Source organism: Oncorhynchus gorbuscha, linkage group LG01, assembly GCF_021184085.1.
Source record: "Oncorhynchus gorbuscha isolate QuinsamMale2020 ecotype Even-year linkage group LG01, OgorEven_v1.0, whole genome shotgun sequence".
NCBI classification, from domain to species: domain Eukaryota; kingdom Metazoa; phylum Chordata; class Actinopteri; order Salmoniformes; family Salmonidae; genus Oncorhynchus; species Oncorhynchus gorbuscha.
In genome coordinates, this window is record NC_060173.1 from 93,323,197 (window position 1) to 93,467,375 (window position 144,179).

The following is a 144,179-nucleotide window of genomic DNA, read 5'->3' on the forward strand; positions in this document are numbered from 1 at the left end:
TTTATTTATTTTTTATTTATTTCACCTTTATTTAACCAGGTAGGCAAGTTGAGAACAAGTTCTCATTTACAATTGCGACCTGGCCAAGATAAAGCAAAGCAGTTCGACAGATACAACGACAGAGTTACACATGGAGTAAAACAAACATACAGTCAATAATACAGTATAAACAAGTCTATATACAATGTGAGCAAATTAGGTGAGAAGGGAGGTAAAGGCAAAAAAGGCCATGGTTGCAAAGTAAATACAATATAGCAAGTAAAACACTGGAATGGTAGTTTTGCAATGGAAGAATGTGCAAAGTAGAAATAAAAATAATGTGGTGCAAAGGAGCAAAATAAATAAATAAATTAAATACAGTTGGGAAAGAGGTAATTGTTTGGGCTAAATTATAGGTGGGCTATGTACAGGTGCAGTAATCTGTAAAATGCTCTGACAGTTGGTGCTTAAAGCTAGTGAGGGTGATAAGTGTTTCCAGTTTCAGAGATTTTTGCAGTTCGTTCAAGTCACTGGCAGCAGAGAACTGGAAGGAGAGGCGGCCAAAGAAAGAATTGGTTTTGGGGGTGACCAGAGAGATATACCTACTGGAGCGTGTGCTACAGGTGGGAGATGCTATGGTGACCAGCGAGCTGAGATAAGGGGGGACTTTACCTAGCAGGGTCTTGTAGATGACATGGAGCCAATGGGTTTGGCGACGAGTATGAAGCGAGGGCCAGCCAACGAGAGCGTACAGGTCGCAATGGTGGGTAGTATATGGGGCTTTGGTGACGAAACGAATTGCACTGTGATAGACTGCATCCAATTTGTTGAGTAGGGTATTGGAGGCTATTTTGTAAATGACATCGCCAAAGTCGAGGATTGGTAGGATGGTCAGTTTTACAAGGGTATGTTTGGCAGCATGAGTGAAGGATGCTTTGTTGCGAAATAGGTAGCCAATTCTAGATTTAACTTTGGATTGGAGATGTTTGATATGGGTCTGGAAGGAGAGTTTACAGTCTAACCAGACACCTAAGTATTTGTAGTTGTCCACGTATTCTAAGTCAGAGCCGTCCAGAGTAGTGATGTTGGACAGGCGGGTAGGTGCAGGTAGCGATCGGTTGAAGAGCATGGATTTAGTTTTACTTGTATTTAAGAGCAATTGGAGGCCACGGAAGGAGAGTTATGGCATTGAAGCTTGCCTGGAGGGTTGTTAACACAGTGTCCAAAGAAGGGCCGGAAGTATACAGAATGGTGTCGTCTGCGTAGAGGTGGTTCATGGACTCACCAGCAGCAAGAGCGACCTCATTGATGTATACAGAGAAGAGAGTCGGTCCAAGAATTGAACCCTGTGGCAACCCCATAGAGACTGCCAGAGGTCCGGACAGCAGACCCTCCGATTTGACACACTGAACTCTATCAGAGAAGTAGTTGGTGAACCAGGCGAGGCAATCATTTGAGAAACCAAGGCTGTCGAGTCTGCCGATGAGGATGTGGTGGTTGACAGAATCGAAAGCCTTGGCCAGATCAATGAATATGGCTGCACAGTAATGTTTCTTATCGATGGCGGTTAAGATATCGTTTAGGACCTTGAGCGTGGCTGAGGTGCACCCATGACCAGCTCTTTGGGAATCTCAGACGACACGAAAGAGAGGTTGAACAGGCTAGTAATAGGGGTGGCAACAATTTCGGCAGATAATTTTAGAAAGAAAGGGTCCAGATTGTCTAGCCCGGCTGATTTGTAGGGGTCCAGATTTTTCAGCTCTTTCAGAACATCAGCTGAATGGATTTGGGAGAAGGAGAAATGGGGAAGGCTTGGGCGAGTTGCTGTTGGGGGTGCAGTGCTGTTGACCGGGGTAGGAGTAGCCAGGTGGAAAGCATGGCCAGCCGTAGAAAAATGCTTATTGAAATTCTCAATTTTTATTTACTTGAAGAACAGTGCAAAGTTTGGTAACAAAAAGAGGGTTTGTGAGGGACTGGTCGTTCTTTAAAAGTAATTTCCTCACCATCTTAAATGAGCATGCACCTATCAAGAAATGTAGAACTAAGAACAGATATAGCCCCTGGTTCACTCCAGACCCGTCTGCCCTCGACCAGCACAAAAACATCCTGTGGCGAACTGCAATAGCATCGAATAGTCCCCGCGATATGCAACTGTTCAGGGAAGTCAGGAACAAATACATGCACTCAGTCAGGAAAGCAAAGGCTAGCTTTTTAGAACAGAAATTTGCATCCTGTAGCTCTAACTCCAAAAAGTTTTGGGACACTGTAAAGTCCATGGAGAACAAGAGTACCTCCCCACTCCTGCCCACTGCACTGAGGCTAGGTAACACTGTCACCAACGATCAATCCACGATAATCGAGAATTTCAAAATGCATCTCTCTACGGCTGGCCATGCTTTCCTCCTGGCTACCCCAACCAACAGCTACGCACCCCCCGCAGTTACTTACCCAAGCCTACCCAGCTTCTTCTTCACCCAAATAGCACATGTTCTGAAAGAACTGCAAAACATGGACACGTACAAATCAGCTGGGCTAGACAATAACTTCAAAAAATTATCCTCCACCATTGTTGCAACCCCTATTACCAGTCTGTTCAACCTCTCTTTTGTATCGTCCGAGATCCCTAAAGATTGGAAAGCTGCCGCAGTCACCCCCCTCTTCAAAGGGGGTGACACTCTAGAACCAAACTGTTATAGACCTATATCCATCCTGCCCTGCCTTTCTAAAGTCTTCAAAAGCCAAGTTAATAAACAGCTCACTGACCATTTCGAATCCCACCGTACCTTCTCCGCTGTGCAATTCGGTTTCCGAGCTAGTCACGGGTGAACCTCAGCCACGCTCAAGATACTAAACGATATCATAACCGCCACCAAGAAAAGATTGAAGACGGCTGCACAGTACATAGACCTGGCCAAGGCTTTCGACTCGGTCAATCACGTATTCTTATCGGCAGACTCAACAGCCTTGGTTTCTCAAATGACTGCCTCACCTGGTTCACCAACTACTTCTCAGACAGAGTTCAGTGTGTCAAATCAGAGGACCTGTTGTCCGGACCTCTGGCAGTCTGGGTGTACCACAGGGTTCAATTCTCTGGCCGACTCTTTTCTCTGTATATACCAACGATGTTGCTCCTGCTGCGGGTGATTCCCTGATCCACCTCTACGCAGATGACACCATGCTGTATACATCTGGCCCTTCTTTGGACACTTAACAACCCTCCAAACGAGCTTCAATGCCATACAACACTCCTTCTGTGGCCTCCAACTGCTCTTAAACGCTGGTAAAACGAAATGCATGCTTATTAACTGTTCGCTGCTCGCACCCGCCCGACTAGCATCACTACTCTGGACGGTTCCGACTTAGAATATGTGGACAACTACAAATACCTAGGTGTTTGGTTAGACTGTAAACTCTCTTTCCAGACTCATATTAAACATCTCCAGTCCAAAATTACATCTAGAATCTGCTTTTTATTCCACAACAAAGCCTCCTTTACTCACGCCGCCAAACATACCCTAGTAAAACTGACTATCCTACCGATCCTCGACAATGTCATTTACAAAACAGCCTCCAACATTCTACTCAGCAAATTGGATGCAGTTTATCACAGTGCCATCCGTTTTATTACCAAAGCCCCATAGACCACCCATCACTGCGACCTGTATGCTCTAGTCGGCTGGCCCTCGCTACATATTCGTCGCCAGACCCACTGGCTCCAGGTCATCTATAGGTATTTGCTAGGTAAAGCTCCACCTTATCTCAGCTCACTGGTCACGATACCACCACCCACCTGTAGCACCCGCTCCAGCAAGTTTCTCGCACTGGTCATCCTCAAAAGTCAACACCTCCTTTGGCCACCTTTCCTTCCAGTTCTCTGCTGCCAATGACTGGAACAAATCGCAAAAAAATAAAATAAATAAAAATTGCTGAAGCTGGAGACTTGTAGTTCCCTCACTAACATTAAACATCAGCTATCCGAGCAGCTAACTGATCACTGCAGCTATACATAGCCCATCCAATCTACCTACCTCATCCCCATATTGTTTTTAATGTACTTTTCTGCTCTTTTGCACACCAGTACTTTTACGTCTATCATTCGTGTTAATTTCTCTAAATTGTAATTACTTGCTAATATGGCCTATTTATTGCCTTACCTCAAAACACAATTTGAACACACTGTATATAGACTTTATTTATATATTCTGTTATTGCCTGTACGCTTGTTTATTCCATGTGTTTGTGTCACACTGCTTTGCTTCATCTTGGCCAGGTCGCAGTTGTAAATGAGAACTTGTTCTCAACTGGCCTACCTGGTTAAATAAAGGTGAGAAAAAAACAACATAAATGTGAACACCATCTCCCATAGAGAACTGCAGAACTTTGTAAGCCATGTAAGAGAAATGTAAAGCAATGTAAGAGGACAAACATTAAGAAATGAAATGATTTATTTTGTCATGTCAGCCCACACGGCATCAACCTCTCGTGAAGTTACACACACTTTCAGTACACACAGATAGGCACATTCACATTAGGCTTCAGAGCCAGCCGGTCATTCACAGACCCAACCGTGACTTTTACTTTCCTTGACAGGCTCTATCCAGACACCCTCCAGCTTCGAAGCATGGTCTCCAGACATTACATGGAAGTCAATAGGCAAGGCAGGTGTCATTCAAAGAAAACACAAACAAAATTCTATTCAGAAGTCAACGTAAAAACGAGGTATTCGCTTGTGTAATTTATTGATAGAAAATAAAATAAAACTTAAAAGGGGGGGGGGGGACAAATTCAGAGCTTTCTATTGTAACTTGGATGCCTGGAGATGGAGTGAATTTGGGAAACGTAACCAGGCAGGTCTATAATGTGCTACTCCTGAAAGAGAGCTGACCACCCTAGATGCAACACAAACAGTTTCAGTTGTTGCCGTTTTAACAGATTATCACTCATTAGTTGGGAGTAATACATCACCCATTATCAAGTGTTATGTTTTCAACTAAATAATAAACATCAAATAGCTTAAATGAGACAACAAAACACAATGGAATTCAAACTGACAAAATATAGTCTTTCGGCAGGATACCATCTCCTTCATACTTGAACTTGCAACTACTCTGAAGCCCCAGACAGTACCCCTACAGCCCCCCTCAGGACAAAGATAAGGGAAAGACAGGGACACGGGAGAGCTCCAGGCTGCAGCAGATTTAATTGATCAACTAATTCATGCTCTTAATGGAGGAGAGGAAAATGGCACATCCCATCCCGGCGTAAAAATAAGAAATGTACAATAGAAGCAATCAATCAACCGCAATAAATAAATGTCTCGTCTTTAAAAAGGCTTCTGGGGGTCAAAGCAGAGGATTCGGTGGGCATTTCTTGTGGATGTCTCTGTCTCTTCCCATCTACTACTTTTGACTTTCAGAAATAGTTACACAGCATAGCAGCCCAATCTGGGCTTAGCAAGTAATGCTACATCACGTGAACAGAGTTCCCCTATGGAAGGAAGGGCAACGGTTCTTGGGGAATTGCTTTTCACACGACACACTCCAATATCACCCTAGCTACTCGCAGTCAGTCCCCTTCCTTGGCCCTTCAGGGAAACACCGTCCTCCGATCAGCTCTGGGCATGTGTAGTCCCTTCCAACCGGACATCCACTGTACGCTCACAGCTGGCCTGAGATCGGTGTGAAATGGTGGAATTACTAACAGAGAACGCAGCAACCCAGTTGTAATGTTGTTGCGGATGGAACATGGAGCATAAGCGGACTCTTCTCTGTGATGACGGAAGAGTGGACTATTCTCCGCCTACCTCCTCCTCTTCTTCTTCTTCTAGATGGCGCTCTCTGTAGATGTCTTTTACCAGAAGGAGAGGGGTGAGGATGCTCTCCAGGACACTGCGGTCCATAGGAGTAGAGGAGTACCACAGGGAGCTGTCACTGTCACTGCTGCTGCCCGATGACTCTGGCTGCATATAGAACACATCCATACGCTGACTCAACGACCCTGGGCTGGAGAGGAATGACCACAAATTATAGTTATGTAGCTACATTTGGTCCAATATATTTGTTGTGCAGTGGTCCCTGACAAAATAACTAATAAATGAGTGCAATGTATTAAGGGAAGTTGCAATCAACCACTTGAGGAAGACAAGGTTATAGAAGAGCAGAGTAACTCACCATTTGGAACGGTAGAGTTCGTAGAATCTGCCCTCGTGCTTTTTGACTGGACAGTGTGTGGAGCTTCCCGAGCCGTCGTCTGGCTCGTAGGCTGCACCACTGTCCTCTTTACGTTTCCTCTTCCTGGACCCTGTTGGTACTGCTCACCGAGACAAAAAAGAATATTAACAGCATGACAGGCACCCTGGCACAAAAAGGAAATGCTGATAAAAAGATGGACTCGACCACAAGAGTGTGTGTTTTAGTGGTCAGACTCACAGTGGTGGTCCTGTGGGGAGAAGGAGGGGATGCAGATGCAGACAGTGGTTTCCTGTGTGGTTGGGTCTGTGTGGTCGGGGCCATAGACATTTCTGAAGGAGAGGCGCAGGTGCTGCTCCACGGTGCGCAGGCCAAAGTACTTGGTGTTGAGATAGACCAGGGAACGCAGCAATGCTGCAGGACTCTGCTCCCCCAGCAGCTTACAGCTCCACAGGCACTGCTCCTCCACACGGCCCCACCGAGTGCCTGGGGGCAGACAGACAAGACAGACACAGCTGTTAACACAGATCACAATACACTACCTCTGGACCTAACACAAACATAGGTACAAGGTATGAACCCTGCTACAGTCGAATGTGGTTTTAAAATGTATCATGTCCATAGTGTCCTCATATCATAAATATTGTGCAATCACTGTTTTAGAATGTGAAAAGCAAAAATGTTTCTAATTATTGGACACTGCAGGAAGGTCTTCTATTGGAGGAGTTGGAGTTCAAAACATACACTTCCAGGTCTAAACCTATTACCATAATCTGTGTGTGCTGAAGATCATTCAGTTGATAGACAAGTAAATTGAGCCGTGGTAAAGTGTGCGCTATTTGTTTACCATCAGGCATCACGCTGGGCTGCCAGTCTTTGAGGACCTTGTTGAGCTCCTCTCCAAACGGCTCATAGCACAGGTCACTGAACAGGTCATCTTTCCTGCCTTTGGCCTGCAGATGCTACAGACAAACAAGTAGTAAGTCACCAGTGGAGAATAACTGGACTAAAGGTAAATCTTGTGGGAATCCAAACCTAGGCCTGGTTATGAGATTGTGAAGAATATAGATGGTGTCCTCATATTTTAAATAGTCAACACCTTGTTTGGACAAGACTTCAAAAAAGAATGATGGGAGGGGCAATAGAGGAGGAAAGATGAAAGGAGAGCGGTGAGAAATAGAGGTCTGTTCCTGCTCCTGAGAGAGTCCATTTCACAATACCATCTTCTACGGCTGGACAATATTGACAAATTCATATCACAATACTTGATGGTATTTTAATGTTTTTGAATGACAAAAGTTCTAAATATGCTTTATGAGTAGTTAATGACCCTAAGGTGACAACACATAAATTAGTCATTTAAAAAAAATGGGGCATTCTCCATTTATACTTACTGTTCAATCCAACAAAAAAAATCCCCAGCACATTTATAATTTCCACACTTGTGCCACGCAGAATGATATGGGCAAAAAATATAGGCCTAGGTGAACAGTTGGAATTAAGGACATTTTATAGTTGTATTCAAGGTGCTGCCCACTATATTCCATTGTTTGACAGGACAACTGATGGGGTCACGATAGGGAATGCACCAAATGTTTGATGTATTATAATAATTGATTATTCTTATGTTGTATTAATAGAAAGGGAGGGGCTATGGGACCCCTCTACACTTATAGGGTCCTAGACTACAGATGAACTATATATACATATTTATTGTAAGGTTTTAGAACTGTTCCACAGTCTTTTCTAAGTCTCTGCCTCTTATAATGAAATGGGGTCTGTGAGAAATCATTTCAAATATAAACAAAGAGCCCTGCAGGGGAATAGAATAGATAAAAGGCTAGTCAGACATACCTCTAAAATCAACTTGGAGTGGACATTTACTGCTGAGGCCTTAGATACAATAGTGTATCTCTTGCAAGTTTGTATAGCTGTGTATGCATGGGCTTGGTCTGAGGAGTAGCAGGTAATGACGTATGCAGTGACATCACAGAGGGTCGACGAGAAGCATGATAAAAGCAACTTGGACTTTTCCTATGGGGCAGAACTCATGAGACATCCGTTGTATATGTGATGTTTGACTTCTGTCTACAGCTGTATTTCGATTAAAATTGTTATGATTTATAAGTGCACATTGAGTGTTCCAACACAATGAATGAATAAACCAAGGAGGAATTATTGACTGGGTAGGAACCAAAATGTTGGTCAGTGTTTCCAAGTGACCCTAATTAAATGCTACATTACATGCAGTTTTCTTACTTCGGCTGCGTTTCAAACTCAAAGTAGACAGCCCTCGGCCCTAAACCCTCAGCACCTTGAATGACGTTTTACATCTTCCCATACGGGTGTACCTTAAAAATGTCCTTTGCCCAAGTGAAGGAGACTGATGATTGCCGATGCAACGTCCTTGGTGAAAATGTTGAAGTTGAGCTTAAAAAACAACAACAGAAAAACAACCAACCTAAAGCTATTAATGTACCTAGTAAGCTAACGGATATAGCTAGCACTCCTGTCAGGCAGCTAGCTACAGTTACCCATAGCTGGCTAGCTAGTATTATAGTTTGGTAATTTATTCCAATAGATTTCAGAACTCCAAAAAACATGTTTATGAATCTAGCTATGTTTTATAGGATACCCACTGAGACTAAGTCAATTTGCCAACACAAAAATCTATGTATTTAAATATCAACTCAGCAAAAAAAAGAAATGTCCTCATGAAGGATGTTTTCTGCAAACTTTACATGTGTAAATATTTGTATGAACAAAAAGAGTCAACAACAGACATGTGACTAACAGAAATTGTATAATGTGTCCCTGAAGAACGGGAGGGGGTCAAAAGTAACAGTCAGTATCTGGTGGCCACCAGCTGCATTAAAAACTGCAGTGCATCTCCTCCTCATGGACTGCACCAGATTTGCCAGTTATTGCTGTGTGATGTTACTCCCCTCTTCCACCAAGGCACTTGCAAGTTCCCGGACATTTCTGGGGATAATTGCCCTAGCCCTCACCCTCCGATCCAACAGGTCCCAGACATGCTCAATTGGGATTGAGATTTGGGCTCTTCGCTGGCCATGGCAGAACACTGACATTCCTGTCTTGCAGGAAATCACGCACAGAACAAGCAGTATGGCTGGTGGCATTGTCATGCTAGAGGGTAATGTCAGGATGAGCCTGCAGGAAGGGTATCACATGAGGGAGGAGGATGTCTTCCCTGTAACGCACAGCGTTGAGATTGCCTGCAATGACAAGCTCATGATGCTGTGACACACCGCCCCAGACCATGACGGACCCTCCACCTCAATCCCCCTTACAACATGCCTACAAGCCCTCAGTCCAGCCACACTCAGCCTATTGCGGACAATCTGAGCACAGATGGAGGGATTGTGACTTCCTGGTGTAACTCGGGCAGTTGTTGTTGCCACCCTGTACCTGTCCCGCAGGTGTGATGTTCGAATGTACCGATGTTGTTACACGTGGTCTGCCACTGCGAGGACGATCAGCTGTCCCTCCGGTCTCCCTGTAACGCAGTCTTACGCGTTTCACAGTACAATTTATTGCCCTGACCACATCAGCAGTCCTCATGCCTCCATGCAGCATGCCTAAGGCACGTTCACGCAGATGAGCAGAGACCCTCACCCTCTTATTATGTTTTTCAGAGAGTCAGTAGAAAGGCCTCTTTAGTGTCCTAAGTTTTCATAACTGGGACCTTAACTGCCTACCGACTAAGCTGTTAGTGTCTTTACAACCATTCCACAGGTGCATGTTCATTAATTATTTATTGAACAAGCATGGGAAACAGTGTTTAAACACTTAACAGTGAAGATCTGTGAAGTTAATTGGATTTTTACTAATTATCTTTGAAAGACAGGGTCCTGGAAAAAGGGACGTTTCTCTTTTTGCTGAGATGGATAGATAGACACACACACACACTTGAAGTCAGAAGTTTACATACACCTTAGCCAAATACATTTAAACTCAGTTTTCACAATTCTTGACATTTAATCCCAGTAAAATAAAAATCTTAGGTCATTATTTTAAGAATGTGAAATGTCAGAATAATATGAGATAATTATTTATTTCAGCTTTTATTTCTTTCATCACATTCCCAGTGGGTCAGAGGTTTACAAACACTCAAATAGTATTTGGTACCTTTGCCTTTAAATTGTTTTAACTTGGGTCAAATGTTATCACGTTGCTTTCCACACTTTCCACACTAAGTTGGGTGAATTTTGGCCCATTTCTCCTGACAGAGATGGCGTAACAGAGTCGGGTTTGTAGGCCTCCTTGCTCGCACATGCTTTTTCAGTTCTGCCCACAAATATTCTATGGGATTGAGGTCAGGGCTTTGTGGTGGCTACTCCAATATCTTGACTTGGTGGTCCTTAAGCCATTTTGAAACAACTTTGGAAGTATACGTGGGGTCATTGTCCATTTGGAAGATCCATTTGCGACCAAACTAACTTCCTGATGTCTGATGTCTTGAGATGTTGCTTCAATATATCCACAATTTTCCTACCTCATGATGCCATCTATTTTGTGAAGTGCACCAGTCCCTCCTGCAGCAAAGCACCCCCACAACATGATGCTGCCACCCCCGTGCTTCACGGTCGGGGTGGTGTTCTTCGGCTTGCAAGCCTCCCCCTTTTTCCTCCAAACATAACAATGGTCATTATGGCCAAACAGTTCTATTTTTGTTTCATTAGACCAGAGGACATTTCTCCAAAAGGTACGATCTTCGTCCCCTTGTGCAGTTACAAACCATAGTCTGGCATTTTTATGGCGGTTTTGGAGCAGTGGCTTATTCCTTGCTGAGCAGCCTTTCAGGTGATGTCAATATAGGACTTGTTTTACTGTGGATATAGATACGCTGCTCAAAAAAATAAAGGGAACACTAAAATAACATCCTAGATCTGAATGAATGAAATATTCTTATTAAATACTTTTTTCTTTACATAGTTGAATGTGCTGACATCAAAATCACACAAAAATTATCAATGGAAATCCAATTTATCAACCCATGGAGGTCTGGATTTGGAGTCACACACAATATTAAAGTGGAAAACCACACTACAGGCTGATCCAACTTTGATGTAATGACCTTAAAACAAGTCAAAATGTGGCTCAGTAGTGTGTGTGGCCTCCACGTGCCTGTATGACCTCCCTGCAATGCCTGATGAGGTGGCAGATGGTCTCCTGAGGGATCTCCTCCCAGACCTGGACAGTCTGTGGTGCAACGTGGCGTTGGTGGATGGAGCGAGATATGATGTCCCAGATGTGCTCAATTGGATTCAGGTCTGGGGAACGGGCGGGCAAGTCAATAGCAGCAATGCCTTCCTCTTGCATTAACTGCTGGAACTCAGCAAGGAGACAATTCACTAACGTTGCCCCCTTGGCCCTCGATTTAGCTCAAGGGAGTGAGTGAACGTTGGCCACATGAGGTCTAGCATTAGGAGGAACCCAGGGCTAACCGCACCAGCATATGGTCTCACAAGGGGTCTGAGGATCTCATCTCGGTACCTAATGGCAGTCAGGCTACCTCTGGCGAGCACATGGAGGGCTGTGCGGCCCCCCAAAGAAATGCCACCCCACCCCACACCGTGATTGACCCACCGCCAAACCGGTCATGCTGGAGGATGGTGCAGGCAGCAGAACGTTATCCACGCCGTCTCCAGACTGTCACGTCTGTCACATGTGCTCAGTGTGAACCTGCTTTCATCTGTGAAGAGCACAGGGCGCCAGTGGCAAATTTGCCAATCTTGGTGTTCTCTGGCAAATGCCAAACGTCCTGCACGGTGTTGGGCTGTAAGCACAACCCCCATCTGTGGACGTCGGCCCTCATAACACCCTCATGAAGTCTGTTTCTGACCGTTTGAGCAGACACATGCACATTTGTGGCCTGCTGGAGGTCATTTTGCAGGGCTCTGGCAGTGCTCCTCCTTGCACAAAGGCGGAGGTAGCGGTCCTGCTGCTGGGTTGTTGCCCTCCTACGGCCTCCTCCAAGTCTCCTGATGTACTGGCCTGTCTCCTGGTAGCGCTTCCATGCTCTGGACACTACGCTGACAGGCACAGCAAACCTTCCTGCCACAGCTCGCATTGATGCCCCATCCTGGATGATCTGCACTACCTGAGCCACTTGTGGTCGCATGAGACGGAGTCTACGACCCACACTAGAGTGAAAGCACGGCCAGCATTAAAAAGCGACCATAACATCAGCCAGGAAGCATAGGAACTGAGAAGTGGTTATCACCTGCAGAACCACTCCTTTATTGGGGTTGTCTTGCTAATTGCCTATAATTTCCACCTGTTGTCTATTCCATTTGCACAACAGCATGTGACATTTATTGTGAATCAGTGTTGCTTCCTAAGTGGACAGTTTGATTTCACAGAAGTGTGATTGACTTGGAGTTACATTGTGTTGTTTAAGTGTTCCCTTTATTTTTTTGAGCAGTGTACTTTTGTACCAGTTTCCTACAGCGTCTCCACAAGGTCCTTTGCTGTTCTGGGATTGATTTGTACTTTTTGCACCAAAGTACGTTAATCTCTATGAGACAGAACATGTCTCCTTCCTGAGCGGTATGACGACTACGTGGTCCCATGGTGTCTATACTTGCGTACCATTGTTGTTTGTTTCATCACACCCAAGGACATTTCTCCAAAAGTAGGATATTTGTTCTCATGTGCAGTTCCAAACCATAGTCTGGCTTTTTTATGGCCGTTTGGAGCTGTGGCTTCTTCCTTGCTGAGTGGCCTTTCAGGTTATGTCGATATAGGACTCGTTTTACTGTGGATATAGATACTTCTGTACCCGTTTCCTCCAGTATCGTCACAAGGTCCTTTGCTGTTGTTCTGGAAATGATTTGCACTTTTCGCACCAAAGTACGATCATCTCTAGGAGACAGAACGCGTCTCCTTCCTGAGCTGTATGATGGCTGCGTGGTCCCATGGTGTTTATACTTGCGTACTATTGTTTGTACAGATGAACATGGTACCTTCAGGCATTTGGAAATTGCTCCCAAGGATGAACCAGACTTGAGGTCTACAATTTTTTTTCCTGAGGTCTTGGCTGATATCTTTAGATTTTTCCATGATGTCAAGCAAAGAGCCACTGAGTTTGAAGGTAGGCCTTGAAATACCTCCACAGGTACACCTCCAATTAACTCAAATTGTGTCAATTAGCCTATCAGAAGCTTCTAAAGCCATGACATCATTTTCGGAAATGTTCCATGCTGTTTAAAGGCTAAGTCAACACAGTGTATGTAAACTTCTGACCAACTGGAATTGTGGTATAATAAGTGAAATAATCTGTCTATAAACAATTGTTGAAAACATTACTTGTGTTATGCAAAGTAGATGACCTAAACGACTTGCCAAAGCTATAGTTTGTCAACAATAAATTTGTGGAGTGGTTGAAAATGACTCCAACCTAAGTGTATGTAAACTTAAACTGTATGTATGCATGTATAAGCAAGCGATTTTTTCTGACACAGCTAAAATTCAGCCTTTTTCATTCAATTTGACAGTTTGTGTCCACCAGAGTTTGACATGTGACTACATTTTGCATTGAATTGTGGGTCATATCAACCCCGCAAGTGTCCAACGTTCACTCACTCCCTTGAGCTAAATCAAGGGCCAAAACTATTCTAGTTGAGGGAAAGTGGCTAGCACAATTGCTGAGGGGGTAAAAATACTGTGTTTTGACTGCAGCCTTCATGTCCATGCTGCGCCTATTCCTGTCTGAGAATATACCTTTGCACAAACATGCTCATCCAGAGCCTACACCAGCTGTGTTTGCTCTGACTCTTAGTACATTTAGCAAGCTAGCCAGCCAGCTAACTGCCATTTAACATTAGCGGGTAACAGATTTGAGTAAATTTAGCAAACGCTCTTATCCAGAGCAACTTACAGTAGTGAGGGCATACATTTTCATACTGGTCACCCGTGGGAATCGAACCCACAACCCTGGTGTTGCAAGGGTCTTGCTCTACCAACTGAGCCACACAGAACACAAATTATTTTATCAACATCTTGCTAAGAAAAAGACAAAGTAGCAGATATTTTGTGCATCTTACTGTCTGCAAACTACTAAGTGTATAGAACACTTGTGGAAAGCAGCATGTCACCAACATTGTTGCAGCCATCTGACCATGCAGAGTGAACGACAAGAAAGTACTTGTGATTCCGTGGCAGAGCAACTGCCCTCTCCTTGAGTGACAGGTTAGGGCTTGGTGTGGTTAGCGGCATGCAGCAGCAGGAGGGGGAGAGATGACTCATGTAGCAAACAAAGCAAACTATATAAACTGACATTATACTGGCCAACTCTTGCAAGATTCTCTGGTCTAATGAAACCAAGATTAAACCTTTTGGTCTGAATGCCAAGCGTCACATCTGGAGAAAACCTGGCACCATCCCTACGGTGAAGCATGGTGGTGGCAGCATCATGCTGTGGGGATGTTTTTCAGCAGCAGTTTTTCAGCAGCAGGGACAGGGAGACTAGTCAGGATCAAGGGAAAGATGAACAGAGCAAAGTACAGAGAGATCCTTGATGAAAACTTGCCCCAGAGTGCTCAGGACCTCAGACTGGGGCGAGGACCTTCCAACAGGACAACGACCCTAAGTACACAGTCGAGATAACGCAGGAGTGGCTTCGGTACAAGTCTCAATGTCCTCAATGTCCAGAGCCCGGACTTGAACCTGATCTAACATCCCTGGAGAGACCTGAAAATAGCTGTGCAGTGACACTTCCCATCTAGCCTGACAGAGCTTGAAGAGATCTGTAGAGAAGAATGGGAGAAACTCCCCAAATACAGTTGTGCCAAACTTGTAGCGTCATACCCAAGAAGACTTGAGGCAGTAATCACTGCCAAAGGTTCTTCAACAAAGTACTGAGTAAAGGGTCTGAATACTTATGTAAATGTGATTTCCGTTTTTTTTTTAAATACATTTTATTTATTGCAAAATTGTCTAAAAAACTTTTTGTTTTGTCATTATGGGGTATTTGTGTGTAGAGTGAGGGGGAAAAAAACAATTTAATAAATTTTAGAATAAGTGAGGAATGTGGGGAAAAGTCAAGTCTGAAAACTTTCCAAATGTGGGCCTGGAGCCATTCTGGTCATTAGCACCTATTCATCTGATGTTCATAGATTTTATTTATTTATTTTACCTTTATTTAACCAGGCCTAGGAACAGTGGGTTAACTGGGGCAGAACGACAGATTTGTACCTTGTCAGCTCAGGGGTTTGAACTCGCAACCTTCCGGTTAGTAGTCCAACGCTCTAACCACTAGGCTACCCTGCCGCCCCAGGGTAGCCTAGTGGCTATCTATATAGTACTGAAACAGCCTTAAGACAGAACCTCCAACATATTTCTTTCACCTATCCATGGCTTGTCAGATCTGTGAACACTGTCTGAATGGGTAGGAGCAAAGGGCTACAAAATGAAACGGAACCAGGCCACAGAAGTGAAAAGAGAAGGGGGAAACTAAACAGAGGTGACTGACCTGCTGGATGCCCAGGCAGAGATAGAGGATGCTGTCGGGGGCGTAGCACTCCCCGTTGGGCCGCCGTACCTCATGGACAAATCGTGACAGGGCCAGGCTGAGTTCTGATGCTTTCAGAGAGAGCGGGTTACTCGTCGACCGGGCCGGTGGAGGTTCTGAGGACAAAGAATTATAATCGCTTAGCAACTTAATTATATAGCACCTTTCATACAGAAAGACAATAGTTCCAATTGTTGTACGATAATACTTGCTGTGGGCGGAGCTTACTCAGCCTGCTTGAGATAGTCTTTCCCTTTATGGTCACCTGATTGTTCAGCTGAGGACAGTGCCCAACTTTTCCAGGCGTTGATCGCGTAGCGAGATCTCAGGGGTAGCGAGCGCCCCTCCACAGGACCATCTGGTGTAGGGGGGGAGGGGGAGGAAGAGTCTCCCTCCACAGCTCGCCTCTTGTGTCCCTAAAACAAACACACAGCTCCTACAAATGAGACTGGTAATGTCTCGGTAGAAGCCTTCGTCGTGTGGGAGACCTTAGACTCTTTCTTTATATGAATAATTTAATAAAAACATAAGCCCACACACTTTCAATATTTAAATAATTTCATTTTTCTGTTGTGTTAATGATGCCGGATTGTTTTTAGTATATCTTTTATCAAGATGTTTAGATGTTAATCTTCATCATGGCTTATTATTTAATGTCCTCATATGAAAAACACCTATCAGTTTCAGGATGTGAACAGCAATAGAGTTCGAATCATCAGACAATTCTGCTTCCAATTGGAGCTAGTAGCTAGATGAAAGGGGCCAGGGTTAGAGTTGAACGATATTTTTTAAACTTTAATTTATCCATTATTTTACCAGGTAAGTTGACTGAGAACACGTTCTAATTTGCAGCAACGACATGGGGAATAGTAACAGGGGAGAGGAGGGGGATTAATGAGCAAATTGTAAACTGGGGATTATTAGGTGACCGTGATGGTTTGAGGGCCAGATTGGGTATTTAGCCAGGACACCGGGGTTAACACCCCTACTCTTACGATAAGTGCCATGGGATCTTTAATGACCTCAGAGAGTCAGGACTCCCGTTTAACGTCCCATCCGAAAGACGGCACCTTACATAGGGCAGTGTCCCCAATCACTGCCCTGGGGCATTGGGATAACTTTTTTTTTTAGACCAGAGGAAAGAGTGCCTCCTACTGGCCCTCCAACACCACTTCTAGCAGCATCTGGTCTCCCATCCAGGACCTGACCAGGACCAACTCTGCTTAGCATCAGAAGCAAGCCAGCAGTGATATGCAGGGTGGTATGCTGCTGATATACCGGTATCATGGTAATATCACTGTACCAAAACGTCATGATACCAACATTTTAATATACAGTAGTACAGTTTCTTATGATTTTTCATTTCATTTCATTTAAGTCATTTAGCAGACGCTCTTATCCAGAGCGACTTACCACGCTGGCGCCTTTTATAAAAAATGTATAAAGTCAGTTGTTTATAAGTTCAGTACATTTTTATTGAACCGGTCCAATAATATCCACTTCACTTTAATTTATGTATTTTTACTTCACCTTTATTTAACTAAGCACATATCAGGTGTGGCAGCTGTAAATCAACCAACCGTATCCCATACCAGCCCTCACTTACCTGCTTCTCTCCATATTAACACATGGGACTTACATAGCACTTTTCGAGGACTCAAAGTCGCTTCACAATTATAGAAACAAAAAAGAAAAAACAAAACAAGAGGGAAAACATCAGACTAAAACATGAATAAAGAGAGGGGTGAGCTCAAAGGGAAAGAGTGTGATATCAGTGTATGGGGACGGTATGGTTGGGATTTGGATATGAATCTGGTTTAGGGTAGGGGGTGGGATTCATGCACATCTATTCCTCCGTCAGATTAAAAAATATATAATTTAGCAGTGATGGTGAGCGGAAATGGGGATGCAAACCCAGAAGAGTCTTCTGTTGTTAGATTTGTACAGTGGTCACATTGGAGCAGCGCTCAAAGCGAGCAATGTTGGTACATTGTATAATTTCATTGCCTGTTGTAACCAAGAGCACAGACCAGTCAGAGTAGACCTTTGCAAGTTCACTTTCATGCATCCTCAGTGTCAGAGGGAAAATGGAGCACCGCTTCGCGACAGACAGCAAAGAAAACTTCTCGTCTCTAGCCTAAACAGTTAAAACAATATGACCCATATTACCAGGTCTAGTCTGTAGCCTAAACAGTTAAAACAATATGACCCATATTACCAGAGGTCTCGTCTGTAGCCTAAACAGTTAAAACAATATGACCCATATTACCAGAGGTCTAGTCTGTAGCCTAAACAGTTAAAACAATATGACCCATATTACCAGAGGTCTAGTCTGTAGCCTAAACAGTTAAAACAATATGACCCATATTACCAGAGGTCTCGTCTCTAGCCTAAACAGTTAAAACAATATGACCCATATTACCAGAGGTCTAGTCTGTAGCCTAAACAGTTAAAACAATATGACCCATATTACCAGAGGTCTAGTCTGTAACCTAAGCATTCTATTATACAGTGAACAGTGTGCAGTTAAATTGAATATGTGTTGTATTGAGTAGAAGTGTAAATTTCAGGTTTTTAGAGAACGTTTAGAAAACAGGAACAAGTGTCCGGGTAATGGGGCGACCAGGATGGTAGGCCACAGATATTTGCCCCACCGTGGTATCGTGATACTTGGCCTAGTATATTACTGTTTGTAAAATGTTGGTATCGCGACAACACTAGTCAGGGTGTTTGGTTTACCTGTCTCCTGGCTCTGGGTGCCACTTCCTTCTCCTCAGCCAGGAGAGGGGGCAGGGTGAACCCCATGTCCATGTCCAGGCCCTCCAGCGCAGGGACAGGGTCTGGGGCACCACAGGACAAACAGACACAGGTAAGGGATGAGCCAAGTCAAAGCCAAACAGACTGAGTTGGACAGAGGTGGGCAGAGCTAAAGTGAACCGGGCTGAACTGAGACAAACTGAGCCAGACAGATGGAGGGAGGGATGTGAATGAGTGAATTAGCTACTGACCCTTAACTGTGGGGGTGAATTAAATCAAACCACCGTTTTATAACTAGCTTCTCTCTACTGAACACATTGTCCAGTGCTGCTGGTCACTGGCTCAGTTGGCTAGGTTCTTTAAGCTACCATTATAAGCATTATTCATTTATTAGCTAGGTCCTTTACTGTTCCTTCTGAATCCACTTCGGATTATAAATTTAAAAAAATCCCTTTGTCCGATAGGAGTGACAAGTCAAATGAGCAGGCAGTCCAGAAATAACTCTAGAGATATTTATCTGTACTGTACTGTTCCATAATATAAAAAACACACCCATGTGACATTGTAACACCTCCCCACTGTACAGAGAGCAGTCAAATAATATAATTTTCCACAATAGAGAAGGACAGCACTAGAAAGTGTCTCCGAGTGGTCAGATGTTGTTCAGTCGTCGTACCTTGAGGAAAGTCGTTCTCCAGGTCCAGGTCTGGTTCATACTTCTCATCCTCCCCATCCGATTCAGAGCTGCTGCTACTGGAGCTGCTGGACCTGGCCTCTCCTCCTCGCTCTCTCTTAACATCTGAAACAGTCACACAACAATCAACCTCACAACTGTGCTTCCCATTCAGGTGGGCAAAAATACGTACTGGTAGTCATGGATAAAGCTTCATGGCTTGTTTCATGTCCTCACATAACAATACACCAATCACAGTTTCAGGATGTGAACAGCAATAGAGTCCTAATCATTGGACACACTTCACAGTACTTGAGTAACACAGAGTTTGCAATGGAACATGCAAACTGTGGATGTGGTATCCAGCTTTCATTCCTTCTCTGTGTGTGTGTGTCTCTCTCTCGCTCTCTCTACCTGGCTTCTGGTCCTCTGCGATCATCTCAGCTATGGAGAGGAGGTCAGCCTCGTGGGGGTCAGTAGGGACTTTGGCCTTAAGCTCGGTGATGGTCTGGACAATCTGATCTGCACCCTGCATCGTGGTCGGCAGGAATACCGGCACTGGAACCTGGGATACAAGGGAGGGAGAGGGACAACTGGTTGGTTAGGGACTGTCCATGTGTCAAATACTAGTAAGAGTAGATTGAGAGTCAATATTCACTCCACCTTATTATTTTCACAACAAGAATGTGATTCATAGTTGTCCTCATATTTACAAAATACCAATCAGAGTTTCAGAATGTGAACAGCAATAGAGTTCTAATCATCGGACAAACCTCTGCTTGAAATGACCAAATTTGCACTTTTGGGACAATTCTATAGGTTCCATGGAGCCCAGGGCGTTTCTTACCGGGACGGGTAGCGTGATGGGCATGGGAGTAACCTGGGCGTAGAGGTTCATGGGGACGGGGATGAACACGGGTACAGGGATGGGCACGGGAATGTACTCCCTCTTCACCCAGTCATCCTCATCTGGAGACAGACACACTGGTCATTGTCCTTGGTTTGACTTTTGACACTACTTTGTGGAAGATAATGAACCGTTTGAAACACAGCTTCTTAGAGTAATATTGAGCTGTGTACCCGTCTGTAGGAGCTTGCTCTGCATGTGTGGTTTGCAGTAGGTGGCCTTGGTCATAGTGAGAGGCTTGCAGAGTACAGCTTTATTCTTCACATCCTTTAGGATCCCTCCACCGGTGTACGGCTGACTCAACATCTAGCAGACAGAAAGGATAAGAGAGGATATTTGTTATAGGAGAATGATATTCTTTACCTTACGGTCAGCTGTACTGCAACAATTATAGGGTTTTAACGTGAAATGTTTTTTTCTCACCGCAATGTTGGTTGCCTCGGTTTGTATTCCAAATCCTGTCAATAGAAAACAGTGTTCCATAAGTCAACCACAAAGAAGCATTTGTATTAAAAGACTAAATACACACAAATTAGTACCAAGTCTGGTGTTCTCTGGGCCCTTCTGCGTTTCCAGGTTGGGTTCGTTCTGCTGGCAGTAGAAACGGAGGAGACACTGCTGGTCACAGAAGTGCTTCATCTCTGCTCTCCACTGTACCGACTCAGTCAGGTTCCCCTGTACCTTACAGCAGTCACAACGCACCGCCTGGAGGACATACAGGGTAAAGCACACAAAAACAACCTTCATATAAGAGATTCTGAGCCCTCTCCTGTACTCTCTGTTCACCCAAGACTGCGTGGCCACGCACGCCTCCAACTCAATCATCAAGTTTGCAGACGACACAACAGTGGTAGGCTTGATTACCAACAACGACGAGACGGCCTACAGGGAGGAGGTGAGGGCCCTCGGAGTGTGGTGTCAGGAAAATAACCTCACACTCAACGTCAACAAAACCAAAGGAGATGATTGTGGACTTCAGGAAACAGCAGAGGGAACTCCCCCCTATCCACATCGATGGAACAGTAGTGGAGAGGGTAGCTAGTTTTAAGTTCCTCGGCATACACATCACAGACAAACTGAATTGGTCCACTCACACTGACAGCGTCGTGAAGAAGGCGCAGCAGCGCCTATTCAACCTCAGGAGGCTGAAGAAATTCGGCTTGTCACCAAAAGCACTCACAAACTTCTACAGATGCACAATCGAGAGCATCCTGGCGGGCTGTATCACCGCCTGGTACGGCAACTGCTCCGCCCTCAACCGTAAGGCTCTCCAGAGGGTAGTGAGGACTGCACAACGCATCACCGGGGCAAACTACCTGCCCTCCAGGACACCTACACCACCCGTTGTTACAGGAAGGCCATAAAGATCATCAAGGACATCAACCACCCGAACCACTGCCTGTTCACCCCGCTATCATCCAGAAGGCGAGGTCAGTACAGGTGCATCAAAGCTGGGACCGAGAGACTGAAAAACAGCTTCTATCTCAAGGCCATCAGACTGTTAAACAGCCACCACTAACATTGAGTGGCTGCTGCCAACACACTGTCATTGACACTGACCCAACTCCAGCCATTTTAATAATGGGAATTGATGGGAAATGTAAATATATCACTAGCCACTTTAAACAATGCTACCTTATATAATGTTACTTACCCTACATTATTCATCTCATATGCATATGTATATACTGTACTCTACATCATCGACTGCATCCTTATGTAACACATGTATCACTAGCCACTTTAACTATGCCACTTTGTTTACTTTGTCTACACACTCATCTCATATGTATATACTGTACTCGATACCATCTACTGTATGCTGCTCTGTACCATCACTCATTCATATATCCTTATGTACATGTTCCTTATCCCCTTACACTGTGTATAAGACAGTAGTTTTGGAATTGTTAGTTAGATTACTTGTTGGTTATCACTGCATTGTCGGAACTAGAAGCACAAGCATTTCGCTACACTCGCATTTAACATCTGCTAACCATGTGTATGTGACAAATAAAATTTGATTTGATTTGAGATTGATCAAATCAAAATCACCCTCTGGAGACACAATTTTGAGGACAACATGAAAATAAGTAATCATTGACTAACTCAGGAATAGTATTTTTCACAGCTAAACTGATTTAGGTAGGTGCACTGACCTTGTAGTACCACTCATGGAACTTCTTGGCGCAGGTTTCACTGCAGAAGTCCCTGGAAACACCGGCCAGCTGCCTGGTCACTCCTCTCTTACACAGCTGAGTGCAGTAGTTACAGGTGACACACTTCAGACCCAGCCGGTTGGCAAAGTCCTGCTTGAACAGCAGCTTACAACCTGAGGGGAAACAGGGACAACAACTATTAGGTTGTCAGTGCTCACCTGACAGACAAACTGTGGCACAACTCATGTTTGGTCTTGGTGAAGTGCCCCATCTAGTGGCAGAACATGGTAAGGCCATGAATAAATATGGGATGAGGACAAGTATTATCCACCCCGAGAGTGTTCAATCAGGGTTCTCTCTCAATCAAAACCGACTAGCTGACAGGTACACAGATGGAGTGAGAGCCTTGGCGAACCTTCGCTGCAGAAGGGCCTCTTGACTCCAGAGAACTTGACCGTCTCGTGGAGTGTCTTCTCCTCCTGGCAGTACTCGCAGAACGTGACGATGCAGTGCAGCTTCTTGTAGTCCTCACAACATATTTTACTGCAGAACTGGTACACTCTATCCTGGGGGGGGGGGGAATAGATACCAACACAATGTTGAATGCTCTTGCATATTTAATTTTGACCACTTTATTTATACTGCACAGAGGGAGAAGTGGAGCATGTACACTAAGACTTCCAACAGAAAGGTGTACAATTAACTTTGGTGCTCAATTTTGAGAACAAAAAAAGATTACAACTAAAAACATAATAGAATTGTGTTAAATTCACTTTGTGGTCATGAACGTGGTTTATTTACCTCCCAATCCAGGATTTCAGGCTTTAGGCTGAATGCTCCTCGACAGTAATTACATTTGAGCTGGATGTTGTGGTTCGTTGTAGACATGGGAGCTTGTCCATTGGTTACTTTATGAATGGTTGCATTCTGAAGAAAGCAAGAAAAACATTTAATTGAGCTGCAGACAACCAGATAGACCCCAGACAGTCAGGGACTCATATTGTTTCATTGCACTGCACTAGAATGCTCTTTCTAACATGAAACCTAACTTTAAAGTAGGCTTTTAGAATTGTTAATCAAATCTTTAGTCCTGGTTAAGGTGACATTTACAATAATAAAGACAGAATTGGAGTTCATACGTACCTGGAACTTGGTGACACACATTGAGCTGCAAAAGTTTACGACCTTTCCCTCAGGCAGTGATGCCTGGTACTGAGGTAACGATGTCTTCTTACAGAAGTGACACGTGGGCTCTGAATCCGCAGAAATAAAAACACAGAACACCCCTTACCACATAACCTTCCGACACAGGGGTATGATCCAACTTAAGCAAGCACCAGCACCTTTTTTTATTGTACTTGCTGCACTAGACTCATACACCCATGCATATGTACACAGAGACAAATAAAACAACTAACCACCACATTTAAGCAACCACACCAACAGTTAGTGTAAAGGACATAAGATGTGGGCTCACTGGAGAGAGAGAGTGGCAGTGCTATAATATGTGTGAGACGAGGTTTAATCCAGGAACTGAAATTCAAGTAATGAAGTTAAAATTGAGAACAGTGATGCTCTGATGGTGAGGGATAGACAAATACTGACGGAGGATAGTGGTAGCGCTGCTGGCGATCTTGGTCTTGTTCATGCAGGCTGTGGAGCAGTATGGTTCCATTGTGCCGCTGGCCCCGATGCAGTGAGTTACTTCACTAGACCGGACCATGGCCCTACAGCCAGTACACATCGTCATCTTAGAGTTGGCCTGGAGGATTAAGGGAACACAAATATTTGTAGCCATAACATTAATAGCACCTAAGGTAGAAACTATTGTTAACAATTACCAGCTGATATGGACCAATAGAAACAAATAGCAAAAATCTACAATCTCACAGTGTCAGGGAGAGACTAGATGACATAGCCTGGCTTTTTACCCGCTTGTAGTCCCTGATACAGCTCTGGCTGGTTGTTACCCGCTTGTAGTCCCCGATACAGCTCTGGCTGGTTGTTACCCGCTTGTAGTCCCTGATACAGCTCTGGCTGGTTGTTACCCGCTTGTAGTCCCCGATACAGTTCTGACTGGTTGTTACCCGCTTGTAGTCCCCGATACAGTTCTGACTGGTTGTTACCCGCTTGTAGTCCCCGATACAGCTCTGGCTGGTTGTTACCCGCTTGTAGTCCCTGATACAGCTCTGGCTGGTTGTTACCCGCTTGTAGTCCCTGATACAGTTCTGGCTGGTTGTTACCCGCTTGTAGTCCCTGATACAGTTCTGACTGGTTGTTACCCGCTTGTAGTCCCTGATACAGTTCTGACTGGTTGTTACCCGCTTGTAGTCCCTGATACAGTTCTGACTGGTTGTTACCCGCTTGTAGTCCCTGATACAGTTCTGGCTGGTTGTTACCCGCTTGTAGTCCCTGATACAGTTCTGGCTGGTTGTTACCCGCTTGTAGTCCCTGATACAGTTCTGACTGGTTGTTACCCGCTTGTAGTCCCTGATACAGTTCTGACTGGTTGTTACCCGCTTGTAGTCCCTGATACAGCTCTGGCTGGTTGTTACCCGCTTGTAGTCCCTGATACAGTTCTGGCTGGTTGTTACCCGCTTGTAGTCCCTGATACAGTTCTGGCTGGTTGTTACCCGCTTGTAGTCCCTGATACAGTTCTGACTGGTTGTTACCCGCTTGTAGTCCCTGATACAGTTCTGACTGGTTGTTACCCGCTTGTAGTCCCTGATACAGTTGACTGGTTGTTACCCGCTTGTAGTCCCTGATACAGTTCTGACTGGTTGTTACCCGCTTGTAGTCCCTGATACAGTTCTGACTGGTTGTTACCCGCTTGTAGTCCCTGATACAGTTCTGACTGTCCCTGATCCCTGATACAGTTCTGACAGTTCTGACTGGTTGTTACCCGCTTGTAGTCCCTGATACAGTTCTGACTGGTTGTTACCCGCTTGTAGTCCCTGATACAGTTCTGACTGGTTGTTACCCGCTTGTAGTCCCTGATACAGTTCTGACTGGTTGTTACCTGCTTGTAGTCACTGATACAGTTTTGGCAGCAGAAGCGTTTCTGCTTGCCATCGATGATGAGGAAGTGGTTGGCGGTGGCGCGGCTGGGCAGGTATTCACCACACTGCTCACAGCAGTTCACAATGAGCCCGTTGGCCATGCGGTAACGGTTGAAACAGGCATCGCTGCAGATCTTATGCGTGACAGTCTTGAAACTCACCTCATGGCGGATCTGTTATGAGGAAAGCCAATAGAAATAATTATTTTGACCACATATTGTTATGAATCAATCAGTGAATGAATACTCTGGAAGTAGTAAGATCTGTAAGAGATTCTAGCTGGTGTTGTTGGGGTTGTTTATAAATACTCTATTGTAAGATGGGAGCCACGCTTAATTTTGATGCCAACCGTTTTCCATGCAGTAACCATGGTCACCAGACTAAAGGGCTTGGACAGACACAGCGGATGAGAAACTGTGCCGTCGGCAGCAATGTTGGAGGGAGAGTGATTGGAACGCATCTCATATATGCTCAGTCCCTAATCGACCCCTACCCACGGTTGTGACTAACCTCAGTGAGCTTGCTGCAGACAGTGCACTTAGTTTTAAGGGAGGACTTGGGTGGATTCTGTTTATTCTCGTAGGCTCCCAGACAGCCTGTACTGCAGAACTCCTGGAACGATTCACTGGAGTCCACCTGGGCCACGATAGTGCCCTTCATTGTAGTGATGTCCCTGGAAGACAGGGTAATGCACACACACACACACACACACACACACACATTAGAAGTAATGTAGCAAATTAGATATAGCGACACAAAAAAAACACTTCCTTCTTACTTTTTGCACATGGTGCAGCTCTTCTTAGGGGTAGGTTTGTGTGAGAAGGAAGAGAGGCAGGTGGTGGAACAGAAAAGGTGTGTGGACCCTTTCCGCTGGTAAGCAGTCTGGCCTTTCTTCAGAGGCTTCTTACAATTGGCGCAGGTCACCTTGACAGTGCGAGGGGGGTTCTGTGAGCCTGATGGGGAGGGGCCGGGTGGTTTGGGCAGGGATACGACTGGTGATGTAGAGTCCACCCCCGTCCGTTTCTGGTTTCGCGGGAACGAGGCCGACTGGGAGATCCACGAATCTGTGGCAGGAAGAAAACAAGAACAAAAAACAAACATTAGCACACCTGAAGAAATGACTTAACATGGCTGCAATGTGAAAATAATAAAAATAAGCCAGCACAGAATGATTCAGCACATTCATGTGAAAATCATGAGTGAGTGTTTATTACCAGGCGTCTGGTGGGTCACCGTGTCTCCGTTCTGTACAGGCTGCCTAGTGGTGGAGGTGTTGCTAACCCGGCCAGGGTTGAAGGTGGCCGGGAGCCTGTTGGTGCTGATGGAGCTCTGAGCCTCAGGATTCAGACTGAAGGTGCTGCTGATCTGCAAGCCATTCTCCACCATGCCCACCCCGCCCTGCAGTGACGTCACACTGGTGATCACCAGGTTCATGTCCCCTTCCGCCATTGGCTCGGCTGCTGTAGCTGCCGTGGCAACAGAGGGCCCCAGCGTTGTGACACTGGCAATCTTTATCTCAGAATCGGGCTCTGTGCTGCTCAGTATGCCTTCGCTATCTGAAGAAGGGCCTCCGGCTGTGGCAAGTGAGGAAAAGCCTCTGTGCCCGGGATCCTCCTCATCGTCAATGACGATGGGCTCTGTAGGTGCTGCAGAATAGGTGGCGGGTGGACTGGGGATCTTGGCGGGGGCTGTGGCTGTTGTCGTGTTTATCATTGCTGTGGTATCTGTTTCAGTGGGGTGGGGCTCAGTGCAGTCTGTGGGTGTGGAGGCAGCTTGGAAAGAGGGAGTAGCAGAGGGAGACGGGGCCTCTTCCACCAGCACCACATCATCATCGTCGTCATTGTTCTCTATAACCCTGGAGGGTTCCTCTATTGCCTTGGTGACAGGAGCCTGGGTTCTCATGGGGGGTGTAGTTTGCTCTGAGGGAGTGGTGTCTGTGTCCATGGGTTCCTTATCTGGGGCTGTGCTCTCCTCCTCTACTCGAGGTTTTGCCTCTGATTCCCCATCCATCGTTTAGACTGCTACCACCTGCACCCACATAAACACAGCACAGATTATTAGGTATAATTTACCATAAGCATGTTAAGTGCAAAGCATGTCAAGTGCAGGTATCCCAGGTATAGCTGTGTGTATGTGAAGAAATAGGAATACGGCCAAGCACTGTCTAAGCTAGCAGGTTGATTCCATAAAGAGTTATTAATGAGTTCAGTTAAATCCCAGTTAGGAGACTGTGGTTTCTTTCCAGGCAAACAAATTCTATGCAGGCCTGTGCACATTTCAAGATCATGTCACCTTGATGTAGCTCCTCAGAGACTTCCCTGGGAATTGTAAAACATATTTGAAATGTTGTGCATGCCTTGGTGTATTTGGAACACACATGTGTGTTCAGGAGACATTGCTTGGATTACATGTGAATCTAGTTGCATGGCTGAATCTGGAGCATAAAAATGCCCGCAATACCACTGCCTGTCCAGGGGAGCCACTGTCCTGCAAGAATACTAATCTCTGCATATTTTCTCTCTCATCCTTTCCCACTTCTCTTGTCCCTCCTACCCCTTTTGGTCTCCCTCTACTCCTTCTGTCCAGGTTCTCCTCTCATTCAAAACTCTATCTCCTCATACAAACAGCCACACACATCTATCCTCTCAGTTTCAACCGTCTGTCTCCTCCCCCTTTGTCCACCTCTACCATCTGTTGCCAAGTGATGCAACACCGTGGTTGCTGTAGTGATCAGGAGACTGCCATGGGGGTTTGTTGTTCTATGAAGGTAGACATCAGGCTAACATTCAGTACTAGTCAGTAGACATCAAATGGAAGCAAAGATGCAGCACAACCTGGCCACACTCATTCTCCAGTTTGGGTCCATGTTTAATCCAGTCCACTATACCAAACACAATTGTAGACTACAACGGATTGCAGTTGCCACAGAGACAAACGGTCAATTTTGCAGAGCCTTTCATGAGCGCGATGGACACCCCCCCCCCAAAGTCCACTGTTATGACAACATATATCGAACAGCAATATAAATCCAACATGTAAAGTGTTGGTTCCATGTTTCATGAGCTGAAATAAAAGATTACAGAAATGTTCCGTATAGGGAATCACGATATATAGGTGAACATATCGGAATTGGACGATATTAGCTAAAAATGCTAACATCGGTATAGGCTGATCTAGTTTAACGCTGATGTGCAGAACCAATGTCAAAGCTGACGTGCATACCTATATAACATAGGTACATGACGTAATGACAAACACGTGCAACACAGCATTCCTAACATAGCCTGCTGTTTGGATCGAGTAGTCAACAAGTCGAGCAGTCATTTGAAAGAGTAAGACAATATCAGCTAGACAACTCAAAAGGCGAAATCCATTAAAGTCAAGATAATGGAATTCATTGCCCTTGACAATCAACCGTTCTGTCGTGGGTGAAGTTGGCTTTCGCCGACTGTTCGAGCACCGGTACACACTACCAAGTGCCATTTATCAGATGTTGCCCTACCGGAGTTGCACAGTAATAGCTTCACACCTATTAACTTTATGACATACATACTATGGAATGTAGTTTGGTTCTTTTTGTCCCAAAAAAGATAGAGTAGCCATGTCAAAGCTGTACAAAAGTCTGCAAACACCGAACGAACGATGTGTTTACAATTACCGCGGTGGTAATAAAGCATCATTTGTTTGACCACAATTTCCTCGGTAGCTACCTAGCTAGCCCCAATACAATTTTTTATTTATTTTACATTTATTTAACTAGGCAAGTCAGTTAAGAACCAATTCTTATTTTCAATGACTGCCTAGGAACAGTGGGTTATAGCTGCCTGTTCAGGGGCAGAACGACAGATTTGTACCTTGTCAGCACGGGGGTTTGAACTTGCAACCTCCTGGTTACTAGTCCAAGACTAACCACTAGGCTACCCTGCCGCCCCAATCAGCCTGAAAACAATGGCCAGTAGAATCTGCCGTCATTTTCATTATTCTTAGCAATGATTTAGGAATCCTTGTAAGTATTAGCTACGTTGCCACTTCTTGTTTGCCTATTGACATTGAACTTCAGTTCAGGAAAGTAAATAGCTAGCCAGCTACTAAACTCTGTTGCCCAAAGCTAATGTTATAAGCAGCCAGCTAGCTTCATCTGGCTAGTGAGGTTCGACCGGACCGGGTTATGTGTTGTACCTAGTCCCTATTGTGGCTAGCTTCACAAGTGGAATTTGCAGTTTTCCTTCAAAATGTAAAAAGTATGTAATTGACAGTGATGCAAGTGAATACAAATATAATTATGCCATGCTTTTATTTTGAAGGCTAACCGCAAAGTCCACTATCGTGGCTAGCTTTACAGATGGGCCCAAGCACCAATAACCAAATAAGAACGGTCTTTATATAAAGGGTTATTTCAGATGACACCTAGCTATATAGTTAGCTAGCTAACTATAGCTACTGAAACAGATGTCGTGTTGCTATGTTTTTGGGGAAAAACATTGTTTGCATCCATGAGCTAGCTAGCTTCTAATTTTTTTAATCACCAGCACTATATGTGCGCGAGACAACTTCACCAGCATCATAGAGCATACGTATCGATGAATTGTTGTGACATATTAAATATGAGTGATTGTGTAAAATCTGTAAAAATTAAGGAACGAGTTAAATTATGTGACGTGCAGTCATATTCAGATCCTGACTGGTCAACAAGCTTATTTGACACGCAAAGACGCAAACGGCGGTCCATAGAAACTCTGGTTGAGAATGAAATGACTGAACAACAAAACAGCGGCGCAAGTAAGAGAAATAGGTTTTGATGAGGTTTTTACTGGTAGTGTGGACATAGGTAAATGCCAACAAAACAATGTTTTGGTCAGTGTGGTGTGTAACCTTTATTTAACTAGGCAAGTCAGTTAAGAACAAAATCTTATTTACAATGACGGCCTACCCTGCACGACACTGGGCCAATTGTGCGCCACCCTATGGGACTCCCAATCAAGGCCGGATGTGATACAGCCTGGATTCAAACCAGGGACTGTAGTGACACCTCTTGCACCGAGATGCAGTGCCTTAGACTGCTGTGTCCGTGTGCGTTAACTATTTAACTGTACTAGAATGCTTAAAAGGCCGCTAAAACTGTAAAAGAAAAATTGGTATCGTTTTTTTTTGCAAAGAAATTGGACAAAAACGTCATATCGGTGCATGACAAGTTCCATATGCACAAAAGCTTACCTAAATTTTGTACACTAATTTGTTCACCTCCCTGTTGGAGAGCATTTATCCGTTGCCAAGATAATCCATCCACCTGACAGGTGTGGCATATCAAGAAGCATGATCATTACACACCTTGTACTGGGAACAATAAATGGTGACAAAAAAATGGTCACAACCACACACCACTTGTTAATGGCGAAGTATGAGCGAGCGGTTTGCTGATGACAACATTGTGAACAGAGTGCCCTATGGTAGCTGTGGGGTTATGGTATGGGCCGGCATAAGCAACAGACAAAAACAATTGCATTTCATCGATGGCGATTTGAATGCACAGAGATACCATGACGAGATCCTAAGGCCCATTGTCCTGCAATTCATCTGCCTCCATCACCTCATGTTTTAGCATAATAGTGCACAGCAACCATGTCGCAAGGATCTGTACACAATTCCTGGAAGCTGAAAATGTCCCAGTTCTTCCATGGCCTGCATGCTCACCAGACATGTCACCCATTGAGCATGTTTGGGATGCTGTTGATCGACATGTACAACAGCGTAGTCCAGTTCCCGCCAATATCCAGCAACTTCGTACAGCCATTGAAAAGGATTAGGACAACATTCGACAGGACACAAATCAACTTTATGCGAAGGAGATGTGCCGCACTGCCTGAGGCAAATGGTGGTCACACCTAGGGTTGCAAATGGCTGGAAACTTTCTGGTAAATTTCCCATGGGAAGTTAAGCCTGGGAATTTTGCTTAAATTAATCAAAAAGTTAGCTTATAACAGTGAACTTTTTTGTGGGATACACATAGGTCTTGTGGCAAATTTTGGTTAAACTATCCCCAATTTAATGGAATTGCAACCCTCTGCATGCACAGTGCATTCTTCCATCACATGTACAGCTGATTCTCAAGATCTTGCACACTATTGAGATGCTATAGATGCTATTGAGCCCACACTACTACACTCTGAGCCAAGGACTACATGCTTTCTGGTAAGTTTTGATTACAATACTGGGTGGGGTGAATATATTTTTTATTTCTATCCATACATTTAAAATAAAATAAAAAAACTTATTTGGGACAGGGGACAGTATTTTCACATCCGGATGAAAAGCGTGTCCAAAGTAAACGGCCTGCTACTCAGACCCAGACTCAGAAGCTAAGATATGCATATTATTAGTAGATTTGGATAGAAAAGTTTCTCTGAAGTTTCTAAAACTGCTTGAATCATGTCTGAGTACAACATAACCTACTAGAATCTGTCGTTCTGCCCCTGAATAAGTGCTTTATCAAAGAAAACATACATGTATTGTGTAACATGAAGTCCTATGAGTGTCATTTATGAAGATCAAAGGTTAGTGATTAATTTCATCTCTATTTGTGCATTTTGTGACTCTTCTCTTTGGCTGGAAAAATGGCTGTGTTTTTCTGTGAGTTAGTGGTGACCTAACAATCGTTTGTGTTGCTTTTGCTGTAAAGCATTTTTGAAATTAGACAAAGTGGCTGGATTAACGAGAATGTTATCTTTAAAATGTTGTAAAATACTTGTATGCTTGAGGAATTTTAATTATGAGATTTGTTGTTTTGAATTTGGCGCCCTGCACTTTCACTGGCTGTTGGGGGGTGGTGGGACGCTACCGTCCCACATATCCCAGAGAGGTTAATGACCTTGGACCACAGAAGGTATTTGCACTGATGACAGACAATGCTGCGAACATGAAGGCTGCTTGGTCTAAAGTAGAGGAGTCCTACCCTCACATCACACCCATTGACTGTGCTGCTCATGCATTGAATCTGCTCCTCATGGACATCATGGCACTGAAAACAATGGATACACTCTTCAAGAGAGCCAAGGAAATTGTTAGGTATGTGAAGGGTCATCAAGTTATCGCAGCAATCCACCTCACCAAGCAAAGTGAGAAGAATAAGAGCACCACATTGAAGCCCCCCAGGAACACCCATTGGGATGGTGTTGTCATCATGTTTGATAGTCTCCTGGAGGGGTAGGAGTCTCCAAGAAATGGCCATATCACAGTCTTCCGATATGGACAGCCCCATCAAGAGGACCCTCCTGGAGGATGTATTTTGGGAGTGGTAAGCGGCCTGTAACCTATTGCAGTAGCCATTGAACGGATTGAGGGAGACAATGCCATCCTGTTTGATGTTAAGTCTCTGCTTGCAGATGTAAGAGAAGAAATCCGTACTGCCCTGCCCACTTCACTGTTGCTCCAAGCAGAGGAATCTGCAGTTCTGAAATGCATGAAGGCTTCTGCCTGAAGCCCCCACATGGTAGCAAAAACTAACTAGCAGAAATTGTTAAGTTAGAAATTATTTAACCTAGCGGAATCCCCACTGCAACAGCCAGTGAAAGTGCAGGGCGCCAAATTCAAAACAGCAAAAATCTCAATTCAAATTCCTCAAGCATACAAGTATTTTACACCATTTTAAAGATAAAATTCTCGTTAATCCAGCCACAGTGTGATTTCAAAAAGGATTTACAGCGAAAGCACCACAAACGATTATGTTAGGTCACCACCAAGCCACAGAAAAACACAGCCATTTTTCCAGCCAAAGAGAGGAGTCACAAAAATCAGAAATAGAGATAAAATTCATCACTGAACTTTAATGATCTTCATCAGATGACACATAGGACTTCATGTTACACAATACATGTATGTTTTGTTTGATAAAGTTCATATTTTTAAAAAAAAATCTGAGTTTACATTTGCGCGTTACGTTCAGTAGTTCTAAAACATGCGGTGATTGTGTAGAGAGCCACATCAATCTACAGAAATACCCATAATAAACATTGATAAAGATACGACTATTATACATGGAACTTTAGATAAACTTCTCCTTAATGCAACCACTGTGCCATATATTTTTTTTTAAACCTTACGGAGAAAGCAAACCATGCAATAATCTGAGTACAGCCTTTAGACAATAAAGGAGCCAAAAAGATACCCTCCATATTGGGTAGTCAACATTACTCAGAAATAGCATTTTAAATATTCACTTACCTTGATGATCTTCATCAGAATGCACTCCCAGGAATCCCAGTTCCACCATAAATGTTTGATTTGTTCAATAATGTCCATCAGTTATGTCCAAATATCTTCTTTTGTTAGGGCGTTTCAAAAGTGAGTTCAGGTCACGCCGAACATCAGATGAAATGTTCAAAAAGAGGCTGTGGCACTCTGCCAGACCACTCACTCAAAGAGCCCTTATGAGCCCCCCTTTAGAGTAGAATCCTCAAAACAGGTTCTAAATACTGTTGACATCTAGTGGAAGCCTTGGGAAGTGAAACATAACTAATATCCCACTGTATCTTCAATGGGGGCCGAGTTGAAAAACTACAAACCTCAGATTTCCCACTTCCTGGTTGATTTTTTTCTCTGATTTTTGCCTGCCATATGAGTTTGGTTATACTCACAGACATCATTCAGTGTTTTATATCCAATATTACTAATAATATGCATATATTAGCATCTGGGACAGAGTAGGAGGCAGTTCACTCTGGGCACGCTATTAACCCAAAAGTGAAAATGCTGCCCCCTATCCCAAAAAGGTTAAACACACTGATGTAGGTTACTATTTATTTGTTAACGACAACAAAAAATCTATGTCATATATTCACCCCACCCAGTACTGTAATCAAAACTTACCAGAAAGTATGTAGTCCTTGGGTCGGCCAGTGTAGTAGTGTGGACTCAACAGCATCTCATTAGTGTGCAAGATGTACAGCTGATAATCAACATGTGATGGAAGACTGCAATGCACATGTGATGGAAGAATACATTGTGCATGCAGAGGGTTGCAATTCCATTGAATTGGGGATAGTTGAACCAAACCTTGGCTCCGCAGGTAGTATAACTTTTTCATTACATTTCATTATAGCACAACGGTTTGATTTGTCTAATCTTAGCAATTTCTTCTTAGCTAGCTACATAGCCGTCTTTGTATCAAAGATAATTGCGTAATTATCGTATTTCGTCGTCCTAACGTAGTCTACACTGCTTTTACCGCCCAGCAGCTAGCCAGCTAGAAAACGTCCACCGATTAGCTGCACTGTAGAAACTATTACACTCAACTGAACGACTTGATTAGTGTAGTGTTAGCTAGCTACATAGCTGTCTTTGCCGTCTTCGTATCCAAGATAATTGTGTAGTTTAGAGTGTGTAGTCTTAGAGTGATTATCTTAATTTACCGAGGTTAGCTAGCCAGCTATTTGTCGTCCTTAACGTAGGAGACTGCTAGCTAGCCAACAGCTAGCCAACGTCTTCTGAATAGAACTCAACAACCCGGTCGCATTCACAGGTAGTATCACATTTTCATTTAATTTCATTACAGTACAACGGTTTGATTTGTTTGATCGTAGCTAGCTACATAGCTAGCTACATAGCCGTCTTTGTATCAAAGATAATTGTGTAGTCTAGAGCGATTTTCTAGGTTAGCTAGCCAGCTATTGTCGTTCTTTTAACGCAACGTAACGTAATCAACACTGCTAGCTAGCCAGCTAGCCCCCGAATAGCAGCACTGTCGAAACTATTACACTCAACGGAACGACTTGATTAGTGTAGTGTCAACAACACAGCCACTGCCTGCTAGCCTACAAAGTCAACAACGCAGCCACTGCCAGCTAGCCTACTTCAGCAGTACTGTATCATTTTAATCATTTTAGTCAATAAGATTCTTGCTACGTAAGCTTAACTTTCTGAACATTCGAGACGTGTAGTCCACTTGTCATTCCAATGTCCTTTGCATTAGCGTAGCCTCTTCTGTAGCCTGTCAACTATGTGTCTGTCTATCCCTGTTCTCTCCTCTCTGCACAGACCATACAAACGCTCCACACCGCGTTGCCGCGGCCACCCTAATCTGGTGGTCCCAGCGCGCACGACCCACGTGGAGTTCCAGGTCTCCGGTAACCTCTGGAACTGCCGATCTGCAGCCAACAAGGTAGAGTTCATCTCAGCCTATGCCTCCCTCCAGTCCCTCGACTTCTTGGCACTGACGGAAACATGGATCACCACAGACAACACTGCTACTCCTACTGCTCTCTCTTCGTCCGCCCACGTGTTCTCGCACACCCCGAGAGCTTCTGGTCAGCGGGGTGGTGGCACCGGGATCCTCATCTCTCCCAAGTGGTCATTCTCTCTTTCTCCCCTTACCCATCTGTCTATCGCCTCCTTTGAATTCCATGCTGTCACAGTTACCAGCCCTTTCAAGCTTAACATCCTTATCATTTATCGCCCTCCAGGTTCCCTCGGAGAGTTCATCAATGAGCTTGATGCCTTGATAAGCTCCTTTCCTGAGGATGGCTCACCTCTCACAGTTCTGGGCGACTTTAACCTCCCCACGTCTACCTTTGACTCATTCCTCTCTGCCTCCTTTCCACTCCTCTCCTCTTTTGACCTCACCCTCTCCCCCTACTCACAAGGCAGGCAATACGCTCGACCTCATCTTTACTAGATGCTCTTCCACTAACCTCATTGCAACTCCCCTCCAAGTCTCCGACCACTACCTTGTATCCTTTTCCCTCTTGCTCTCATCCAACACTTCCCACACTGCCCCTACTCGGATGGTATCGCGCCGTCCCAACCTTCGCTCTCTCTCCCCCGCTACTCTCTCCTCTTCCATCCTATCATCCCTTCACTCTGCTCAAACCTTCTCCAACCTATCTCCCGATTCTGCCTCCTCAACCCTCCTCTCCTCCCTCTCTGCATCCTTTGACTCTCTGTCCCCTATCCTCCAGGCCGGCTCGGTCCTCCGCCACCGCTCCGTGGCTCGACGACTCATTGCGAGCTCACAGAACAGGGCTCCGGGCAGCCGAGCGGAAATGGAGGAAAACTCGCCTCCCTGCGGACCTGGCATCCTTTCACTCCCTCCTCTCTACATTTTCCTCCGTCTCTGCTGCTAAAGCCACTTTCTACCACTAAATTCCAAGCATCTGCCTCTAACCCTAGGAAGCTCTTTGCCACCTTCTCCTCCCTCCTGAATCCCCCCCTCCTCCCCCTCTGCAGATGACTTCGTCAACCATTTTGAAAAGAAGGTCGACGACATCCGATCCTCGTTTGCTAAGTCAAACGACACCGCTGGTTCTGCTCACACTGTCCTACCCTGTGCTCTGACCTCTTTCTCCCCTCTCTCTCCAGATGAAATCTCGCGTCTTGTGACGGCCGGCCGCCCAACAACCTGCCAGCTTGACCCTATCCCCTCCTCTCTTCTCCAGACCATTTTCGGAGACCTTCTCCCTTACCTCACCTCACTCATCAACTCATCCCTGACCGCTGGCTACGTCCCTTCCGTCTTCAAGAGAGCGAGAGTTGCATCCCTTCTGAAAAAAACCTACACTCGATCCCTCCGATGTCAACAACTACAGACCAGTATCCCTTCTTTCTTTTCTCTCCAAAACTCTTGAACGTGCCGTCCTTGGCCAGCTCTCCCGCTTTCTCTCTCTGAATGACCTTCTTGATCCAAATCAGTCAGGTTTCAAGACTAGTCATTCAACTGAGACTGCTCTCCTCTGTATCACGGAGGCGCTCCGCACTGCTAAAGCTAACTCTCTCTCCTCTGCTCTCATCCTTCTAGATCTATCGGCTGCCTTCGATACTGTGAACCATCAGATCCTCCTCTCCACCCTCTCAGAGTTGGGCATCTCCGGCGCGGCCCACGCTTGGATTGTGTCCTACCTGACAGGTCGCTCCTACCAGGTGGCGTGGCGAGAATCTGTCTCCTCACCACGCGCTCTCACCACTGGTGTCCCCCAGGGCTCTGTTCTTGGCCCTCTCCTATTCTCGCTATACACCAAGTCACTTGGCTCTGTCATAACCTCACATGGTCTCTCTTATCATTGCTATGCAGACGACACACAATTAATCTTCTCCTTTCCCCCTTCTGATGACCAGGTGGCGAATCGCATCTCTGCATGTCTGGCAGACATATCAGTGTGGATGACTGATCACCACCTCAAGCTGAACCCCGGCAAGACGGAGCTGCTCTTCCTCCCGGGGAAGGACTGCCCGTTCCATGATCTCGCCATCACAGTTGACAACTCCATTGTGTCCTCCTCCCAGAGCGCCAAGAACCTTGGCGTGATCCTGGACAACACCCTGTCGTTCTCAACCAACATCAAGGCGGTGGCCCGTTCCTGTAGGTTCATGCTCTACAACATCCGCAGAGTACGACCCTGCCTCACACAGGAAGCGGCGCAGGTCCTAATCCAGGCACTTGTCATCTCCCGTCTGGATTACTGCAACTCGCTGTTGGCTGGGCTCCCTGCCTGTGCCATTAAACCCCTTCAACTCATCCAGAACGCCGCAGCACGTCTGGTGTTCAACCTTCCCAAGTTCTCTCACGTCACCCCGCTCCTCCGTTCTCTCCACTGGCTTCCAGTTGAAGCTCGCATCCGCTACAAGACCATGGTGCTTGCCTACGGAGCTGTGAGGGGAACGGCACCTCAGTACCTCCAGGCTCTGATCAGGCCCTACACCCAAACAAGGGCACTGCGTTCATCCACCTCTGGCCTGCTCGCCTCCCTACCACTGAGGAAGTACAGCTCCCGCTCAGCCCAGTCAAAACTGTTCGCTGCCCTGGCCCCCCAATGGTGGAACAAACTCCCTCACGACGCCAGGACAGCGGAGTCAATCACCACCTTCCGGAGACACCTGAAACCCCACCTCTTTAAGGAATACCTAGGATAGGATAAGTAATCCCTCTCACCCCCCCCTTAAGTTTTAGATGCACTATTGTAAAGTGTCTGTTCCACTGGATGTCATAAGGTGAATGCACCAATTTGTAAGTCGCTCTGGATAAGAGCGTCTGCTAAATGACTTAAATGTAATGTAAATGTAAATGTAAAAAATAAATATATATATTTTTTAAATTGGTGCATATTAATGTTAGAAACTTAACATTCTATTTAACGTTATCGTATCCATTCCATTCGTCATCCATGTCGCCCAGCTCTAGCCTGTAGAATGGTTTTGGCCAGAAGCTGTTTTACGGTAATAGACCCAACTACTCCAAAACTGGGTGGTTGGTCATTATAAAATGAGACTCTACCCACTTCCTCATGCTCTGTCGCACACAGATATATAGAGATCATAATGTTGTTTCTGTCTCAATGGCGCTGCCCATGCGCTCACTGACGCCATAATGTGACAGATAGAGATGTATTGAGGTAGCAACGTTGTATCTGTCACATTATGGCGTCAGTGAAATAGTAAAATAAAAACCCTTGAATGAGTAGGTGTTATAAAACTTTTGACCAGTAATGTATGCATGCATGTATAGCATTGTAAGACTATAAATGACCAACCACCCAGCTTTGGAGAGGAGCTGGCTACTGTACTGGGGCGGCAGGTAGCCTAGTGGTTAGAGCTGACAAGGTAAAAATGTAATTCTGACCCTGAACAAGGCAGTTAACCCACTGTTCTCCGGTAGGCAGCTGTCTGTTCCCAGGCTGTGTCACAACCGACTGATCGGGAGTGCCAATAGGGCAGCACACAATTGGCCCAGCGCCGTACGCGTTAGGGGAGGGTTTGGCCGGGGGGAATTTACTTGGCTCATCATGCTCTAGCGACTCCTTGCGGCGGGCTGGGCGCCTGCAGGCTGACAGTGAAAGGTGTTTCCTCCAACACATTGGTGCGGCTGGCTTCTGGGTTAAGTGGGCGGGTGTTAAGAAGCGCGGTCAGGTCATGTTTCGGAGGACGCATGACTTGACCTTCGCCTCCCGAGCCTGTTCAGGAGTTGCAGCGATGAGACAAGATTGAAATTGGGGAGAAAATGGGGGTAAAATACCCCCCAAAATAAAATACATTATAATCTCCAAACCACACACACATAATAAATGGTATCCATGAGTTTGTCTGAAAAATAACCTACATCTCAATCGAAGTATCCCTTCAAATAAAGGTTAAATAAATGGTTTTATTCAAAGTATCAATAAGATTGTTCTGGGTTCTATACATAGAGTAACATTATGCATTATTCATATCAAAATAGTAAAAAATAAAACCGCAAAAGAACCTGTGCTAGAACCAAGTCACTGATACAGAAAGGAGAAAATAGACTCCAGACTGCAGTGCAGCATTGTGCGAATGTACTCCACATTCACGTGTCTCCTTCCTGCAAAGGGCTTGGACATGCAACGTTCCACCAACAAGACGTATCAGTTGATGCTCCTATCCTCATAACAGGTGTGGTTAGAGAGACATTCAGGATTTGAACTGAACACTGAAGCACTGCACTAGTGTTACACAGACGGTACAACAGCCACATTCTCATATATCTGCAAACAGGCAACACAGAGCACAGCTAAAACTGCATAATTTCAATTAGATCATGTGGAGTGACTAAGGTATGATGTAATTAAGACAAGCACATGCCCCTTGCTTTCATCATACCCCAGGTGGTCCCTGGCACTCTTCTGCTCTTACAGTCATGACCATTCAGTCATATTATGTAATGTGTATGAATGATGCTTGATGTAGAGTGAAGCAGCTACCAAACACCTGAATATGCTCAATTAAAGTCCTATTCCATTTCTGCTGTTAGACTGCTAATGCTTCATATAATTTCTTGCCATCAAGCCCCATGTTTAGGGTTACTAATAGCTGATAAACACAATGTGGCTCAATACATGGAAAAATACCACATTTTGTCCAAAGCTCTCCCCATATCAGGCCGTGCCCGTCACTACACAACCCGGGTAGAACCTCCGTTCAACCGCGAGGACCACAGCTCCTCCACTGTCAAGGCAACCGGATAACAATGTCAACCCGCCCCGCTATCATTTTTATTCAGAAAACTTAGAGCGAAAGGTCCAAAACTTCAGGTGGATAATAGACCTATGACAAATATCATTAATGCATACCCGAGAAGACCCACTGACGAACAGAGGAGAGGGGTAGATTGGGTCAGTGAGCTAATTTGAGGACCACAAAACGTGGTTCAGTTCCGTTCCCACCTCTGCTTGCCCGGCCTTCCACGAAATGGATTTGCGGCGAACTGGAGAGATGAGAGCCAACGAGACTGCGCCATTCTTATTGAAAAATTAACGTAAATTATTCCAGACTATTAGTGACCCATGTGATGTTTAGTCGCATAACCGACAAAAATCCTAGAGAGCAACATATTATTCACGTTAATCCGACAATGTGATAGGCTACATTGCTAGAGAAAAAAACGTGCTCTCTGAGGCGAATACATCATCATTATTCAGTGGATATTATTTGTTTTCACAAAACAGTATGAAAACCAAAACAAATGTAGAGTTTATATAATACCTGTGTAACGTAAACGTTTAATTGGAAAGTTACCCCAGAGAGATTACCCGGGGCAATCACAGAAAATACACGTTGCCACCCGAAGGGGGGCGCTATACTGTTACATATCTACAAACTGCTCTGTTTGTGTCAATAAAATAGTTGACAGACCTAAAAACATATTTTCAATGTGTCGTTTTTACAACACTAATCCAAACATGTGGGGGTAACTAAACATTTTCAACAAGGGCTAAATTGCCCCCCCCCCTTCCGTCAGCAAGCAGCACTGCCTCACGTCCGCCATTAGAGAGCGAGCGAAACAATATGAAAGAGTGGTGGCAATATAGCTTAGTACCCTTCCACAGCAGAGAGGGGGAGAAAATCTCAGGCGGGGTACAAACTGACTGATAAATCGTCACATATTTACTTTCTAACATAGCAGGAGACTTAAGGGAGCCCGTGGACATCTGTCTAACACCTCAGCTAGTTGTTGAAACTTTGACTAATTAACCGTAAAATGTCAATAAAACGTCTCGGAAATTCTTACCGGAGTCGAGCTTGAAACGATATAGCGCCACTTTTGTGCCTTGATATAAATCGGGGAACGCACGCATGCGCCCCAACGTAAAGACGTTCTTGTCCGCGAGTGGGAGGATTCTGCCAACGAGATCTGAACGAGATCTTTCTCATGTTTCATCATCGCGCAGGCGCACAATGTTCAATCAGGAGTGGTGCGGTTGATAATTAAATTGGTCTCGAATACCTGAAGCTCATAATAATAGCAGTACTTTACCATGAACCAGTCACATAATGCATTTGGCAATGATTACGCATTTTACTATGCCATCTGGTGTGTTGAACCGCAATCGAGGTGTCATTGACCACACTAGAGATCCAATCAGCATTCAGTCCTGTCCCGGTTGCGTTCAGGTCCAACACACGTCTACCGGTGGTTTCTACATTACATAATGACTTTCAATAGAATATTACGATGTGTCAAAATACATGTTAATGAAAAATGTCAAACACCACCTTTGGAATGTAGCATGTGATATGAAAAACATAATGTTGCAAACATCTGGTTTAAATCAACCTCTTAACACTTAGGCCAGTATGTGTTCGGTAGACCAATGTTATCTTAACCATTTCGGAACGTCTTGCAACGAAGCATTGCGGAGTTGGACCATGCTCACATGTTGAGAGAACACGGGGCACTTTTTATACAACGCACACAGGACTAGAGGGCGTATAAAAATGGCGGATCAGGTGCGTTTACGTGAGATAAAATGTGGTCTTGAGTCAAGCATGGGCTCAAAACAAAACATATAAACCAGGTGCTATGTCCATACTCTGATAAACTACATCTGCAAACTTACCGAATTAAGAAGACCCAAGGACATTACTTTCATGGTGATGCTATAACGGCAATATTTGCTAAAGTGCTGAATGATTCAGGATCATTGATCTATAAAAGAACAGGATCCACTTGCTCTGACCCAGCTCTAAAGGACTAAACAACTAAAAAAAGACGTTAATGGGTAGAACGGGTCCTGCTTTTCTCAAATTAACGTCAGATTTGACTTCGTAGCAGTTTAGGTGAATTGGGTCAAGGGTTAAAGGTTAGGGTTAGCTAAAATGCAACAAAAAATACATATATCCAACATATTTTGACAACTGTTGGATCCCTTCTTGTCATGACCCTTATGCTGTGGGGCATTTTATCCACATCGTTTTATTGGTCTAACCCCCGCCTAGCGATGAATTTACGCTATTGCAAGCAGATGATTATGTGCACTGACTGTATTAGGCTTTACTTTATTGTTGAAGAGTGGAACGTTGATGCTCATAGTGTCTGTGTGTAAATCACATGTGAATGAGTAACCTTACTGATATGATCTGGCATCTTGCGTAAACACCCTGCTAACGCCTAGGCTTTAGCTCAGCAGGCCAACCCAACCTTGGGAAACCAGAGTTCGACCCCAGTTGGTCATACAGCTACATCCTGTAAAGTGCTTATTATACAAGTATGAGCCTTTATAGTTAATAGGCCATTAATAAAATACATTATCAAGACATTTGATATACAGTACATATTTTAAATAATCTAGATGTACATATATCCTAATTCCAAACCATTCACAAGCACTTATTCCCATTTGGCAGTCCCATTCTATTGCAACAAATGGGTGACAGACTTGAATTGCTGGTCAAAGTTGTGAAGTAAATCGGTCTTGTGTCGTTCATCAGCAGGATTTGCATTCTAAGCTACCATGGCTGTTACTCTCTCACACAAGCAGGAACAAATGCCCTGTTTCAAAATACTGCATTCCAATTCTCTACTCCACAAAGTGTGCATTTGACCACTCCTCTTCATGGATTTAAAATAACTGGATTGGTGTAAGAATAAACCAGAGATTTTCCACCATAATTCATAAAGTCCATTTATTTTCAATCGATGAGGGGGAGTTAAAACAAAAATGCAATAGGGGGAGAAATTGGACCACAGCCCTATGAGTCTTGCAACCGTCACTCAATCCGCTCCGGCCATTTTGTTCGTCCTCAAAAGGACTCTACTGATGACGTTCAGATAAAGGACCGCCCAGGAGCCTGTTCAGGACATTGAAACGGTACAATACATTCAATACATACACACACAGAGGAAAAAAAACAAAGTACCGGCAGACACAAGACATAAAACCTCACTGGTTTATTGAACTAGGCGAATATATCACCCTGTTTTACTTCAATACCAGTTTGTACAGCAGTTTACAAAAAAGGGGAAATGATTTCAATGATATGGCTGTTAAGGAAGAAGTAATGCTCACATCAAATGAATTCCCACCTCTTATAAAACAATGATTACAGTAGATCATCATTGATAACTGGCATGTTATCAATGGCATGTTGTTGCCAGGATGTGCTCTGCATTATCCTCATCACAGCTACTACTTTAACTACAAGTGATTTGGATGACTATTTAGACCAGGTAGTTATAATCATGCATTCATGAAAGCTCTTATGTAGTTAAAGTAGTTTAGGATATAGAATCCTGTGTTGCAAAGGTGCCTAAAACAACAACTTCAAACTTATGGTCACCGCACATGTACAGTGCATTCGGGAAAGTATTAAGAGCCCTGGACTTTATCCACATTTGGTTACGTTACAGCCTTATTCTAAAATGGATTAAATTGTCCCCCCCCTCCTCAATCTACACACAATACCCCATAATGACAAAGCAAAAACGTTTAGTTTTTTAGAAATGTTTGCATTATAATTAAAACACAGCATTTATCTTCACCTCCCCCATTTCCCCCTTATTTTTTTCTTCTCCCCCGTACCTTCATCAGGGCCGTCTCTACTCCTAGTGTGAGCGTTGACGTAGGACCCTGCCTCCAGGAGGATAGCAACTGTGGTCAGGAAGTTCTGAAATGATAAATGAAAGGATAGCGGGTTAAGTTAGTAAACATTGCAAAACCGACATTTAACATACAAACAAGGGGAATGTATGTGTGTACTTGTAATAAGGTGGTTTAAACCAGTCTGTCCTGTGTTACCTTCTCTGCAGCGTGCATTAGGGCAGTGGTGCCGTTCTTCTGCCGTCCGTTCCCCTTCAACCCCTTCTTTATCAGCAGCCTCAGGATGTCATCCTGTCCCCCTGCTGCTGCCAACATACTCAGGGACATACCACTGGAGTCCTGTGGGAGGCAACAGACAGACACCCACACACCTTCATACCGAGGACCACAGCTTTCCAAAGCCACTTGTAGCAAACAAGTTATACATAATAAATGGGGAGGGGCTAATTGCTTAAAGAGTTAGAGGGGCAGTTCACTTATTTGAAGGTTTAGCTGATTGTATACTTACCTAGGGCGTTGTCTTTTCATCCAAAAAGGTTAAGTTCATGAAAGCATAAAGCAATGGTGATGATAGATTCCTAGCATTACAATGAAATCTCAAAAGCTGTTTCCTTGAACTGTTATTGGTACAATTCTAAATCCCTGTTGGAACACTAATGGTGGACCTCAAGAAGGCTATATGAATATTCTGAGAACTGGAATAACATTTTAACATTTACATCAAGTAACAATTTATTAACGAAGCAAATATAGTATCTTAGATTACACACAATGAACACCAGGGGGCAACGAAAGGCAGCTTGATTACAAATACATGTTGGTGAAAAAAAAAACAATTTAAACATCTTTAGACAGTAAATAGTGGGGTGTGGTTGAAACCCCTGATTATTTTTCCTCAGTTAACACCTAACACCGTAGCAGATCTGTTGCAGTTATTACACAAACTGATAAATATAAACAAATTAATTTACATAATTCCTCCTTGAACCTTAATGCAATTAGAATCAACAAAGATTGACTTGCAATAATAACATTATCTAGGAGGCAAGTGGATGAAATATAATATTACTAGTCAAGTGGATTAAATAATATAGAGAAGCAACAGCTATCACACCCTATACAGGTTAGTCAGCCTAAATTAGTGTTGAAAAACTTAAACTGCTGCTGTGAAATCAATATGGTTAAGACAGTACTGAATAATAGCAACATTAATAAAACAAGTAGACCTACACTACCATTTATTGTCCATTAAAATAACAAAATTGATCAGAAATACAGTGTAGACATTGTTAATGTTGTAAGTGACTATTGTAGCTGGAAACGGCTGATTTTTTAATGGAATATTTTCATAGACCCATTATCAGAAACCATCCTGTTTTCCAACGTTGTGTTAGCTAATCCAAGTTTATCATTTTAAAAGGCTAATTGATCATTATAAAACACTTTTGCAACTATGTTAGCACAGCTGAAAACTTGTTCTGATTAAAGCAGCAATAAAACTGGCCTTAGACAAGTTGAGTATCTGGAGCATCAGCATTTGTGGGTTCGATTACAGGCTCAAAATGGCCAGAAACAAAGGACTTTCTTCTAAAACTCATCAGTCTATTCTTGTTCCTGGAAATGAAGGCTATTCCATGCAATAAATTGCCAAGAAACTGAAGAGCTCATAAAATGCTGTGTACTACTCCCTTCACACAACAGCGCAAACTGGCTCTAACAAGAATAGAAAGAGTGGGAGGATCCTCTGTACACCTATGTAGATATTCCATTTAAAGAAAAAAAGCAGCCGTTTCCAGCTACAATAGTTAGTTATTTACAACATTAACAATGTCTACACTGTATTTCTGATCAATTTGATGTTATTTTAATGGACAAAAACATTTCTAAGTGACTCCAAACTTTTGAACAGTAGTGTACATGGACAGCTAAAGACCGAAGTACAAGAGGAATAGGCTCTGTGATTCTCTGAAACCAATTACACACACAGAACGAAGGAACTGTTTCCAATTGGCAAAACACATTTCAGTTACTTGTATGTATGTATGTATGTATGTATGTATGTATGTATGTATGTATGTATGTATGTATGTATGTATGTATGTATGCATGCATGCATGTATGTATGCATGTATGTATGTATGCATGTATAATCCATTAAAATAAAACATTTAATGGAGCTGGTCTTTGTGTAGTCATGTGAAGATTCTATATTGAACAAAAATATAAATGCAACATGCAAAAATTGGAATAATTTTACTGAGTTACAATTCATAAGCATATAAATCTATGGATATCACATGACTGGGCAGGGGCACAGCAATGGGTGGGCTTGCCAGGACAGAGAGGGGTGCTAGGACAGAGAAGAACTTGGATTGGCCTGAGCTGTGAGACCTTTTCTTTCTTTTTCCATTATTTTACCAGGTAAGTTGACTGAGAACACGTTCTCATTTACAGCAACGACCTGGGGAATAGTTACAAGAGAGAGGAGGGGGATGAATGAGCCAATTGTAAACTGGGGTGGCACTTAAGGTGGCAGAACGCAGTGCTCGACTTGGGGTGTAGGGTTTGAGCATAGCCTGATGGTAGAGAGGGGCAGTTTTTCTTGCTGTTCCGTAGGTAAGCACCATGGTCCTGTAGTGGATGAGAGCTTTGAATGGAAGCCAGCGGAATGTGCGGAGGAGTGGGGTGACATGAGAAAACTTAAAGTTTGAAAACCAGGCGGGCTGCAGCATTCTGGTTAAGTTGCAGGGGCTTAATGGGTTAAGTGGGGAGCCCAGCCAACAGCGAGTTGCAGAAGTCCAGACGGGAGAGTACAAGGGCCTGGATTAGGACCTGCGCCACTTCCTGTGTTAAATAGGGTCGTAATGTACAGATGTCGTAGAGCATGAACCTGCAGGAGCGGGTCACTGCTTTGATATTTGTAAAGAACGACAGAGTGTTGTCCAGGGTCACACCAAGGTTCTTATCAGTCTGGGAGAGACACACCTGTCAGGTGGATGGGTTATATTGGTAATGGAGGTCCTGTGTGGCTCAGTTGGTAGAGCATGGCACTTGCAACACCAGGGTTGTGGGTTTGATTCCCACGTGGGACCAGTATGAACAAATATTAAAATGTATACCCTCCTTACTCTAAGTCGTAATGTAAAGGAGAAATGCTTACTAACAGGGCTATGAAGTAATTTGTGCCCAACATTTGAGAGAAATAAGGTTTGTGTTCTTATGGAACATTTCTGGCATCTATTTTAGCTCATGGGACCAACACGTAACAAGCTGCGCCTATAATTTTCGTTCAGTATAATTCTAGAACAGCAAAGAAACATTTTTCTTTACGTGATTGGTGGATTTCAAGCGGCTCAAACATCAAACCATACTCTCTAACCTGGGCACAAATGTAGTACTTTAACCCATTCACACCACACTTCTACCAGGAATTGCCTAACCCACTAAATCCTCAGTTTGCTGAACAGTTGTTTTAATTCAAAACCTAACCTACACATATACATTAACTACACATACAATGGTACAGGCAAAAAGACAATTTCCTTCAAGTATTTTAGAGTACTAATGTTACTGTCCTCACTACAACAACAACAAACCACATGTAATTCTTTCCTTGAAACATTTAATTAAAATACTGTAGAATTCCAGTCATTCCTATGGAGGACTACTCCTAGTGGGGAGTGCCAACAAGTGTCTTCAAAGCCTCTTAAAGGACAATGCATAGCATCAGCAATCCAGGGTTTACATACATCGTTGGTGTAGCTTATGCCAACGTATTTTGAATTTGGGCGTCAGAATACATCGTGCCAAAATTTTAACAAAGAAGCTGAGAAAATGTACATAAAATTCAGCTAAACAAGTTTATATTCATACTACGTCACTATGTAGTCTAGTTACTACGGATACATTTGTAGAATAAAGTACGTAGTGATATTACGTCCTTAAAATGGTTCTACATTCTTGCTTTATGTTCCAAAGTGAGATCAGAATGAGCAAGGATGTCAGATTAAATCAAAAGCTTTCAAAACTAGTTCAAGGTAATCATAAATACAGATAAACAGGAGGATCTTCTGGAAGTCCCAACAGTGTCCCTGGTTTCTGATGCACCCCTGGATTTTGTTGGACACCTGGTTTCGGTGTCCTTGGACTTGGTTTTTCATGGTCCATGTTTTGTTTGCCTGAAATATGCCTCCTGCACATTGTCATTAATGTATTACGCACATAGTTTTTTACATCTTTCCATGTCCTGCCTTGCAGAGCTGGTTCAGCTGCAAGACATGCATCACATTCCTTTTTACCTGGAATCTTCATCAGTTTAGTGAAGTCTCCTAGCTGCCGCCTGACCGCAGCCTGAGCCTCATTACTCCAGATCTTCTGTTTCCTTGGTGTTGCCACAGGACCTGCCTCAAGTCTGTCTTCTTGACCCTGTGCAGGTACTGTCATTGTTCTACCAACCCATTCTTTAGCACGCTTTGCCTCTTTTTGTTTCTTTGCTGCTCCTTTCTTTGTCTGTTTTGTGGGGTCCACTCTTGTAAGGCCATTCTTTCGTTTTATAGATTTTACTGTGTTGTGCACATAGTTTTTGATGTCCCTCCATGTCCTGTCTCTTAGAGCTGGTTCATTGTGCAGGCAAACTTCACAGTCCTGTTTACCTGGAACCTCCATCATTGAGATAAAGTGTCCCATCTGACGGTTCACCGCAGCCTTAGCTGCATCACTCCACATCCTCTGTTTCCACACTGTGCCCACCTTATCTGTCCCCACAGAACCTGTCCCCAAAGGAACTGCACCCAAAGGAACTGCACCCAAAGGAACGGCAACCGCAGGCACTGCCCCAACAGGAAGTGTCTGTGCATTAAGTGTTGGCGTAATAACAGTACGCGCTGGAAGTGTCTGTGCAGGATATGTTCCGGCAGAATATGACCTTGCAAGTTGTGAGCCCGAAAGATGTGTCCCTGCACGATATGTCCCCATAGGATATGTCTCTTGAGGATATGATTTTGCAGGATTTGTCCCCGAAGTATATGATCTTGCAGGAGATGATAGGTCATAAGGACTTGCAGGATATGAACTTGCAAGATGTGTCCCGGCAGCATACGAAGCTGCTGGATAGGTCTCTGCAGGATGTGTCACTGAATATGATCTAGCAGGATTTATCCCAGTAGGATACACCCTTGCACAATCTGTCCCAGCATGATATGACCTTGCAGAATGTGATCCAGAAGGATATGACTTCTCAGGATATGTCCCAGCATGATATGACCTTGAAGGCTGTGCCCCCAATGTATATGACTTCGCTGAATATGTCGCTGTAGGATAAGATGACCCAGTGGTATATGTGCCAGTAGGATACGCCCTCGCAGAATCGGTTGCCGTTGAATATGTCCCTGCAGAATATGCCCCTATAAAATGAATACAGAGAAGAAAATGATTCATGAATGTGTTATTATCATATATTGTAAAGAGGAACAGAGAAAATAGTTTAGGGTAATGAGTTGCGAGCTTCTCAAAAATCTAGCTCTAGTTAACATGTAAATGGCACAAAATTTGAATTGTGATTTTGACTGAACATTTAACCATTGAAACAAAATGAAAATGTTCTCCAAATACTCTCCAACGCAACTGATACTCACCATATGTAGGTGAAACAATCCTTTCCTCAGATGGTCCTGGAATTACCACTGGAACCTGATCCATTGCAAGCAGCAATTTGCTGATTTCTGCTAGATGTGCTGCGTTTTCAGACAGTCTGTAGTACTCTTTGTGGACCTGGGTGTCATGTCCCAATAATTTTGCCACCTGATCCAATTCACTTTCATTTAAGTTTAGTATTTGGCAATGGATAGCAACCTCTTTCCTCACTGTAGCATGGATCAGACTTTCAGGATTCTTTGCATCACACTCATGAGCAAATTTCCTCAAACAGTCAGACCCTCTGACGTAGCTTGCTGCATCTGGGCTCCGTGCAAAGACATAAGGGTTGTCCTTTGACACACCAACTTTGTCTCGGTTTGCAATTAGGATCTCAAGAGATGAGATCATCCTCGCCGTTAGTAGGACTGGCATTGTTCTACCATTTTTGCCTTCTATTTCCACCCGGGTTAGTTTGTCGTCACCAAGCTCCTGTTCCAGCCTTGAGAGGCTATTGAAAATGTCTGCACTAGCTGGAGATTTCTTTCTGTTTGTGTATGTTTCCAACAACATTTTCGCAACCTCTCCTGTCCTTTTTCTGTTGAAGAGAGCTATTTCGGCAAGAAGAGTTTCATTGAGCTTTTTCCAGACAGCGTTGGTGGGGCTCTCGAGCAATTCTCTCTTTGCTGTGTCCTCTGCCACCTTGAGAAACTTCTGAAGTTTAATCAAATCCTCAGTTAGTGAAGACACATCAACTTCATCACACTGAGGGACAGCGCTGAGGGACAAACCGGAAAAACAGTTATTCCAATCATTTTCAAGAAGCTCAATGAACCTTCTGGCTTGTGCCTCTGCATCACGGTCCTCTGTCATACGACTCTCCCCAAAAGCTATTTCAGTAGCTCTTTTCAAGGAATAGCCAATCTTTAAAGGAAGAGATTGGGTCTTGTACCTGTCGGAGGTAGGGTCATGACCACTCATTTTCCTGGCAGCATGAACGGCCAACTTGAATTTGGATGGTACACATACTTCATGCAGATATTGGACACCACAGTCCATCTCATTTACAGTAAGTACAAATCTAGCCAATTCCCTCATTTTTGATCCAATGTATGTAAACTGTGACTTGGCATGGCCATGCTTTGCAGATAATGCATTGCCATATTTACATATTAGGGGATCATTTTTGATGTGGCATAAGATGTCATCTTGATTCATATTGTGTATTATTTCTTCACACCCTCCAGTAGAGTAGACAGGCAGTGGAAGAAGTCGAGAGGACGCAGCCTGGACCCGCACTCTTTTTCCTCCCCTCTTTTCATCTTGTCCTTTTCTGGCTTTACATGAGCCCTCATGCTTCCATAAATCTATTTTGTTGAAAAAAGCTAAGCAGTGTTGGCAGGGCAGGCAGTCACGCACAGAAACCCCATCGTAAGAGGGTCTATCCTTAGTCACAATTTCACCATCTCCACTTTGAAGAACTTGATAGTTGCCTTTGTTACGGAGTTGGTCAAGCAAAAGAGATCTGATTTTGGAGAGTTTAGGGAAGCTCATAGCATGAGCGACAGCTGCTTCTTCTGCGTGTATCCTTTCTAAATGTCTTGCAATTTTGTGGTGTGGTTCATTGCAATACAGGCAGAAGTGTTTTTTGTCCCATTTTCTTTTACCATCATCTGTCATACTACATGCGCTGACTGTCATTTTTGTGCTAGAACGTAAGCTTGACCGTGTACCTTTCCGTGGCGCGAATTTCTTGCGTTGAGGTTTTTTAGCTTGGGAGTTTTTTTGTGGCAACGGCTCAGATTCATTATCGCAGGGGTGTTCTGCATTAAATGGAAGAGGCTCTGAGCCATTTGGGACTTTTGAATCCAGCCTTTGTCCAACCTCATCATCTGAACTGTTCTCGTCATTACTTGAAATGCTCTCTTCAGCACTCTTCTTTATGTCACACAAAGCTCTCTCCATGTCACATAAAGTCTTCTCCACATCACATGAAGTCTTCTCTTCATTGTGTAGAGCATTTTCTTTCTCATGTGAAGGATTCTCTTCCTGGTGTTCCCCGTCCATCATTTAGGCTGCTAACACCTGCACGCACACAAACACAAAACGGGTTATTAGGATAAACCTACCATAAGCCTATGGGTAAGTATAGTCCATGGTAAACATGTTGAGTGCAAGTATTCCAGGTACAAGCTGTGTATATGTGAGAAAAAAATAAGAATATAGCCAACCACTTTTTAGGCTAGCAGGTATATTTCTTAAGAAGCATTACCTGAGCAGAGCTTACTGAAGTCCACTTAACCACCTGCCTCTCACTGCACTCCACGAGGAGCCTGCCTGTTACGCGAATGCAGCAAGCTACGGTAAGTTGCGAGCTAGCATTAAACTTCTCTTGTAAAAAACAATCACTAGTTAAACTAGTAATATCAACCATGTGTAGTTATCTAGCGTGTCCTGCGTTGCATATAAATCGATGCGGTGCGTACTTGCGGGGGGGGGGGGGGGAAACTGTCCTTGCTCCAATGTGCACCTAACCATAAACATCAATGCCTTTCTACACAGAAGTACACATTTTTAAACCTGCATATTTTGCTAAAAGAAATCCAGGTTAGCAGGCAATATTTACCAGGTGAAAATGTCACTTCTCTTGCGGTCATTGCATGCAGAGTCAGGGTATATGCAACAGTTTGGGCCACCTAATTTGCCAGAATTTTACATAATTGACATAACATTGAAGGTTGTGCAATGTAACAGGAATATTTAGACTTATGGATGCCACCAGTTAAAATACGGAACGGTTCCGTATTTCACTGAAAGCAGAAACGTCTTGTTTTCGAGATGATAGTTTCCGGAATCGACCATATCAATGACACAAGGCTCGTATTTCTGTGTATTATGTTATAATTAAGTCTATGATTTGATAGAGCAGTCTGAGCAATGGTAGACACCAGCAGGCTCGTAAGCATTCATTCAAACAGCACTTTTGTGCGTTTTGCCAGCAGCTCTTCGTTGCGCTGTTTATGACTTCAAGCCTATCAATGCCCGAGATTAGGCTGGTGTAACCGATGTGAAATGGCTAGCTAGTTAGCGGGGTGCGCGCTAATAGCGTTTCAAACGTCACTCGCTCTGAGACTTGCAGTGGTTATTCCCCTTGCTCTGCATGGGTAACAATGCTTCGAGGATAGCTGTTGTCGATGTGTTCCTGGTTCGAGCTCAGGTAGGGGCGAGGAGAGAGACGGAAGCTATACTAAAGTGCCTATAAGAACATCCAATAGTCAAAGGTATATGAAATCCAAATGGTATAGAGAGAAATGGTCATATAATTCCTATAATAACTACAACTTCTTACCTGGGAATATTGAAGACTCATGTTAAAAGGAACCAACAGCTTTCATATGTTCTCATGTTCTGAGCAAGGAACTTAAACGTTAGCTTTCTTACATGGCACATATGGCACATTGAAAGAAAGAATGTGTACTTAACCTCTCTGCGCACGTAACCCGGTATCGGGCTGAAATTCGAAAACATACGGTGATCGCTACATAAATAGTCATTAAACATTTATGAAAATACAAGTGTCTCACATGTTTCGAAAGCCTAGAATCTTGCTAATCCAACTGCGTTGTCAGATTTAAAAAAAAGATTTACTGCGAAAGAATACGATGCGATTATCTGAGGATAGAGCCCCATAAAAAAAACAATTTCAACCAGCACAGGCATAACAAAATCACAAACTGCATTAAAATAAATTGTTTACCTTTGACAATATTCCTCTGTTTGCAATCCTGATGCTCATTGTTACACAATGAATGTTTTTTTGTTTGATAAAATCCATTTTTATAGCCTAACACGAAACATTTTGTGAACCGCTTGTCGTGAATTCCGTCTCATTCCATTTGACGACACATTCGAGGTAAATGCACACACAGAACGTGACTTTTCCAGTCATGTTTGGTTTCATTGCAATCAACTGGTTTGTTTGTAACACATCCAACCAAATCGGTTTCTTTCAGTCAATACGTCCCGCGAAATGACCCATCAGGTTTGGTTTGTTTGTAAACTCATTTCGCGGGACGTATTGACTGAAAGAAACCGATTTGAAGACAACAAGTAATGACATCATTGTGCACCAATGATTTGCCTGCTGTTTCGTTGATTGACTATTTTAACCCAATGACCACTGATCGTCTTGAAATCTAGCTGGGTAGATGGCCAATGAGCTGAGGTAAACGGCAATATGTAACGTTTCTGTGTTAGAAGACCAACCCATGTAGTAAACTCCGGCGTAAAGAGGTTAATTCGCCATTGATGATTCATACCGGAAGGAGCAACACATGTGCACAGCATTGTTTTGGTAAAGCACATATTCAGCTGTTTATATATATATATATATATCAATCAGTATGGTGACTAAGTCAGGAAAAGCTAAATCGAAGTCTAGATATACAGATGTACACACAATTTTAGAAGAAATTGATCGAGGATGATTCATTTAGCGATTCCCAAATGGAGGAATATTTTTTGAACATGAGAGGACATTGTTTTGGACTGGTAAGTTCTTCTCATGCTAATGCAGTTTGAAATTAATAATATAAAATATTATTTGTGAAATGAAATAGCCTATTTGAGGCTGTTGAGGGGAGGGCAGGCCCACAACAATGGCCAAAGTGAAATGAAGACAGTAGATCTAGCAGATCTATAATAATATATTCAACCTTATGTTCCCTGTACTCATATATATCTGTTTATTATACCTGTTGATACATGGCTCATATGTGAAACTATTCTAACTGAACATTTTCTTTCACAGTGACACTGACTCCGAATGGAAGCCCCCAGTGCCAAGGTGTCCATCCCCCACTGAAGCTGGTTCATCCAGCTTCTGCCACAAGTGGTGTTCATCTGCCCAAATTTATTTCTGCAGGCATGGATGTGCTATGGCACCTGGCATCAGCAGCATAATATTGTGTAGAAGACTGCGGTTCTTCCAAATATTGAAAGTGTTATTTTGTAAATGCGAGTATTTTAAAAAAAAAAAAAAAAGGGTTTCTCTACTTTTTTTTAGGGGGGGTTAGAATACCATTTTGGTATTTTGTATATAGTTATTCCGTTCAAAATGTATAACTTCACCAATTTGGCCACTTGGGTACATTTGGGCTACTTGTGTGGGACACCTGGGTGACTTCATGATAAATGTCATGTAGCACACTCATTTTGGAAGTTTGCACAAGTACTGTTGCCCTCTGTTTTTCACTGAAATTGTCCCCATCATCCTATCTGAATATTTGTTCTCTCTTGTTCATTTTAAAGATGACACAACAAGATAAAAACGCATGTTTTTTTCATTGTATTATCTAAACCAGATCTATGTCATATTCTCCTACATTCAATTCACATTTAAACAGACAAGAGTGTTTTCTGTCAAATGGTACCAACAATATGCATATCCTTGGTTCTGTGCCTGAGCTCCAGGCAGTTAGATTTGAGTGTCTTCAGGCAGAAATTGAAAAAAGTAGGGGGGGTTAGCTCTAAGAGGTTCTGACTTGCCTAGTTAAATAAAGATGAAATAAAAAGTAAAAAAATATAAATAAAATAGGTGTCCAAAAACAGATTTACGATTGTTAATTAAAATTGTCCATTCCGATGTAAAAAAAAAAAATATTGAAAAAAATAAAATATATATATATTTTTTTAAATCGGTCCACCTCTACCACCTACCCCTTTTGGGCTCCCTCTACTCCTTCTGTCCAGGTTCTCCTCTCATTCAAACGTTTACCTCCCCCTACAAACACTGTCACATATCTATCCTCTGTCTCCCTCTTCCCCCTTTGTCCACCTCTACCATCTCTGTTGCCAAGTGATCCAACACCTTGGTTGCCATAGTGATCAGGAGACTACCATGGGGGTTGGTTGTTATCTGAAGGTAGACTAACATTCAGTACTAGGCAGTAGGCACCAAACGGGAGCCGAGATGCAGCACTACCTGGCCACACTCATTCTCCAGTTTGGGTCCATGTATAAGCCAATCAACTATATCAAACACGGTTGAAGACTGCAACTGATTGTAGTTGCCACAGAGACATAGCACGCCAATGCTGTTGCACAGCCGTCCATGAGTGTGACGGACACCCCCAAAGACCAAAGCTGAACACAACTGAATGGTAATTTTGTTATGACAACATAGTAAACACGGCAACTGCATCAGCATCATGGGATCCATTTTGTCTCAAACCATGGACAAGGGTAAATATTCTCCAAGTGCAACATGAAATATCATACAATTCTGAATCCTAGACAAAATCAAGTAGTTTGTGTCAGGCTTACAAAAACCAATGTAATGTGACTCACACAACAATTTTAAAAAAAGAGCCGTCACACATTTGTTTCCATTCTGTAAATTTCATTCCAAGGTTTGTTCGTTACTTTGCTTGCTTGATGACATCAGAAAAAAATGGGTGGTGGTCAAGTTCACTAATCAGTTTCTTACGGTTTTGAAACACCGGAATATGCTAAATTACATAATATTCTATTAAAATAAAATACATATTTGTCACATACACATGTTTAGCAGATGTTATTGCACGTTCCTGTTGCTAGACTGCGAATGCAACTCATAATTTCTTGCCATCAAACCCCATGTTCAGAGATACTAACAGCTGATGATCCTAATGATGTGGCTCAATACACACAAAAAATAAAGCCTACCACATGTCCCAAAGCGCTCTTTTCCCCCCTATGAGGCCGTGCCCTTGACTACACAAACTGGGTATAACTTTCATTCCACAGCTCCTCCACTCTCAAGGTAAACGGATAACGATGTCAACCTGCCCCGAGTTATCATTTTTATTCAGAAAACTTAAGAGCGAATGGTCCAACACATTAGGTGGATAATAGACCGATGACAAGTATAAAATTATGGATACCCGATAAGCCGCTCTAGCGAACAGAGAAGAGGGGTAGATGAGGTCAGTGAGTTAACTTGATGACCACAAAACAGTTCCATTCCCACCCTAGCTACAGTTTGTATACAGGGTATGAAATAATGTACTCTGGCATACTTCCATACCCGTTACAGCTTAGTAGGCTTGGGCGGTATACCAGGGTATTTGGAAAAAGTCACGGGGTGGCTTTTCAATAGTGTCAAAACTACTTCTGTGAAGTGTTTCAACAAATGTGAATATTTGTAGCTACTTGAAGTTATTATCTGCAGTCAACTTGTGCAATACCTTAGGAGGTAAAGCAGACTGCGTTCCTGATTTCCCCGTCACAATATTTTAAATTATGAAGCTTACCATAGTTCCACAGAACAATTGAGCCAGTCACTTGTTTGTAAATAGCACAACGGGAGAAAGCAAGCTGATTATTCCATAGCATTCAATATCTATCAGCGAGTCTGTTGTGTGGTGCGGTGCACAAGGTGAGGTATGCAATTCCCTACTAAATTATTGCCATCATAAATGTATTAATGGCTTCCTGACAGAAGTCAAATAGTTCTGGATGAGTTATGTACAGCTGCAATTATTTTCCTGTGCTTCCCACCTGCGTTCTTCTCCCATCTGCGCTCTGTAACCCTGCTGCTCTTCCTTCAGAAAACCATGAATCACAACTTTGTTCATTTGCACAATTTATCTCATTCACTTCTGCTTGTAAATGTCCACACTTATCAAAAATAACATTTGGTAGCTAATAGCTATGCTTGTATAACTTTGAGCTGGATTTGCAATTAGTTTGCTAGCTAAATACTAACAAGCGAAAACTAACAGCGTCTATGTGATTTCGCCGTTTGTTTGTGCTAGTTTTGCTCACATTCTGGTAGAGGAACAATGGGCTTTTCTTGCGTTTTTAAACACCCGGTAATATTGTAAATCCCACTATGAGAGAAGGATGGTATGACAATATAAAAATCTGGACACCGCCCAAGCCTACAGATTAGATAACAAAAAGCACGGTCAACTAAAGGTGGCGATACTTTCTTCATTCTCGACATGGAAGACACCGGTCTCCTAAACTATCGCTAGTTGCAGATGGAACGTTTGAAAATGTGCAGTTCTTAAAATACTTTTTTGCTCCATGAAGTAATAAAACAATGTAATGTGTAGGTCGTCATCTTGTCTATTTCTGAACTTCTCTCATTGAATAGCCCACGTTTACATGAACACTAATAATTCAATATTAAACTTATTATGGCAGTAGGCAGAGTATGTTTATTAAGGATACCCATTGGGTGTCTGAGATGTGTGCTAGTTGTTTAAAAAGACAGCTCAGTGCTGTCAATACCTCTCACAAAGACACGTAGTGATGCAGTCAATCTCTCCGTTATTTTGAGCCAGGAGAGACTGACATGCATGTCATTGAGTTAGCTCTGTGTACACATTTAAGGGCCAGCCGTGCTGCTCTCGGCCAACTGTAATTTGCCTATGTCCCTCTTTGTGGCACTTGACCATATGACTGGGCAGTAGTCCAGTTACAACACAACTAGGGCCTATAGACCTTGTTTTGTTGATAGCAATGTCAAGAAAGCAGAGTAGCGCATTATTACAGACCGCCCGCTTCCCATCTTAGCTACTGTTGCATTAATGTTTTGACCATGACAGTCTCCTCAACTTGCTCAATTTCAACATTATTCATTACAAGATTTGTCACAAATACAATGCTTTCTTTTTGAAATATTTAGTACTAGCTTATTACATTCCACCCATTCTAAAACTGACTGCAGCTCTTTAAGTGTAACAGTGATTTCACTTCCTGTGGTAACCGGCGTGTATAATGTTGTCATCAGCATACAATGCATTTGGAAAATATTCAGACCCCTTGACCTTTTCCACATTTTTTAGGTTACAGCCGTATTCTAAAATTGATCAAATTGTCCCGTCCCCCCCGTCCATCTATACACAATAACCAATAAATGACAAAGCAAAAACGTCAGACATTTTTGCTAATTTATTCAAATTAAAACAGACGACACACACATTTACATAAGTATTCAGACCCTTTACTCAGTACTTTGTTCAAGCACTTTTGGCATCGATTACAGCCGAGTCTTTTTGGGTATGACACTATAAGCTTGGCACACCTGTATTTGGGGAGTTTCTCCCATTCTTTGCAGATCCTCAAGCTCTGTCAGGTTGGATGGGGAGCATTGCTGCACAGCTATTTTCAGGCCCCTCCAGACATTTTAGATCGGGTTCAAGTCTTGGCTCTGGCTGGGTCAATCAAGGACATTAAGGAGTCTTGTCCCGAAGCCAATCCTGCATTGTCTTGGCTGTGTGCTTAGGGTCGTTGTCCTGTTGGAAGGTGCACTTCCACCCCAGTCTGAGGTCCTGTGGACAGGTTTTCATCAAGGATCACTCTGTACTTTGTTCATCTTTACCTCGATCCTGAATAGTCTCCCAGTCCCTGAAAAACATCTCCACAGCATGATACTGCCAACACCATGCTTCACCCTAGGGATAGCACCAGGCTTCCTCTAGGAGTGATGAGTTCAATGTTGGTTTCATCAGACCAGAGAATGAGTCCTTTAGGTGGCTTTTGGCAAACTCCAAGCGATTTGTCATGTGCCTTTTACTGAGGACTTTTTTCTGTCTGGCCACTACCATATAGGCCTGATTGGTGGAGTGCTGAAGAGATGGCTGTTCTTCTGGAAGGTTCTCCAATCTCTATAGAGGAACTCTGGAGCTTTGTCAGAGTGACCATTGGGTTCTTGTCACCTCCTTGACCAAGGCCCTTCTCCCCGATAGCTCATTTTGACAAGGCAGATAGCTCTAGGAATAGTCTTGGTGGGTCCAAACTTCTTCCATTTAAGAATGATGGAGGACACGGTGTTCTTGGGGACCTTCCCAGATCTGTGCCTCCAATCCTTTATCGGGGCTCTACGGACAATAGCTTTTGTACCAGTTAATTTGTTTCACTGTGAAATTTGTTCACTGTGAAATAGCATTGTATCTAGTCAAAACAAAATCCCAAAAGTTTACTAAGCTGATTTGACAACTGTTTGAGCCAGTAAAGGGTGCTTTGCTATTCTTGGGCAGCGAATGGCATTAGTCAAACATCTTACGCTGCTTATATTCAAAATTGGTGTACGGTCATTGATTGTTTTCGAATTATAAGGACACGTGAACACTAATTGGAGTTTGTGGTGTATTTAATCTGCGCATGTGCTAGCACCAGCAGTGCAAACCTCCCTCTTTTGCACGAGTGAAATTCGTTTGTGTGTCCTTTTAGACAATAAGCTTCAGTGGAGTAAATGTACAGCCCTGACCTACAAAAAGAGCCAACAGAGACTGTACTTTCTAAAAAAAGTTGGGCTCTTTTAATATAGACTGTACTATATCGACTCTCTTTTACAAATCCTTTATTGAGAGTATTTTAACTTCTTGTATTGTTTGTTGGTTTGGCAATGCCACCGTCAGCCAGAGAAACATGCTGAGAAGGATTATTACCACAGCAAGCAAGGTACTTGGAGCCAAACAGACAGGCCTGGATGAGATCTATAAGGTCAGGGCCCTCCGTAAGGCTCACAAAATCATTTCAAATCAAAATCAAATCAAATTTTATTTGTCACATACACATGGTTAGCAGATGTTAATGCGAGTGTAGCGAAATGCTTGTGCTTCTAGTTCCGACAATGCAGTGATAACCAACAAGTAATCTAACTAACAATTCCAAAACTACTGTCTTATACACAGTGTAAGGGGATAAGGAACATGTACATAAGGATATATGAATGAGTGATGGTACAGAGCAGCATACAGTAGATGGTATCGAGTACAGTATATACATATGAGATGAGTGTGTAGACAAAGTAAACAAAGTGGCATAGTTAAAGTGGCTAGTGATACATGTGTTACATAAGGATGCAGTCGTTGATGTAGAGTACAGTATATACATATGCATATGAGATGAATAATGTAGGGTAAGTAACATTATATAAGGTAGCATTGTTTAAAGTGGCTAGTGATATATTTACATCATTTCCCATCAATTCCCATTATTAAAATGGCTGGAGTTGGGTCAGTGTCAATGACAGTGTGTTGGCAGCAGCCACTCAGTGTTAGTGGTGGCTGTTTAACAGTCTGATGGCCTTGAGATAGAAGCTGTTTTTCAGTCTCTCGGTCCCAGCTTTGATGCACCTGTACTGACCTCGCCTTCTGGATGATAGCGGGGTGAACAGGCAGTGGTTCGGGTGGTTGATGTCCTTGATGATCTTTATAGCCTTCCTGTAACAACGGGTGGTGTAGGTGTCCTGGAGGGCAGGTAGTTTGCCCCCGGTGATGCGTTGTGCAGTCCTCACTACCCTCTGGAGAGCCTTACGGTTGAGGGCGGAGCAGTTGCCGTACCAGGCGGTGATACAGCCCGCCAGGATGCTCTCGATTGTGCATCTGTAGAAATTTGTGAGTGCTTTTGGTGACAAGCCGAATTTCTTCAGCCTCCTGAGGTTGAATAGGCGCTGCTGCGCCTTCTTCACGACGCTGTCAGTGTGAGTGGACCAATTCAGTTTGTCTGTGATGTGTATGCCGAGGAACTTAAAACTAGCTACCCTCTCCACTACTGTTCCATCGATGTGGATAGGGGTGTTCCCTCTGCTGTTTCCTGAAGTCCACAATCATCTCCTTAGTTTTGTTGACGTTGAGTGTGAGGTTATTTTCCTGACACCACACTCCGAGGGCCCTCACCTCCTCCCTGTAGGCCGTCTCGTCGTTGTTGGTAATCAAGCCTACCACTGTTGTGTCGTCCGCAAACTTGATGATTGAGTTGGAGGCGTGCGTGGCCACGCAGTCGTGGGTGAACAGGGAGTACAGGAGAGGGCTCAGAACGCACCCTTGTGGGGCCCCCGTGTTGAGGATCAGCGGGGAGGAGATGTTGTTGCCTACCCTCACCACCTGGGGGCGGCCCGTCAGGAAGTCCAGTACCCAGTTGCACAGGGGCGGGGTCGAGACCCAGGGTCTCGAGCTTGATGACGAGCTTGGAGGGTACTATGGTGTTGAATGCCGAGCTGTAGTCGATGAACAGCATTCTCACATAGGTATTCCTCTTGTCCAGGTGGGTTAGGGCAGTGTGCAGTGTGGTTGAGATTGCATCGTCTGTGGACCTATTTGGGCGGTAAGCAAATTGGAGTGGGTCTAGGGTGTCAGGTAGGGTGGAGGTGATATGGTCCTTGACTAGTCTCTCAAAGCACTTCATGATGACGGAAGTGAGTGCTACGGGGCGGTAGTCATTTAGCTCAGTTACCTTAGCTTTCTTGGGAACAGGAACAATGGTGGCCCTCTTGAAGCATTTTAGACCCAAGCCACCCCCTGTACCTGGATTTTGAATTACTACCCTCTGGGCGCAGGTATAGGGCACCCCTCAGCAGGAAAAACAGAACGAGACAATCATTTGTGCCAGATGTGATATCCCTCCTAAATATCTCGGGCGATGAAAGAAACATACAGGAACTCAAATCCTTCTGTTCACCCGATTTAGAATTCCTCACAATCAAATGTAGACCGCATTATCTACCAAGAGAATTCTCTTCGATTATAATCACAGCCGTATATATTCCCCCCCCCAATCAGAAACATCGATGGCTCTGAACGAACTTTATTTAACTCTTTGCAAACTGGAAACCATTTATCCGGAGGCTGCATTCATTGTAGCTGGGGATTTTAACAAGGCTAATCTGAAAACAAGACTCCCTAAATTTGATCAGCATATCGATTTCGCAACCACGGGTGGAAAAACCTCGGATCATTGTTACTCTAACTTCCGTGACCCATATAAGGCCCTGCCCCGCCCCCCTTTCGGAAAAGCTGACCACGACTCCATTTTGTTGATCCCTGCCTACAGACAGAAACTAAAACAAGAGGCTCCCACGCTGAGGTCTGTCCAACGCTGGTCCGACCAAGCTGACTCCACACTCCAAGATTGCTTCAATCACGTGGACTGGGATATGTTTCGTATTGCGTCAGATAACAATATTGCCGAATACGCTGATTCGGTGTGCTAGTTCATTAGAACGTGCGTTGAAGATGTCGTTCCCATAACAACGATTAAAACATTCCCTAACCAGAAACCGTGGATTGATGGCAGCATTCGCGTGGAACTGAAAGCGCGAACCACTGCTTTTAATCAGGGCAAGGTGTCTGGTAACATGACCGAATACAAACAGTGCAGCTATACCCTCCGCAAGGCTATCAAACAAGCTAAGCGTCAGTACAGAGACAAAGTAGAATCTCAATTCAACGGCTCAGACACAAGAGGCATGTGGCAGGGTCTACAGTCAATCACGGACTACAAGAAGAAATCCAGCCGAGTCACAGACCAGGATGTCTTGCTCCCAGGCAGACTAAATAACTTTTTTGCCCGCTTTGAGGACAATACAGTGCCACTGACACGGCCTGCAACAAAAACATGCGGTCTCTCCTTCACTGCAGCCGAGGTGAGTAAGACATTTAAACGTGATAACCCTCGCAAGGCTGCAGGCCCAGACGGCATCCCCAGCCGCGCCCTCAGAGCATGCGCAGACCAGCTGGCCGGTGTGTTTACGGACATATTCAATCAATCCCTATACCAGTCTGCTGTTCCCACATGCTTCAAGAGGGCCACCATTGTTCCTGTTCCCAAGAAAGCTAAGGTAACTGAGCTAAACGACTACCGCCCCGTAGCACTCACTTCCGTCATCATGAAGTGCTTTGAGAGACTAGTCAAGGACTATATCACCTCCACCCAACCTGACTCCCTAGTCCCACTCCAATTTGCTTACCTCCCAAATAGGTCCACAGACGATGCAATCTCAACCACACTGCATACTGCCCTAACCCACCTGGACAAGAGGAATACCTATGTGAGAATGCTGTTCATCGACTACAGCTCGGCATTCAACACCATAGTACCCTCCAAGCTCGGCATCAAGCTCGAGACCCTGGGTCTCGACCCCGCCCTAAGCAACTGGGTACTGGACTTCCTGACGGGCCGCCCCAAGGTGGTGAGGGTAGGCAACAACATCTCCTCCCGCTGATCCTCAACACTGGGGCCCCACAAGGGTGCGTTCTGAGCCCTCTCCTGTACTCCCTGGTCACCCACGACTGCGTGGCCACGCACGCCTCCAACTCAATCATCAAGTTAGCGGACAACACAACAGTGGTAGGCTTGATTACCAACAACGACGAGACGGCCTACAGGGAGGAGGTGAGGGCCCTCGGAGTGTGGTGTCAGGAAAATATCCTCAAACTCAACGTCAACAAAACTAAGGAGATGATTGTGGACTTCAGGAAACAGCAGAGGGAACACCCCCCTATCCACATCGATGGAACAGTAGTGGAGAGGGTAGCAAGTTTTAAGTTCCTCGGCATACACATCACAGACAAACTGAATTGGTCCACTCACACAGACAGCATCGTGAAGAAGGCGCAGCAGCGCCTCTTCAACCTCAGGTGGCTGAAGAAATTCAGCTTGTCACGAAAAGCACTCAAACTTCTACAGATGCACAATCGAGAGCATCCTGGCGGGCTGTATCACCGCCTGGTACAGCAACTGCTCCGCCCTCAACCGTAAGGCTCTCCAGAGGGTACTGAGGTCTGCACAACGCATCACCGGGGGCAAACTACCTGCCCTCCAGGACACCTACACCACCCGATGTTACAGGAAGGCCATGAAGAACATCAAGGACATCAACCACCCGAGCCACTGCCTGTTCACCCCGCTATCATCCAGAAGGCGAGGTCAGTACAGGTGCATCAAAGCTGGGACCGAGAGACTGAAAAGCAGCTTCTATCTCAAGGCCATCAGACTGTTAAACAGCCACCGCTAACATTGAGTGGCTGCTGCCAACTCACTGACACTGACTCAACTCCAGCCACTTTAATAATGGGAATTGATGGGAAATGTTGTAAATATATCACTAGACACTTTAAACAATGCTACCTTATATAATGTTACTTACCCTACATTGTTCATCTCATATGCATACGTATATACTGTACTCTATATCATCGACTGCATCCTTATGTAATACAGGTATCACTAGCCACTGTTTACATACTCATCTCATATGTATATACTGTACTCGATACCATCTACTGTATCTTGCCTATGCTGCTCTGTACCATCACTCATTCATATATCCTTATGTACATATTCTTTATCCCCTTACACTGTGTATAAGACAGAAGTTTTGGAATTGTTAGTTAGATTAATTGTTGGTTATTACTGCATTGTTGGAACTAGAAGCACAAGCATTTCGCTACACTCGCATTAACATCTGCTAACCTTGTGTATGTGACAAATAAAATTTGATTTGATCTTGAATGTTCCCATTGACCCCGTAAGGCCAGCAGGCTAGTCTTTACTTCTTAAAAAAAATATGAATCATTTCATATTTCTTACTGTTATTATTTTTATTGGTGCGTAACTTATGAAAGTTGTATTGTCAATCTTGTTTTGGATTTAAAACGCCACTTTAAATGTGTACATGACACTGCAACAAAATTTCGCCATGGGGATAATAAAGTCAGTAAGTAAGTTACATAAGACATAAGGTTACTTCAGGCAAAAACTAAAGGAGGGTGTTTGGTTGGGGTGGGTGGGTTGCGTGTTGAATCTCATCAACAACTTTAGCAATTTTGAAACAGAATGATCTGGATTTTGTAGTTGTCTTCCCCTAATCCTAACTCCTGAATGTAACCCTCATCTTAACTTTAACCAGCTAGCCAGCATTAGCCACCAAGCCAATGTCAGACACAACAAATTAGAATTCATAACATATACTTTTTGCAAAACTTGTAACGTCATGTAATTTTTGAAATTCGAAACATATCATACTAATTGTAACTCATAACATCCACATGTATATACACATACAAGCAGGGTCCGAAATGAACACCAGTCAAGAGCCAAATGCGGGTACATTTTCCATTTGGTGAGTAAATCTCAGAAGGCTTTCCACGGCACTGACAGGTAAATCTTTTTACCAAAAGGTCACATAATAAAATATCTGGCATGATGGTTCGGAGGAAATTACTCATGTTTGCCAGCCACAGATCGCCTCTAATGCTCCTAGTTTCGCAGCAATGTTTACCGTACAGGGCATCAGCGACATTTACCTGGAGAAAGCCAACCGTTGAAACAAAAACCCACCGACGAAGAGGACAATTCACATAAAAAAAATATGTTTTGTGAGAAATGGAGATGGAGTTAAGAGGCTGGCTACAGTATGATGCCGAGGCGATGAGTTGTTCTGTGTGGTGTTGCAAGTACGCTAAGGATAAAAGCATAAACAACTAATTTGTCATCGGAAATAAAACACAGAAATTAAGCTGGAGAACATCTGTGAACATGAACACAGCAAGTGTCACATTGAGCCAGGGACACAGACAAGCAGGCAATCAATCGGAGCCCTCCCGACACCCTCTGTGACGGTGCTAATGGCAATGTCAGAGTAGACCAACACAAAGACACTGTTTAGGACTGTACATTGGCAAGAAGGCGCGACCACTTTCTGACTTCCAGTGGGTGTGCGAGTAAGAGAAAATGTTGTTACTTGTGTAGCTAGACTAGTACTTTTGTAGGTAGTTTTTTCAAGTCTATTTAGCAGACGTGGTCCAGTATTGTAGGTTATTTCTCAGCTATTGATAAGCTTTTGTTCACCTCAAAATAGTGTATGAATACCATAAAATTATAGGCCTACTGATGCTGACATGGATCTCCATGCTTTCCTGTGGCTCTGTAACATTGTATTTTAATGTTTGTCTCCAGATGCTGTTTACATTTTAAAGCATTGTGAAGCATTTTAAAACTTTACCAGCCTTATAGTGTTGATCCTTAAGTAAACAAAAGGGTAGAAGGCTAATTTAGCACAATCAACTGCCAGCTATATTGGATAACATGATTGAATATCTAATTAATTTAGTTTAATTTTTTGCATGAAAAAAAAAAAAATAGGAATCACTGTGGGCTCAACATAGAGAAATGAGAAGCATGCCAAAGAGTTTATGCACCATATTGCAGAGGTGGAGAGAAACATCAAAGACAATCTGAAAAACACCAACTTATTCTCCATGTCAGATGGCTCCACAGACAGTTTGTCAGATTCTGTCACAAGGCCAAAATCGAGAAAGTCGGCATCGAGTTGTTCTATAAAGCAGACGCGGAACACATAAGCAACGCGAGGGCGGGGCCTACATCATCGCCATCCACTGTATGGCACACCGCCTTGAAATGAACTTTTGATGCCATCCGGTCCAATGGGATGATCGCTCTAGGAACAGACTGCTTCTATCACGTGGATTGAGATATGTTCTGCATTGCGTCCAACAACATTGACGGATACGCTGATTCAGTGAGCGAGTTCATTAGAAAGCGCATTGGCGATGTCGTACCCACAGCGTCTATTAAAACATTCCCAAACCAGAAACCGTGGATTGATGGTAGCATTCACGCGAAACTTAAAGCGAAAACCACTGCTTTTCACCAGGGCAAGGTGACCAGAAACTTGACCGAATACAAACAGTGTAGCTATTCCCTCCGCAAGGCAATCAAACAAGCTAAACATCAGTATAGAGACAAAGTAGAGTTGCAATTAAACGTCTCAGACACAAGAGGTATGTGGCAGGGTCTACAGTCAATCACGGATTACAAAACAAAACAAAAAAAACAGCAGAACAGGATGTCTTGCTCCCTAACCCTAGCTCACTTTAATAATGGAAATTGATGGAAAAAAATGTATCTCTTGCCACTTTAAACAATGCCACTTAATATAATGTTTACATACCCTACATTACTCATCTCATATGGATATACTGTACTCGATACCATCTACTGCATCTTGCCTATGCCGTTCTGTACCATCACTCATTCATACATCTTTATGTACATATTCTTTATCCCTTTACACTTGTGTGTATATGGTAGTAGTTGTATAATTGTAGGGTCAGATGACACGTTGGTTATTACTGCATTGTCTAGAAGCACAAGCATTTTGCTGCACTCGCATTAACATCTGCTAACCATGTGTATGTGATAGAGGTCAACCGATTATGATTTTTCAACACCGATACCGATTAGAGGACCAAAAAAGCCGATACCGATTAAATTGGCCAATTTTTTTTACATTTTACATTTGTGTTGTAATAATGACAATTACAACAATACTGAATGAACACTTATTTTAACTTAATATAATACATCAATAAAATCAATTTAGCCTCAAGTAAAGAATGAAACATGTTCAACTTGGTTTAAATAATGCAAAAACTAAGTGTTGGAGAAGAAAGTAAAAGTGCAATATGTGCTATGTAATTGCGTAAGTGGTCAGATGGTGGCTCCGAGAGAGATTCTCGCGTAAAGTGCAGAGGTAGCCATTACTCCAATCGGTCCTAGAGAAAAAGGAATTGTTCCGACGGATATATTATCGAATCGATATTAGAAAAACATCTTGAGGATGGATTCTAAACAACGTTTGCCATGTTTCTGTCGATATTATGGAGCTAATTTGGAATATTTTTCGACGTTGTGGTGACCGCAATTTCCAGGCGATTTCTCAGCCAAACGTGAAGAACAAAACGGAGCTATCTCGCCTAAAAAAAAAATATATTTTGGGAAAAAAAATGAACTTTGGCTGTCTACCTGGGAGTTTCGTGAGTGAAAACATCCGAAGTTCATCAAAGGTAAACAATTTAATTTGATTGCTTTTCTGATTTCCGTGACAAGTTTGCCTGCTGCTAGCAAGGCATAATGCTATGCTAGGCTATGATAAACTTACACAAATGCTTGTCTAGCGTTGGCTGTAAAGCATATTTTGAAAATCTGAGATGACAGGGTGATTAACAAAAGGCTAAGCTGTGTTCCAATATATTTCACTTGTGATTTTCATGAATAGGAATATTTTCTAGGAAGATTTATGTCCGTTGCGTTATGCTAATTAGTGTAAGATGATGATAACGGTCCCGTTCATGGGCTGGGCGTCACTACAGGTTAAGAGAGACTTTATCGAACAAAACAAACATTTATTGAGTAAATGAATGTCTTGTGAGTGCAACCATATGAAAATCAAAGGTAAGTGATTCATTTTATCTCCATTTCTGACTTGTGTAACTCCTCTACTTGGCTGGTTACTGTTTGTAACGATTTGTCTGCTGGGCACTGTTCTCAGATGATCACATGGTATGCTTTCGCCGTAAGGCCTTTTTGAAATCTGACGCCGTGGTTGGATTAACAAGAAGTTCATCTTTAAACTGATGTATAACACTGGTATATTTATGAATTTTTATGAGTATTTATGTTTTTGAATTTGGCGCTCTACAATTTCACAGGATGTTGGCCAGGTTCAAGCGTTCTATGGAGTGATGACACACGCCTCACCATCTGGCAGTCCTACGGACGAATCTGGGTTTGGCGGATGTCAGGAGAACGCTACCAGCCCGAATGCATAGTACCAACTGTCAAGTTTGGTGGAGGAGGAATAATAGTCTGGGGCTGTTTTTCCTGGTTCGGGCTAGGCCCCTTAGGTCCAGTGAAGGGAAATGTTAACGCCACAGCAAACAATGACATTCGAGACCATTCTGTGCTTCCAACTTTGTGGAAACAGTTTGGGGAAGGTCCTTTCCTGTTTCACCATTACAATGACACCGCACACAAAGGGTGTAGAAGAAGTTGAACAAGCAGTTGCCCACATACTTTGTCATGTAGTGAATCATACGAAATGGTAAAACAAATTAATACCATACTAAATGGAGTATCTTGGATTTACGTATATAGAATACATTATTTAATTTAAGCAGGCAAGACAATTAAGAACAAATTCTTATTTACAATGACCGCCTACCTTGGCCAAACCCAGACGACGCTGAGCCAATTGTACGCCCAATCACGGCTGTCCCTATGACAGCCTACCTCCTTACAAACTGTGGCAATACCCACCCCTGCTGGCAGGAATGGATTAGAGGCGAGCAGGAGGGAGTAGAGCCAACCAGACTGTGTCATTGTTATTACTGAAAAAGTATAAATTATTCCGACTATTAGTAACACATGTGCTGGCGAGTCATGTAACCGACACAAATCCAAGAGCACTACATAGAAGGAAAAAAACTACCGTGCTCCGAACACAATACAGTGGACATTGTTTTCACAACAGTCAAAACAAATGTCTTGTATTTGAGATAACTGTGTAAAGTCAACGTTTAATTGTAAAGTTACCCCATAAAATATTCGGTGCAACCAAAAAAAATACACGTGACGTAGTCAACTTGCCGAAGGGAGGCGCTATACTGTTACATGTATAACTGCCCTGTTTGTGTGAAAATACTTGACAGACCTAAAAACAATCATTCTCAGTATGTCGTTTTTACAACACTATTCCAAATCTATTCTAAATAATATAACATATTACACAACGGCTAAAATGTGCCCCTCTTCCGTCAGCAAGCAGGACCGCCTCACGTCCGCCATTAGAGACAGCGCGAAACAATAAGAGAGGGCAGAGGCAAGAGGATGAGAAATAAATACAATCTCAGGCGGGTTAAACATTTACTGCTAAGCGGTCGCCTTTTTTTACTTTAAAACATATCAGGAGACACGGGAAGTCCGTGGACATCTGTCTTACACCATAGCCAGTTGTTGAAACTTTGACTAATTAACCGTAAAATTGTACAAAAGGTATTGGAAATTCTTACCTGAGTAGAGGTTGAAACGATATAGCGCCACTTTTGTGCCTTGCCATAAATCGAGGAACGCATGCGCGACAATGAGCAGTTCTTCTTCGGTGGGATTAATCGACTTTTGGCCTCCAGCGTTAATGGTGCATTACCGCCACCTACTGTGCTGGAAGACGGGTCAGCGACAGGGAGGAACAAGCAGCCTAATTTTAATATAAACCACATGGAACATTTCATAAATCAGATTTGAAATATAACTAAAAACTTCCTAAAGTCCCCAAAAGCTTATTTTTCACATGTCCCATTGGCATGTTTTTCTGACTTCTAGGAAGATTTGAACCCACTACCTAAAATCTCCCCACATTTTCACCATCATTGTAAAGTTATTTAGTTGCTCTGACAAAGTTATTTCTGGGCCCAGTTTTCAAAAGTTATCTGATCGGATTTCAACAATCAGATAGGATTAAATGTTAGAATTGGGTTTTTCAAAACTGAAAAACCCCAGTAGGGTTCCGATTTGGTTATCCAATCTGACATTTAGGATTAAATGTAGTTTTTGCATTTTTCAAAGGTGATTAGGATAGTTTTGATGCCTAAAATCAAGATGATCTAATCCCACTGGAAGGGTGGATTCAGGGTGGACTTAGAAAGGTGAAAGGCATGCAAGAAAGAAATGTAATGTAATTAAGGTGAACAGGTTTAAAAAACGTTCTTACATCTGAAAACCAAAGGTTCATATGTTAAATTGACTGCATTATAGGTATGTGGTCAGTTGTCATATTGAGATGTGTCAAATAAATGTGTGTACTTACTTATAACATAAGTGATCTTCAGACTTTATTATTTTTAATATAGGTACCCTTATTAATATAGTTTATGTATTTATGTACTCATCTCTGCTTCCTTGTGACAGTGTAGAAGTAGTACCACAACCTGTCCAGTAGATCGAATGGTTTACTCAAAAACAGCTAAATTTATCTGATTCTGTATTGCAAAAAAAGAGGATTACAGAATTAAACCACTTTAAAAACTATGCCCTGAAGACTATTATTTATTTAATGTGATTAGTGATTCATTTACATATGTCCCTAATTTTAAGGTAAACCCTGTGAAGTGAACTGAACTCTCGTTTTAATATGGCAAAACTATTCCTTTCTAAATATATTTTCAAAAGAAACATATATAACAGTCAAATCATAGTGTAAAAGCAGGTGAACTCATTTATACTTTTTTTTGCTATGTTCTGGTGTTTTGTGGTGGAGAACTGAGCTTACAAGAAGAGGAGAGAATTGGACCACAGCCCTCTGAGTATGGCAACTGTCACTCAATCCACTCCATCCTCATGTCGCGTTCCCCTGCTCAGATGTTGCTTGCATCAACCAATGGTTATGTGCTACGTCATCAACTGTGTCATCGGGCACCAGATTTCTATAACATATGTGGTTAGCTCATCATAAAATACCTATCCAGGAGTTGTAAGTTCTATCATCCGTCAACAACGCCTGGGCAGAGGAACGCACCATCTTTGTTCGTCCTCAAAGAACACTCCATTGATTAGGTGGAGATAAAGGACCATCCAGAAGCGTGTTCAGGACATTGAAATGGTACAAGACATTCAGATATAAATATATTGTGTAGAACAGTGTTTCCCAAACTTTTTATAGTCCAGATCCCCTTCAAACATTCAACCTCCAGCTGTGTACCCCCTCTAGCACCAGGGTCAGCGCACCTTCAAATGTTGTTTTTTGCCATCATTGTAAGCCTGCTATACACACACTATACGATACATTTATTAAACATAAGAATGAGTGTGAGTTTTTGTCAAAACCTGGCTCGTGGGAAGTGACATAGAGCTCTTATTGGACCACACAAATAATGATATAATAATAAACAATAATTTTGCTCTTTATTTAACCATCTTACATATAAAAGCTTATTTGTTCATTGAAAATTGTGAATAACTCACCACAGGTTAATGAGAAGGGTATGCTTGAAAGGATGCACATAACTCTGCAATGTTGGGTAGTGTCTCAGTCTAAGATCATTTTTCACACACAGTCTGTGCCTGTATTTAGTTTTCATGCTAGTGAGGCCCGAGAATCCACTCTCACATAGGTACTGGTTGCAAAGGGCATCAGTGTCTTAACAGCGCGATTTGCCAAGGCAGGATACTCTGAGCGCAGCCAAATGTAGAAATCTGTCAGTGGCTTCTGATTAAATTCAATTTTTACAGAACCGCTTGTTGCAATTTCGATGAGGTTCTCTTGTTCAGATATCAGTAAGTGGACTGGAGGCAGGGCATGAAAGAGATAAGGAATCCAGTTGTTTGTTTAATCCGTTTCGGGAAAGTACCTGAGTGAGTACCCAACTCACTCAGGTGCTTCACTATAGCACATATGATATTCATTGTCCATAAGCTTGAGTTAATTTGCACACAAAAAAATCATACAATGATGGAAAGACCTATGTGTTGTCCTTGTTTATGCAGATAAAGAGCTCCAACTTCTTAATCATAGCCTCAATTTTGTAGCCTTAATCATAGCCTCAAACATCACCCAGATAGGACAGTCGTGTGAGAAACTCGTCATCATGCAAGTGGTCAGACAAGTGAAAATTATGGTCAGTAAAGAAAACTTTAAGCTTGTCTCTCAATAAAAAAAGTGTCAATACTTTGCCCCTTGATAACAAGCACTCTTTTGTAAGTTGTAAAAGCGTTCCATGGTCGCTGCCCATATCATTGCATAGTGCAGAAAATACACAAGAGTTCAGGGTCCTTGCTTTAACAAAGTTAACCATTTTTCCAAAACGTCTTTCAAGTTGTCAGGCATTCCCTTGGCAGCAAGAGCCTCTCGGTGGATGCTGCAGTGTATCCAAGTGGCGTTGGGAGCAGCTGTTGGCACGCACATTACCACTCCACTATGTCTCCCTGTCATGGCTTTTGTGCCATCAATCCAAATACCAACACATCTTGACCACCAAAGTACATTTGATGTCACAAAGCTGTCCAGTATTTTAAAAATATCCTCTTATTGTCCTGGTTTCCAGTGGGTTGCAGAAGAGGATGTCTTCCTTAATTGACCCCCCATAAACGTAACGGATATATACCAGGAGCTATGCCTTGCCTGCCACGTCTGCGTCGTGAAACCGTGTTGTTTGATGAAGGCATTGTCTGTATAGATTTTTTGGCCTTTACCCCCAGCATTGTCCCAGCCATATTTGCGGTAGCAGGAAGAATTAAGTCCTCCACAATAGTATGGGGCTTGCCTGTCCTAGCCACTCGGTAGCTCACCATATAAGACGCTTCTAGCCCCTTGTTATTAATGGTACCGGTTGTTTTTATACTTTCATTTTTTAAACCATTTATCCATTTTCAAGCAAACGGAATGAGCAGCAGCTACATTTGGCTACATACGGACTGTTAGTGGAATTCCTGCAAGAGTGTAACGGTTCATGTGATTGGATGTTAATTGTTTTACAAGGCTACCACATTTTTGACATTGTGCTGTTATTTCTCTGAACACTAGATGGTTTAAGTGTATTTTCGGCAGTGAAACGAGGCTACTCAGGGGAGAAAAAAACCTCACCCAAATGTATAGCCCGTTTGGAAAATATAAATGGACTGTTTGAAAATGTGAAAACATTTTTTTTTAAACGAACAAATAAAAAAAAAAAAATGTGAAGCAAAATTTGATTTGGCGTACCCCCGACGGCATTGCGTGTTCCCCTGGGGAATACCTGGTGTAGAACATACTATTTTCTGTCCTTGAATCCTGTCAAGTCTATACATTACATTAGAATCCTGTGTCAACTCTATACATAAAATTTCATCTTACTGAAATGTCAAGCCAACACCTTAACCGTTACACCAAGTGGTTTGACCCTCTTGATGTACTAGGCTAGGTACAAACGTTTCTGAAAGTGAGCCAGTGTCTCCCTTTGGGAGAACGTGTCCCCACACTTCTCTATATCAAGTCCCTCATGTGTACCAGCCTCTTGGATGCTCTCATGGGTGCCATCCCACTTCTGACACCAGTGTAGCTAATTCGGGTGGTAGCTCCTACCATGCAGGTATAGCCTACATAATGAGATTATTATGGACAAAGATCAAGATTATTTTTATTTGTCAAACAGTAGCAAAGCATCGATCATCATGTCACCAGAATAAGATATCTATTGGAAAGCAGCATCAAGCTCATCACCTTGCACTTTATCCACCCTGTAAAGTTCATCATAACTTATTTCATCTGTAACATCATAAACTGCATGCTTTCCTGAGCCGTAGCCTAGTGGTTAAGAATAAATGAAAGGTTGCTTGTTTGAACCCCGAACCACCTAGGTGAACAATTTGGCTGTGCCCTTGAGCAAGACACTTAACCCTTATTTCTCTTGGATAAGAGCGTCTGCTAAATGACGTAAATGAAAACATGTTGTAAGGGGAAGACCACACGTCGTCACGTGACCTCAAGTTTACTTCAATATGATGGTTATTATATCAATATTTGCACATTAAAAGCATTACCACTGACATTTCTCATAGAATTCATTTTACTGACACAAAAATATCCCACCTCATCTAGCGTATTTTGTTTCCTCACATTTGGAAAGTTTACCGACAAAATTGCTGTTTCCATCAGGCCTGTCCTGACATTTATTATTCGACATGTATTTTACTGGCATAAAAATTTCCATCAAATTGACTTGTGGATAAAAGGCTGTACATGATGACCCAGTGCACATAAAAACACCTTTTGAAATACTTGCGCATATTTCTCGCATAATTAATTTTACAGACACAAAAAGATCACATATTGTCTAACATATTTATTTTTGTCAACATTTGTAAAGTTTAAAAAGGTTGGATGGAAACCTGGTTAATTAGACAATATTTGCATGTGGCACACCTTTTCGTCTCATTAAATGCTTTGAATATTTGTACATGTACAATTTATAGTTGGTTTGAGGTTATTAAGTGATTGAAATTTGGAGCGATTGGAATGTGAACATATTGTCTCATGTACATTGTGTAATATACAGACAATCCCTAACTAGCCCCAAAGGGATATTCATAGTTAACCCAAATTTACCATGGCATTCCGACTGAGTGCAGCAGCACTCCGAATTGATGATTAATTGTGTGCTGCCAGCTGTGGGGAGGATTGAAACAAACCAAAACTTAATTTATGTTGTGCTGCCATTTTGGACGAGACGAACTAAGATCAAAACTATCATATTTACACTTTGTAGTCAATTTTGACAGTAGAATAAATGTTTGACTCATATCGATGCCACATAGGTGCTTTTCTAAATGAAAATGTTTTTTTTTTATGGGAAGTTGCTCTTTAAGATTTGCAGAGCTATGACTCCACTGGCTCAGGCCATGAACGTAGCTATCTGGGATCCTTTGGACATCCCCACCCCATTGAAGTTTAAATGTAAAATGGGTAGGGGGTAAAGGTTAGGGACGTCCCAAGTATTCCCGATAGCACTTACCATCTTAGCCATCCGCCCATCAAACACACAACAATTCATTGCTTGAAGACAGCTTGTGTCAATTAAAGAACATAGGATTTTATACCTGCAGCAACACTAGTGGATAATGCTAGAAATACTGGAAAAAGCAAAGTGCCTAAAAAGCATGTCCCCTACTAAGGCACTACTCTTTTCTGTTTCCATGCCTACAGTACCATACATTATGGCCTTGAAGAAATTTCATAGGTCTGAGAAAACCAGATATACAAACTGTGTACTTGTAATGGTATGAGCTTTCCCCTTTGTGGGGTAAACAGAAACAATTGTTCTCATGTTAGGGGCTTTCCATTGCCGACTTGCCATTCAGGAAATAAAGAACATTCTTGTTCCGTTTGTCTGACAGCTGGTAGTTGGCTGACTTCGCAACATCTTACATTCCCATTCTGTTTTCAGTCATTTATGAATATTATATGAAAACATGTATATTTAATTTATCATAGAGACAGACTCGTGGTGTCAGATGTCAGCGAAAACATCATGCCGGTAGACACCATAGACAGAAATAAAATCTTACTATTTTCTGGAACTAAGCCTAGTCTTCAGCATAATTTAATGTTGGAACCTGTTCCTGATCTTCTCACTGACACTACACCAACTAGCAGATGTGTGTGTGTGTTAGCCAGGGTTCTTGGGTACTTGTAACCAGGATGGGTTATAGAGTTCATATGGAGATTCTTGTAAAATGGCAGTGTTTGAAGTAAAACTGAATGTATCAACATTAGACAAACAAAGACAATGTCAGACAAATGTTGACAGACCAGTAATGTAATTCAATTACATAAAGACAATGGACAAATCTACAGAAAAAACTACCGACATGTTTATCCTTCTGTGAATTATACCCCATTTTACTTTGTTGCCACAGTTTGCACAGCAGTTGACAAAAAAGGGGAAATTATTTAAATGATGTGGCTATTAAGGCAGAAGGAATCCTCAAATGAATTCCAACATCTTATAAAAACAAGAATGGCAATCCCTATTCATATTACAGTAGATGTTTATCCTATATTTATCATACGTCTATAATGGCATGGCATAGCCAGGATGTGCTCTGCATTATCGTCATTGCAACAACTTCAACTACAAGTGATCTGGATGTCTATTTTGTTCCAGTAGTTAAAATCATGCATTCTAGAAAGCTCTTATGTAGTTTTAGACAAAATAATTCATCAGAATTTGTTTCCTTTAATCCCAAGAAACAGGATTCCACACTTAAGGAGTCATGTTAGACCTTTAGTAAATTAACATCTGAAGCGTCTTGTACTGTACATACTAGAATTTAACCCACTCAAACAGTGGTAAAGGTGCCTAAATCAACAATAATAATTCAAATGTATGACACCCCACATGTATGTGTATGTACAGACCATAAAATTTAGACAACTCCAGAAAGGCAAAATTTACAAAAATTCTATTCAAAAATATAAAAATGTCTAAAATGGTATAATTGAGCAAAGCATTAACTTGGTCCAAAGTATCTTCATTCACTCCTTGCCTGCGATGCCATCAAGAGCACCCAGGTCCCAAACAAAACATCAGGATATTGTCCCCCTAAACACACATCTGTTAGACTATTAATTGCAAACACATAAATAGACATGATTGAACAGGGTTGAGATGCTGTTCTTGTCCTTTAATCCTATGCCAGAGAGACAGTCTCTCAAACTCTGGGTGGATGCTGAATGTCCAACAACTTTATCTGAAGGTAGACTGGAGTGGCTCAAACTGTTCTCCATGTTGTGATTGCACACACACACACACACACACACACACACACACACACACACACACACACACACACACACACACACACACACACACACACACACACACACACACACACACACACACACACACACACACACACACACACACACACACACACAAATCATGCGCAATCTTCCATGCTGTGCTTTGTGAACTCTGAAACTAGGCAGGTGCTACATATCACTGTAGCTGAACACGGAATGCACAGATGAGAAGCTTCACCTGGGGAGAGAAAGAGTCCATCAATCAAATGTATTGATAAAATGTAATTGATCAACAACTTGTCAGAGCCCCTCTCACCATGGCCATAGGTTACTCTGCTGGTGGGTGTGTGTGTGTGTGTGTGTGTGTGTGTGTGTGTGTGTGTGTGTGTGTGTGTGTGTGTGTGTGTGTGTGTGTGTGTGTACCTTGGCTGTAGGTGACTCTGCCAGGCGAATGAAGAGTTTGTTGATGCCTGGCACTGGGCTGAATGAGTAGATGAAGTGACTATCCTGTGGGATGTAATTGAAAGAGGAAAAGATAAATGACCTGACTCAGTCACCTTCCAGGTAGAACAGAACACCAGCCCTTTACTCCAAATCTCTAGACCTGGAGTATTCCTGATCTAGAGTGACACTCACCAGGAAAATAGGCAGCTGGAACTTGTCGTTGAGTACCACTGCGTGGACGCTGCAGGGCCCACACAGCCTGGCTGTGATCTCACTCAGGAAGTTAGCATGGAAGATGAAGAGCAGGATGCCTGAGCCTGGATGGAGAGAGAGGGAGGGAGGAGAAGGGGAGACACATTTAGTTGGGATGAAATGCTTTCCCTAAACACTACCCAGACAGTGTGTGGAGGGGATTTGCACCATTTGTGCGTGTATCCTACCCTCTCCAGGTGTGTGAGGCGATAGTTTGTAGGCAAACTCCAGGGAGAAGTCTGGACCCTCACACAGTCTGTGACACGCCAAAGGGAACACTGGCTCCAGCAGGGCCAGCCGAGTCTCAAAGTACGTCCGGATAGTGTTCTCTGCCACATTTGACAACCTGAGTGTGTGTGTGATTGAGGGAGAGAATGTGTGAGAGAAAGAAAAAAATATTTGTATTTGTGTGTGTAACCAGCGTCACTGTGCTGCTAACAGTATGTGAGGATAGGATCTTAACTCCGTTACATACAGGTAACTAACAAAATTATAGAAACACTTGAGAAAATGAGGGACACAAAGTATATTGAAAGCAGGTGCTTACACACACACAGTTCCTGAGTTAATCCCATAATGCTTAGGGTCATGTCAAAAAATGCTGGGCAGGTCATTATTTTGGCTACCATGGCAATGCCCCCATAGGATGACAATGCCTCCATCCACAAGGTATGATTGGAAACAATGAAAATGATGTAAACCATATGCCATGGCCATCTCAGTCACCACATCTCAACTCAATTGAACACTTATAGGAGATTTTGGAGTGGCAACTGAGACAGCGTTTTCCACCATTAATGACTGTTGAGGGAGTGCGCGTGCCTGAGCACGCTTAGAAGTACTTGGCCTGCTGCGCTGAAATGTAGGAAAGTGTTTTTTAACATCATTGTGAATGGTATTTTAAAAACTATAGTACCACACAGCAAGCAACTTGAAAAATCTTTACAACAATCTTTCCCTCGATAATCACTATTCCTCGGTGTGCAAGAGCAATGGAAGTCATAGTCCTACTGCTGTATTTGCCTATAGGCTATGAGTTCCATGCGCTAATTTCTTTAGCCGCCAATGGATCACGGTGTATCAATGTATTCATATGGCAGAGGCTGCTGAGCTCACATTATTTGACTTTTAAATTTAATATTTTTATTATATGAATTCAGATTTTTATGATTAACCATGTGACAATGATTTTGAGAAACAAAAATGTTATTATTGAAATTAAACTGTTTCACAAAAATCACAACTGACACGCAGAACGGTATAAATGGTAGGATAAATTGTAACCTCCCCGAAACTTGAAACTCGCGTGCTGCCTATGAAATCTTTATAAAATAATTGCCTCCACATTTCCATGGTCGGATTTTGCCTATAGGCTACTGACTGAAGCAAAGTAAGACATGCCTCATAATATGAAATAAAACATTTAGGTTTCAAAATGCATACAGCCTCCAGCTCACATGGTAAAGTGGTGGCAAACCTGTTGCCTGTACTTGACTTGTGAATGGGAAGGACGTAATCAAAAACCAGTTGAGAACAAAAAAATAGTAGCTCCTTTTAATCGCGCAACAAAACTGTTTTTAACACGCAATTGCGTTTACAATTGTTGCACTATAAAAATCACGTTTTACTCCAGCAGCAATCAGCTGAGGAGCTGAAATCCCAGCAACAAAATCCCGGCAACAAAAAAAAGTTACTGTATGCTGTGTGCCTGTGATATTTATTCAATACAACTAAGGTACTTGATGACTAATGAAAATTAACAGGCCAATTTAATTCCACTAAATTATGCAGACTAACCTATAGACCAATAAGCATGATGGTTAAATATACTTACATCAACTGGTATTTCCATCAATAAATAAAAAGCATTATTTTGCAATGGGATTTTTTTTCTCACTGTCATTTTCACGAACAACATTTTTATTTATTGGCTTTTCATTTTTTATTGGGGGGCAAAAGCCATCAATTGCTGCTAACCCTGTTTTAGACAGTTGTAGAATCTATGCAAAGGTGCATTGAAGCTGTTCTAGCTTGTGGTGGACCAAAGCCCTATCAAGACACAATGTTGGCCTTTCCTTCATTGAGTCAGTTAGCTGTATATACTTTATACAAACCAATTCATATATGTTTACAAAGAGCGAGTGAGAGTGTGTGTGACGTTGCAGTAACACTCACATGCTGATGTGGTCCTCGATGAGCTCATACACCAGCAGGTTGTTGCTGACCTTGGCGAAGTGCATGGCCGTATTCTTGTGTTTGGACAGGATGTTGCAGTCGGCTCCGTACTCCAGTAGGAGGCGCACCACATCAGCATTACCCCTCTTGCATGCCTACAGAACCAAGGCTACTGGTAATGAACTATAGCGATAAGTCTGTCACACAACTTTAGCAGAGATGAGGCTATTCACAAAAAGGGGTCATTGACAAGGTTCATCTCTGTGCTTTAGGGGTGATGTTGCGTTCTAATTAAAAACACAGCATTTATCTTCACCTCCCCCATTTCCCCCTTATTTTTTCTCCTCCCCCGTACCTTCATCAGGGCCGTCTCTCCTCCCAGTGTCTGAGCGTTGACGTAGGACCCTGCCTCCAGGAGGATAGCAACTGTGGTCAGGAAGTTCTGAAATGATAAATGAAAAGGATAGCGGGTTAAGTTAGTAAACATTGCAGAACCGACATTTAACATACAAACAAGGGGAATGTATGTGTGTACTTGTAATAAGGTGGTTTAAACCAGTCTGTCCTGTGTTACCTTCTCTGCAGCGTGCATTAGGGCAGTGGTGCCGTTCTTCTGCCGTCCGTTCCCCTTCACCCCCTTCTTTATCAGCAGCCTCAGGATGTCATCCTGTCCCCCTGCTGCTGCCAACATACTCAGGGACATACCACTGGAGTCCTGTGGGAGGCAACAGACACACAAACTCCTTCATTACTGAGGACCAAAGCTTTTCAAAGCCTCTGGTAGCAAATACTATGGGGAGGGGGGCAGCAATCCAAATGTATCTGTATAATTATTTAAATAATTAAGGGAGTTCACTTTATTGAAAGTTAAAGGAGAATCTCTTTTCTTTTGGCACGTGATAGAAGGGTCCAATTGTTTTTTTTTTACGAGGATGAGGAAGTGAATTGTTGGTTGGAGAAGGTCTCTCGAAAATAAAAAATAAGTGTCAAACCTTCTATAACATTCCATTTACATAAAAAAACAAGAGATTTGGTTCTAAAAAGAAAGCGAACTTCTACTTTATGCATATAGACTTACCTAGGTGTTGTCTTTTCATCCAAAAGGGTTTTAAGTTCATAAAAACATCATTAAATCTTAAAAGCGGTTTTCCATAATTGTTAATGGTAAAGTTCTAAATCCCTGTTGGAAGACTAATGGACAAGTAGACCCTACGAATATTCGGACAACTGAAAGAACATGTCTTGCAGCTTAAGAAGTTTACGTCAAGTAACAATTTATTAACCAAGCAAATATAGTATCTTAGATTACACACAATGAACACCAGGGGGTAACGAAAGGCAGCTTGATAACAAATACATGTTGGTGAAAAAAAAACAATTTAAACATCTTTAGACAGTAAATAGTGGGGTGTGGTTGAAACCCCTGATTATTTTTCAGTTAACACCTAACAGAGCTGTTTCAGTTATAACATGAACTGATAACTAAACTAAGCCATTTATTTACATGATTCTTTCATGAACCTTGGTCCTTTCAATAGTAATGAAATAATATAATAATAATAGTAGTCAAGTGGATTAAATAAGAGAAGCAACAGCTATCAAACCCTATACAACTTAGTCTGTTTAAATTAGTGTTGAGGAACATAAAACTGCTGTGAAATCAATATGGTTAAGACAGTAGTGAATAATAGCAACATTAATATAAAATGTTGAAAGGTTTATAGTTTGACAAGTAATAAAACAAGTAGATGGACAGCTAAAGCCTAATAAACCACATCAAATTTAGTACAAGAGGAATAGGTTGTGTGATTCTCCTTAACCAATTCCACATGCAGAATGAATGAACTGTTTCCAATCCACAAAGTACATTTCAGTTACTTATCAATTGTAACTGAGTGGATTGGAGAACCGAAAACTGCCTCAAATTGGATGAAAAGTCAACTAACTTTAGTGAACATTACAGTAAAGTTACTAGTGGCTGTAAACAAGACTTTGGTTTAGGAACCATGTTACAGCCCCCACAAAAAGGGATGGCCATTGAAAAGTCTACCCGTCCTTGCCAAACCAATTAGCCATCACTCAAGCTGCATCCGGATTCTCCACACTTCTTTCAAAGACTTTATTTGCACACTTCCAGTCACTTTGGGAGAAGGGTGGACAATCTGGATGCAGTCATAACTGGGCCCTTTGCTAGGATACGTCACTGACCTTGCCTGGTGCACAGATTTTTTCCCTTTCAGAACCTTTCAAATGGTCCTCAAGCGCAAACTCTGACCACCTGGCAAGCCTCAACAGTGCCTTTTCACCAAAGCAACTCGCCAGGACTGAGATGGCTCACTGTGTCATGCAGCTGGGGGAATCTGGCTTAGTAAAGAAAATAAATAACATCTAGATGCAAATATAAACAAAAACAAGGAAGATTGTAATTACTGATAAAACTCAATGCTTGGAAAAAATATAAACATGAAGTTGTTGGTCCCATGTTTCATGAGTGGAAATAAAAGAACCCTGAAATTTTCAATATGCTCAAAAAGCTTATTTCTCTCCAATATTGTGCACCAATTTGATTAAATCCCTGTTAGTGAGCATTTCTCCTTTGCCATGATAATCCATGCAGCTGACAGGTGTGGCACATCAAGAATATGATTAAATAGCATGATCATTACACGGGTGCACCTTGTGCTGGGGACAATAAAAGGCCACTAAAATGTAGAGTTTTGTTTCACAACACAATGTCACAGATTAAGTTTTGAGGGAGCGTGCAATTGGTATGTTGACTGCAGGAATGTCCACCAGAGCGGTTGACAGATAATTAAAACTACATCTCTCTACCATAAGCCAAATCCATTGTCATTTTAGAGAATTTGACAGTACATCAAACCGGCCTCACAACCGCAAACAACGTGATTGGCGTCGTGTGCTCGAGCGGTTTGCTGATGTCAATGTTGTGAAGATCCTGACGAGATCCTGAGGCACATTGTCGTGCCATTCATCCGCTGCCATTAGCTCAGGTCTCAGCATGATAATGAACGGCCCCATGTCGCAAGGTTCTGTACACAATTCCTGGAAGCTAAAAATGTCCCAGTTCCTCCATGGCCTGCATACTCAGACATGTCTCCAATTGAGCCTGTTTGGGATGCTCTGGATTGACGTGTGTACGACAGCGTGTTCCAATTCCCGCCAATAGTGGGACACATTCCACAGACCATAATCAACAGCCTGATCAACTGTAGGGAAGGAGATGTCACGCTGCATGAGGCACATGGTGGTCAAACCATATACTGACTGGTTTTCTGATCCACACCCCTACTTTTCTTTAAGGTATCTGTGACCAACAGATGCAGATCTGTATTCCCAGTCATGTGAAATCCATAGATTAGGGCCAAATTAATTGACTTCAATAGAATGATTTCCTTTTATGAACTATAACTGATAAATATTTGAAATTGTTGCATTTATATCTTCGTTCAGTACATATAAAAATAACTACTGATACATATCGGTAGCTAGGAATACTAACTAACGTTAATGACGAGTAAAATATCCATGATAAACTCATCCATGCTTCAAAAGCAATTGAATATGGATAGTGTATGTGCCATGTATTTATAACTCATTTATAATACTTAAACATTTTCAAAAGGAGCTGGTGGTCTGGGTCTTCATCTGAAGATACTAATTCAAGAACAGCCAAAGAAACATTCGTAATGTATTTGGTGGATTTTAAGCAGCTCAAACCATACTCTTAGCTGGGCACAAATGTAGTACGTAAACCCCGGGCTCCAGACTTACATTTGTCAACTGGTGGCACTGGTGCCACTAACTTTTTCAGTTGGTGGCACAAGCCCATAATTTGGTCTCACCCCCCCCAAAAAATGCATTTTATAAAGTCAGTCATAGTGTTTTATTAAGACGTGTAATAGACTACAGAGATGCTATGCAAGATATACAGTCCATTTGGAAAGTACTCAGGGCCCTTGACTTTTTCCATATTTTGTTACGTTACAGCCTTATTTTAAAATGGATTAAATATTTTTTTAAAACTCAGCAATACACAATACTCCATAGTGAAAATTGTGGAAACAGATTTTTAGAAATGTTAGTAAATGTATTAAAAATAAAAAACAGAAATACCTTATTTACGTAAGTATTCAGACTCTTTGCTATGAGACGAAATTGAGCACAGGTGCATCCTGTTTCCATTGATCATCCTCAAGATGTTTCTACAACAGTTGACAGTGCATGTCAGAGCAAAAACCAAGAGGCCGAAGGAATTGTCTGTAGAGCTCCGAGATGGGATTGTGTCGGGGCACAGATCTGGGGAAGTGTACCAAAAAAATGTCTGCAGCATTGAAGGTCCCCAAGAACACGATTTGAAAAGGCAACACTCCAACATGAACTTTCAACTGTAGGACCTTATATAGACAGGTGTGTGCCTTTCCAAAACATGTCCAATCAATTGAATTTACCACAGGTGGACTCCAATAAAGTTGTAGAAACATCAAGGATGATCAATGGAAACAGGATGCACCTGAGCTCAATTTCCATTTACGTAAATAAGGTATTCCTGTTTGTTTCCCTTCAATTTAAAAACATTTCTAAAAAACAGTTTTTGCTTTGTCATTATGGGTTATTGTACGTAGATTTATGAGGAAAATGTTTCATTTCATCCACTTTAGAAAAAGGTTGTAATGTAACAAAATGGGGGAAAAAGTCAAGGTGTCTGAATACTGGGCTCCCGAGTGGCACAGCGGTCTAAGGCACTGCATCTCAGTGCTAGAAGTGTCACTACAGACACCCTGGTTCGAATCCAGGCTGTATCACTTCCAGCCGTGATTGGGAGTCCATTGGGAGGCGCACAATTGGCCCAGCGGCGTCCGGGGTAGGCCGTCATTGTAAATAAGAATTTGTTAGTTATTAACTGACTTGCCCAGTTAAATAAAGGTTAAATAAAATAAAACAGCTCAATAGCCAATGTTCATTTTGTGCACCGCTCCGTATCGCAAAGCCATATCAAATCGCTTGTTTGTAAAATAGTTGCTCCAGAGCTAAATATTGAGAAATAAAAATGATACCTACAGACAGGGACTACGGTAGTTGCTTCCAATGCTGTGTTTTTATCGCAATTGCATTTGGAAATGTTATATAATGAGAAACAATCTTTTTCTCCCAGAGAGGAGAGCGGTTTGCTCATCACATCAGCAGTCCCCAGTGAAAAAAAGTACTTCTGGCGCCGACAGAGATGGCCGCCTCGCTTCGCGTTCCTAGGAAACTATGCAGTTTTTATTTTATTTCTTACATTAGTACCCCAGGTCATCTTAGGTTTCATTACATACAGCCGAGAAGAACTACTGAATATAAGATCAGCGTCAACTCACCATCAGTACGACCAAGAATATGTTTTCCACAACGCGGATCCTGTGTTCTGCCTTACAAACAGGACAACGGAATGGATCGCGTGCAGCGACCCAAAAAAACGACTCAGAAAAAGAGGGAAACGTAGAGGTCTTTTGGTCAGACTCCGGACAAGGGCACATCGCGCACCACTCCCCAGCATTCTTCTTGCCAATGTCCAGTCTCTTGACAACAAGATTGATGAAATCCGGGCAAGGGTAGCATTCCAGAGGGACATCAGAGACTGCAACGTTCTCTGCTTCACGGAAACATGGCTTACTGGGAAGACGCTATCCGATGCGGTGCAGCCAACGGGTTTCTCCACGCATCGCGCCGACAGAAACAAACATCTTTCTGGTAAGAAGAGTGGCGGGGGCGTATGCCTCATGACTAACGAGACATGGTGTGATGAAAGAAACATACAGGAACTCAAATCCTTCTGTTCACCTGATTTAGAATTCCTCACAATCAAATGTAGACCGCATTATCTTCCAAGAGAATTCTCTTCGATTATAATCACAGCCATATATATCCCCCCCCAAGCAGACACATCGATGGCTCTGAACGAACTTTATTTAACTCTTTGCAAACTGGAAACCATTTATCCGGAGGCTGCATTCATTGTAGCTGGGGATTTTAACAAAGCTAATCTGAAAACAAGACTCCCTAAATTTTATCAGCATATCGATTGCACAACCAGGGGTGGTGAAACCTTGGATCATTGTTACTCTAACTTCCGCGACGCATATAAGGCCCCGCCCCGCCCCCCTTTCGGAAAAGCTGACCATGACTCCATTTTGTTGATCCTTGCCTACAGGCAGAAACTAAAACAAGAGGCTCCCACGCTGAGGTCTGTCCAACGCTGGTCCGACCAAGCGGACTCCACACTCCAAGATTGCTTCCATCACGTGAACTGGGACATGTTTCGTATTGCGTCAGATAAAAATATTGACGAATACGCTGATTCGGTGTGCGAGTTCATTAGAACTTGCGTTGAAGATGCCGTTCCCATAGCAACGATAAAAACATTCCCTAACCAGAAACCGTGGATTGATGGCAGCATTCGTGTGAAACTGAAAGCGCGAACCACTGCTTTTAATCAGGGCAAGGTGTCTGGGAACATGACCGAATACAAACAGTGCAGCTATTCCCTCCGCAAGGCTATTAAACAAGCTAAGCGTCAGTACAGAGACAAAGTAGAATCTCAATTCAACGGCTCAGACACAAGAGGCATGTGGCAGGGTCTACAGTCAATCACGGACTACAAGAAGAAACCCAGCCCAGTCACGGACCAGGATGTCTTGCTCCCAGGCAGACTAAATAACTTTTTTTTGCCCGCTTTGAGGACAATACAGTGCCACTGACACGGCCTCCAACAAAAACATGCGGTCTCTCCTTCACTGCAGCCGAGGTGAGTAAGACATTTAAACGTGTTAACCGTCGCAAGGCTGCAGGCCCAGACGGCATCCCCAGCCGCGCCCTCAGAGAATGCGCAGACCAGCTGGCCGGTGTGTTTACGGACATATTCAATCAATCCCTATACCAGTCTGCTGTTCCCACATGCTTCAAGAGGGCCACCATTGTTCCTGTTCCCAAGAAAGCTAAGGTAACTGAGCTAAACGACTACCGCCCCCGTAGCACTCACTTCCGTCATCATGAAGTGTTTTGAGAGACTAGTCAAGGACCATATCACCTCCACCCTACCTGACACCCTAGACCCACTCCAATTTGCTTACCGCCCAAATAGGTCCACAGACGATGCAATCTCAACCACACTGCACACTGCCCTAACCCACCTGGACAAGAGGAATACCTATGTGAGAATGCTGTTCATCAACTACAGCTCGGCATTCAACACCATAGTACCCTCCAAGCTCGTCATCAAGCTCGAGACCCTGGGTCTCGACCCCGCCCTGTGCAACTGGGTACTGGACTTCCTGACGGGCCGCCCCCAGGTGGTGAGGGTAGGCAACATCTCCTCCCCGCTGATCCTCAACACGGGGGCCCCACAAGGGTGCGTTCTGAGCCCTCTCCTGTACTCCCTGTTCACCCACGACTTCGTGGCCACGCACAACTCCAACTCAATCATCAAGTTTGCGGACGACACAACAGTGGTAGGCTTGATTACCAACAACGACGAGACGGCCTACAGGGAGGAGGTGAGGGCCCTCGGAGTGTGGTGTCAGGAAAATAACCTCACACTCAACGTCAACAAAACTAAGTAGATGATTGTGGACTTCAGGAAACAGCAGAGGGAACACCCCCCTATCCACATCGATGGAACAGTAGTGGAGAGGGTAGCAAGTTTTAAGTTCCTCGGCATACATATCAAAGACAAACTGAATTGGTCCACTCACACTGACAGCGTCGTGAAGAAGGCGCAGCAGCGCCTCTTCAACCTCAGGAGGCTGAAGAAATTCGGCTTGTCACCAAAAGCACTCACAAACTTCTACAGATGCACAATCGAGAGCATCCTGGCGGGCTGTATCACTGCCTGGTACGGCAACTGCTCCGCCCTCAACCGTAATGCTCTCCAGAGGGCAGTGAGGTCTGCACAACGCATCACCGGGGGCAAACTACCTGCCCTCCAGGACACCTACACCACCCGATGTTACAGGAAGGCCATAAAGATCATCAAGGACATCAACCACCCGAGCCACTGCCTGTTCACCCCGCTATCATCCAGAAGGCGAGGTCAGTACAGGTGCATCAAAGCTGGGACCGAGAGACTGAAAAACAGCTTCTATCTCAAGGCCATCAGACTGTTAAACAGCCACCACTAACATTGAGTGGCTGCTGCCAACACACTGTCATTGACACTGACCCAACTCCAGCCACTCTAATAAGGGGAATTGATGGGAAATTATGTAAATATATCACTAGCCACTTTAAACAATGCTACCTTATATAATGTTACTTACCCTACATTATTCATCTCATATGCATACGTATATACTGTACTCTACATCATCGACTGCATCCTTATGTAATACATGTATCACTAGCCACTTTAACTATGCCACTTTGTTTACTTTGTCTACATACTCATCTCATATGTATATACTGTACTCGATACCATCTACTGTATGCTGCTCTGTACCATCACTCATTCATATATCCTTATGTACATATTCTTTATCCCCTTACACTGTGTATAAGACAGTAGTTTTGGAATTGTTAGTTAGATTACTTGTTGGTTATCACTGCATTGTCGGAACTAGAAGCACAAGCATTTCGCTACACTCGCATTAACATCTGCTAACCATGTGTATGTGACAAATACAATTTGATTTGATTTGAAATAGGCAGAGGGACAGACGTTCACATTACAGGAATCATGAGGATATTGCTCTTTACAGTTTGACCAAATCATGGTTTTAGCTGCCCCAAAAAATAGGAAGGTTTGAGTGAGGTGACAATGTAGAATGTGCAGCTCGCACCGATGCGATCATGTTTTTTTTCTTGCACAGCCAAGTCAAATGGTTGCAAAATGCGACTAAATGGTCAGTCTGGAGTCATGAAACCCGTTCATACCGCACATCTACTAAAAATAACCTGCTAAATTCCCAGGTATGCTGGTCAGTTGCTTTAACTCAAAACCTAACCTACACATATACATTAGCTACACATACAACGGTACAGGCAAGAATACACATAAGATTTTATACATCTGGATCCAGATCCATTTGATGAAAGTAACGGATAACAGTAATGTGATCAAAAAAGTATGGTCATCAGATTAACTGTCTAGGTTTGCACTACTTTTTCCCTCTATGAAGAAAACAAAACATTCACTGTACTTGGTACATAGTTATCTATGCATGTGGAGCATATATTTCAGTCAGTTATCTTGGGCATTTCTATGCAACATGGGTCTTACAGAAACATGGGGTAAGTTTGGATTCCGAAAGTGCGTCCATGAGCCTTGTTGCTGTTGCTGACCCAGAAGATTCAGTTTGACAGATTTTATATAAAAGGATAATTGGAATTGTTAAATATACCTTTTTTAGTTTGAGTCCATCTTTACTTGCCTCCTCTCGCCATGATTGCAAATGTGAGACCTTTACCAAAGGACTTTGAGTTTTGGCGCCACATAATACACTGTGCCAAGGACATTTTACAATTCAAAAGAAGTTCTGAAAATTCCCTTATCGACTGAACAAGTTCATGCATAATGTCACTATGTAGTTGCTACAGATACTTCAATTAATAAAGTAGGTAGTGGTATGGTTCAAATTCTACTTAATTCTTGCTTTATGTCATAAAGTGAGATCAGTGAGCCAGGATGGTCAGATTAAATCAAAAGCAATAATTTTCTCCTTTCTCCATCCTTGCTTACCTTGAACCCTGGGAGGTTCTAGTTCAAGGTAATCACAAGGACAGATAAACAGGAGGCTCTTCTGGAAGTCCCAACGGCACCCCTGATTTCTGATGCACCCCTGGATTCTGTTGCACCCCTGGATCCTGTGTATATGGACTTGGTTTCTCATGGTCCATGTTTTGTTTGCCTGAACTATGCCTCCTGCACATAGTCTTTAATGTGTTATGCACATAGTTTTTTACATCTTTCCATGTCCTGCCTTGCAGAGCTGGTTCAGCTGCAAGACATGCATCACATTCCTTTTTACCTGGAATCTTCATCAGTTTAGTGAAGTCTCCTAGCTGCCGCCTGATCGCAGCCTGAGCCTCATTACTCCATATCTTTGGTTTCCTTGGTGTTGCCACAGGACCTGCCTCTTGACCCTGTTCAGGTACTGTCATTGTTCCACCAACCCAGTCCTTAGCACTCTTAGCCTCTATTGTTTCTTTTTGTTTCTTTGCCAATCCTTTCTTTGTCTGTTTTGTGGGGTCCACTCTTGTAAGGCCATTCTTTCGTTTTATAGATTTTACTGTGTTGTGCACATAGTTTTTGATGTCCCTCCATGTCCTGTCTCTTAGAGCTGGTTCATTGTGCAGGCAAACTTCACAGTCCCGTTTACCTGGAACCTCCATCATTGAGATAAAGTGTCCCATCTGACGGTTCACCGCAGCCTTAGCTGCATCACTCCACATCCTCTGTTTCCACACTGTGCCCACCTTATCTGTCCCCACAGGAACTGCACCCGCAGGCACTGCCCCGACAGGAAGTGTCTGTGTTGGAAGCGTCTGGGCAGGAAGTGTATGCGCATGAAGTGTTGGTATAATAACTGTACGTGCTGGAAGTGTTTGAGCTGGAAGTGTCTGCGCAGCATATGTTCCAGCAGGATATGACCTCACAGGATTCATCCCTGAAGAAAATGATCTAGCAGGAGATGAGAGGTCATAAGGACTTGCAGGACATGCATTTGCAAGTTGTGTTTTTTCAGTACATGACCTTGCATCATGAGTCTCTGCTAGGTATGTCCCTGAAGCATATGAAGCTACTTGATAGGTCTCTGCAGGATGTGTCACAGTAGGATATGAAATTGCAGGATTTATCCCGGTAGGATATGCCCTCGCAGAATCTGTCCCTGCAGAACATGACCTCGGAGAATGTGATCCTGAAGGATATGACTTCGAAGGATATGTCCCAGCATGATATGACCTTAAAGGCTGTGACCCTACAGTATATGACTTCGCTGAATATGTCCCTGTAGGATATGATGACCCAGTGGGATATGTGCCAGAAGGATATGTCCTTGCAGAATCTGTCCCTGCTGGATATGTCCCTATGAAATTAATACATACAGAAGAAAAGGATTCATGAATGTGCCATTATTATATAGTGTTTAGAGGAACAGAGCAAATACTATAGAGTAATAAGTTGCAAGCTTCTCAAAAAATGTAGATCTAGCAAAAATGGAAAATGGCACCCAACATCTTTAATTGGGATTTTTTGACTGAACATTTAACCCTTGAAACTAAATGAAAATGTTGTCCAAATACTATCCAAAGCAACAGATACTCACCATATGTAGGTGAAACAATCCTTTCCTCAGATGGTCCTGGAATTACCACTGGAACCTGATCCATTGCAAGCAGCAATTTGCTGATTTCTGCTAGATGTGCTGCGTTTTCAGACAGTCTGTAGTACTCTTTGTGGACCTGGGTGTCATGTCCCAATAATTTTGCCACCTGATCCAATTCACTTTCATTTAAGTTCAGTATTTGGCAATGGATAGCAACCTCTTTCCTCACTGTAGCATGGATCAGACTTTCAGGATTCTTTGCATTACACGCACGTCCAAATTTCCTCAAACAGTCGGACCCTCTGACGTAGCTTGCTGCATCGGGGCTCCTTGCAAAGACATAAGGGTTGTCCTTTGACACACCAACTTTGTCTCGGTTTGCAATTAGGATCTCAAGAGATGAGATCATCCTCGCCGTTAGTAGGACCGGCATTGTTCTACCATTTTTGCCTTCTATTTCCACCCTGGTTAATTTGTCGTCACCAAGCTCCTGTTCCAGCCTTGAGAGGCTATTGAAAATGTCTGCACTAGCTGGAGATTTCTTTCTGTTTGTGTATGTTTCCAACAACATTTTCGCAACCTCTCCTGTCCTTTTTCTGTTGAAGAGAGCTATTTCGGCAAGAAGAGTTTCATTGAGCTTTTTCCAGACAGCGTTGGTGGGGCTCTCGAGCAATTCTCTCTTTGCTGTGTCCTCTGCAACCTTCAGAAACTTCTGAAGTTTAATCAAATCCTCAGTTAGTGAAGTCACATCAACTTCATCACACTGAGGGACATCACTCAGGGACAGACCGGAAAAACAGTTATTCCAATTGTTTTCAAGCAGCTCAATGAACCTTTTGGCTTGTGCCTCTGCCTCACGGTCCTCTGTCATACGACTCTCCCCAAAAGCTATTTCAGTAGCTCTTTTCAAGGAATAGCCAATCTTTAAAGCAAGAGATGGGGTCTTGTACCTGTCAGAGGTAGGGTCATGACCACTCATTTTCCTGGCAGCATGAACGGCCAATTTAAATTTGGATGGTACACATACCTCATGCAGATATTGGACACCACAGTCCATCTCATTTACAGTAAGTACAAATCTAGCCAATTCCCTCATTTTTGAACTAATATAAGTAAACTGTGACTTGGCATGGCCATGCTTTGCAGATAATGCATTGCCATATTTACATATCAGGGGATCATTTTTGATGTGGCATTGAATGTCATCTTGATTCATATTGTGTATTATTTCTTCACACCCTCCAGTAGAGTAGACAGGCAGTGGAAGAAGTCGAGAGGACGCAGCCTGGACCCGCACTCTTTTTCCTCCCCTCTTTTCATCTTGTCCTTTTCTGGCTTTACATGAGCCCTCATGCTTCCATAAATCTATTTTGTTGAAAAAAGCTAAGCAGTATTGGCAGGGAAGGTAGTCCCGCACAGAAACACCATTGTAAGAGGGTCTTTTCTTTGTGACAATTTCTCCATCTCCACTTTGAAGAACTTCCAAGTTGTGTAGATAGTTGCCTTTGTTACGGAGTTGGTCAAGCAAGAGAGACCTGATTTTGGAGAGTTTGGGGAAGCTGATAGCATGAGCGACAGCTGCTTCTTCCGCGTGCATCCTTTCTAAATGTCTTGCAATTTTGTGGTGTGGTTCATTGCAATACAGGCAGAAGTACTTTTTGTCCCATTTTCTTTTACCGTCATCTGTCATACTACATGTGCTGACTGTCATTTTTGTGCTAGAACGTAAGTTTGACCTCGTACCTTTCCGTGGCACACATTTTTTGCGGCAAGGTTTTTTAGCTTGTGAGGTTTTTTGAAGGGACTGCTCAGATTCATTATTATTGCAGGAGCTTTCTGCTTTAGATGGAAGAGGATCTGACCCACTTGGGACATTTGAATCCAGTCTTTGTCCTTCTACCTCATCACCTGAACTGTTCTCGTCGTCACTTGAACTGCTCTCTTCAGCACAATTCTTTATGTCACATAAAGCTCTCTCCATGTCACATAAAGTCTTCACCACATCACATGAAGTATTCTCTTCATTGCGTGAAGGATTCTCTTCATTGCGTGAAGGATTCTCTTCATTGCGTGAAGGATTCTCTTCATTGCGTGAAGGATTCTCTTCATTGCGTGAAGGATTCTCTTCATTGCGTGAAGGATTCTCTTCATTGCGTGAAGGATTCTCTTCATTGCGTGAAGGATTCTCTTGCTTGTGTAAATGATGCCCTTTGTATAGAGGACTCCTCTCACGGTGAGGATTATCTGCTGCACATGAAGGCCTCTCTTCATTATCACTTAAACTCTTCTTTTCCTCATTTAAATGCTTCTCTTTACCACTTAAACTCTTCTGTTCAACAGTGCATGCCTGTAAAAGAACAAGTAAACGTAAGATTCATAAGACCTTATGATGCATTTTGTTTAAAATGTATGAAAAGTGGGACGTAAAACTTGGGGGGAAAAAGCACAAGTAGCTTCAAAGCTTTAGCAAGTTAGTATTTAACTTTTGGCAAAGAGAAATTTGGTTAACTATACTATCATACTAGACATCTGGGGTCCTCTGACCTGTTTCATATGGGTGAAAACAACATAGTATTGCTCATTAAAAACACACGTGCGGTACACATTGTGAGTCATTCAAATGATTGCCTAGGAGCACCTCAACAATGCTCTCAAACTTTAATCACAGTCAAACGAGAATCAATACAATGGTTACACAGCACCAAACCGTGTAGACTTTGAATTCTTCCATAATAAAAACCACATGTGACTCATTCAAGGAACAGTTTATGGCTTTATTGTATTAAGCAGCGAACTACACCGTTTTCACATTGTAAATATGTCTGACGAGGAATTAATATTGTGATGTCAGATGAGATGCTACATGGAGACCATGAAGGTACAGAAAAGAAAAATGCCATGCAACTAGGCCTACATTTAGCCAGTGACTTTATTTCTAATTCTCCAGATATTCTGTATTTTGTAAATGGTGGGTGATTTGTGTGTGTTTTCACAAATAAGACCGGAATAAGACCCTAAAGCGTTTGGAAGCCTATGAAAATGAATAACAAACCCAGCTTCCAACTTAATTCTGGTACTTGCCCAACAGGTACCAGTTGCAGTAGTAAGTTTGAGAAATATAATTCTTTCCATTCTCTTAAAAGCAGGAGGGTACTACATTTATATGAAAGTGTCCTTAAAAACACTGATTGGACCGTAATAATACTATTGTGTTCTTATAATTGCACATCAAGTAAAGACTATAATTAACAACCCAAACAAAAGCATACTGTAATTGGGCAAGTATTAGTAACCTGTCATTTGTAAATAAATGTTTTGTTAAAATGGTAGATGTTGTCAGATTGTGGTACATTTGAAACGGTAAAGAAAGGCTTTTCCACACAATACATGCTCATGTCAGTAGTTTGTTAAAACGGTGAACAAACGCTTTGATCTATTAATATGATTTATATTGTACACAAAGACAACAGTATGGCAAAAGCTGAAATGAGTTACCAATATTGTAATGATTGACTCAATGAACCCCTTTTCCTTTTAGTTTGGGGCTATTTGTTGTTGTCGATAATGATGAGTGAAACGCAGCAGCATTTTTACATGCTCTGCGGTGGTACAAGAATACTTTTCTGAAGGCATTACTGTACCTGAGGCAAAGGTTGTATTTTATAGCTTCTTGTGAACTAACCTTTTGCACATCATGTCCATTGTCTGTAAATGAGAAGATCATAACCGCCTTAGATCACTCTAGAAATGCAAAAAAACACTCAAAAAACATTCAAATCAATGTACAGCTCGGATTTATTAATTTCCAGGCATCAAGTTGGAAAAACAATTTATGAAGTATGATGGCCATTTTTTTTTATACCAATGCAATAAACAATTTAAAACGCCATTTTCCTATTCAAGTTTCAAACATCTTTACAAAACCATCTGTAGATCCATTAGGCTAAATTAATAACGGAGTAGTTTAATGGCATAATCTGCTTACCTTTGTTGGCTCACTGGTCCTCAATGGATGCAGTCAGCTGGTATTGCAGTCGGATTCTCTCCTCGCAATCGATGTCCTGGTATTCAACCACTGCATGCCATTACTGGCTCTCACGTTTTATGCAATGTTTAATTATTAAACTGCATTATAACTTGATCAGAGTGGATAAGTTGATCAAATTTGAACGAGACTTGCAAAATGAAAAAAAAAATTCTACACTTATGCACAAATGTAATTAAAAGCAGCAATCTGTAACTTTCATTCCCAGTCATTCCTACTGACCTTCCAGTCATTCCTACTGACCTTCCAGTCATTTCTGGAATAAAAGTTACATATTGTGGTTTTAATTGAGTAATGCATTATGACACTTATGTACACTACCGGTCAAAAGTTGCAGAACACCTACTCATTCAAGCATTTTTCTTTTTACTATTTTCTACATTGTAGAATAATAGCGACGACATCAAAACTATGAAATAACACATATGGAATCATGTAGTAACCAACAACAAAAAAGTGTTAAACAAATCAAAATACACTGCTCAAAAAAATAAAGTGAACACTTAAACAAAACAATGTAACTCCAAGTCAATCTCACTTCTGTGAAATCAAAACTGTCCCCTTTTAAGCAACACCGATTGACAATAAATTTCACATGCTGTTGTGCAAATGGAATAGACAACAGGTGGAAATTATAGGCAATTAGCAAGACACCCCCAATAAAGGAGTGGTTCTGCAGGTGGTAACCACAGACCACTTCTCAGTTCCTATGCTTCCTGGCTGATGTTTTGGTCACTTTTGAATGCTGGCGGTGCTTTCACTCTAGTGGTAGCATGAGACGGAGTCTACAACCCACAGAAGTGGCTCAGGTAGTGCAGCTCATCCAGGATGGAACATCAATGCGAGCTGTGGCAGGAAGGTTTGCTGTGTCTGTCATCGTAGTGTCCAGAGCATGGAGGCTCTACCAGGAGACAGGCCAGTACATCAGGAGACGTGGAGGAGGCCGTAGGAGGGCAACAACCCAGCAGCAGGACCGCTACCTCCACCATTGTGCACGGAGGAGCATAAGGAGCACTGCCAGAGCCCTACAAAATGACCTCCAGCAGGCCACAAATGTGCATGTGTCTGCTCAAACATCCACAGGTGGGGGTTGTGCTTACAGCCGCGGATAGCGTTCTGCGGATAGCGTTCTGCAACATTTTCCAGCATGACCGGTTTGGCGGTGAGTCAGTCATGGTGTGGGGTGGCATTTCTTTGGGGGGGCCGCACAGCCCTTCATGTGCTCGCCAGAGGTAGCCTGACTGCCATTAGGTACTGAGATGAGATCCTCAGACCCCTTGTGAGACCATATGCTGGGACAACATGTCTTGCTCCATCCACCATCGCCACGTTGCACCACAGACTGTCCAGGAGTTGGCGGATGCTTTAGTCCAGGTCTGGGAGGAGATCCCTCAGGAGACCATCCGCCACCTCATCAGGAGCATGCCCAGGCGTTGTAGGGAGGTCATTCAGGCACGTGGAGGCCAAACACACTACTGAGCCTCATTTTGACTTGTTTTAAGGACATTACATCAAAGTTAGATCAGCCTGTAGTGTGGTTTTCCACTTTAATTTTGAGTGTCACTCCAAATCCAGACCTCCATTGTTTGATAAATTTGATTTCCATTGATAATTTGTGTGATTTTGTTGTCAGCACATTCAACTATTTAAAGAAAAAAGTATTTAATAAGAGTATTTCATTCATTCAGATCTAGGATGTGTTATTTTAGTGTAGGATGTGTTATTTTTTGAGCAGTGTATATTTTATATTTGAGATTCTTCAACCCTTTGCCCGAATGACAGCATTGCACACTCTTGGCACTCTCAACCAGCTTCACCTGGAATGCTTTTCCAACCGTCTTGAAGGAGTTCTTGCATATGCTGAGCACTTGTTGGCTGCTTTTCGTTCACTCTCCGGTCCGACTCACCCCCAAACCGTCTCAATTTGGTTGAGGTCAGGGGATTGTGGAGGCCAGGTCATCTGATGCAACACTCCATCACTTTCCTTCTTGGTCAAATAGCCCTTACACAGCTTGGAGGTGTATTGGGTCATTGTCCTGTTGAAAAACAAATGATAGTGGGACTAAGGCCACACCAGATTGGATGACGTATTACTGCAGAATGCTGGTTAAGTGTGCCTTGAATTATAAATAAATCACAGACAGTGTCAACAGCAAAGCACCTCCACACCATAACACCTCCTCCATGCTTTACAGTGGGAAATACACATGCAGAGTTCATCTGTTCACCCGCACCACGTCTCACAAAGACACGGCGGTTGGAACCAAAAAATCTCTCCAATTTGGACTCATTAGACCAAAGGACAGATTTCCACCAGTCTAATGTCCATTTCCCGTGTTTCTTGACCCAAGCAAGTCTCTTATTATAGGTGTCCTTTAGTAGTGGTTTCTGTGCAGCAATTCAACCATGTAGGCCTGATTCACGCAGTCTCCTCTGAACAGTTGCTGTTGAGATGTGTCTATTACTTGAACTTGAGGTATTTACTTGGGTTGCAATTTCCAAGGCTGGTAACTCTGGGTCTTCCATTCCTGTGGTGGTCCTCATGAGAGCCAGTTTCATCACAGCGCTTGATGGGTTTTGCGACTGCACTTTAAGAAACATTAAAAGTTATTTAAATGTTCCGTATTGACTGACCATGTCTGAAAGTAATGAACTGTCATTTCTCTTTGCTTATTTGAGCCGTTCTTGCCATAATATGGACTTGGTCTTTTAACAAATAGGGCTATCTTCTGTATACTCCCTACCTTGTCACAACACAACTGATTGGCTCAAATGCATTGAAACTTCTTATGGCTGCAGGGGCAGTATTGAGTAGCTTGGATGAAAGGTGCCCAGAGTAAACGGCCTGCTCCTCAATCCCAGTTGCTAATATATGCATATTATTAGTAGTATTGGATAGAAAACACTGAAGATTCTAGAACTGTTTGAATGATGTATGTGAGTTTAACATAACTCATATGGCAGACAAAAACCCTGAGAAGAAATCCAAACAGGAAGTGGGAAATCTGAGGTTGGTCAATTTTCAACCCAGCCCATATTGAATACACAGTGGGATATGGATAAGTTGCACTTCCTTGGGCTTCCACTAGATGTCAACCGTCTTTAGAAACTTGAATTCTACTGTGTTGTGGAGCCGGATGGGAGCTCATTGAGTCAGTGTTCTGGCAGAGAGCCAGGTCCTGGTCACGCGCATTTCACATGATAGCGACCTGCATTCCATGGCTTTCCTACAGACAATGGAATTCTCCGGTTGGAACGTTATTGAACAACATCCTACCTTTTATGATAACAACATCCTAAAGATTGATTCTATACTTAAGTTTGACAAGTTTCTTCGACCTGTAATATAACGTTTCGTCTGACATTCGGATGGACCTGCACAAGAGTTTGGATATGTGTAAAACAAAAGTAGCTACTTGGAAATAAATAAGACATTATCGAACAAATCAAGCATTTATTGTGGAACTAGGATCCCTGGGAGTGCATTCTGATGAAGATCGTCAAAGGGTATATTTATAATGTTATTTCTGATTTCTGTTGACTCCAACATGGCGGATCATTTTTTTTTCTATTTCTGAGCGCAGTCTCAGATTATTGAATGGTTTGCTTTTTCCGTAAAGTTTTTTTGAAATCTGACACAGCGGTTGCATTAACCTTTTAGCGGAACCCCTCGACAACATTCCACTGAAAAGGCAGCACGCGAAATTCAAAAATACTTTAGAAATATGTAACTTTCACACATTAACAAGTCCAATACAGGAAATGAAAGATAAACATCTGGTTAATTTACCCGTGTCCTATTTCAAAAATGCTTTACAGCTAAAGCACAACATATGATGTTAGATCACCGCCAAGTCGGAAAAACACACAGCCATTTTTCCAGCCAAAGATAGGACTAACAAAAAGCAGAAATCTAGATAAAATTCATCACTAACCTTTGATGATCTTCATCAGATGACACTCATAGGACATCATGTTACACAATACATGCATGTTTTGTTCGATAATGTGCATATTTATATTCAAAAAATCTCAGTTTACATTGGCGCCTTACGTGCAATAATGTTTGATTCCAAAACTTCCGGTGATGTTGCAGAAATACTCATAATAAACATTGATAAAATATACTAGTGTTATTCACAGAATTAAAGATAGACTTCTCCTTAATGCAACCGCTGTGTCAGATTTCAAAATAACTTTACGGAAAAAGACAAATCTGAGAACGGCGCTCAGAACCCAAAACAGCCAGAGGAATATCCGCCATTTTGGAAACAACAAAGTTAGAAACAACACCATAAATATTCACTTACCTTTGATGATCTTCATCAGAAGGCACTCCCAGGAATCCCAGTTTGACAATAAATGTCTGATTTGTACCAAAGAGTTCCATAATTTATGTCCAAATTGCCAGAGTGTTAGAGTGTTCAGCCCAGTAATCCATCTTCATGAGGCGCGAGCATTTCATCCAGACAAAAACTCGAAAAGTTCCGTTACAGCCCTTTAGAAACATGTTAAACGATGTACGGAATAAATAGTTAGGATTTTTAAAACATAAAACATCAATAATGTTACAACCGGAGAATTCCATTGGCTTCAGAGAAGCACTGGAACGAGAGGTAACTCTGTCGGGAGCGTGCGTCATGAGACCAAGGCTCTCTGCCAGACCACAGACTCAAAGAGGTCCCATGAGCCCCTCCTTTATAGTAGAATCCTCATTCAAGTTTCAAAAGACGATTGACATCTAGTGGAAGCCCTAGGAAGTCCAACCTCATCCATATTTCAATGTGTTTTCGGTAGGCCAAGCTTCGAAAAACTACAAACCTCAGATGTCCCACTTCCTGGTTGGATGTTTCTCAGGTTTTCGCCTGCCATATGAGTTCTGATATATTCAGACATCATTCAAACAGTTTTAGAAAATTCAGAATGTTTTCTGTCCAATAATAATGATAATAATAATATGCATATATTAGCACTCTGGGCACGCTATTCATCCAAAAGTGAAATATCTATATTTCCATGTCTAACAATTGTATTTATCAACATTTATAATGAGTATTTCTGTAAAATTATGTGGCTCTCTGCAATATCACCGGATGTTTTTGGAACTAGTGAACATAATGCGCCAATGTATACTGAGATTTTTTTTATATAAATATGAACTTTATCAAACAAAACATATATGTATTGTGTAACATGAAGTCCTATGAGTGTCATCTAATGAAGATCATCAAATGTTAGTGATTAATTTTATCTCTTTGTGCTTTTTGTGACTCCTCTCTTTGGCTGGATAAATGGCAGAATTTTTCTGTGAGTTGGTGGTGACCTAACAATCGTTTGTGGTGCTTTCGCTGTAAAGCCTATTTGAAATCGGACACTGTGGGATTAACAACAAGATTACATTTAAAATGGTATAAAATACATGTATGCTCGAGGAATTTTAATTATGAGATTTATTGTTTTGAATTTGGCGCCCTGCACTTTCACTGGCTGTTGTCATATCGATCCCGTTAAGTGGATTGCAGCCCTAAGAAGTTTAATTAAGAAGGAAAGAAATTCCACAAATTAACTGTTAAGAAGGTACACCTGTTAATTGAAATGCCTGTCATCAAGGCAAAGGGTGACTATTTGAAGAATCTCAAATATAAGATCCATTTTGATTTGTTTAAAACTTTTTTGGTTACTACATGATTTCATGTGTTATTCCATAGATTTGATGTCTTCACTATTTCTCTACAATGTAGAAAATAGTAAAAATAAAATAAAAACCCTTGAATGAGTAGGTGTTCGAAAACTTTTGACCGGTAGTGTACATCCAATAGTTAACGTAAACTTTAAAAGCGGATCTGTTGTCACCCAAGTTGGTTAATGTATGTAAACGTTTCAAAACCCGAGAACCAGGCTAAAGCTTGTGAGAAGAGTGTCCTCATTTGAATGAACTCACAAGTATGACCACACACATTGGCTACTTTAACAAAAGTTTAACATCTTTATTTGACTAGTTGTGAAAAGTTAGTGCTGAATAAATATGTGGAACAGCTGGGGATCCCCAAAGACAAGAGGGAAGCGGGGAGGAGAATGCCAGTGACAGGTACTCTGGGATTGGGCTGAAAATATTATTTAGAACACGGAACGTACCTCCTGGTCTAGATTGTAATCCTCTTTGGAATTGAGTGCAAGTTTCACAGACATGTAATCCCCGCTTTTCACTGCATCCCGCAGCTCACCTGAGAGACACACAGATTCACATCAGTAGTTGTCTACATCTATGTACATAGTGTGTGGAAGCGAGCGGTTCACGTACAACCGGTGTTGAGAGACATCTGGGAAAACATGAGAGAGAGGGTAAGACAACATACTAACTTACTAGAGGGGTTGTGTCATAAACCCTCAAAGTTCCAGAATGGGGTGAAAATGGCAAATCCAAACCAGTCTAATTGGAATTAATGGCAGTAGAGGAATAATCCAGATTTGATTTATGCAGGAAAATAAAATAAAGGCATGTGATACAGTTGAAGTCAGAAGTTTACATACACTTAAGGTGGAGTCATTAAAACTAGTTTTTCAACAAGTCCACAAATTTCTTGTTTACAAACTATAGTTTTGGCAAAGTAGATGTCTTAATAACTCTCTACTAACTTAATAACTACTATTATTCTGACATTTCACATTCTAAAAAAAAAGTGGTGATCCTAACTGCCCTCAGACAGGGAATTTTTACTAAGATTCAATGTCAGGAATTCTGAAAAACTGAGTTTAAATGTATTTGGCTAAAGTGCATGTAAACTCCCGACTTCAACTGTATATCAGAAATTGTGTAATAGAATTAGTGTCAACCTAAAATTTTGTCATATAATTATAAATAGTTTATATGGGTTTTATACACATATTCTGTATAAATAGCATCCAAAATATATGTAAACAGACCATACATTTCTCAGTACTATTATATAACAGGGCTAGAGGCGTCACTAGAGACACCCTGGTTCGATTCCAAGCTGTATCACAAACAGCCATGATTGGGAGTGCCATAGGGCGGCGCACAATTGGCTCAGCGTCGTCCGGGTTTGGCCGGTGTAGGCTGTCATTGTAAATAAGAATTTGTTCTTAACTGACTTGCCTACTTAAATAAAGGTTACATTTAAAAAAATGTAATACAATAATCAGTACTTTTACAACTTGTCAAAGTCGTATAATCAACTGATTTCAGTCAGTGTATGGCTGTAGATTGACTGCATTGTTTGAATGGAATGTTGGCATATTGGCAGTTAATTTGTCAAATTAATGTAATCGTTCCTCTAAAACTGGTCTGTTAGCTAGCTTTTATCACAGCACTGGCAAACCATGGTTGACCAACTCCCTGACTAAAATGTCTGACCTTTTATACCACCATTTGAATGTTTATTCCATTCTAATGTTCTAATTTTATGGTAGACACTTACTGGGAGATAGCGGTGGAGCAGAGAGAATCTCATCCTCTCCGTTCAAATGTTTCTGAAAGTCCTCCAGTGTCATCCAGTCCAAGTTGAGGTCCATTCCAAGGTTAAGAGAGGCTTGTCCTTTGTCTGTTAGTCACAAACCACATTAGTATTATTTCACATGGCCATTTGGAGGGCCTCTGTCCAGAAACAGCCCCTACTCCTAGATCTGAAAGGATTGGATAGGTGTAGTGCTATGGCGGTCATGATGATTGTCATGCAAACAACTGCGGGTGTCATTGACCGTTAATTATAATAAAAACGTTTAGCGTCTCCTGGTTTCCACGCATAGCCTACAAGCCACTAATGCAGACAGTTGGAACATCTACATTTTAAAAAGTCAAATCAATCAATTTAATATAGCCTACACCAACACAACAAATCCATTATTTATTTTAGACAGGTCTAAAGAAATATATGAAGAAAATGTAGCCTATTTCAGAAGAACATAATAGCATATTCTGAGTTGTCCTGATGTTAGGCCCTGATCTGGCTATGCCATATGGCTGTGGGCTACACTAGCTCATTTAGCAGACAAGATTTGCTTAGAATTCCGTGGCATTATTTTATACTACAAAGAATACAATTGAACATAGTAGCCTAATTAGCCTACTCCTGTCTACACACAGAAATAAAATAATTCAAAATAGGCAACTAAAGTATGATTTGGATCATTAGCTTCTTTTTTTAAAAAATAAGGTGTGGATTATTTTAAATAGTATTTCCTTCAGTCGGAAGGAAAGGCAGTATGCAATTGGGGCAGATTATTTTTGAGTTGTGACTGTCTGAAAAGAGGCCAAACCAGACATTCTTGTTAGCTACCTACATAGCTGTCTTTGCTGTCTTCATCGTATCATCGTATCCAAGATAATTGTGTTGTTTAGGTTTAGAGTGTGTAGTCTTAGAGTGATTATCTTAATTTACCGAGGTTAGCTAGCCAGCTATTTGTCGTCCTTAACGTAGGTGACTCTGCTAGCTAGCCAACAGCTAGCCAACGCTAGCCAACGTCTTCTGTATAGAACTCAACTACCCGGTCGCATTCACAGGTTGTATCACTTTTTCACTTCATTTCACTACAGTACAACGGTTTGATTTGTTTGATCGTAGCTAGCTACTTAGCTAGCTACATAGCCGTCTTTGTATCAAAGATAATTGTGTAGTCTAGAGCGATTTTCTAGGTTCGCTAGCCATCTATTGTCGTTCTTTTAACGCAACGTAACGTAAACACTGCTAGCTAGCCTGCTAGCCCCCGAATAGCAACACTGCAGAAACTATTACACTCAACGGAACGACTTGATTAGTGTAGTGTCAACAACGCACCCACTGTCAGCTGGCCTACTTCAGCAGTACTGTATCATTTTAATCATTTTAGTCAATAAGATTCTTGCTACGTAGCTTAACTTTCTGAACATTCGAGACGTGTAGTCCACTTGTCATTCCAATCTCCTTTGCATTAGCGTAGCCTCTTCTGTAGCCTGTCAACTATGTGTCTGTTTATCCCTGTTCTCTCCTCTCTGCACAGACCATACAAACGCTCCACACCGCGTGGCCGCGGCCACCCTACTCTGGTGGTCCCAGCGCGCACGACCCACGTGGAGTTCCAGGTCTCCGGTAGCCTCTGGAACTGCCAATCTGCGGTCAACAAGGCAGAGTTCATCTCAGCCTATGCCTCCCTCCAGTCCCTCGACTTCTTGGCACTGACGGAAACATGGATCACCACAGACAACACTGCTACTCCTACTGCTCTCTCTTCGTCCGCCCACGTGTTCTCGCACACCCCGAGAGCGTCTGGTCAGCGGGGTGGTGGCACCGGGATCCTCATCTCTCCCAAGTGGTCATTCTCTCTTTCTCCCCTTACCCATCTGTCTATCGCCTCCTTTGAATTCCATGCTGTCACAGTTACTAGCCCTTTCAAGCTTAACATCCTTATCATTTATCGCCCTCCAGGTTCCCTCGGAGAGTTCATCAATGAGCTTGATGCCTTGATAAGCTCCTTTCCTGAGGACGGCTCACCTCTCACAGTTCTGGGCGACTTTAACCTCCCCACGTCTACCTTTGACTCTTTCCTCTCTGCCTCCTTCTTTCCACTCCTCTCCTCTTTTGACCTCACCCTCTCACCTTCCCCCCTACTCACAAGGCAGGCAATACGCTCGACCTCATCTTTACTAGATGCTGTTCTTCCACTAACCTCACTGCAACTCCCCTCCAAGTCTCCGACCACTGCCTTGTATCCTTTTCCCTCTCGCTCTCATCCAACACCTCCCACACTGCCCCTACTCGGATGGTATCGCGCCGTCCCAACCTTCGCTCTCTCTCCCCCGCTACTCTCTCCTCTTCCATCCTATCATCTCTTCCCTCCGCTCAAACCTTCTCCCACCTATCTCCTGATTCTGCCTCCTCAACCCTCCTCTCCTCCCTCTCTGCATCCCTTGACTCTCTATGTCCCCTATCCTCCAGGCCGGCTCGGTCCTCCCCTCCCGCTCCGTGGCTCGATGACTCATTGCGAGCTCACAGAACAGGGCTCCGGGCAGCTGAGCGGAAATGGAGGAAAACTCGCCTCCCTGCGGACCTGGCATCCTTTCACTCCCTCCTCTCTACATTTTCCTCCTCTGTCTCTGCTGCTAAAGCCACTTTCTACCACGCTAAATTCCAAGCATCTGCCTCTAACCCTAGGAAGCTCTTTGCCACCTTCTCCTCCCTCCTGAATCCTCCGCCACCTCCCCCCTCCTCCCTCTCTGCAGATGACTTCGTCAACCATTTTGAAAAGAAGGTCGACGACATCCGATCCTCGTTTGCTAAGTCAAACGACACCGCTGGTTCTGCTCACACTGCCCTACCCTGTGCTCTGACCTCTTTCTCCCCTCTCTCTCCAGATGAAATCTCGCGTCTTGTGACGGCCGGCCGCCCAACAACCTGCCCGCTTGACCCTATCCCCTCCTCTCTTCTCCAGACCATTTCCGGAGACCTTCTCCCTTACCTCACCTCGCTCATCAACTCATCCCTGACCATTGGCTACGTCCCTTCCGTCTTCAAGAGAGCGAGAGTTGCACCCCTTCTGAAAAAAAACCTACACTCGATCCCTCCGATGTCAACAATTACAGACCAGTATCCCTTCTTTCTTTTCTCTCCAAAACTCTTGAACGTGCCGTCCTTGGCCAGCTCTCCCGCTATCTCTCTCTGAATGACCTTCTTGATCCAAATCAGTCAGGTTTCAAGACTAGTCATTCAACTGAGACTGCTCTCCTCTGTATCACGGAGGCGCTCCGCACTGCTAAAGCTAACTCTCTCTCCTCTGCTCTCATCCTTCTAGATCTATCGGCTGCCTTCGATACTGTGAACCATCAGATCCTCCTCTCCACCCTCTCCGAGTTGGGCATCTCCGGCGCGGCCCACGCTTGGATTGCGTCCTACCTGACAGGTCGCTCCTACCAGGTGGCGTGGCGAGAATCTGTCTCCTCACCACGCGCTCTCACCACTGGTGTCCCCCAGGGCTCTGTTCTTGGCCCTCTCCTATTCTCGCTATACACCAAGTCACTTGGCTCTGTCATAACCTCACATGGTCTCTCTTATCATTGCTATGCAGACGACACACAATTAATCTTCTCCTTTCCCCCTTCTGATGACCAGGTGGCGAATCGCATCTCTGCATGTCTGGCAGACATATCAGTGTGGATGACGGATCACCACCTCAAGCTGAACCTCGGCAAGACGGAGCTGCTCTTCCTCCCGGGGAAGGACTGCCCGTTCCATGATCTCGCCATCACGGTCGACAACTCCATTGTGTCCTCCTCCCAGAGCGCCAAGAACCTTGGCGTGATCCTGGACAACACCCTGTCGTTCTCAACTAACATCAAGGCGGTGGCCCGTTCCTGTAGGTTCATGCTCTACAACATCCGCAGAGTACGACCCTGCCTCACACAGGAAGCGGCGCAGGTCCTAATCCAGGCACTTGTCATCTCCCGTCTGGATTACTGCAACTCGCTGTTGGCTGGGCTCCCTGCCTGTGCCATTAAACCCCTTCAACTCATCCAGAACGCCGCAGCCCGTCTGGTGTTCAACCTTCCCAAGTTCTCTCACGTCACCCCGCTCCTCCGTTCTCTCCACTGGCTTCCAGTTGAAGCTCGCATCCGCTACAAGACCATGGTGCTTGCCTACGGAGCTGTGAGGGGAACGGCACCTCAGTACCTCCAGGCTCTGATCAGGCCCTACACCCAAACAAGGGCACTGCGTTCATCCACCTCTGGCCTGCTCGCCTCCCTACCACTGAGGAAGTACAGCTCCCGCTCAGCCCAGTCAAAACTGTTCGCTGCCCTGGCACCCCAATGGTGGAACAAACTCCCTCACGACGCCAGGACAGCGGAGTCAATCACCACCTTCCGGAGACACCTGAAACCCCACCTCTTTAAGGAATACCTAGGATAGGTTAAGTAATCCCTCTCACCCCACCCCCCCTAAGTTTTAGATGCACTATTGTTAAGTGACTGTCCCACTGGATGTCATAAGGTGAATGCACCAATTTGTAAGTCGCTCTGGATAAGAGCGTCTGCTAAATGACTTAAATGTAAATGTAAATGTAACATTGCAATATTTCAAAATACAATCACAGGAAAACAGTTTGGAAAGCAAATAGTTATTTCTGTAAAGAGAAGAAAATGAAAATACTAATGTATTTTAGTTATCAAAATCCTCAACTTAATATAGTGAACAACAGCACCAGACACTCTAATGTACTTGTTCTCTTGCTCAATTGTGCACCTGGGCCTCCCACTCCTCTTTCTGTTCTGGATAGAGCCAGTTTGCACTGTTCTGTGAAGGGAGTAGTACACAGCGTTGTACGGGATCTTCAGTTTCTTGGCAATTTCTCACATGGAATAGACTTCATTTCTCAGAACAAGAATAGACAGTTTCAGAAAAGTTATTTGTTTCTGGCCATTTTGAGCCTGTAATCCAACCACAAATGCTTATGCCTCAGATACTCAAGTAGTTTAAAGAAGGCCGATTGTATTGCTTCTTTAAATCAGCACAACAGTTTTCAGCTGTTAGCCTTTTAAAATGATAAACTTGGATTAGCTAACACAACATGTCATTGGAACACAGGAGTGGTGTTTGCTGATAATGGTTCTCTGTACGCCTATGTAGATAATCCAATAGAAATCAGCCTTTTCCTGCTACAATAGACATTTACAACATTAACAATGTCTACACTGTATTTCTGATGAATTTCATGTTATTTTAATGGACAAAGAAAGTGATTTTCTTTCAAAAACAAGGACATTTCTAAGTGACCCCAAACTTTTGAACGGTAGTGTATAATAAGTATTATATGTGTGAAATTATCATGGACCTGTTGGAACATAAATAGCGAATGTAGGAGGCTTTTCCCACAGTTAATTTTCAAGCCACTCCTGTTGTAAAGCAAATTAATGTGCTTAATATTAGTAAAGTAGAAAAATAAATATAGTAGGCCTAGCTTAAAGAAAGCTGGTGGGATCTTCCTCTTTTTAATAGAGACCGCCATCAAAATTCTGTTTTCTCACACAATTGCATAGCCTATAGAAATGTTGCCGCAACATGAGTTCATGGGCTCTCACGAAGAGTTTGATTAGATTTTAAATTACATTGATGTCATAGTGATTAGAGGGACAATAGAGCGTTGAGTACCTGGCCATTAGTGACTGGCAGTGAGAAAGTCTGGTGGGCTATTAACGACCATCAGACGCATCAGAGCAGTTTTGGAGAAGCCTAGTTACTGTGACTACATTTACATTTACATTTAAGTCATTTAGCAGACGCTCTTATCCAGAGCGACTTACAAATTGACTAAACAGTCACGTGGAATTTGGCTGCAGTCATGATTCGTGACTGCCGGTATGGTGGTAATACGTAACAGCCCTAGGATAGGTGTAAGCAATATGGTATTTTTGTAATGGATGCATGTCTACAATGAGTGTGTGTATGTGTGTTGACTTTTCCATGTGAGATGGTTGTGGCGTACCAGACTTGTCGGCGCTCTCCAAGGCGTCTTGATTGTCGTCGCAGGCGATGAAGAGGCGTGGCTCGCTGTCTTCCCTCCTCCTCCTCCTTCTGTCATCGTCCTGGGTCCTCCTCTCCAAGCGTTGAGCCTCTTCCCTCCGTTCATCTCCACCAAACTTTGACTTCTGGGCGGGTTCATCCTCTGCCTCCGCCTTGTCACTAGTCTCCACAGCAGCGGGGCTCTGACTGGGCCGAAATGCTATTAATTAGAGGAGAGGAACAAATAATGTTAGTTAAGTGAAAATAAACAAAAGGTGGAATACGCAACAGGCATCATGTCAGTTAAAACATCTTGGTTGAGTCTCTATGTAGTGGCTGCGTCCACTACATTTATCGGTAAATCAATGAAAGCCCTATAGCACTTGTCAAACTCATTCTACAGAGGGCAGAGTTGCTGCGGGTTTTTGCTTCTCCCTTGTACTTGATTGATTAATTAAGGTCACTAATTAGTAAAGAACTCCTTACCTGGTTGTCTAGGCCTTAATTAAAAGGAAAAAAACTTAAAACCAGCAGACACTAGGCCCTCCATGGAATGCGTTTCACATCCCTGCCAGATAGTGTAAGCTTAACAATGGAATAGAGGTCGACCGATTATGATTTTTCAACGCTGATACCGATACCGATTATTGGAGGACCAAAAGGCCAATTCCGATTAATGGGCCGATTTTTAAAATATTTTTTATTTGTAATAATGACAATTACAACAATACTGAATGAACACTTATTTTAACTTAATATAATACATCAATAAAATCAATTTAGCCTCATGTAAATAATGAAACATGTTCAATTTGGTTTAAATAATGCAAAAACAAAGTGTTGGAGAAGAAAGTGAAAGTGTAATATGTGCTATGTAAGAAAGCTAACGTTTCAGTTCCTTGCTCAGAACATATGAAAGTTGGTGGTTCCTTTTAACATGAGTCTTCAATATTCCCAGGTAAGAAGTTTTAGGTTGTAGTTATTATAGGAATTATAGGACTATTTCCCTCTATACCATGTGTATTTCATTAACCTTTGACTATTGGATGTTCTTATAGTCACTTTAGTATTGCCAGTGTAACAGTATAGCTTCCGTTCCTCTCCTCGCTCCTCCCCGGGCTCGAACCAGCAACACAACGACAACATCCACCATCGAAGCAGCGTAACCCATGCAGAGCAAGGGGAACAACTACCAGAAGGCTCAGAGCGAGTGACGTTTGAAACGCTATTAGCGCACGCTAACTAGCTAGCCATTTCACTTCGGTTACACTAGCCTCATCACGGGGGTTTGATAGGCTTGAAGTCATAAACAGCGCAATGCTTGAAGCACAATGAAGAGCTGCTGGCAAAACGCCCGAAATTGCTGTTTGAATGAATGTTTACTCGCCTGCTTCTGCCTACCACCGCTCAGTCAGATACTTATGAACTTGTATGCTCAGTCAGATTATATGCAACGCAGGACACGCTAGTTAATATCTAGTAATATCATCAACCATAGTTGTAGTTAACTAGTGATTATGATTGATTGTTTTTTATAAGATAAGTTTAATGCTAGCTAGCAACTTACCTTGGCTTACTGCATTCGCGTAACAGGCAGTCTCCTTGTGCAGTGCAACGAGAGAGAGGCAGGTCGTTATTGCGTTGGACTAGTTAACTGTCAGGTTGCAAGATTGGATCCCCCGAGCTGACAAGGTGAAAATCTGTCACTCTGTCCCTGAACAAGTTAATTTAACCCACCGTTCCTAGGCCGTCATTGAAAATAAGAATGTGTTCTTAACTGACTTGCCTAGTTAAATAAAAAGGTATAAAAACATTTTAAAAATCGGCGCGCAAAAATATAGATTTCCGATTGTTATGAAAACTTGAAATCGGCCCTAATTAAATCGGCCATTCCGATTAATCGGTCGACCGCTACAATGGAACCTCGTAACTCTTCTTACCGTCTTTATGTTTGGTCTTGTCTGGTTCTGGCTTCCGAGCAGGTGACTCCTTTGTCGGCTTGGTCCTTTTCTCAACTTTCCCTATGAGCTGAAATTTTTACAGAAATATATTTAAGACTTTACTTGAGGCAGCTTAAGATGTGCTGAAAGCCTAACAGTGAGGGCCTTGCTGCTGGCTATACCACCAGCGTTGATTTACTAACCTCACTACATGTAGTGCAAAGCTGCTTGGTTTACCTTCAGTGGTTTAGTGTTCTCTGCAGGGGTGGGCTGGTGGACCATCTGTTTGCGGGGAACGCGGTCCTTGGCCTCACAGTTCAGCAGGAACTTCTCAAACAGGTTAGTGGAGGTGGCTGGTTCCTTATCCCCGCCCACTTCCTCTTTAGACTCCTCCTCTCGGGCCTTGCTGGTGCTGGCCCCTGCACCAGAGGAGGACGAGGGGATTTTTGGTGGTGCAGAAGTTGCCTCCTGGCTTTTGCCCTTGGCCTTCTTGTGGACGTGGGCTGGGGTGTCGCTGGAGTCAGAGGTTGGTGTGGGCTCATCCCGGCTCTGGCTCTTGAAGGAGGCGAGGCTCTTGAGTTTTGCAAGGCCGCTTGTGGAGAGTGTGGGCGAAGTAGTTTCCGGCTTCTTGCCTTTCCTGTCCTGAAGGAAGTCCTTGATGCCCTGCAGCCTCAGGTCTGACTTTCCCTTCTTAATCTTGGGCTTGTCATCATTGCGAGACTTTTCAGTTGGTGTGGTATCATCCGTCTGGGACTCAGATGGCCCCTCGCTAAGCTCCTCTTCCAGGGGGGCGGTGGACTCATCTTCAGTGGACTCCAGATCACCCCTTTGATCCTTCTTTGTCTTTTTCTTCTTCCCTTCCTCCATGTTATGTTTTTTCCTATGCTTTCCTCCTTCCTTGGACTTGTCCTTCCTGTGCTTCTTTGAGGGCACGGGGGCTTCTTCCTCATCAGATTCAACAAATCTCTTCTTGGAGTCTGACATCTTGGTATTGCGGCCCGGGGTCGGGGGAGGGGAAAGCTCCTCTTCATCAGACTCTGGTGCCGGACGAGGCCTGAAGTCCTCCTTGCGCTTGTCTTTCTTCTTTTTCCTCTTCTCCTTCGAGGGAAGTGCCTCTTCTTGGGGCTTCTTCTTTTTCTTTTTCTTGACAGGCAGGTCTGTGGGCTTGTCTTTATCACTGTCAGAGTCGGCATCGAACACGTCACTCTTCATGGGCAGCTTCTACAGAGAAGAGAGGACATTCACATCAGCCATAGAAAGTGATATCAGTTACTCAAATGTATACTGAACAAAAATATAAACGCAACATGCAACAATTTCAACGATTTTACTGAGTTACAGCCAATTAAAATACATTCATTAGGCCCTAATATATGGATTTCACATGACTGGGCAGGGGCGTAGCCATGGTTGGGCCTGGTAGGGCATAGGCCCACCCACTGGGGAGCCAGGCCCAGCCAATCAGAATGAGTTTTTCCCCACAAAAAGGCTTTACTAGAGACAGAAATACTCCTCAGTTTCATTAACTGTCCGGACAGCTGGTCTCAGACGATCCAACAGGTCCTGGGCTGACGTGGTTACAAGTGGTCGGTTGGCCGGTTGGACGTACTACCAAATTCTCTAAAACGACATTAGGCATCTTACGGTAGAGAAATGAACAGTAGATTCTCTGGCAAAAGCTCTGGTGGACATTCCTACAGTCAGCATGCCAATTGAACACTCCCTCGAAACTTGAGACATCTGTGGCATTGTGTTGTGTGACAAAACTGCACATTTGAGAGTGGTCTCATTACACAAGGTGCACCTGTGTAATGAGCATGCTGTTTAATCAGCTTCTTGGTATGCCACACCTGTCAGGTGGAAGGATTATCTTGGCAAAGGAGAAATGCTCACTAACAGGGAAACAAATTGGTGCACAAAATTGGAGAGAAATAATATTTTAATGCATCTGAAAAATGTTTGGGATCTTATTTCAGCTCAGGAAACACGGGCCAACACTTTACATTTATAAACAACACTTTGCGTTTATATTTTTGTCAGTGTAGTTAGTGTAACAGTCAGTCAGAAAAATCTAAAACATTCCATCCCAGCAATTAGACTCACCAAGCCTTTCTTATGGTGGCTATGATCCTCTTGGATAAGACTTACCATGCCCTTCTTAGCATCTTGGTCTTTCTTGACCTTAGCCTCTGCCAGAGCCCTCTTGTAGCCCAGCAGCACCTCCCTGCAATCCTCCAGGTGGGCCTCAGGCTCCCAGGTGTCATCGTCAGATGAGTAGTTCTTCCAGCGAACGCGGTACAGGACCTCCCCCTAAAGACAAGGACAAATACATGTGGGTGAGAGCACTATGATAATGCTTGCTGGAAATGTTTTCATTGCAGAAAATGAAGAGTGACTGACTGTTAGGGTTTGGCGATATAGCAAATTCATTTGGATTTATGTATTTACGTGATATTCCAAAACGTCTGTATCGCAAAAAACACTGTGTGAGCATTTACAGTTGAAATCGGAAGCTTACATACACCTTTACCAAATAAATTTAAACTCATTTTTCACAATTCCTGACATTTAATCCTAGTAAAAATTCCCTGTCTTAGCTCAGTTAGGATCACCACTTTATTTTAAGAATGTGAAATGTCAGAATAATAGGAGAGAATGATTTATTTCAGCTTTGATTTCTTTCATCGCATTCCCAGTGGGTCAGAAGTTTACATGCACTCAATTAGTATTTGGTAGTATTGCCTTTAAATTGTTTTTACTTGGGTCAAAGTTTCAGGTAGCCTTCCACAAGCTTCCCACAATAAGTTGGGTGAATTTTGGCCCATTCCTCCTGACAGAGCTTGTGTAACCGAGTCAGGTTTGTAGGCCTCCTTGCTCGCACACGCTTTTTCAGTTCTGCCAACACATTTTCTATTGGATTGAGGTCAGGGCATTGTGATGGTCACTCCAATGCCATTTTGCCACAACTTTGGAAGTATGCTTGGGGTCATTGTCCAGTTAGAAGACACATTTGCAACCAAGCTTTAACTTCCTGACTGATGTCTTGAGATGTTGCTTCAATATATCCACATAACTTTCTTTCCTCGTGATGCTATCTATTTTGTGCAGTAAAGCACCCCACATCATGCTGCGACCCCTGTGCTTCACAGTTGGGATGGTGTTCTTCGGCTTGCAAGCCTCCCCCTTTTTCCCCCAAACATAATGATGGTCATTATGGCCAAACAGTTCTATTTTTGTTTCATCAGACCAGAGGACATTTCTCCAAAAAGTACAATCTTTGTCGCATGTGCAGTTGCAAACCATAGTCTGGCTTGTTTATGGCGGTTTTGGAGCAGTGGCTTCTTCCTTGCTTCCTTTCAGGTTATGTCAATGTAGGACTCGTTTTACTGTGGATATAGATACTTTTGTACCCTTTTCCTACAGCATCTTCACAAGGTCCTTTGCTGTTCTTCCGGGATTGATTTGGACTTTTCGCACCAAAGTACGTTCATCTCTAGGAGACAGAATGAGTCTCCTTCCTGAGCGGTATGACGGCTGCGTGGTCCCATGGTGTTTATACTCACTATTGCTTGTAGAGATGAACTTGGTACCTTCAGGCATTTGGAAATTGCTCCCAAGGATGAACCAGACTTGTGGAGGTCTACAGTTTTCTTCCTGAGGTCTTGGCTGATTTCTTTTGATTTTCCCATGATGTCAAGCAAAGAGGCAATGAGTTTGAAGGTTGGAGGTGTTACCCACAGGTAACACCCCCAATTGACTCACATTATGTTAATTAGCTTATCAGAAGCTTCTAACGCCATGGCATAATTTTCTGGAATTTTCCAAGCTGTTTAAAGGTACAGTCAACTCAGTGTATGTAAACTTCTGACCCACTGGAATTGGGATACAGTGAATTATAAGTGAAATAATCTGTCTGTAAACAATTGTTGGAAAAATTACTTGTGTCATGAACAAAGTAGATGTCCTAACCGACTTCCCAAAACTATAGTTTGTTAATTAACAAGAAATTTGTGGAGCGGTTGAAAAACGAGTTTTAAATTACTCCAACCTAAGTGTATGTAAACTTAACTGTATGTCCGCTTCTTCTCGTGTTGTATTTTTGATCTCGTCTCCTTCGCTCCTTCTGTGCTGTGTGCACCTACGATTTATACCAAAGATCTGTATATAATGACAACATGCTCATGTCTCCGCTCTAACAACGGGAGTCATTGTCCCAATGACTTGTGCTTATTTTGGACAGATTTTGGCAGGAGTGAAACAGTCATCCTCTCTGTTTGCGCACACACACACACACACAAGAAGCCCGTCACAACAAATATGAGAGATCACTTCTTCCTCTCTGACAAGCGGTTTGGTCCAACAGAAACAGTCATATGGCCACTGAAACAGAGACATTATTTTACCATAATAGAGAAGTTACCCTTTTTATGTCTCAACTCTTCAATTTGCTCGCAGAGCAGATGTTACTAAAACAGGAGTATCAATGAACATTGATTCAGTTTGTCAGCTAGCAGAATTTTGGCCAAAGACTGTTATACTGGCTGTGTAGTCTTCTTTATAAATGTGAAATAAGCATAAAACAATTATATACAGAATGTTCATTCCATAATGCAATTAGCGGGAAAACATCATTGTCAAATAGGCACTGCACATGCAAGCAGTTTCATGTGAGAGATGAAAATATCCATTAAAAAATGAAAGAGGAGATCTAATACGCTACTTTGAAGCAAGGTAAGACATGCCTCATATGTATTTAAATGTTCAGGTTTCAAACAATTACGTACTTTTTCAAAATGCATACCGCCTCCAGCTCATTGCAAAGTGATGTGTGAGGTGCTGATGAAGCCTGTCTTCCGTTGCCATTTTATGCACTGTTCAAAACAACTGAGAACTCAGAAATCTCTGACTTCTGACTTCAGTGCTTTCAAGACAACTAACTGGGAACTGGGGAAAAAACGAGCTCCGAAAATCATTTTAAAACGGTCATCCAACTCGGAATTCCAACTCTGGACTCGTTCTAAAGCTTCGACTTTCCCAACTGAAGATCACTGACGTCATGATTTCACCTTGTATTTTACGAGTCCCCAGTTGTCTTGAAAGCATCACAAGATGCTGCGGCAGGAGCAGTTTTTTCACTCAAAGGCTCTGTATGCTGTGGACGTGTGATTAATAGGATAATTCACAAATACTGTACACAAACTGCAATTTAATTCCACTAAATTATGCAAATTAACCTAGACCGATAAGCGTTACCAGTCACACGTTTTTACATCGAATGGTATATCCATTAATTAATAGGTTAATTAAGCAATGAGGCATGAGGGAGTGTGGTATATGACCAATATAACACAGCTAAGGGCTGTTAATATACAAGATGCAAAGCGGAGTGCCTGGCTACAGCCCTTAGCCGTGGTATATTGGCCATATACCACTAACCCCCAAAATGCCTTATTGCTATTATAAGCTGGTTACTAACGTACTTAGAGCAGTAAAATAACATGTTTTGTCATATCTGTGGTATACGGTCTGATATACCACGGCTGTCAGCCAATCAGACATTCAGGACTCAAACCAGCCGTGGTATATTGGCCATATACCACACCTTCTCAGGCTTTATAGCTTAAATTCTATTGCAATGAGATTTTTTCTTTTTCTCCCAGACAATTGGCCAGAGACAATTTTATCGGCTTTTCTATTTATTTATTTTAATCGGATAAAAGCCGCCTATTACCAGCTAATGGGAACCCTGCGCCACACACACACTTTCACATATGCTGAGTGCAATGCAATCGGCTATAATTGGTGTCCAAAAATGCAAATTACTGATTGTTCTGAAAACTTAAAATCGGCCCTAATTAATCGGCAATTCCAATTAATCGGTCGACCACTACTGCCTACTCCGGCCTCCCCTAACCCGGATAACGCTGGAGCAGTTGTGCTCCGCCCTATGGGACTTACGATCACGGCCGGTTGTGATACAGCCAGGGATCGAACCAGGGTCTGCAGTGACGCCTCAAGCACTGAGATGCAGTGCCTTTGACTGCTGCGCCACTCGGGAGCCAAACATAAGGACAGTTATTCTAACATAGGCGATGTGTGGATTTCAAGCTTTGGGGAAATTTTTCACCATAAAAATCCAGTCTTATATAAGAGCCTACTATTCCTAATATGATGATTAGATAACCTAACTCAAGCACTGATGGCAAAAAGACTCTTCAATGTTGTGTGTAATGGCTTGGAGTAGGCCTAGGCTATAACAAATACAATATGACGTCCCTCTAACCTGATGGAGGATATTAATGCCCTCTTTATCATTGGGCACCGACACAATAATCCAGACAGTGAATATGCACACTCACCGGGGATATGGCCGATGTTCTCTGCTGGTGCTAATAAAATTCAATACTATTCGCTCAATTAAGTTGATTATTTTGATCATTAAAACACAGATTGGAGTCTTCATTGTCTTCTCTTTAAAGCAATAGCCATTTGTTTTCCAAACAGTTTTTCTGCGATTGTATATTTAAATATTGCAATATGCCTGGCTCTCCACTTTTCACTGACAGTCGCAACTCAACAATCATCTATACGGCATTTGCAGCACGCTCTGCCCAAACTGCGGGCCCTTCCGACTGTAGGCAATACGATTTAAAATAAAGCTAATAATCTTCTGTGACCAAATCATGATTTCTGGTGTAGTAGCTTATTTAAAAAATATATATTTCTGTATAAACAGGAGTAAGCTAATTAGGCTATATCATTTTGGCAATTTAATTAAATGTACATTAAGGAAAGCTTAGCTTCCCTTAGCCTTATGGACGTGCTGCCAATGTCTTCTAACATCTTCAAATTGCTCATCGAAATTCGGTAAGAATGACACGCGCCGCTGTATCCAAGTTGCATGTTCTGTTACGATGAATTACCATAAACTAAATGTGATTTGTCATTCTGAGAACCGTGGGTGCATGCCCTAATCAGGTTATGTAACCAATGCATATGGGTCCAGTACATTTCTTAAATTCAAACGCTGCCGGTCAAATGTCCGGCATCACATTTTCCTGCTACGTGTACATATTACCTCACCTTGTACCCCTGCATATAGACTCTGTACAGGTACTCCTTGTGTATTAACTTTGCATTGTTGGAAACGGACCCGTATGTTAGCATTGCACTGTTCGTCTACACCTACACCTGTTGTCTACAAAGCAAGTGACAAATACATTTGATTTGACCCATGCCTACTCATAGACCTCTCCGTCTGAGACAAACACACATTCAGTTGAAAGGCTGTGTCTAGCATTGTGGCACACAGCCAGTATTTTCAGTCCCCACCCTCCTATCCAGTGAACTGGGACAACAGAGAGCTCCAGTCAGAGGGAATAAGGGACAGGGGCTGCAGAGTTCTCTGAAAATTTGACAGACTTTGCTTGTTCGGATCATGTGAATAATGTATTCTGGTTCAAGTGCGGTACAAGTGTGACTGTAGCACAGTGCATGGCTGGTTATGATTATAAAGATAAATATATATTTTTTTTAAGAGTCAGGTTTCTCTCTCCCCACTCCATCTTCCTCAGAGGCTTTGTTTTCCTTTCTCCCTCTCTCATGCCTCAGCTCAAAAGCAGTTACATAAGAGGAACTGGCTGTGTGAGTAACACCAGACCTCCCCCTACACACACAGACCCCTCCTCCTCATCCAATATTGCCCTCCCCTCCAGAACTTTGCCTTTGCTGGGGCTGGGTATTTCACTGAATCGCTATTGAGCGACAATCACAAACACAAGCCTCAGACAAGCCTCTCTTTCTCCCGTTCTCTCTCCATTTCACACACACGCTTGTCTGCAGAGGAGCCTTCTGGTCCATCTTGTGTGGCAACACAGCAGCTCTCTTCTGTGGTGTCGTGCAGGATTCCCCAACTGGCCTGCGGATGGTTTTATTTGGCCCCCCAAGTTTTTAGAGAAAAAAAAATGTGTGTAATTTTTTTGTTGAACATAAGTTCAAGTATTCCCACGCATAATAAGAGACACGATGTGCTGGTATACAAATGTAAGAAAGGTAAGAAATTATTATGTTTTAGTCAAACATATCTGTTTGGGCTTCTTGTGGTCAATTTGCAGTCTACAAATGATTTGTGGTCGTTCTGTAGCTCAGTTGGTAGAGCATGGCGCTTGTAACGCCAGGGTAGTGGGTTCGATCCCCGGGACCACCCATACGTAGAATGTATGCACACATGACTGTAAGTCGCTTTGGATAAAAGCGTCTGCTAAATGGCATATATTATATTATATATTATTTGTAATTATGTTCCGGGCCCCCTGACCAATAAAAAAAAAACAGCCGGCGGCTGAATCTAGTTGATGATCCCTGGTGTACTGTATGTAGTACAGTTATCTCACCAGACTGAAATGTGGTTGCCATCATTATTGTAGAACACCGTCACCTGTTCATTATTTTCATAGGCGTGAAAAGGAACGGTCTGTACCATTGTATTATGTACCGTGGGGAAAGGAGCGTCATTGCTAATGTATTTAGTTAGCTCGAAGATAGAACATGTCTAGAGACAGTGTCGATATATATGGCCAACATAACAAAAACAAAGATGACAGCAGAAGATAGAATTCTGCAGCTGCGTACTAGACAGAGGTAGTTACGAGTTGGTTGTACACGCGTTAACACGGAGGGTTTGTTCTATTTGGCAAGTCTCTGCAAGTGGGACTGGCTGATGTCCAGTGGATGAAAGAATAACACCCGTCTGTCTGGCCAAGCTTTAATGTTCGTGCAAAGAGGGGGGCGTCGGATGCCTGGGCAAAGTTGTGCAGCCATTGACATTTCCTTTGCGGTTGGCTAGTTAGCTAACTGTTCATTTTATACATCAGTGAACTGTGCGTGGACATTTGAGCGTTTCTCTGCATTAGCTAGCCATATAACGGTATTTAGTTTAATACAAAACGGTTCCTAGTGTTTGTCATTGTCAAATTGTGTAGTTTGTTAGCTAGCAGCAACGTTCAGTTAGCTAAGTTAACAACAAGCTTGCTTTGTTACTGTACCTCCTCCGTTCGCATGTCAATAATCCTCTCCACTTCGTAAACATCTTCAACCTCGTCTTCGCTGTCTCCAGCCTCTGGCTTTTCCGCCATTTTATCGTAACAGGAATAAACAACAGTAATTATCTTATTATGCCTTCGCCGGTATTAAAGCCAAGCCCTGAGATAGCTAACTATCTACAGTACACGCTAGCAATTTTTATTAGCTTTGTTAGCCACAACAACTGTAGGTTAGGCTAGCTGGTTAACTAACATTAAAGAGCGGGGGGCTGATAGACTAGGCGGGCTGACTGAGTAGGCGGAGATACGTCTTCTTCGTGTAGTTGACTTCTTCGATGAGGCAGTTGGCATCCAATAAATGTTGTATTACCGCCACCTATTACACTGGAGTATACCTCCCTTTTACTACGCTTGAAAAATATATAATAATAATAATAATAATAATAATAATAATAATATATATAATGATTAAGAAAACAATACCCTACCATCTAACCCTACACTCACAAAAATCCCACCACCCTACTCTATTATTTATATATCTTACCTCAGGCCAACAACCTGAAAAGACAGTACACCACCAACCAACACACCCTGTACCTCTTCTTCTGTCAAGTCTCATACACCCAAATACCTCTCTGCAGCTACCACCACAACCTCAATGTTCTGCAACTTACATTCCATCCCTGCAGTACAGTTGATAACCATTGCTATAAACGGAACAACACATTCACCATACTGACGCCCCTCAGGGGTGCGTGCTTAGTCCCTTCCCATACTCCCTGTTTGCCCACGACTGCATAGCCGGGCACGACTCAAACACCCTAATTTAGTTCTCAGACAAAACGATGGTGGTAGGCCTGATCACAGACAACGATAAGACCTGGTACACACCTTTTCTATTTATATACTGTCGATAATGTCTATACACGCCATCATGTGTAGACCGGAGACCAGATGCTGCTGGAAGTGGTGTTGGAGGGCAAGTAGGAGGCACTCTTTCCTCTGGTCTAAAAAATATCCCAATGCCACAGGGCAGTGATTGGGGACACTGCCCTGTCTTGGGTGCCGTCTTTCGGATTGGACGTTAAATGGGTGTCCTGACTCTCTGAGGTCATTAAAGAACACATGGCACTTATATCGTAAGATTAGGGGTGTTAACCCCAGTGTCCTGGCTAAATTCCCAATCTGGCCCTCAAACCATCACGGGCACCTAATAATCCCCAGTTTACAATTGGCTCATTCATCCCCCTCCTCTCCCCTGTAACTATTCCCCAGGTCGTTGCTGTAAATGAGAATGTGTTCTCAGTCAACTTACCTGGTAAAATAACGGACAAATAAAATAAAAATCACATACATATACAGTATTTCTATATTTCCTAATTCCTTTCTTTACATTATTTGGATTTGTGTGTTTTGTTTTGTTAAGTATTACTGCACTGTTGGAGCTAGGAACATAAGCATTTCGCTACACCCGCAATAACATCTGCAAAATATGTGTACTCGACCAATAAAATTCCATTTGATTTAGATTTTTGATAGTACACATCTGCTGGAGCCAGACCCTATTGAACCCAACTCTCGCATGGCACTACTTAGTGGGCGCAGAGAGTGTGTAGTAGAACACACATGCCTCGCCCCACATGCCGCTGCCCAGTGTGCTGTCCACAGATAGACCTACTCCAAAAATGGGAAAAGGTACATGGGCTGGCAGACGTGATGATCAGCCGGTCATATCAAAGATGTTCAAGATCCAGAATTTTTTATTCCAAAGGTACTTTTACTTTAGAATACAACATTCTCATTAAATCAATCGATCATCAATAAATATGAGCATAACCTAGACCTATAACTGCTGGCAGCTATCACAGTGTTTTAAGACCTAATGTATTCTCATGATCAGATATTATACAGTAATGCTATTCATGATTGAACCCACTAGGTGGCATAACCAATATTTTGTTTCATGACATGCACCCTGCACCTGCACCTAAAAATAAGCAAGATGTGTGACACAGCCTGGAACTGGTCTTACACTCCTGTTCTTGTGTTTATGTGTCCACACTGTCTTCACGGGCCACTGATAATAACACCTGCCTTTTAACTATACTGGCCAACAGACTAGACCTACCAGACTTAGATTTGCCCGTTTCTATTCTTTATCACTCCTCATTGTGTATGGTACCAATATTCTGTCATACTTAAAAGCCATACGCCATTTTGATGGAAGATTATTTGCCAGTACCAGTGGTACCAGCATTCAGTAGCAGGTTTACACAACTTCCTCAACCTGTATAATTCATCTGACCAGTCAGACTGGGGCTGTCACGACTTCCGCTGAAGTCGGTCCCTCTCCTCGTTCGGGCTGCGTTCGGGGGTTGACGTCTCCGGTCTTCTAGCCATCGCCGCTCCACCTTTCATTTTCTATTTGTTTTGTGTTGTTTTCCCACACACCTGGTTCACATTCCTTCATCAGACTAAATGTATATTACCCTCTGTTTCCCCTATGTCTGTGTGTGGAATTGTTCTTTGTGTAGGGTGCTATGCTACAGGCTGGCTTGCGCTAGGTTTGTTTGTTTTGTTTATCCGGTTCATGTTACCATGGTTGTGCTTTGTGCTGCCTCGCCTGTGCCTTTGGGCCAGGGTGTACATTGAAGTTCTCCTGTTATCACCCATCTCTGCTCTCCTGCGCCTGACTTCCTGGCAACCAGTCACTCACCCCGTTACAGGGGCAGGTCACCTGTAAATCACCCATAACTGGTCTCAGCTGTACTGACATGGCAGGAGCAAAATAACAACCTGTTTTAATAAAGTGATTTAAACCGACTGTGGAAAATCACTCAGGGAATTTGTGACATCTGCTCACAGATTCAACAAAACCCCCAGACACTGAACCAACACACAGATCACAATCAAGTGATATTGTGATCGGATGGCCAGTGGGCTATGAGCTCGGAGTAGTGTGAAAAGCAACAGGGAATGTATAATTTGGTGGACAGAGAGAGTGCAAATGTATTCTGTTTACACTGACCATTAGGCTCAGACACTTCCGGTGACCCTATATCAGTGTGATTTCGAGCAAACACAAACTCTCAGGCTACACACCACTGGGAGGTGGAGAAGTCAAAGGCAGCCACTTCCTCATACCAGTAGTACTCTCCATATTTAGATGGATTAGAAAGATGCTCTGCTAATGATCTACATCGTACAATGGAAAATGACACAATATAGGCAGTGGGTTGGCAGTAAAAGAAAGGGATAAGTGTTTTAAGAAAAGGAGGTCCGTATGCCCATGTTTGTTCTTCTCTAAATCGAAACCAGTGAAGGATGCACTCCGGGATCCAACTTTATAATTTATTGCACAAATTGGATTTGTAACATATCACACAAATTGCAAAAATACTTCTTACTTCAAGATTAGGAGAGCCACTTCAATTAATCAATCAATCAAATGTATTTATAAAGCCCTTTTTACATCAGCAGATGTCACAAAGTGCTATACAGAAACCCAGCCTAAAACCCCAAACAGCAAGCATTGCAGATGTAGAAGCACCGTGGCTAGGAAAAACTCCCTAGAAAGGCAGGAACTGTCACCACCTGATCTGTTTCACCCATCTTGTGCTTGTCTCCACCGCCCACCAGGTGTCTCCCTTTTCCCCCATTATGCCATGTGTATTTATACCTGCGTTTTCTGTTTGTCTGTTGCCAGTTCGTTTTGTATGGTCAGGTCGTCACCAGCGTGATTCCTGGTTTTCCATGCTCTCTAGTTTTTTTTAATAGCTTTTCCGGTTCTATCTCTTCTGCCTGCCATTCTGTACCTGCCTGATTCTGATCTGGTTTATGAACTTCTGTCTGCCCTGAGCCTGTCTGCCGTCCAGTACCTATTGGACTCTGATCTGGTTACGAACCTCTGCCTGCCCTTTGCCTGCTCCCCGTGTTATAATACATTATCTGAGAACTGAACCATCCACCTCCTGTGTCTGCATCTGGGTCATATCCTGCGTCATTATAGGAACCTAGGAGCAAACCTAAAGAGGAACCAGGCTCTGAAAGGTGGACAGCCCTCTTCTGGCTGTGCCGGGTGAAGATTATAAGAGTACATGGCCATTTAAGGACAGATTGTTCTTCAAGATGTTCAAATGGGAGACGAGTGGAAGACCGCGTTCAGTACCACTACAGGGCATTATGTGTACTTTGTCATGCCGTACGGGTTGATGAATGCTCCATCAATTTTCAAATCCTTTGTAGACGAGATTTTCAGGGACCTGCACCGGCAGGGTGTAGTGGTGTATATCGATGACATTCTGATTTACTCTGCTACACGCGCGGAGCATGTGTCCTTGGTGCGCAATGTACTTGGTCGACTGTTGGCGCATGACCTGTATGTCAAGGCTGAGAAATGCCTGTTCTTTCAGCAGGCAGTCTCCTAAGGTATCGCATTTCCACATCAGGGGTGGAGATGGAGAGTGACCGCATTTCAGCCGTGCGTAATTGGACGACTCTCACCATAGAAAAGGAGGTGCTACAGACCAGGTTCCCGGAATAAGACGCACTATCCAGACTGTATGACTCAGACGAGCGGCCTATGGATCAGACTCCCATATTCTCGGCCTCCTGCCTGGTGGCGCCGGTGTTGTGGGATCTGGACACGGACATTGAGCAGGCGCTGCGTACGGAGCCCGCTCCCCTCCAGTGCCCTGTTGGGTGTAAATACGTTCCGTCTGCTGTCCGTGACCAGTTGATCTCTTGGGCCCACACGTCTTCCTCTGCTCATCCAGGGATCGGTCGGACGGTGCGCTGTCTGACTGGGAAGTACTGGTGGCCCACCTTGGCAAATGACGTGAGGGTTTGTGTCCTCCTACTCGGTGTGTGCCCAGTGTAAGGCTCCGAGACACCTGCCCAGAGGTAAATTACATCCCTTACCCGTTCCACAACGACCTTGGTCAAATCTGTGCTCTTCCTCTCACAGGGAATTACCACGATCCTGGTCGTTGTGGATCGTTTTTCTAAGTCCTGTCGTCTCGTTTGTTTTGTTGTGTTACCGGTTTGGAACTATAATAAAGTGTGCTTTATTTACTCTGCTCTCCTGCACCTGACTTCGCCTTCAAACACATCTTGACAAGCCACTTTAAACAATGTCGATGTATATGTTTTCATACCCTACATTACTCATCTCATATGTATATACTGTACTCTATACCATCCATGTATCATCCAGATGCAGTAGCATCTTGCCTATGCCGTTCGGCCATCACTCATTTATATATTATTTTGTACATAATTGTATTCATTCCTTTGCACGTGTGTGTGTGTGTGTGTATAAGGCAGTTGTTGTGAAAATGTTAAGATTATATTACTTGTTAGATATTACTGCATGGTCAGAACTAGAAGCACAAGCATTTCACTACACTTGCATTAACATCTGCTAACCATTTGTATGTGATAAATACATTTAATTTGATTTTTGATTTGAATATGTATATCCTTGCTTCAGGGCCTGAGCTACAGTCAATTAGATTTCGGTATGTCATTTTAGGCAAAAATGTAAAAATAGGGGCCAATCCTTAAGAGGTTTTAACATGCTGATAGAAATTTGGTAAAATGGATTTAAGCTTCCCTGCATTAAAGTCCCTGGCCACTAGGAGCGTTTTCCTGTTTGCTTATGATGGAATACAGCTCATTGAGTGCGGTCTTAGGGCCAGCATTGGTCTGTGGTGGTATGTAGCCAGCTACGAAAAATACAGGTAGATAGTGTGGTCAACAGCTTATCATGAGATACTCTACCTCAGGCAATCAAGACATCCTTAGATATCGTGCACCAGCTGTTTACAAATATACAGAGTCCCTCGTCCCTTGTCTTAGCAGATGCCGCTGTTCTATCCTGTCTATATAGCGTATAACCAGCCAGCTGTATGTTGATAATGTCATCGTTCAGCCACGAATCCGTGAAACATAAGATATTTGCAATGTCCCGCTGGTAGTTTAATCTTCCTTGTAGGTCGTCAATTTTTATTTTCCAACGATTGCACGTCGTTAACTAGTAGAACGGAAGGCAGTGGGGGTTTATTCGATTGCCTACAATTTCTCAGAAGGCAGCCCAACCTCCGCCCTGTTTTTCTCTGTCTTCTCTTCACTCAAATGACAGGGATTTGGGCCTGTTCCCGGGAAAGCAGTATGCCCTTCACGTCCAGCTCGTCAGAGTTTCTGCCAGTTCGAGGTGAGTAATCGCTGTTCTGATTTCCAGAAGTTATTTTCGGTCATAAGAGATAGTAGCAGCAACATTATGTACGAAATAAGTTACAAACAATGCAAAAAAACTAACAAAAAACATAGTTGGTTAGGAGTACATAAAACGTCAGCCATCTTCTCCAGCGCCATGATAGGTGAAAACATTTGTAACATTTGGGAAGTAAGCTGGGACAAGCTGAAATTGTGACTTCTACAGTGATGTATGCCTATAGGCAATACCATCAGCATTGGTGAGAAAGTACATATATGGGCAGATTAAGACCTATGATATACCATGTCGATGTCTGGGGTAAAACCTGCTATTTTAATTTGGTTTCCTTTAGGAACAGATCATTTCCCAGTGTGGTATTACGACTTGGGGAAGGTGGAATAAAATAGTAAATCACAGTGTGAAAAGTTCTGGTTCTGCTCAGAACTCCTCTTCCCAGTCTGTTCCGAGTATTCTACATTCTGGGAGGACACCAGTGCTTAACTACAGTGATTTAAGAGACAGATAGTAACAACACAGTCCACTCTCGCTCTCTGACTCTGAGAGTCACAACTCATACAGTGCATTCGGAAAGTATTCAGACCCCTAGACTTTTTCTAAATTTTATTACGTTACAGCCTTATTCTAACAATGATTAAACATTTTTTCACCCTCATCAACCTATAATTACAAACCAAAAACTGTTTTTTATAACTTTTTTGCAAATTTACAGCCTAGTGTCTTCTTCGGTATGAAGCTACAAGCTTGGCACACCTGTATTTGGGGAGTTTCTTCCATTCTTCTCTGCAGATCCTCTCAGGCTCTGTCAGGTTGGATGGGGAGTGTCGCTGCACATCTATTTTCAGGTCTCTCTAGAGATGATTGATTGGGTTCAAGTCCAGGCTCTGGCTGGGCTAATCAAGGACATTTAGAGACTTGTCCCGAAGCCACTCCTGCGTTGGCTTGGCTGTGTGCTTAGGGGTGTTGACCTGTTGGAAGGTGAAGCTTTGCCCCAGTCTGAGGTTTTGAGCACTCTGGAGCAGGTTTTCATCAAGGATCTCCCTGTACTACGCTCCGTTCATCTTTATCTCGATCCTGAATAGTCTCCCAGTCCCTGCCGCTGAAAAACATCCCCACCGCATGATGCTGCCACCACCATGCTTCACCGTGGGGATGGTGCTAGGTTCCCTCCAGACGTGATGCTTGGCATTCAGGCCAAAGAGTTTAATTTCGGTTTCATCAGACCAGAGAATCTTGTTTCTCATGGTCTGAGAGTCTTTAGGTGCCTTTTGGCAAACTCCAAGCGGGCTGTCATGTGCCTTTTACTGAGGAGTGGCATCCGTCTGGCCACTCTACCATAAAGCCTGATTGGTGGAGTGCTGCAGAGATGATTGTCCTTCTGGGACAGTCAAGGTAATCCCATCTCCACAGAGGAACTCTGGAGCTCTGTCAGGGTGACCATCAGGTTTATGGTCACCTCCCTGACCAAGGCCCTTCTCCCCCGATTGCTCAGTTTGGCCGGGAGGCCAGCTCTAGGTAGAGTCTTGGTGGTTCCAAACTTCTTCCATTTAAGAATGACGGAGGCCACTGTGTTCTTGGGGATTTTCAATGCTTCAGACATTTTTTCTGTACCCTTCCCCAGATCTAGATGGGATAGGGCAGTGCGATGGCGATTGCATCGTCTGTGGATCTATTGGGGCGGTAAGCAACTTGAAGTGGGTCTAGGGTGAATGTTATTTCATACATAGAAATAACATTCAACAGTACCATTCATTTAGAAGGTAGAGGTGATGGGCCTCCCATGTGGCGCAGTGGTCTAGGGCACTGCATCGCAGCGCTAGCTGTGCCACCAGAGACTCTGGTTTCGCGGCCAGGCTCTGTCCGGGCGCGACCGGGAGGTCCGTGGGCGACACACAATTGGCCTAGCGTCGTCCGGGTTAGGGAGGGCTTGGCCGGTAGGGAAATCCCTGTCTCATCGCGCACCAGTGACTCCTGTGGCGGGCCGGGCGCAGTGCATGCTAACCAAGGTAGCCAGGTGCACGGTGTTTCCGTGCGTCTGGCTTCCGGGTTGGATTCACGCTGTGTTAAGAAGTAGTGCGGCTTGGTTGGGTTGTGTTTCGGAGGACGCATGGCTTTCGTCCTTCGTCTCTCCCGAGCCCGTACGGGATTTGTAGCAATGAGACAAGATAGTAATTACTAACAATTGGATACCATGAAATTGAGGAGAAAAAGGGAGTAAAATAAAAAAAGGTAGAGGTGATATGATCCTTAATTATCCTCTCAAAGCACAGACAGAAGCGAGTGCTACGGGGCGATCGTTATTTAGTTAATTTACCTTAGGTACTGGAACAATGGTGGACATGTTGAAGCAAGCAAACTGGGATAGGGAGAGATAGAGGACATGGCTGGCAGCCTTGCAATGGTTAACACGCTTAAATGTCTTATTCACTTCGGCCACGGAGAAGGAGAGCCCACAGTCCTTGGGAGCGGGCTGCGTCTGCTGCACTTTGTAATCCGTGATTGTCTATAAACCCTGCCACATGAATTTCGACTCTACTTTGTCTCTGTACTGATGTTTTGCCTGTTTGATTGCCTTCCGGAGGGAATAACTGCACTGTTTGTATTCAACCATATTCCCGGTAACCTTGCTGTGGTTAAATGTGATGGTTCACGCTTTCAGTTTTGTGCAAATACTGCAATCTATCTGCTGGATGGAATTATGAAAGCGTCTCTTCTATTTCTCTCTCTTTTCAGTCATAATCTTTATTACACAGTGTCTCCTAATCACTGACCGCACCAGCCAGTCAATCAGCCAATTACTAAACCGGACAATAAGACTATAATTATGTTCAATCAGCCAGTTACTCAATACAGAGACTTCCAATCACTCTCAATCGTTATTTTACTACGTACATGCACTAATCATAAGACCTGCATCTATTTTTAGAAAACCCTCAAAAGAAGACTAGACTAATTTCCTCCCTTCTCTTCTGGTTGAGTTGACTTATTCTCCTGTCGGTCTCTGTCCTCAACAGGTCAGCTGTAAGATTGCTACAATGTTATCCAACTACTGAATCATGGCCTACAACAGCTGGCTGCTGGCCGAGGGAAACTACCCACACAGCCTGTCAGTGTCTCCCTCTTCTCCCAGAAGAGGCACCTCTGGTGGTACATCATCCTGGGCTGGGGTAAGCCTTTCTTACTGTAGAAACGGTAGAAGCTTTTACTTAAGTGACCATGAATTAGCAAGAATGAAGTACAAGTTTGCTAAAGTAAAAGCTTCTACATTGATTTTGGCTATGTGCTTCTATCCCTGTCTGGGAGCTTCTAATCACTGTCTTCTCCCATTCCATCAGTGGTGGGCCGTCAGGGCCAGCAAGGCCTTCTCTGCTGGCCTAAATAAATAAAAAATATATATATTTCCCCACAAATATGTATTAAATTATTCCCCAGAGTAAAAGTTACACTTCATTTCATAGCGTTCCTCTTGGTTGCACTGCTTCCAGCCCCAGGTTGAGATTTGGAGGGCTGGTCTTTATGTTAGATCTTTTATCCAATCATATTCAGCCATCATGTGTTGCCAGGGGTCTAAAATCTGCCCTCAGGCCTTCAGAATCAACAGTGCGGGCGCTTGTAGCTTAAAGTGAATGGAAATTCAAATTTAGTGTCAACCAATCAGCTTTAGAGTTGGCTATTATACGCCTGCTGGCTGGCTCCAGTGTTACACAGGAGCCAGCTAGCAGGCGTAGTGCGTGCACGCCTTTTGATTTGATTACCAATATTGAGAGGCAGGTCCTATATGGGCAGGTCTCAGAACTAGAAAACTGAAATTGATCAACGAATTAATTTGCGTACTACTAAACTGTTTTTTCAACCCACAATGGCGGAAGGAGAAGATATCGATTTGGTCGAGGATATAATTATAACGCCATTCTCAAGACAAACTTTTCAAGAAAAGTTAGACATTGTCAAGAGAGGTAGACGCCGACGCTACAAAGCCTGTCACAGGCGGGAAAGGGGTTCGTTTGCCACTTTCAACTATGGGCGCTATCAATGACTCACAGGCTCCGAGAAGCACTGCAAACTGTACTGCTGGGAATGCTTATTATTTGCAAGTGATCGATTTGGTGTTTGGAGCCACACTGGCTTTGCAAACCTAAGTTGTCTAACCAAGGCAGCAACGAGACACCAAAGTACGGCTGGGCACTTACAAGCAATGGTGCTTTTGAAAACTTTTGTGGACACCCGAGTGAATCTACAGCTCAACGAACAAGCGTGCAGGGCAACGAAGCTGCACAATGAAAAGGTATTGTACTCTTCCCCTGCAATTCTCTGAATAAAAATGTCAATTTCAAGGTGACGCAACGCCTGGTTATACTGCGTTTCTGTCTAAATGTATAGTGTCTAGAGCCATGGCATCATCATGATGGTAATAAGAGTTGGATTAATTCAGGTGGGACCGTGTAGTACTTAACTGAAGGCCCAGGCCCCAGAACCACGGCACGCTACTGCATTCCATTGTCTCTACAGGTTCTCCAATGGTCATCATAGTAGCCTGGCGCTTGGCAAAATATATCCATGAGAATGAAGAGTAGGTTATGTCTGTATTCAAGTATTCATGTCAGAATGCTTATATGCTCCCCACCTATAGTGTGTGTATTCCCCCCGGTTGTAAAGGTGCTGGGAGACGAGGGGATCTGGTGAATTCTCAGAGTTCCTGTTCTCCTCTTCATTGTTGTGAGTTCCGACATAACCTTTGACCCCATAACCAAGTTTGTGATTTTCTGTTAGTCAGCACCTCACTCAAAATCAGTCTCTTATTTAGGTTACCTTTCTGTTTTTTTCCTGAGTATCATAAGAATCCTGGTGGCCATGTTACGGATAAAGGACATGCATGTGAATTAGTTCAACCAGTACAGGTAGTGAGTGTTTTTATTCTGTTTGACAAAAACAATTAACAGCTACAGAAAAAAACAACTTTTGCCATGTTGATATCTTATGTAGTTGTATATCTTTATTTTCAGGCTTGCTATGTCCACCTTCCTTTTGGTATCTCTCTTTGGTTTGCACTACGTCCTCATTGCATTTCTCCCACTTAAAGTCAATGAAATATGGAACTTAATTGAGCTGGCTTTCGACTTCCACTCCACTCAGTACTCCAAGGTACTGTAGTGCCTTTATCCCACCTCTGTGGTTGTACTATATGTAGAGTACATTTCATGTACAAACTTCCAGTGGATCTATTTTTGGGGATACATTGAGTATACCTCAATATTTGGCTGTGCTTTGTTCTATTCTAAGGGTTTGTAGTAGCAGTTCTATACTGTTTTCTGAATGGAGAGGTAAGTTGACACCCATACTTAATGTTATGGGTTATAGTGAACAGAGAGGGGATTGACTGAACCCGGGTGTTGAACTTTGACACTCTCCCCAGGTTCAGTATGAGGTTCAGAGGAGGTGGAAGCGATGGAGACTGGAGCAGTATATATACAAAAGTATGTGGACACCCCTTCAAATAAGTGGATTGAGCTATTTAAACCAAGCCTGTTGCTGACAGCTGTATAAATTCGAGCACACAGCCATGCAATCGCCATAGACAAACATTGTCAGTAGAATGGCCTTACTGAAGAGCTCAGTAACTTTCAATGTGGCACCATCATAGGATGCCACCTTTCCAACAAGTCAGTTCGTAAAATGTATGCCCTGCTAGAGCTTCACCGGTCAGCTGTAAGTGATGCTATTGGGAAGTGTAAACGTCTAGCAGCAACAATGACTCAGCCGCGAACTGGTAGGCCACACAAGCTCACAGAACGAGACCGCCAAGTGCAACACTCACTACCGAGTTCCAAACCGTCAGCACAATAGCTGTTCGCCTGGAGCTTCATGAAATGGGTTTCCATGAACAAGCAGCCACACGCAAGCCTAAGATCACCATGCGCAATGCGAAGTGTCATTTGGAGTGATGTAAAGCTCACCCCCATTGGACTCTGGAGCAGTGGAGACGCGTTCTCTGGAGTGATGAGTCTCGATTCACCATCTGGCAGTCCGACAGAGAAATCTGGGTTTGGCGGATGCCAGGAGAACGCTACCTGCCCGAATGCATAGTGACAACTGTAAAGTTTGGTGGAGGAATAATGGTCTGGGGCTGTTTTTCATGGTTCAGACTAAGCCTCTTAGTTCCAGTGAAGGGAAATCGTAACAGCATACAATGACATTCTAAACGATTCTGTGCTTTCAAATTTGTGGCAACAGTTTGGGGAAGGCCCTTTACTGTTTCAGCATGACAATGCCCCTGGGCACAAACCGAAGTCCATACAGAAAGGCTTTGTCGTGATCAGTGTGGAAGAACTTGCAAAGAGCCCTGACCTCAACCCCATCAAACACCTTTGGGATGAATTGGAATGCCTTCTGCGAACCAGGCCTAATCGCCCAACATAGGTGCCCAACCTCATTTATGTTCTTGTGGCTGAATGGAAACAAGTGCTCGCAGCAATGTTCCAACACCTAGAGCAGCGCCAGATTTAGGCATAGGCGACATTGGCAGGCGCCCAGGGCAGCATCTTGCCGGGGGCAGCATGGGGCACCCGCACCAAAATTTTAAAAATAATAATACTTTAAAAAATATATATATTCCGAATGGTGACATTTGCGCGATCGGTTTTCTAGCGCTCATTTGCACGTCACGTCAATGATATGTCACCGTGTGGGACTGTGGGTCAATTAACCTTGTCGGAGTGGGCACCATGGTTCTAGTTTGTGAGCTGGGCAGTCTACTACCTGGGAAGGGTTCCCACTCAGAAGTACGAGATGGGAAGGGGGCGGGGGTAGGTTGACCTCAGGTCTCCCCACTGGAATCCTGAGGTAGGGGGAGCAGGGGGAATCTATCAAATAGCGCTTCTCTAACATTGTACAGTACTAATGCAATTAGTTGCAATTTAGTTTGTTTCTTGTTTGAAGTGCAATAGTGTAATAATCAGGTTCTCTTCTTTTATAAGTGTGTTATCTATTTGTGTGTTTGTGTGATATAGAATTTGTGCAATTTAGTTTTATTTGTGTTTTTTTTGTTAGCAATAGGGTAATAGTGTAATAATTTAATTATATTTTTTATTTGTATTTATATACTACAATTTGTTTCTATTTGTCTTTGTTACTTCTTTTTGATATTTGAGTCTTATTTCTGTATATTTATATCTATATAGTTTTAAATGTTATGATTATTTATTTGTGGGGGGAGGGGCTAAAACCGCCACCGATCTAGTGGAAAGCATTCCCAGAAGAGTGGAGGCTGTTGTAGCAGCAAAGGGGGACCAACTCCATATTAATGCCCATGATTTGGAATGAGATGTTCAACGAGCAAGTGTCCACATCATTTTGGTCATATAGTGTACCTTGGGAGGCCAGGCGCCAACATGGCTGTGTGATGGACATTACGGTAAACTGGCACCAGAAGGCGAGGGTGAAGCCCAAGGGAGAGGTGTGCTGCCAGAGCAGAGCCACAAACACAATCACATCCCCCGCCGACAGCATAGCCGCTACTAGCACCCGAGCCGACCCCAGGCCCCACCACCATTCCCGAGTCCCGGCCCTCACTCGCGACATTACCAGCAACTCCGGCCAAAGATGGCTCCCACACTGGCCAGGGAAACCAACAAGCGCCCACCGCCACCCCCTTAGTCCTGATCCCAGTAACCTTGGTTATGTCTCTCTCCAGCAGAGTTTGAATCATGTGATTAAGAAGGAGAAACTTGAATACCAGATTCAGCTCTGTAGAATACCTTGGGTGCATTCTTTCATGTGAAATAAGACCATAGGCATTTGAGGGAACAAATCATAGGGTTACTAGAGAGAATAAAAATAAATAACTATTTTAGAAAAAGACCATAACAAAGGTAAACAAGAAAAATGTAATTTCTGAACTTATTAAGCAGGAATATCATATTTTACTTTTGAAAAGAGCCAACAACTGCAGGTTAAACTCAATAAATCATACTATTTAATGGCATACTGGTTAACATCTCACAGACCTCACTAAACAAAAACACTCCTAACTAGTTATAATTTTAAAAGATTGGTACAAATGTGTTTAACTAGAAACAACACAATGAATTACTATTTTTTAAAAGCTTATGAAAATCTATATAAAACAGAATTAAACAACAGTTGGACGGATCTTAAAACCTCTGGGATAGGGTCTCGTTTCCTGAATTTCCGCATGACTGACGTGCCCAAAGTAAACTGCCTGTGACTCAGGCCAGGAAGCCAGGATATGCATATAATTGGTAGCATTGGATAGAAAACACTTTGAAGTGTCTAAAACTGTTAAAATAATGTCTGAGACTATAACAGAATTGATATGGCAGGCGCAAATCTGACCAGAATGGTTTTTCTTTTAGCTCCCGGGCTCTTATGGAAACCTCTGGTTTCTATGTAAATCCATCTCCCAGATTGCAATTCATATGGCTTCCACTAGATGTCAACAGTCTTCAAGGTTTCGTGCTTCTTTTTTTAAACAAAACATTTGAGACCACCTGGAGAAAATCAGTCTTTCGGCACGTGAGGGAGAGGGCGTGTGCGCAAGCTTAAGAATTTTCCTTTCCTATTGAACATACCACTTTCCGTATGAAATATTATAGTTTATTTACATTTTAGAGTACCTGAGGATTGTTTAGAAACATTGTTTGGACAGTTTTTTTGGGGCTCATTTGTCTGCATGTTGAACGAGTGGATTACTGAAATTGATGGCGCCAACTAAAGTTCTTCTTTATATTCCAAAAAGTCTGTTTATCTAACAAAACGACCATGTTGTAGCTGGGGCCCTTGGGATTGCAAACCGAAGAAGATCTTCAAAAGTAAGTGATTTATTTAATCTCTATTTGTGATTTTGTGAAGCCTGTGCTAGTTGAAAAGTAGGTTGATGTGGGGCGCCGTCCTCAGACAATCGCATGGTACGCATTTGCCGTAAAGCCTTTTTAAAATACTGACAACGCAGTTAGATTAACAAGAAGTTAAGCTTTTAAATGATACAAGACACTTGTATGTTCATGAATGTTTTAATATTACGATTATTTATTTGAATTGCGCGCCCTCTAATTTCACTGGATGTTGTCGGCTTGTGTCCCATCTAAGATCTTAGACTCAATAACCCAGAAGCAAATATCAGCAGACAAAAAATAATCACTAAAAAAAGAGATCACCCAAAAATAAATATTAGACCCTGTTAAAATATTAGCGTGGAGAAAAGCACAAGGAATGTATTGTTTTCCAAAAGAGTCCTATTTAACATTCTGGGACAAAGTAGTGGCACTATTTACACAAATGACAACGCGTTCTTCCTAGTTCCATCTATCAAACCGTTATCTCAGTTAGTCCCAGAGAGTCCCCTGCTGATTACAAACCCATATGTGTAATAAATTGTGTGAATAATAACAAAGCTCATAAGCAAACAAATGGAAATTACCAGACTTAATAAAAAATTATATAGTACTTTTCATAAGATTCTCAAAGCTCATTAATTATTGCTTCATATCAATCCAACCACTCAAATTCATAGCTGGGGGACTGCAAGGACTGACCATGTATATCAAAATTATGGTTTTAACCATGTTTTGAGACTATAGTGTTTACATTTACTTTGTTTACAAACATTAGTAAAACAAGCTTTATATTTTGTGTTCTGATGAGGAACGACAGTTGAACAAAGCTCATGAGGCATTTAAGTTTATTTGTTTGATTTTTTTTATTTTACCCCCTTTTTTATCCTCAATTCCACGCTGATCCTCAACACAGGGGCCCTTCAGGTGTGCGTGCTCAATCCCCTCCTGTACTCCCTGTTCACCCATGCCTGCACGGCCAGGCACGACTCCAACACCATTATTAAGTTTGCCGATGACACAACAGTGGTAGGTCTGATCACCGACAACGATGAGACAGCCTATAGGGAGGACCGTGTGGTGCAAGGACAACAGCCTCTCCCTCAAAGTGATCAAGACAAAGGAGATGATTGTGGACTACAGGAAAAAGAGGACAAAGCAAGCCCCCATTCTCATCGATGGGGCTGTGGTGGAGCAGGTTGAGAGCTTCAAGTTCCTTGGTGTCCACATCACCAACAAACTAACATGATCCTAGCACACCAATACAGTTGTGAAGAGGGCACGACAACCTATTCCCCTCAGGAGACTGAAAAGATTTGGCATGGGTCCTCAGATCCTCAAAAGGTTCTACAGCTGCACCATTGAGAGCATCCTGACAGGTTGCATCATTGCCTGGTATGGCAACTGCTCAGCCTACGACCGTCCCAGTACATCACCGGGGCCAAGCTTCCTGCCATCCAGGACCTCTATACCAGGTGGTGGCAGAGGAAGGCCCTAAAAATTGTCAGACTCCAGCCACCGGAGCACCAAGTCTAGGTCCAAGAGGCTTTTAAACAGCCTCTACCCCCAAGCCATAAGACTCTTGAACATCTAATCAAATGGCTACCTGGACTATATCCATTTCCCAAGTATTTAACTTGATCTGAATAGTTGTCATGGTGTTGTATTCCCTGCAACACTTGCACGAGAGGCAAAAGTGGCAGTGAAACGAGTCTTTAGGATATCGAAAGTACAGTGGCAGTTTAGTTTAGGTGTATAGTACCAGTAAAAAGTTCGGACACACCTACTCATTCAAGGGTTTTTCTATATATTTACTGTTTTCTACATTGTGGAATAATAGTGAAAACATAGCTATGAAATAACATATGGAATCATGTATTAAACAAATCAAAAATATATTTTAGATTCTTCAAAGTAGACCACCTTTGCCTTGATGACAGCTTTGAACACTTGGCATTCTCTCAACCAGCTTCACCTGTAATGCTTTTCCAACAGTCCTGAATGAGTTCCTACTTATGCTGAGCACTTGTTGGCTGCTTTTCCTTCACCCTGCGGTCCAACTCATCCCAAACCATCTTAATTGGGTGGTCAGATGATTGTGGAAGCTAGGTCATCTGATGCAGAACTACATCACTCTCCTTCTTGGTCAAATAGCCCTTAGACAGCCTGGAGGTGTGTTGGGTCATTGTCCTGTTGAAAAACAAATGATAGTGGGACTAAGTGTAAACCAGATGGGATGGCGTATTGCTGCAGAATGCTGTGGTAGCCGTGCTGGTTGTGTGTCTTGAATTCTAAATAAATCAGACCCCCCTCCTTCTCAAAGCTTCACGGTGGGAAATACACATGCAGAGATCATCCGTTCACCTACTCTACATCTCACAAAGACACAGCGGTGTGAAACAACAATCTCAAATTTGGACTCCTCAGACCAAAGGACAGATTTCCACCGGTCTAATGTCCATTGCTTGTGTTTCTTGGCCCAAGTAAGTCTCTTATTATTGGTGTCCTTTAGTAGTGGTTTCTTTGCAGCAACTCAACCATGAAGGCCTGATTCCCGCAGTCTCCTCTGAACAGTTGATGTTGAGAGGTGTCTGTTACTTGAACTCTGTGAAGCATTTATTTGGGCTGCAATTTCTGAGGCTGGTGATTCTAATGAACTTATCCTCTCCAGCAAAAGTAACTCGGGGTCTTCCTGTGGCGGTCCTCATGAGAGCCAGTTTCATCATAGTGCTTGATGGTTTTTGTGACTACTTGAAAAAACTTTCAAAGTCCTTGAAATTTTCCAGATTACTTTAAGGTCAGTCAATGATGGACTGGCATTTCTCTTAGCTTATTTGAGCTGTTCTTGCTATAATATGGACTTGGTCTTTTACCAAATAGGGTTGTCTTCTGTATACCACTCCTACCTTATCACAACACAACTGATTTGCTCAAATGCATTAAGGGGGAAAAAACACTCAAATGTAACTTAGCAAGGCACACCTGTTAATTGAAATGAATTATGAGTGACTACCTCAAAGCTAGTTCAGAATACCAAGAGTGTGCAAAGCTGTCATCATAGAAAAGGGTTACTTTAAAGAAAGAAATGTTAATAAAATGTTTTAACACTTTTGTTTGGTTACTACATGATTCCATATGTTTTCATTGTTAGTGTTCATTGTCTTCACTATTATTCTACAATGTGGAAAATAGTAAAAAATTAAGAAAAACCATTGAATGAGTAGGTGTGTCCAAAATTTGACTGGTTGTGTATGATTAACAAACATTATTCATAAAACAATGTAAGTCCCCTCCCCTAGTTATTCAGCCAGAATTGATTTATTTAGTTTTTTACAGTTATTAGAAGTCCGGTCACGGAATACTTTGCTATCGCCAGGAGACATGAAGGAAGAATGTTCCTTCCATGAGTGCATGAGAGATTTGCGGCAAGAATATGGCCATTGTAGATTCCCAATCTCATGCAATTATTTTATGAACATACTCTGAGTAGAAACGTTGTCTCAAACAGCGAGAAAGCAGTGCAAAGTTCGACTTGTCTCCTGTGAATCACTGTTTGAGCCCCACAGTGGAGGTGCATAATACCAATAAAACCTAGCGAATTTGAGAAACATTTAAAATAAGGGCTGTGTTTCGTTTATGCTTACCCTGGTGTGACGTTTTGATAACCATGGAAATCTCTAGGACAAGGAGACTTATCAATATATTTGTCTCCATTTACTGATTTTGAAAATGCTCATTAGCATTAAAGTAGACATTATGCAAGATTACAAATTCCTGCATGTCATATCTAGCTGACACCTTAGATAACAGGTAGTGTCAATTTCAAACTTACACAAGACATTCAGAATTGTCAATTTTAAAGAAATGTAGTAAATAGTCTACGTTTAGCTAACATTAGTTAATCCAGACATTTTTACCTTTACCTCGATTCAGCAGTCTCGTCCAGATCATTATGGCATTTGTAGTTTTTTTACTGCTGCTCTTTAATTATATGTCACTTTCATTTCTTATTTTATTAGGGATCTTTCTTGAAACTGCATTGTTGTTTAAGGGCTTGTAAGTAAGGATTTCACTGTGAGGTCTACATGTGCATGTGACAAATAACATTTGATTTTCAACCTTAATAGGCTGCGGATATAAAGCCCTAGGTCATGATCAGTTGTGCTATGTAATGTTTAAGCATCTACTGTACCTGATGAGGTCATGTATGTTCCCCTGGGATAATTTAATAGGATTTGTAGTGATACCTACCTGGTTGTAAACATGCAGTAATATTACCTTTTGTAAAGCCTGGCAAGGACCCTTCATGTGCTGATAGTTAGACCAATAGCACTGACCTCTAACTTGTGTAAATTGATGGAAAATATGATAGTCATCAGATTGTCATATTTCCTGGAACATAGAGGTTTATTGAGTCACTGTCAAAGTGGATTCCGTAAAGGTCGATCTACTTTGGATACATGAGTAAAGGTGAGCAAGTTGAAAATACTCCGGCCATGAAAGAAGTAATTGCTACTGTCTTTTTATATATTGAAAAGACACAATGTGGAGAGAATGTGGCCTACTGATTAAGATGGAAGGACTTGTAAGTCGCTCTGGATAAGAGCGTCTGCTAAATGACTTAAATGTAAATGTAAATGTAGTTATGATAGCCACATTAGCAGCTAATTAGCATTTCATTTTTGGGGTAAATACCAATATATATTGTAAGTCACTTTGTCCTAGAGAGATATACACGGTTATCAAAATGTCACGCCATGGTAAGCCTACACGAAACAGGCCTTATTAAGTGTCTCTAAAATCCCCTCTGGGCAAAATCTAATGGTGGAAAAAAATTGGCATAATTTTCCTTGTTTGACCACTAGGTTTTATGGGTATTATGGTACTGTATTGGTTAACTGATAAAAGCTAACCATTCCTACACGAGGTATAAAGATATTGAATAATGCTTCCGACAGCTCCCCAAGAAACGAGTGTTTCTCAAGACCTTTGTCCCAAGGAGATGGTGCAACAAAACAGGGTGGTAAAGGGACAATAAAGTATTCTTCTTGATTTTAGTTTTATATTTACTGAATATACACATTTAGTTAAATGTGCGGAGTCAGACAAGTTAGTAAGATCTCATCACATGAAATAACCAAGCATGACAACAGAAATGTTAAAACAAATGTAGACTTTATGGAGTTCCTGGGCTGTACAACCAGTTCATTAGGAAATTGCTGGTGGAGGACGGCTTGACTCTGTCCGTAGCAGCGGCTTGTCAGCCCTGTATTCTCAGCTTGACCATAGGTGGTCCACACTAGGCATACAGCGTTCGCATGCAATACAGTCGCAAACATACCTGGGTCCAACACATATGTAAAATACATAAGGTGGGCTTGAGTTCTTGTTTTGTACCATTTGAATAGTCCAAAAAGTGCCAACTAAAATCACCCCGCAAGCTACTCCGCTAAACCAAGCACACCTCTAGAATTACAAAGTATTTTACATATGCATTTGCCCCAGGTCTTGTAGCAAAGGGCATTCTACTGGAATTTAAGGCATCTCACAGGGACGAGGTGTGGGCTGACCACAGAGGTCATGGTTCTACACTGCCAGCGGTCGAACCCAGTCAGTAGGTTCTTAGACTCCGTACTTCCCTTTAAGCTCCTCTACCAAGGCAATGTACTCCTTCCTGGCTTCCTCTTGGTTCTTTCCTATAAGAGGCACAAGGAAAAACACATTCATAAAACATGCTGATAACAGGTTACTGTTCAAAGATTGTCTGGCTCAACCAGTACACTTATGACTGTAAATGCATTGAGCTGAAGGGATCCACAGCCGTCTAAATATGATTCCCTGCAAATTACAAATCACTTAAGGTGAACCGTGCCCTCTACAATCTAAATGTGGGCAGGACCACAGGAGACACACCTTTCTCCTTCTCCCAGGCGTCCCACTTGGCTTTCCCAGTGAAATCAAGCATCCCAGGACGAGCTTCAGAAACAAAGTAAAAAACACAATCAACAGACTATACTCAATACAATGAGCCATCTACACTTGAGGGGTATCACAAAGCACTGGATGCTGGCTTACCAGTGTTGACGTCGCCCACTTTGGCCTGTTTAAACAGAGCATAAACCCTGAGCATCTCTGCATCTGCTGGTTTGGCCTTCAGCTGCTTCACCTCCTCTGCAGCCTTATCAAATTCTGCCTGGGTGGGATAGAAGCAAAATATGCGATTAAAGTCAGCTAAACAGAGAAAGAAAAGCCTACACTGGAAAATGGCTGCTTCCAAGTGAAATTGGAGAGATATGATGGCTTTTGTACAGGAACCTTTCATGTCTATCTTATTGCAAAATGCCAGCAACCTTACAGCAGATCTATGTCAGAAAAAGGTTAAGCTAGATAATCACTGGATAGCAATTGAGTCAGCACTGGCGTACATTGAACCTTGATCTCATATAGGTCTATTTGGCTTAGCCTACAGACAGTAAAACTACAAAGTCAAGATGACATTCCATTGTGAGCAACTGGAGACCAGAATGGCAGAACATAGAAACTGGCCTCAACCAGAACTACTGAGTATGGAAACAAATCATTGTTGCTGAAAAGGAGGTCTATGCTGCCAAGAAAGAAAAAAAAGCAGGCCCCCCAGCAGTACAATGGTCCTCTGAGTGGGCTGAGCTTGAGCAACACTACAAAATGCCACACTGGATGTGCCACCCTGCCAACTGTGCCAAAGGGGGAAGAGAGACAAAACACTGGTTGCTTTTCCTTTTGTATAGCCTAAGAACATAGGCAGTCTGTTGCCTCCACTTATAGTTTAGCCATTATTAGTGTCACTGAAATGTTTGGTGTCAGATGGCCTGGATGTTGCTTTTGCAACCCACCCAGAGGCAAGATTGGATTACAAATCACCCTGGTCAGAGTCCAAGTAGAGGTAATAACCTGGGGAAAGTACCCAACCCTCATCTGTACAGCCTCCAAGGCAGGTTTTAAAAGACAACACATTAAGTGTTTTGGGGTTCCTGAGTGGCGCAGCGGCCTAAGGCACTGCTTCTCAGTGCTAGAGGCATCAGTACACACCCTGGTTTGATTCCAGGCTGTATCACAACCGGCCGTGATTGGGAGACCCATAGGGCGGCGCTCAATTGGCCCAGTGTCGTCCGGGTTAGGGTTTGGCCGGGGCAGGCCGTCATTGTAAATAATAATTTGTTCTCAACTAATTTGCCTAGTTAGATAAGGGTTCGATTAAAAAAACATTTCCAAAAAGGTGTTGTGCATCTATTAGCTTTGCACCTGCTCACTCAGACATTGTAAATGTTATACACAAAATAGTTCCAGGGAAAAAGCTTTGCATTGCCCACCATTTACAGTCCTGCCAGATACAAAGCATTGTGTATCAATGCAAATATAATGCTCATTTGAGTCTAGGTCGACGCAGAGAAGGAAGGAGACAACCCGGCATGGCATGGTGCTTATGTATGAGAGTTCAGCAACTAACTACAAAATAATCTGGCCTGAAGGTAATGGCTAAACAAACACATTATCTGAACTAAAAATATATATAAACAGCAAAGGTCTTGAGTTTTAATGTTGCAATATGTGTGAGGCAACACACTAAAAATGTGACACAGCCAAAACCAATGTAATCTAATCTACTCAGCTAAACAACAGATAGCCAATATGCTTTGGCCTCCGCTTCAATAGGAGGACAGAGATCAGGTTGCCAAACTCACTGATGAAAATATTATCTCTCCCTGGCTACAACTCACCTGTGAACTTTTATAAGGGGGTATTCATTACGGAAACATTTACCATTTTAAGAACCAAATGGAAGCAAGCAACGTAGAACGAGAGTTTCTATTTGACAAATGCAGTTAGGTTCCGCCCTGTTTCGTTAGCTTCCGTTTTAAGAAATGTTTTGCGACAGAATAGGCGTAATGAATATGCCCCCAGATGAGGCAGAGGGCATGAGCTGAAGAGACAAAGTACAAACCGGTAAAATAAATGTGAGAAACTACAACAGTGCTTTTACCTTCAATTTGATAGAACTGCATAATTTTTCAAATAAAAACAAGCCCTTAACCAACAATGCAGTTAAGAAAAATACCTACAAAGAATATAATTAAAGAGCAGCAGTAAAATAACAATAGCACGGTTATATACAGGTAGTACCAGTACAAAGTCAATGTGCGGGGGCACCGGTTAGTCGAGGTAATTGAGGTAATATGTACATGTAGGTAAATTCATTAAAGTGAGTATGCATAGATAAAACAGAGTAGCGGGGGGCGCAATGCAAATAGCCTGGGTAGCCATTTGATTAGATGTTCTGGAGTCTTATGGCTTGGGGTAGAAGCCATTTAGAATCCTCTTGGACCTATACATATTTAGGTATATGTAAACAAGTATTACGTGACAAATTAATATATACATTCATTCCTCTAACCAGAAACACAGATGCTTGCCATTTGTTTTCTGCAAGTTCAATAATGGGTTTATTAAATGGGAGTTTATGACCCTGCGTTCCGGGCGCGAGCCTTCTTGCCTTCGAGTGACCATGTGATTATAAGAGCTGCGCAAAACTGCAAAACGTCTTCCTTCATCCTATAAGAACAAGCTAGACTTTAGTCAACGTTAGATATAATTACTTTCACATGCTTCTTCTCACCAGGATATTACGCAAGCAATCATATTACAACAGAGGCGCGTGTGAAGTCCACACACAATTAGTGCCTTGGGCTATGTCAAAGCCGCACCACACCCTTTAAGCAGGGTGACAGAAGTGC

At 42.9% G+C, this 144,179-nt stretch overlaps 4 protein-coding genes and 1 long non-coding RNA gene across 10 annotated transcripts in view; 1 reads left to right on the forward strand and 4 right to left on the reverse strand.

Moving 5' to 3' along the window:
* Positions 1 to 4,406: 4,406 nt before the first annotated feature.
* Positions 4,407 to 45,443, reverse strand: LOC124046209 (zinc finger MYM-type protein 2-like). Of its 4 annotated transcripts, XM_046366343.1 has the most exons (25): positions 44,587 to 45,443; positions 44,277 to 44,417; positions 44,061 to 44,145; positions 26,475 to 27,288; positions 26,036 to 26,324; positions 25,768 to 25,930; positions 25,218 to 25,430; positions 23,804 to 23,960; positions 23,342 to 23,451; positions 23,000 to 23,125; positions 22,614 to 22,764; positions 22,199 to 22,371; positions 20,579 to 20,744; positions 20,463 to 20,497; positions 20,213 to 20,345; positions 19,980 to 20,101; positions 19,547 to 19,697; positions 19,136 to 19,258; positions 18,442 to 18,542; positions 15,968 to 16,118; positions 15,664 to 15,818; positions 7,015 to 7,129; positions 6,408 to 6,653; positions 6,150 to 6,288; positions 4,407 to 5,981 (listed from the first exon to the last, which is right to left on the reverse strand). In XM_046366343.1, exons 4-25 carry the CDS (start codon positions 27,268 to 27,270, stop codon positions 5,768 to 5,770), a joined length of 4,029 nt encoding a protein of 1,342 aa, XP_046222299.1. In that variant the 5' UTR covers positions 27,271 to 27,288; positions 44,061 to 44,145; positions 44,277 to 44,417; positions 44,587 to 45,443; the 3' UTR covers positions 4,407 to 5,767. The 4 variants fall into 4 exon arrangements, with proteins under 4 accessions (XP_046222299.1, XP_046222309.1, XP_046222291.1 ...); XM_046366353.1 differs by lacking the exons at positions 44,061 to 44,145; positions 44,277 to 44,417; positions 44,587 to 45,443 and adding an exon at positions 42,099 to 42,376; XM_046366335.1 differs by lacking the exons at positions 44,061 to 44,145; positions 44,277 to 44,417; positions 44,587 to 45,443 and adding an exon at positions 41,270 to 41,397.
* A 435-nt stretch (positions 45,444 to 45,878) lies between these two features.
* On the reverse strand, positions 45,879 to 70,405 carry LOC124046228. Its single transcript, XM_046366373.1, has 3 exons — positions 70,355 to 70,405; positions 49,712 to 51,794; positions 45,879 to 49,480 (listed from the first exon to the last, which is right to left on the reverse strand). The coding sequence occupies exons 2-3, from the start codon at positions 51,777 to 51,779 to the stop codon at positions 48,120 to 48,122; spliced, it is 3,429 nt and encodes a 1,142-aa protein (XP_046222329.1). The 5' UTR covers positions 51,780 to 51,794; positions 70,355 to 70,405; the 3' UTR covers positions 45,879 to 48,119.
* A 6,209-nt stretch (positions 70,406 to 76,614) lies between these two features.
* LOC124046237 (M-phase phosphoprotein 8-like) lies at positions 76,615 to 120,618 on the reverse strand. 3 transcript variants are annotated; one of them, XM_046366397.1, is made up of 14 exons: positions 120,325 to 120,618; positions 113,429 to 113,590; positions 111,518 to 112,501; positions 111,281 to 111,368; positions 109,324 to 109,560; positions 103,293 to 103,415; positions 101,989 to 102,077; positions 81,062 to 81,202; positions 80,843 to 80,929; positions 80,488 to 80,642; positions 78,501 to 78,658; positions 78,253 to 78,377; positions 78,040 to 78,123; positions 76,615 to 77,854 (listed from the first exon to the last, which is right to left on the reverse strand). In XM_046366397.1, exons 1-14 carry the CDS (start codon positions 120,412 to 120,414, stop codon positions 77,813 to 77,815), a joined length of 2,565 nt encoding a protein of 854 aa, XP_046222353.1. In that variant the 5' UTR covers positions 120,415 to 120,618; the 3' UTR covers positions 76,615 to 77,812. The 3 variants fall into 3 exon arrangements, 2 of the variants coding, with proteins under 2 accessions (XP_046222353.1, XP_046222341.1); XR_006840983.1 differs by lacking the exons at positions 76,615 to 77,854; positions 78,040 to 78,123; positions 78,253 to 78,377; positions 78,501 to 78,658; positions 80,488 to 80,642 and adding an exon at positions 91,809 to 94,155; XM_046366385.1 differs by lacking the exons at positions 76,615 to 77,854; positions 78,040 to 78,123; positions 78,253 to 78,377; ... (2 more) ...; positions 80,843 to 80,929; positions 81,062 to 81,202 and adding exons at positions 89,455 to 91,568; positions 91,809 to 94,155.
* A 3,671-nt stretch (positions 120,619 to 124,289) lies between these two features.
* On the forward strand, positions 124,290 to 129,975 carry LOC124025025. Its single transcript, XR_006837134.1, has 3 exons — positions 124,290 to 125,226; positions 126,467 to 126,538; positions 129,574 to 129,975. It is a non-coding gene; the product is annotated as an uncharacterized LOC124025025 (long non-coding RNA).
* A 10,589-nt stretch (positions 129,976 to 140,564) lies between these two features.
* LOC124046251 (acyl-CoA-binding protein-like) overlaps positions 140,565 to 144,179 on the reverse strand; it is a 4,200-nt gene continuing 585 nt past the window's right edge. Inside the window, exons 2-4 of the mRNA XM_046366410.1 lie at positions 141,484 to 141,601; positions 141,322 to 141,384; positions 140,565 to 141,104 (exon numbers count right to left, since the gene is read on the reverse strand). Of these exons, the coding sequence (XP_046222366.1) occupies positions 141,031 to 141,104; positions 141,322 to 141,384; positions 141,484 to 141,601 (255 nt within the window). The 3' untranslated portion in view covers positions 140,565 to 141,030. The remainder of the gene's footprint in view (positions 141,105 to 141,321; positions 141,385 to 141,483; positions 141,602 to 144,179) is intronic.

Coding starts and splice junctions, on each gene's coding strand:
- LOC124046209 (XM_046366343.1), bottom strand. CDS start 27,270: ATGGATGGGGAATCAGAGGCAAAACCTCGAGTAGAGGAGGAGAGCACA. Junction 25,431..25,767: donor TCTGCAGCAAGCTCACTGAG/GTTAGTCACAAC, acceptor TCCTCATAACAG/ATCCGCCATGAGGTGAGTTT. Junction 22,765..22,999: donor CTGAAATCCTGGATTGGGAG/GTAAATAAACCA, acceptor CCCCCCCCCCAG/GATAGAGTGTACCAGTTCTG.
- LOC124046228 (XM_046366373.1), bottom strand. CDS start 51,779: ATGATGGACGGGGAACACCAGGAAGAGAATCCTTCACATGAGAAAGAA. Junction 49,481..49,711: donor GATTGTTTCACCTACATATG/GTGAGTATCAGT, acceptor TTCATTTTATAG/GGGCATATTCTGCAGGGACA.
- LOC124046237 (XM_046366385.1), bottom strand. CDS start 120,414: ATGGCGGAAAAGCCAGAGGCTGGAGACAGCGAAGACGAGGTTGAAGAT. Junction 109,561..111,280: donor CAAGACCAAACATAAAGACG/GTAAGAAGAGTT, acceptor TCTAATTAATAG/CATTTCGGCCCAGTCAGAGC. Junction 91,569..91,808: donor GATTGTTTCACCTACATATG/GTGAGTATCTGT, acceptor TTAATTTCATAG/GGACATATCCAGCAGGGACA.